Below are 144,179 nucleotides of genomic sequence, written 5' to 3'. Positions count from 1 at the left end.
CATTTTATATAACGATTACAAGGGACACATTTCTCTATAGAAAGATCCAGTGGAGGTAACTGAAATCCAACTGGTTAGAGTTCTGGTTCCCTATTTTTATCACTCTGCATATTATTTTCATTTACTTTCTTTATTGTTTTATTTGCTAACTTTTCTCAGCAACCATCCCTGCTGAGTGCAGATGGCATGAATGATCTCACAGGATTCTCTGCTCAATAAGCCAGAATGGTATTACAGACATTCTATATTAAACTTCTCTTACTTCAGTAAAATGCTGCTTTACCACATGCCTGCTTCATATTCTCCTGCATTCTCTACGTCTCTTCCTCTTTCTGTTTTACAATTCTCAGAAGTTTTATTTAAGAATTCTAACTGAAGGATCTTGTCAACATTTACTTGATATACTACTGGATCTTTTAGGGTTTCAAATAATCAGAGGGTCTATGTGAGAGTTTTGTAGTGGTCTAATGGGCAGAACCCATATACTAATGAGGGAGGACTTTTTACGATATATATGCTATGCACTTCAAATGTTGTTTGTTTTAATGGGCGTTGGTAAAAATATATATGTCCACCACCAGTACACAACTATTGTTTACTCAACCGAAAAGTATGAACTATTATCTACTTAAAATATCCCATACCTATGCCTATCTGGCTACCTATTTCACGAAATGAGAAAACAATGTAAATATAAAACATTTTAAAAGAATGGCTTTTTTAATTGTTTCCTTTTTAGATGATTAAAATTTACTCACTTTTTCATTGGCCAATTTTCTGTCTAACAGCATGGTAGTTGATAGATGAATATGACGATGTAGGATTTCCTAGAGGCTATTGCAGATGATCTTTGCAAACTATTGTATATCTCCTTCTGCCCTTCATTATTTTAAACAATGCACAAGGACGATGGAGAAGAGCAGGGGGGGGGGAAATAATCCTCCTTTTTTTCCTTCACTGCATTGCACCTCCCTTACTGTTCTTACCCCTCTCTAAATTAGCATAAGGAAAGGAAAAGAAGTAGGAATAAACTTTCCAATAGGTAGACTTCTAGTAGAATAAGGAACAACATTTTTGTATTTTTTTTTTTGGATTAGCTACAGTTGGTTTTTTAGTTTTCAGGTCTCACTTTCTTTCTCTCGTTAAAAATTCTGAGTCAATCCGCGACTAGCTTCAAAAAATTCACACATTTACAAAAAGCCTGCCAGTTGATACAATCTTGCATAACTGTAAACCTATTCTTTGAATATCAGTCCTTATGTAGACAATGCATATATAAAATCTATGCACTGAAATAAAATCATCAGCAAAATTAGTACCCATGAAAGTAGCAAATGTCGCTCAAGCAATTTAACCAAAGAATTCAGTGAATATGAAGTATTCTAGTGGCTGAGATGATTTTTGCAGCAGAGAATGGAATGAGTATTTTGAAGAGCGATGTTCTGAAGATCCCTCCATCCAGGAAAACTCCAGGCTGTAGCGTGATATATTTCTGTTTGTATGATAAAAATTAAGTTTTTTTAGAGTGGGTTTTTTTGTGCCCCAGAAATTTCCTAGATTAATAAATATAATACTGCTACAACAGGAAGGGAAATCTAGTGTTCAGTGAAGATATTGTAAATGGCCCTTAACGGTAGACTGAAACCCAGAAGAGTTGAGGTGAAGAAAAAAAATCAGGGAGGAAACAGAATACAGTGCCTTGAAAAAAAAAGTAGCTAATGTTGTGAAAGATACATGCATTAAAAAGATATCTCACATTACACTATTTTAGTACACATTTTCTTGTAATATATTAAACAGTTATTCTGAAATTCATACTGAAAGGAAATATGGCAGGCCAAAGACCCAAAAGAAAGATTGTCTGTAGGCCTGACAGGATGCTATTTGGAACCCTGACAGAATATAAGGTAACAAACCTACCATCCAATCACAGCTAGATGTAGTTCAATGTCTGAACATGTTATCAATAAACAAAATAAGAAAGAAAGTATATAATTATTAACACTTGAAAAGGCTGGTTTGTCCCTTTTTAGCTACAAACCCTGGAAATTGCTATTGTTCACAGTCATTTTGAGACATATTTTGGAGAAAGGTATTTTAGGCTTTGCCTACAAAACCTCTTAACTCCACCATACATTTAATTCAGGGGAACATAACAATGCCATGAACCTAAACAATTGTCTATTCTAGTTGTCAAAGTGAAATGAAATGGGAATTTATTTGCTATATACGCATATGCATTTACTACAAGTCAAGGTGATTTTAGCTATTGGGAAAGTTATTGAATCACAGGTCCAAACAGTAAAGTATAATTTATAAGCTTTAGGTCCAATTGTTATTTAAAAATAAGTACCCAATTACTAACAATAACTATTATGAATATACTAGTTTACATGTTAATCAGCTAGATAGGTAGGCCCGTCTGGAATAATAATTTAATTAATCCCAGAATGACAGTTCCCTTTCTATAGGAAGAACTAGAAGCTTTTGGTTTTGGGATAAGGAAGAGTTTTGGTAGGATTAACCTATTCTGAGTGATGCACCTTTATTTATTATTAGATTTTTATCTTTCCTTTGATACTTTAGATCATTTTATATGAAGAATAGGTACAATTTGATAGTAGGTGATTCAACACACAGAGATGGTTTTGTGAAGAATGTTATAGAATGCATAATTACTTTTCTACCTAATCAAACATGGAGATTGTGTTCCATTAGATAAACTGCTAGGTAGGTTTGGGGAGAGATATAGTTACACATGATACCAACAATATTAGGGAACTGGAATCTTGGAAAACATGATTTAAATTTCTAAGAAAGAGATGGAAGTCCAGGATGCAAAGCTCTATTTTCAGAAATGATTCCTTCTGTTTAATCAATAACTGCTAAGGGATCTCAGAGATCTCAATATGTGAAAGAGATAGTGATCTACATAGAGGAGATGAAAAATGTATTGAGAAATATATAATCACTCTAGAACCAGGCTGTTGGTCATAATATAAAAAAGATGGCAAAACAGTTTTTAAACTGAATTCTAGAGGAAACTGATAAATGCCAGCAGCATCCAAATTTGGAAGAGTACATGTACTTCAGGAATGCTTATAGGGTACAGAACCGTGTTCAGAACAAGTTAATGGATGCTCATATTAATCAGAAAACAAAAGGAATACAAAGACATGTAAAAGAGGATAATGCCAACAGTATTTTGAAATAAGGTTATGTTGTGTTGGTTTTTTGTGTGCCAATGTAGGACATTTTCCAAACCAAGATGGGAAATTAACACTTGATATAACATAAAAGGGTGATGAATGGAGAAAACCATTGGGAAAACAGTCTCTTAGTGGTAAACTTGATAAAAGCAAACCGTAAGGTGATAATCTTTCTATCAAGGAAGGAGAAATTTTAAATACCAGAAACCACACGACATCAGATTCCTCGGGGGAAGATCATAGGGTCCACGCATTTTCAATCATTTTTCTTTGGTTTCAACCCCATAGGTTCCCCCTAGGAGCAGGTGGTAGGGGAAGATGGTAACTTCTCCACATTATGCCATTACCAAAGAATGTGACTTAATGTGGTCATATCAGACATGATGCAAATGACATAATACATCTTTTGTGTTGAGGAAGTAATGACATACTTACCATTTTGATAATATAATGGCTTGTAATGGACATTTGTTCATCCTACCTTACAGTTTTAACATCTGCTTGGTAAAAAATTTTGGAAGCTTGTTTATAATTTTGTGATTTTATAGGCCTTAATAAAAGCCATTGTCAAATCATTGATTATTGGAATTATTGACACAAGACAGTTATTAATAATCATTTCAACGATTATGAGCATTATGGAGCCCTGCTTTAATATGTTTCAGTGTTATTTTCTGCTTGTTCAGATTTGACTTAGTATCTCCTTGCTGTTTAGATGTTCAGCTTGCCAAGAGTTATATTATAAAAACTGAATATTTTTAGGTTAAAGAACTAGGTGTAAACAAAATGATTAATTAGCAAACTTTTAACAAAGTTTTCTAAATTGAAGCCAAAATTTGGGTAACAGTACTGGCAAAATATATGACTGTATAGCTCCCTCAATATAAATATAGGAAATCTGAAAGACTAATTTTGAGTAAGTAGTTGCATGAGGTAAAAAAGAAATTCCTTTCTTGTTCTCAGTAGTATATCCAATGTTACATTTTATCATTTAAAACGATTTCCTAAATTCAAAACTTAATCCTAGGGCTCTCCAAAATTCAAGGATGGTAATAATTAAGAACTAGTTGCAACTTCCAGTTGTGTGCATCATGAAGGCAAAAGACACGTTCCTTGCAATGAGAGTTCCCAAGAGTAGGTCTGTGATCATGGGAAGCTGTCTTACTCCCTCATGATCAAAGAGCGGAAGGCCACTTCTGACAGTTCTCCTTCTTCTTTTTCCCTTCATCTAAGACCAAGGAAAAATGCTTGAAGGGCTGGGATGCTATTGTGAGGAACACTTTGAATCTCACCTAACCAATTTACAAGAGGCCATTAAATATGGCAAAGTTAAGCATGTTGTCCTGAATGGTTTCTCATAGTGGGTAGTGAAGGTAGAATTTACAGCAACTGTACATTTGCCATTCCCCAAGCTCTGCTGGCAAAAATGGGAACCACTTTATGCCATTGTGTGAGCATATCCCTTTCCTTCCCTTGCTTCTATTTGTTGCGATTGCCCCTTGCCCACTGCCATGTTAGTATCTTGCTGCTGTCTGCTCCTGGCTAAGCCAGCAACTGTACATTCCTGCCTCCTTTTTTACACAACCTGAAATGACAAATAGGCCAATAGAGAAAGCTTTAAGATAGAACATTGTGATGTGAGTAGCAGCAAAGATTGAGGAAATTGAAGAATTATTCTGTTCTGGCACAGATGAGAAAACACAGAGGAAGCATGTTACCAAGACTGCATTGATCTTTGAAATTTTATATTCCATTGCATGAAATGAGATCCCCTCTGGCCACGGTAAGCTGGCCAAAGTTATATGAAGCAACAATGTTTAGGGCACCTTTTCTAGCCCTTCTCTTACTACAGAGTGAGCAGTGTGGTCCTAAGCTCAGTCACTCAGATAGATGCGAATCAGCTGTTGCTTTGCTCAGCAAGAAGACCACCCTTATATCGAGTCGCTGTGTGTAGGTCCTGTGGCTACAGTTTGCAGGTATCCACACCTGCTTGCTTTGTCGCTCACCCACCACAGGACTTTGAGGGTTCACAGGAAGTGGGGCGATGTCAAAATGATGTTACAATGAAGGACAGGTCCGCATAGTCAGCCTCCACTGTCTTCCAGATTCCATCTGCTCCAATAGCAGGATAAGATTCAAGACAGTTGGAGATGGGCGGGTGCAGTGGGTTGAACAGGGGTGCTTTTGTTTCTTGCTGTGCTCTTAGCATACCACATCATTTGCACAGATTGCCTTCATGATTGTTGTTATATTCTAGTAGATTTCATCCACTCAATCCACCATAATTTGTCTTCCATGCTGGGATAGAAAGTCCCTATTTCACTGAAGGTCAAAACCCAATGGCTACTCTCAACCTGGTTGGTCGTCTGTTGAAGCTGTTGCCTGGAGTGTGGCCGCTGCGTATGCTATAGCTACTAGGAGCTATAGGTGAGAGCTGAGTGGACAGGTGGGGACCAAAGATAGATGAACTGCCCTAAAAGAGCTGCCCTAAAGGACATGACATGCCCCCTACACCAGAAACCTCATATACCGCTTTAGTCTAGTAATGCTTGACAACACTAAGCCATACCATCCAGGTGAAATCCCTAATTCCTATTTGTAGGGAAGGAGGGATGTAAGAATAATGTGCTCTGCTCCTGAACCACTTGCCAATGGCTAGGCTGTTGTAGGGAGGACTGTGTACTGATGAATTTTTTGTTTTTGCCATTCCATTGGTTGCCTTCCATGCCTAAGTGGCAGAAAACCCAAGGCAGGGTGAGTGACAATGAGAATAGCTATGTTGATAAAGGTGATCCAGTTGGCATGGTATAATTAGACTTTCAAAAAGGCTCTTGAACCAAGCTTTTTGTAGATTAAGAGGCTAAGCTCTCTTGCAGATAGATAACTAGCTAAAGACAAGATCAGAGAATAGATACAACTTTAGAATGGGAGTATTCTCATAGTGATGGGTTTTTTAAAAATCTCTGCTTTCTCTGTATAACTAAAACAGAGGCAATGGCTATAACAAGTAAAAGTATGTAAGGCAGAAATCAAGAACACAGGAATTTTAGAGATAAAACATCCTTTCTCTCTTTTTGTCTTCCAATGGAAGTATGCCTCTTTAAAGGAGATTCTTTAAAAAACACTAAAGAAGGATTTAAAGTATGCTTGTAGATTAATTTTTATTGATTGATTCAGATTCTGTGGATATTCCACTTTAAATATATAGTTTAAACATATTACTTTACAACAGGGGTGACAAACTGGATTTCTTCAAGAGCTGGATCAGCATTGTAGTTCTCCTCCTTGGGCCGGTTGAGGGGGGTGAGATGGGGAGCGGGGTTGAGATGGGACAGCACTCTGTTGACCAAAAACAGGACATGGGTGGCCCCGCAGGGCCTCTGTGCTGCCTGTTTTTGACCAACAGTACTGCAGAAGGCCATGTAGGTCAAAAACAGGCTGCGGGGTGCGTGCATGCACTCCCTGTGGCTTTTCTTTTGGCAGCAGAGGCACAGTGGGCCAGTCTTTTGATATTTCTAGGTCCGCCCATGGCTGGCTTTAAGCACCCCATGGGCCGCATCTGCCCAGTGGTCTTGAATTGACACTTGTGCTTTACAGGGCTCATCTGTTATGGTAATGTAATATATACTATAGGAGGAGGTTTGTCCCATGCAAATGATACATGATATCTGAGATCCCAAGATTATTCCTTAAACCAGTCCAGTGAAAGAGTATGCATAGCACACACCAAATGAACATGTAAATTTAGTTCCATATGATGTTGTATTTCCTTTACTTTCTCCATTATCCATGGAGTTCAATGGGGAAAGATTAATTATTCATGTACGCCTCTCCACTAGGCATATGAACTTGGTGGTTCCATAAAGTTTAAGGCTGCTACATCGCCTATCTTTCTTTGTGGAGCTTTTTCTCTGTGAATGCCATAAACCAACAGTGGTAGATTTATAGCAAATAATTTTTACAAATATAAATATGGCTTTGGAGTAGATTGTTTCCCTTTCCCATTGACAGAATTCTCAGTAAGGATATGGCAAAAGATCACTCCGTTCTAAACTCTAGATAATTGTGTAAAACATTAGCAATTGCTTTGACATTCTTAAATAACATAAGTCGAACTGGTTGCACAGAAACTCTCACTTGCATATTCTGATGTTCTTCAGTGGCAGTTGCTTGTCAGGCTATCTTGTCATAGTGATTTACCGATAGATTAAGTAATATTTTTCATAATTTAAGCTACTAGCTTCCTTCTTGTATTCATGATCTACTCTAATTAGTGGTTTAGGGTACATCACACAGCTTAGTCTCTGTGCTATAATATTTTGTGATGCGAGTCAATGAATTTTCACGGAACTCCACATTTCTCGGTGGATAACTGCATTCTTCTCTTTTGATTAGTTCATGCTGGTAATTGACCTTCAATAGTAAATTGAACCATGCATGCAATGTACAATCTCTCTCCAGCATAATTATGAGAAATCAACACTGAGCACATTTGTTCACTAACATGAGTATAGCATAACATTACACCAAATGCATGGCAAATTCTCCATATAGAAATTCCATTAAGGAATCTTCTAAGGTCTCAGAATGCATTGTGGAGCAAAGGAGAGAAAAGGGAAGGAAGCTGGGAGGTTTATGCCTATTTTTACACTAATCAAAATTTCCATATGTCCATAGTCTATAACCCAAGAGTTGGTAATGTTTTTTCATCTACAACTTTATCTTCATTTCCCAGCTTCGGAGCTTAGTAGCATTCTATAGATATTAGCAGACCTGACAGATTTAAAAAAAATGTAAGTCTTGTTTTAGTCTTTGGAAGTGGGAAGGGCTAAAGTAAAACAATAATAAAGCAACATGCTTATTTTGCATTTTTTAGAATCTCTGAAATTTTGGCAGATTGTTTTTTTTCTGTTAAATGTTTTAATTTTTCCATTTTTCATTTTCATACAGTCACATATATACTGTACCATAACCGGGGCCATACAACATTAAACAATAATCACAACAATTCCCTTGTCAACAATACCCCCAGAAATATAAATAAAATGAAACTCAATTCAAAATCAAATAGAAGCCCAATATACCTCTTCCACTCTCCATACACCTCTTTCTTCCACCCCCTCCAACTTTACTATCTTACCTCCATCATTCTCTCTCCCCTTACTTCCCCTCCTCCTCTATCACTCCTCTCTACCACTCTCTCCCTTCCTTTCCACCCTCCCTCCCATCCTCTCTCCTGCCCTATCTATCCCTCTTTCTTCTATCCCACTCTCCTCCCCTTGGTGTATTTCTACTATATGTCAATGTATTCAGCTTGTCCTATTTTTACAGAGAAATCAAAGAGAAACAGTATACATGTGACATCGCAGTACATTGAAATCTAACACAATAGTATATATCCCACTCCCCCACCTCCCCCCTAACACCCCACCTCCCTCCCCCCCCGACTTCCCAGAGCCCGTACACAGTATCGATTTTTAACATACACAGTCTAAAATATATTGAGACAAAGAAATAATGATCTTTAAGATATGCGATATTTTAGCCATCTTGGCTAAGTTGTAACTTTCAATGTCCATTCTGAGTTGTAGGCAAGTCTTCCTTCTTCCAGTATTGCGCCACCAACAGTCTTGCCGCCGTTATTAGGTGCAGAACCAAGTTAGTCTCTACCACTGTAAAGTCAGTACATATACCTAGTAAAAATAACTGAGGAGTAAACTTTATCCTTCTTTTAAAGATATTTTGCATAATCCACCATATTTTTATCCAAAATGCTTTAACCTTTTGACAGGTCCACCATATATGAAAATATGTAGCATCGAGAGAGAGCCACACCTCCAACATTTAGGCTGTACATTCGGATACATAGAAGCCCAGCTTTTTAGGATCTAATGCCATCTATAGAACATCTTATAAAATTTTTCTCTCAGGTTTTGAGCTTGTGTAATTTCACATTTCTTACCCATATTCTTTGCCATGTATCCAACATTATTGGTTCTTCAATATTTTGAGCCCCACTTTATCATACAATCTTTAACTAATTCTGTTTCCGAATCCATCTGTATTAGTACATTATATATCCTCTTTATATGCATTAACTTTGATCTCCTATTGTTTAAACAAATTATCCTCAACTTGGATAAAACCAATTTTTTGATCTATTTTCCACCTGGCTGTAATTGCCCATACTGGAACCATGTTTGAGCCACCTTCTCCTCTTTTAATACCTCTAAATTTTGGCAGATTGTTGTTGAATGTTGGCTCTGTCATCTTGGGAACTTCTGGGTCCTATATAAAACAGGCTGGAAAGTTGCATATGGTTCGCAGACCATTGCTTGCTCACACAGACCATCAGTCACAAGATTGCTTCTAGGATAACTTGTGAAACCTTCCCACTTCAGAATCCAATTGAGCATTCAACTTCTTCAAGGACCATCTGGATTTAATCAACTGCTGCTATTTAGCTAAGCAAAATTGGGCTTTTCCTCTTTACTGTACCTCAGATTCAATACAGCATGGCTTCTTGCAGTATTTTGGTAATATAGGACTTCCAAGGTAGCAAATCCATTGCTGGACTGTAACAAAAAACCTGGATTTTCAGTAGTCTTGCAATAGAACATACATGTGGTGTGGACTTCACAGAGTTCAACAGAGAAGCCTTTTAGGTTTCTGTTCTTCTAAGACATCAGCATTTCTGCAGGTGATAGATCAGATCCGATAGATCAAATTTATCTACAGTCCATGATCAAACACATGTGATAAACCAATTTAATCATAAAGGTAATATGGTCTGGTATTGTATTTACCTGACTCTGGTCTGGCAAAGAAACAGTTAGTTTTGGTTTGTTGTTTAATGAATTGTGATTTCTCTAATTGTCAAGGGAAGCCTCTTTAGGCATGTTGCTTTCACTGGTTCTGTGAGGAAATGGCAACATGCAATTCATTCATCACCACGTATAATGGAGAATTTTAAGCATTCCATTATTTTACAAATTAATGTACTAACTGGTATAATTGTATAATTAGATTTGTAATTTCATTCATAGTATGGAAATCAGATTCAAGTACCAATTTTGCCATAGAGTTTTCTGGGTGACCAATCACACTCGCTCATTCAAACCTACCGTATAAGCAGTGATGGTGCCCAAACCAGAATGCATGTCTGCATGCGTGCGCCAGAGCCCCTGAAACCAGAAGACCAGTTGGCGGTATGCATGCATGTGCAGGCCACCTGGTCTTCTGATTTCCAGCATATGCATGCACACCTACCAGTTGGTCTTCGCATGTGCTGGAGCCCCAGGAACTCGAAGACCAGTTTTTTTTAATTTCTGGGGCTCTAGCACATGCGAAAATCAGCTGGTCAGCACACATGTGCACACCAGAAACCAGAATAGCACCTGGTGAAGGTGCATGTGCCCACAGAGAGTGCTCTGCATGCCACCTCTGGCACACATGCCATAGGTTCGCCATCGTGGGTATAGTGTGAAAGAGAAAAATTAGGAAGGATGAGGGTAATATGTACTGTTTGTACAGAGATGTAATCTGCCTTGAGGAAAATGCAAGATATAAATGTTATTATTGTTGTTGTTGTTTTCAGACCACATACCACCATTTTCAGACCACATTTATGCCAGTAGGGCTCAAGCTGACATCCTGGCATATTACTGATAGAGAACAATGGAACTGGCATTACTATTTGTGAAGCACATTTCAATTAATACATGACAATACTGATTTAGTACTCTTTGCAACAACTTTTTACAGCAGGTCTACATGCTTCAAAACAGAACAACCCCATCACCAGGTCAGACTGTTATTTTAGCTATATGATTTTTACACGTTACTATCTATCTGTGGCAATGACAAAACACTGCAGATGTGTAACAGGTACCAATTCAATTTATTTTGTTCTTCTTACCTATCTTAAGGAAAGAAAATGCAAGATGACAAATATAAAAATGCTTCCTGGAATTGTTGTTTGGAAACTCACAAAAGGAACAGGATTATAGAATCCAGAGATAAACTGCTTCTGGTTATGAAGACTTCATTTAGTTATAACAATGTTTGACACACTTAGCTGCAATAGGATCGGATAGCAACACCGGGAATATATTTGTTTGTAATATAGGAAATAAAGAACTTCAACCTGGATGAAATTTAAGCTTCTGAAAAATTTTCACCAATGTTTTTCTTATTTCCCCCACAAAACATATGACCTTTTGATCAGTCTCCTCTTCTCCATATTTCCACAACACATTCATTTTGTTCCTGCTGACTCATTCTGCAGCCTGTAAGACATTTACTTATTCTTTCCCCCTTCTCTCACCCAATATGTAACACATACATACACAAAACTGGAAATAGGCTTGTGACCGCCAAAACCTGCGCAAATGTAAGTTACATGACTGCAAATATTGAATGATGGTGAATGTTATTGCCATGTCCTTTGTAAATTAGATTTCAAATATTGTACAGATTGCAGATCAATAGGACTGTTATAGACAAAACCTGACAAGATTTTCATTTACTGCAAAAGGGTTAGAACTATGATTTTTAAATTAATTTAATTTTCTCAAAATGGATGTTTACTTTTGGAGCCCAAGCTTTTGCAGAAGCAGATGGATTCTTTGGCATCTTCTGCAGCCACAGAACAGCATTTGGGACATTGCTTAAAATTCATTGGCCATCCTAAACAAAAGCAGAAGTTGCATGATTGAATGTCCCTTTATTCACAATCTTGAGCCACCAAAGCAGGAGAAGCCAAAAACTCTAAAATCCATTTCTCTCTTTTAGTGTTTCATTACTTTACCGCTGAATTTTCCAATGATGCCCCATTATATTGATAGCGAATAATCATGCATCTATGCTGTTTCTTCTGTATATATCAAAGGGGATCTCTATCATCCTCCAAATAACTTTGAATATTTTTTGGTATTCCATCATGATTTAAGTTCTCTATAGCAAGATGGGTAGTTGCAAATTGTTGCCTCTCAGTCTCCTATATGAAACTCCTGAGTTAGTGAGGTTTTAAACGTGCTGGCTTGATTTTTAAATTTGAAGGAGGCTATTAAGGGAAAAAAGGAATGAATATTATGTCTCAGAAACTTGAGGTAAAGCTTATGCACTCCCCAAAAGCTGACTGATTTTATTGGAGTGGGGGCAATATGAAGCAAATGGGTTGTTTTACTCCAAACTCCCCAGCTCCCTGAACCAGGCAGACTGATTTTGACCCACGACTCTAGCAATTCAGTTCTCACAGATTAAAGAGAAGCGAGATTGAGGGAGAAAGAGATTATGTTCTTCAGATACTTGAAAAAATATTCCGCCCCAGTGAAGAAGTCCAAGATCAGTACGAAGTGCAGAACATGGAGCCATGGATTCAGAGGACTGTTTACAGCAGAATATAGCAGTTCAAACAGCATGACAAAGTATACAATTGTCCCAAAGGTGAGCCAAATATGTAGTGAGCTCCTATTCACTAGATAACCAAGCAGAGACTATGGTATCTATAAAGGAGAATATTTATAGTTCAGGGATGAAATTAGGGTCCTTGGTGGTCTCTGAGCTTGGTGGTTTCTTGTAGACATTTTATTATTCCAAATAGGTAACATCAGTGCAATGATGATGTTACCTCATTTGGGTAATGAAACGTCTGCAACAAAACAACCAAGTCAGAGATCATGAAGGACTCCTCAGAGACTAGATAGGCATCTGTTTAATTTGGATTCCTGCATTAGGATTCAACATAATAGCCTAATTGGTGCCTTTTAACTCTGTGCTTCTAAATTTGCTACATCTCATCAAAGACTGTACACACATTATGGAATGGCATGAATGCCAGAGAACAACTAAACACTTCTACGCTTCAAGATTTCTTGCTGTCACATTTAAAAATAACAAAATCTTATAGATTTGTGAAATGATCAGATTTGGCCTTCTACTTTCTATTATTGTTGGGCTATTTATGGGTTTGTGAGGTCAAGGCATCTTAGCCATCTTAGTATTCTATAGATTGCAAAGGCAGGGTATAAATCAAATGATATTCCTGTCTCCTTACAATGGGGGTGGAGTGGGTGCCTGGGAAAATCAAAGTAAATAGTTGCAAACAACTTCTGTACCTTTTTTTACATGTAAGTTATATATGGGGCTTGTTCTGCTGATTATGGCTTTCCTATTTACGTTTGACCATCCTTCATACAGGCCTGCCCTGCTCCTTTTGCTAATTCCGATAAATAAACTACTGGTTGACATAGTACCACGGTTTTACAGCCACTATAACAGAATTAAAATTTTGAGTAAAGTTACAAGAGAAAAAATATTATTGCTCAAGGCAGTAACCAAATACAAGTGATCCAGAGAAAAGAAGAAATGTCAGCACCTATAAGATCAATAGCCAGACATCCAAAGTCTGATACTCTATTGATAAATATAATTTTGAGACATTGGGAAGTTAAAAAAAATGGAGGGGGTAATACAGCATACAATTATTTTTTCTTCCTCCTCCACAAACTGCTATAGAATGTTAAACCTAATTCTGATCTAGGCCACAATATAAAAAGAAAATTAATTGCCATTACTTTTGGAAATTCTCTACATTATATCTTTTTTGCTTCCATGGTGGTGGTTGTGTTCTTGGTGTGTGTGTGTGTGTGGTGCGCGTGCGCACGTGCAAGGGTCAGAAAAAAGGACATTCAAGGAAGGTTTTTTCAAGTAAGCAACGAAGGGTTTTTCACTTTTAAGCCCTTGCATGGATTAGACAGAGGGGAGAATTTTACAAAGCCTGTAGCTAGAAAGAGAAGTTTTAAATTGATATTGATCTTGCATTTCACCCCTCCATGCTTGCAGTAACATCAGAAAAAAGAAAAAAAAAGGGGGCGAGGGTAGAGATTGTATTTAACAAATATTATAGTTTAGTTCTCTAGCATACTAAACCTATTGAACTATATTCTGCTTGTCTCTCTTATCCACCCTCCCATATATATAAACAGAAAAAATAATGTTTACCACCCCAAGTGAAAATGGGAATAGGTGGTGCCATGGTGAATTTACAGCATGTGCTGTACCAGGCCGCTTCCTTGATCCCTACTCTTTGCACACCCCTCAGAGGAAGAGTGGAAATCTCTGAGGATGCATTTTTGTATTTTTAGTTGAGCTTAAAGCCAAATGACCCCATTTTATAATGTCAAATGGCCTAACTTGGTCTAAAGTATTGAGGGAGGGCTTCATACAAAAGGGTTGTTTATAATACATCATTAATGCTCATATTTCTATTCCATTATAAATGGTGGGTTAAATAGGTCTGTTTTTAACGTACCGTATCCCTAAATCAAGTCCAGCAATTTTTCTATGTTCCAAGTGCTGCAAGGATAACTTTTTAAATACGCAACATAGCAATAAGTAAGTGTACCTCACCTTATAATAAATATGGTTTTATTCATTTTTTTTCAGTTGTTGCACTAGCTGTAATTCTCTTCCTCTCCCCCTTTACCATTATTTTCCCATGCTGTTTATTTAATAACATGTTCATCATTGCCATAATAACCAAGCATCTCAAATGTTCATTGTGTTACACATATGGGGTATGTAAGAAATCACCTTGAAGAAGAATAAATCACTCTTGCTCTGAAAGATATTTGTCCCTTTCTTCAGATGGGTAAAACAAAGGAGAGCAAGCAAGAAAGATGGGAGAAGGAAAAGAGAATGAACCACACCTATTTTTAAATGTGTTTTAATAAGGACCTGTATACTGCACGAGTCAAAAAGAGGCCCATGAAAGTATTTACATACCCCTCGCATCCTAGACATAAATTGTTTTAACTCCTACCCTATAGAGCATTGTACACCAAGACAACTAGACACAAGAACAGTTTTTTCCTGAATGCCATCACTCTGCTAAACAAATAATTCCCTTACCACAGTCAAACTATTCACTAAGGTTTTATTACTATTACTATTAGTCTTCTTATTGTTCCTAACAATCATCCCACTTATGACTATATGACTGTTACTTTATTGCTTGTATCCTTACAATTTACATTGATATTGTTTCATGATTGCTTATTTGTACCCTATGACTATCATTAAGTGTTGTACCTTATAATTCTTGATGAATGTATCTTGTCTTTTTATATACACTGAGAGCACATGCACCAAAGACAAATTCCTTGTGTGTCTAGTCACATTTGGCCAATAAAGAATTCTATTCTATTCTATTCTGTTCTGTTCTATAGGGCCTAAAGAGAAGACAGACCTGGGCAAATAAACGGGGTTTTTGGTCATCCCCAAGTTATTTGCATTCTTTAGAATCTTCTCATAAAGTGGCTCCCTCCATTTTATGAGAACAAACACAGGGCCTCTGATATAAACTCCAAAAGTTGCACACATTTTAAAAAGAACAAAATATCCTCAGTGAAAGATCTTGGTGCAATGCATATATAAAATGCAACTTCACCTTTGCCTCTGCATCAGTTCTCCATTTAATGCTCTGAATTGAGCACTATACTTCAGACACATTAGTTCATACCGACACACGCATTCCCCAACATAAAGCACCTAATCTAAGCTGTGGAGATAAATCATATAAGTTCCAGAAGGCAGGCTTAGATCATAAGGAGCCCATCTTTCTTTTTCATTTTTCCTCTAGCTGAGCAGTTTGAAGATTTTGTTTTGGTATGTATAATCATACTATTTTCTCTCTAGTTCTGTAAATGAGAGAAGATATGAGAACTACAAAACAAGTATTCCCTCAAACTCTTTGATTTCAAAGAGGCAGTGGGAAAAAAAGGGAAAAAGCAGAGCCTGGAATGCTGCAAAGGCTCCAAGGAAAACCATTCCTAAGAACATTCCTTGCCTTGAGCCTTGATAGTGGGAACCACCAATGTACAGAATGCCCTAATAATGCAGGGTGAAAAACGGGGCCCCTATTTGGGACTTAAAAAAAAAACCCTCTAGAAAAAAAGAGGAATGTAGCAGGAATGTAAATATCTAAAATTCAAAGGAGTAGGATCTTATCTTTGACTTTTTTTTCTTTTCTTGGACCTAAAAAACAGTATTTACTCCCTAAGAACAGCCCTGGCTTGTTTTCTTTTTTTGTATTCCCTGCAAACACAGGAAAATTTTTTTTTTGCCAGTTTCTAAACATAGTCAGGTAATTTTTCTCAGGAAAAAGTATGAAGGCAGAAGTCCCTTTGCCACTCAGAAAGAACAGATGTCTGGGATCTTTTAAAACCCAAGCAAAACAAAACAAAAGCAGAAGATCCAAGGCACTGTTATCTCTACTGTCTCTCTTTAAATTCCAAGAAGTTGCCCCCTTCCCATCTTCCCCCAAAAGTGGATGAACAGTATCATCCAACAATTGACCCTGAAATCTATATGAACATCCCTTTCAAGGTTAACCTCTCCCCCCAAACATATCTGAAAAAGGCTAATAGTTCACTTTATTATTCCCAGGGATGCCCAGGGATGTTCTCAAATATGGATAATTTGTAAAAGCTAGGCCAGGTTGTTCTTAACCCCAGTGGTTAAACACGTTCTACTTAGGCCCACAGCTAGACAATTTCTTCTTTCTCAAACTTCCCCACTTGCTCCTTTCTTCATTTGTGATTGGCACTGCCATCTCAGCTCCTGCATCTTTCCAGTATTAACCAGCATCAGACACAGCAGCTGCCAGTAATGTTACAGTACAGGCATTGTTTGCCCTGTTCAGCCCAGGTAAGAAGGGTATGTGTTCAGTACACCCAAATTCTGAGAAGTAATGGAAAAGGTACAGGAAACAGCAATGGGTTCATTCTTATAGATGAACTAGTTACAATGGTTGTATTGGGTAGCTGAAGAAAACAGGAGTTGGCATTTGGAGGCATTTCACCTTTGAAACGAGGAAGCTCCTCTTAATGCAAATAAAGGCTTCAGAGAAGAATCTTACTCACAGAAAAGGTTAAAATTCCATCTCTCTCTCTCTGCCTGTTCTTTTCCAATAATTATCACCATGCTAATGAGACTTGCATTTGTAAAGCAAGACAATGCCTCTTATAAGCAAAGAGTGACTGCTCCCCTGAGATGATGAACAATCTCATATGCTGTCAGAGTACAGCAATACAATTTTCTTTAAAAATTCAATCAGTGTTTAGGAGTTAACAGTGGAAGAACCAGGACTTAGATAGATGTTGTTTTCCCTGCAGATGTAAAAAATCCTAATAATGACCAGCTACTACAAAATATAGCCTGCAATACATATAAGACAACTCAGGATATAACTCTTGTGTCTCTTTGTTTTGTATTTAAACAATAATGCACTTCATGTTGCTTGTTTGACCTTGGCTCTATAAAGCACCTTCAGCATATTTTGATTATAGTTCTGTTTAGACTTTTTCTTTCCAAATTTTCATACCCACCAAACTTTGGGCATGTGATATAAGCAGATAATACTTGGCAGGATGAGGAAAAAGAAACATTGGATGGGTTGGATAATCAAGATCAAAGGGATTCGTGGACTGCACTTGGAAGAGATATGCTTTATTTACAACTAGAACATGTTAAGATGGCAAACATTCATTCAAAGAATCACAATGGAAGTTGAACATGAATATGAGGCACCTAAATGATGAACTATTTTTGGACTTAAAATTTCTACAATGGGTAAAAAATATGATGATAGTGTTGTGATAATAATTTTCAGCAAATATGGATGGGCACACAAGAGCACAAACCCTTCAAAAACCCAGATCTTCAGTGCTGTTCAAGTTTCTCCATCTACAAAATTGCTTTGGAAGTCCTTGTTTCTTTTCATTATTGCATATTTGCCCATTAGAGTAGATGGAAAATCCTTTGGAATAAGCATCAGGAACTTTTCTTTAACTTCAGCTGGTGCTTTTTTCTTCCCCTCCTTCATTTGAAGCGCTTTGCTAGATTGGCATGATCCCGTAGTAGTGTCACAGCCTGCAGTCATTTAATGCCTCTTCTCGTGGGGTCAGGATTCCACGCCCAAGTGCATTTAGCAGGTCAGTACAGTAATTTTAAATGTCTTTCTTTCAATCTTTTGCCATCTTCAATTATACCTTTCCACCCTACTATTTGTGTAATTTTCTTCTGTCTGAAGTCTCTTTACTGTTGTTCTCTATTGCACAGCATGACAAATTACCCATCAAGCTATATCTTTTCAGCCCAGAAATGTGCAGCAACACGGCGTCGTGGCATTATCACATGTTGTGCACTTTATTTCCTTGCAGTTCATTCAAGTGTGCCACGTTATTTTCCTGCTTCCTTTTTGTCATCACTCGGATTAACCATTTTATCTGCTGTAAACTTTGGAAACAATTAGAAACTCATTACATAGTAAGCCAAGAGCAGAAATAGGCAAATATATGCAATTTATGCTTTTCTTTATCATTGTTAGTCAAAAATAAAATTAAAAAATGGACCCAAATCCTTTGACTGTGCCGAAGAGGTTTGAGTGCTGATTATACAGCTGGGTAACCTTGGCAATGGACAAGAATTATTTTTTGCCCCTGCTCTCTAAACAAATTAACTGAAAGATACCAACTCATGTCTGACAGAGAACACAAGCCTCTCATTCTCCTGGCCAGAGATGTAGTCTACATTTAATTCTTTGTATGTCTTTTGCTTTAACAACATTTATGTGTCAAGAATTCTGCTGTTTAACTAAATGATCTTAGAAATATTCCTGGCAAGAGACCCAAGATGTGGGGGAAGGGGAGAGGATGCAATTAGCTTAATTACTGATAGTGTTTGCAGAAATAGTGGCTAACAGCAAAACCCTATACATATCTACTATTTAGGAGAAAGTCCTTTTGAATCAAGTTATACAATACAATACAATAGCAGAGTTGGAAGGGACCTTGGAGGTCTTCTAGTCCAATCCCCTGCCTAGGCAGGAAACCCCATACCGTTTTAGACAAATGGCTATCCAACATCTTCTTAAAGACGTTGGGGCATTCACAACTTCTGGAGGCAAGCTGTTCCACTGATTAATTGTTCTGTCATGAAATTTCTCCTCAGTTCTAAGTTGCTTCTCTCCTTGATTAGTTTCCATCCATTGCTTCTTGTTCTACCCTCAGGTGCCTTGGAAAATAGTTTGACTCCCTCTTCTTTGTGGCAACCCCTGGGATATTGGAACACTGCTATCATGTCTCCCCTAATCCTTCTTTTTATTAAACTAGACATACCCAGTTCCTGCAACCGTTCTTCATATGTTTTAGCTTCCAGTCCCCTAATCATCTTTGTTGTTCTTCTCTGCACTCTTTCTAGAATCTCCACATCTTTTCTACATTGTGGTGACCAAAACTGAATGGAGTATTCCAAGTGTGGCCTTACCAAGGCATTATAAAGTGGTATTAACACTGCACGTGATCTTGATTCTATCCCTTTGTGAAGGAACACCCATAGAATGACACAACTTTTTCCTGGCTGACTTATACTTTACATGACTATGCATTACTCTGATTATATATTGCATATTGTTTAATTCATACAGTGTCTGTGTTGATTTTGATGAGCCTGAAAGGATTATTTCAGAGATTAAGACTCCTGGTGCTACTAATCAAGATACGTTTGGATGCTATTCTGTTTCATTCCTTATTTTAATTTTAATATTTTTAAGGCTAAATGAAGTAACCTAGCACTCAGACAATTCAGGCAGATACAACCAACTTTAGTGCATGCAAGAGGAGCCAAAGCATGGAGAAGGTCAAAGGGAATTGCCCGCAAATTATTAGATTCCTGCCGTGTTTTGGATTCAAAGACCACAAAGTATTTTAAAGCACTCAGGAGCAAAGAAAACAAAAAACAAAACCCATAGTAATCTGTAGTGTTGTGACCAAATGTATCTTTTTCTGATATTGTAAAATGGTTTAGATGACAGTCATGCAATCCTGGAAAAAGGCATGGCTGTTTTAATGATTTGAAGACAAGGGCTACATTTGTATTCCTGCACACTTTGACATATCTTCTGCCTCTGAGTTTGAAACATTGCAAGCCCTACAAATTATTCTTCCCAGATCACAAGCTCTTAGCACTAGGCCCAGGATAGAACTTGGTGAGGTGTCTTAAAAACAAAAGCATAATGCAATATGGTAACATTAATTCTGTGTTTTTCATCTATCATAAACATCCAATCATGGGGTTTTCATTCTTAGTCTTTAACACAATAGGTAATTTGTTTTGGTAATTTGTCCATATGTTTTGGATTTTCCCTCTTTCAGACAGTGAAGCTTCTTTGTAACTAACTTTATAGGACAAAACCTCTCCAGATTTTCTTTAGCTAAATGATTGTTATTTTAGATGATAATGGGAACAATGACAATTTTTCTGATTTTCAGTTATCATTCTACATATGATTTGACTTCTGTTTCCTTATGGAATACAGATCAATTTTAAAACCATTATGGAGAATAAAAATTTTTCTGAAAAAAGTCATTTAATAAAACTGTAGTTGTCTGTGGGGCTTAACTGTGGTTATACAGGAGTCTTCGACTTACAACCAACTGTTTAGAAATCATTCAAAGTTCTGATACTTGGGATACTTATGATCTGGATTCAAAGTTCTGATGGTTACCTTCCCTCTATACCAGTGATGGATAACTTTTTTGGTGCCGAATGCTAAAAGCATGCGCACACACACCCATAATAAAATGTGCCCCATGCATCCAGCACGACCCACTCTGCATGAACTCTGCCCCCCACAAGTGGACATGCGACTCTCATATGTGACCCACCCCCATGCATCCACCTGCATCTCCAACATGCGCCCTGCGCATGTATGGCAGAGACCTGAAAATCAACTGGCCGGCAGGAGGTGCGTATACATGCACGGTGGAACTGAGCTGCGGCAACGGCTCGTGTGCCTGCAGAGGCACCTGGGGCATGCGTGCCATAGGTCTACCATCACAGCCCTATGCACTCATGTGACTGCATTTCAGGTACTCAGCAACCAGGATTCATTTATGACTGTTTGCAATGTCATGACTGCATTTTGCTGAAAATTGGCATTTACTAGGTTACTGGTTTTTGGCAAAATGCTCCAATAGCGAACCATTGATTTGCTTAACAACTGCGGTATTCACTTAATAACAGCATTCACTTAAAACTGATGCAAAAACTTTATGACCATCACATGTTACAGCCAGAATGGGCAGGATTCACTACAGTCATAACGTGACCAATGAAAAAAAAATGGAATGTATCATTATATAAAGAACATTAGATTTATTGAATAATTAGGATGACTACTAACAAAAATAACCTATGCTGTTCCTGGATGGCAGTCATACACAACATATAGTATACTACCTGCTCACCCTAATGAACAACCCTTGAATTTTGGGTCTGATGAGAGTCAAAATTCAAAATATCAGGAGGAATTGATACTTAAATCCTGACATCTATAATACTACACAAAGAAAGCACTTCTTTCTTTCTTTCTTTCTTCTTTCTTTCTTTCTTTCTTTCTTTCTTTCTTTCTTTCTTTCTTTCTTCTTTCCCTTTATTTTCAGAAAGTTCTTGTACTGATTTGTATTAAAGCAATAACATTTAGAGTAGGGAGAAAATGGAAAACAATAGACCGCATTCAGAAAAAAAGGAAAAGTTTTCCACCATCATCTTAAAAAAAATGGTTGGCTGTCATAACATACTTAGAGTGTGGTGGATCAGTGAGGCATATTTGTGAATCAATCACTTTCGAAAGCCCAACTTTGCCATAGATGATTAAAAGTGTGAGCCCCAATGTAAAGTAAGTGACTAGGCCTCATGATTAGTAAGTGCAGTTAGTATAGCACTGATGATGTAACCTAGTTAGGGTAATGAAATGTCTACAAGAAAACAAGCAAGCTCAGACAGCACTAAGAACCCTCATTTCAACTCTGAGCTACAAATATTCTCCTTTATTGGCATTTAGTATATTCTAATTTCCCTACAGGCATTTTGGGTGACATACTGAAAAGAATAATAGGGTTTGCTTAGTTTTTGTGTGTTATAGGGATCCAAAGAAAAGGATTGGATTAGGTTCAAACCAGTTAAGCCTTGAAATTACTCTAGCTGAGAATCTGTGTTGTTGGTGTGTTCATATTGAAATCTATTCAAATTATTTATTTTTTCCAACTGTCAATCAAAACAGGTAGCAACCAATGTACCTTTAGCACTTTTTGTACATTGCTATGTTTGCTAAGATAAACTACATCTGAGAAATACAATAATTCATGCTTTACCACACAGATAGCTCACATTGTAAAAGGCTCCAAAAAAACCTAGAAAACACTGACAGTTGTTTCAACAAATGGTGACTTGACTGTTGCACTGTCAGAGTTGATGTCCTTGTGCAAATGTAAAAGAGCAACGCTTCTCCTTGCTAGGTTTCAGCCAAGTTTTCAGTCTCTCTCAATAGCACCGAAAGATTGCTCAGCTGTTATAGATCATGCAAGAATAGCAAGTAATTTGTGCAACTTTAAAGTAAATAAAACAAAGCCTTCAACTTTGCTATATGTCTTTAAGAAATGACCAAGTTCTGGACAAGGTAAATTCTAATCATATTAAACCAGTCCATGTGGAAGAGTAAAAAGTTTCTCTGAAGAAGGAAACCAGTATTTATTATCTGGACTATTCTCAATTTAACAACATATTTTGTGGATATTCACATTCCTAGTACACCTGTGATAATTCATTGTTCTAGTCACATATTAATAGTTCTTCAGAAGTCAAGCACTTTTACAGTCAATAGTTCCTATTGAAATACTTTTGCTGCTTTAAAGGATGAAGTATTAGGGCTGTTTTCACAGATTGTATACTATTGATAGTACTGAAATGTGTGATACTTCAGTATACTGAGATGAATGCCTAATCCAATTGCTGTTGTTCAATCTGAAAACTGTACACTGCATTCTTTAGAACAGTTGCTCCATGCTTGTCAAATTTCTCAGCAGAGCATTTTCCATTTGGAAAATCCATCAGCCACCAGATCTGATACATAGTTTCCAAGGATTTAAGCATGCCTTGTACTTCTTGAATCTCAAATATTTTCTAAGAATACAATAGAGTATATTCTGATAGCCTTTGGAATGGGAAGCAGCTTAGATTCATTGTCAAATACAAATTGTTAACATTATATCATTGTGGCTGGATCTCTTTATTCTACAGTTACTCTTATTACATTGAAGAATTTGCAGGATCTTCAGATTGTAAAACACTTCATTGACATCACAGTCATATTAGAATTTATTGATCAGGAGGTGATATTGCATCATTATCAGTTCAAACAAGCACAAAATAAATAATTAAAAAATCTCTCACAAATGAATTGTTTTTCATGAACGTATTTTCATTAGCTGACCTAAATCTGTTTTTTCCCTCAGTTAACAAGCACCTTTAGATTGTGCACTAAAAATACAAGCATTTGAAGTTCAAACTTTAAGACCAAATTACTGCCTTTCAGTTCTTTTATTATTCTTTCAGGCAGTTAAAAATATAGGTCAAGGCAACAGTGCATAATTTAGAAAGTTAACAAAATGCCGCTAATGAAAAGAAATGGAAGTAAATATAATTACAATAACGTGTAATGCTTTGTCTCCTTTCTGTTGTCAATTAAACAGGTAAAGGAGGTGATGCCGCGCCCCACCCCACCCCACCCCTAAAACTCCTCCTCTGTCAGGGGTGTTATATTCTCAGATACAAAAACAGATCTAGAGTATTCTAAACAAAGCAGATCTGTAATAATTGGAAAACATGTGTTTCGTTGAAGAGTCCTGTGTAGATTCAGCCATACAAATGTGGGTCTTTTCATTGTTAGAGGAGGAGGATTCTAAAGCTGTGAATAAGAAAGGAACATAGAAGTGGGAATGAGCCAGGATTTTTTTTAAAAAAAGGAACCCTAGGAAAAAGCAAACCAAGGATTGATAATGATTTATTAATATTTATAAATATATTGTTTAACTGAACATTTCAGATTTTTTTAAAAATAATCTGAATCAATGGATCTGTTGTGGCCCGCTAGCAGTCAGCGGAGTTGGTAGCAGATTCGGACAGTGAGGACATTGGGGAGGAACATGGGCCAGTCTTGGAGTCTGGTGAAGGCTTTGTGTTAGAGGCAGAGATAGGGCCAGAGCCGTATGCCAGTTATCAGCTGCCTTCAGAGTCAGACATCAGTGAGGCAGATGAACAGCTGGAGCCTGTTCCCAGTGTGTGCATGTGCAGAGTTGCCAGACGGAAGGAACAGCTAAAGAACAGGGGTCAATTTGGGAGTAAGGCCACAGGTAGATGATGAATGCCCCCCCTTGAGGAAACAAAAGAGGAGTGAAAGGGGAGTGGAGTTGCAGGAGACAATTAGTTCGCTTAATTGGCTCATGACTCTTGCAGACTCCTTGCCAAATTTTGCAGATATCAGCCTGGCAGCTCTCTACGCCACATAAGGTCTGTGACTGTAAATCCTCCTTTGAAAGACTTTGCTGAGCTATTCTGCTTATGAACAGAATAGACAGTAAATTAGTAAAAGGGTTTTTTATTGGGACGAGGAGTTTGCTTCAAGCTCTTGGGAAGCCTAGGTCAGAACAGAATCTGGTATGTTCATACCCGATACCTCTGCATGATGGGTATATAGACATGTGTAGGTATGAAACAATCATCCCCACCCAAATTCAAGAGAGATCTGTATGTTATGTATGCATCTGTGAAAAAATATAACAATATCTCTTTATTAATCTCTACTTTTCAACACATAAATGGAATATACTTGTGCATTCCGTTGATTTGGACAAGGTGTTTGAAAGAATTAGAAAACTTATCAAACACAGGAACTGTAATAATTGTAAACAGAACGAGAATTTTAGCAAAGAAAAAGAAAAAGGTGTCTGTTGCCACCTTAGAAACCCCAATCTTGCCCTTCATAGTTACACTTTAAAGTTACTAATTCAAAATGACAAAGCATAGACAATGTAAAATAACGTAAAGTTGGAAAAGAAAACATAGGAATCTTAACTTAAAGCATAAAACTGGAAACTGTTCCCAGAAAGGCTTTGGATGGCTGCCTTGTGTACTAAGTTTCTGCAGTAGAGAAAATATATATTCTCAAACCTTCTTAATTTAACAACTGTACTGGCTTTCATTTTCAAATGTTCAAGGGCAAAATGTAAGGAACAGACATAATACTGATAAGAACTCGAACAAAGGAACACTAGAAATGGTAGCAGTTAATTTTTAAAAAATATTTTCACTTGGAGGGAAGTCTGGGAAGACAAAACATTCCGGGGTGTTCTCTCTGCAACTGCCTTCACTTATCTTCCAGGCAAGCCACATTCTTCAGCCAGGCTCACCAGACAAAAGAAAAATGCAATTGTGCATCTGTGCTGTCTTTTGGCTGCTGGTGCTTTCAGGAATACTGTAAGGGCTCGCTCCTTTTTCATACCATTGATAAAAAAAATGCAGGCATTTTATCTAGGGCATGAACAAGCAACATTGTAGTGCTAGAGAAGCTGTGCTGTTAAAGTTTATTTTGGGAAGGAGAGGGGGAAGGGCTACTACGATAATGACAGATAATGCGAAGTGGATGGTGCCATATCATGTACAAAGGCAGGATTGGAATGTTTTTTCTGCATTCTTCATTTGAGAAGCAAAATTACAGGTAGTTCTCAATTTACAATGGCAACTGGGAATTTCCATTGCTAAGTGATGTGCTCTTAGACCATGACTGCATCGCTTAGCGACAGTAATCCCCACAGTCCTGGCTGCTGCTGTTAACTAAATACTACTTTCATTAGGTGAGGAAACTTCTGGCCATCTACCAAGTCAGTGAGGGAGCTGGCAGGAAGTTGCAAGTCCCAGGCAGTTTTCAGCCAGGTGGGCAGACTGCTGCCAAGTGGGACAGGGTGCAAGGGTATGAAGGAGGAGTGGTAAGAGTGGGGAGGGCATGCGGAGGTGAGTAGTTTTAGTTTATTTAGTTTAGTTTAGTTTAGTTAGTTTATTTTATTTGTATGCTGCCCTTTTCCCTGGGGGGACTCAGGGCGGCTCACAATCAAAAGGAAGGGGGGACAGACTTTTACATATAAGACAGTACATGATTAAAACGCAACATTCATACCATTCGGGCGGGTTACAAGTGAGTAAGGATGCAAGGGAATGCAACGTGGCTTAGTGAAGATGTGCGAGGGAAGTGAGGATGCAAAAGAGGCAGGATGAAGCTTCGGCAGGATTTGTGAGGATGCAAGGGAGAGGTGATGAGGCTTGGAGAAGGTGCGTGTGGTATGTGAAAGCAGAAGGGAGGGGTGGCAAGGTTCACGGGGGGAGCATGGGGTGTGAGGAAGACATGGTAAAGCTGGTAGGTATTGCATGGGATGTATGAAGGAGGTATTGTAAGGATTGGTGAGTGTGCATGAGTGGCCAGTGTGGTGCATGCATAGGAGACTGGAGGAGAATGTACAGTACGTGAGATTTATTCCAATGATTTATGACTTTTCCTTCCAGCTTCCTTGTCGACTTTCTTGGGAAGCCAGCAGGAAAGTTTGCAAATGGCAATCGTGTGATGACAGGTGGCTGCAACTGGTTGTAACTGCAAGCTGTTGCCAAGCACCCAGTTCATAATCATGTAATCACAGGGCATGGCCAGAACTCTGTAACCGCCATAAATGTGCAACTCTTTAATTTATCATAGACATCATTTATTTAGCAGCGTTGTAACTTAAAATAAACACTGAATAAATGGTCATAAGTAACAGTCTACTTGTATTTGTTCCCTTCCCCCACTTCAAGTTTATTTTAGACTTAAGCTATAAATATTTTTTGTGTATCTCAAATCCCAAAATTGGCCATGCAATTGAAGGTAGCTTTGGAAAATGCTCCCCCGCAAAAATGGATGGGGGGGGGGTGAATTTGGGTTCCCATGTAGACATGAGGCCACAAATAGCTTAACCCTGATTTTGGTAAATAGCATCAACTCCTGAACTAAATTTGGTTTCAAATCGCCTTTTTAAATGAAAGAAGTAAGGTGGATCATTGCATTGAAAGTTTTCAGGAGCATCAGAAATTCTCCAAAACATTTTAAGAGCACAACTTACTCTTATTACCACCATTGATTAAATTTTTTGGGCACAGTGGGGGCTAGAGAGATTACAGACCACTGGAGACATAGATGCATGATGAAAGAGGGATATTCATACATCTCAGCTACCTAATAATTGAATACATGTAAAATATGTAAGAGAATTTCTCCAAAATTTTCTCCTTAGAAAAAATTCTAAAGAAAATTCCCTTTAACAGTGAGAACTAGTAGGGAAAAAAGGCAGGGGAAACTTTTCAACACTGTTAAGTATATCTCCTTTTGGAGACTAGAGTTGAGTAGCAGAAGGTAGCAAGGAAAGTGCCACTGAATAGTCACACTATCAATCACAGCCGTCGAAGTTAAAACAAGGATAACTTTACTTGTTTTAACAAAAATAAAGTAGGATAAACATTCTTCAAAACAAGCGATAAGTAGTCTTGAATCATATACATAATCTGTGATATAACACGTTGGTTTACAGATGCTCAACTCATGATTCACCATGTAGACAGGTAACTAACATACAGAGTAGCCACCATCCAATATACAGTATTCAACTCCAATAACAAGCATGGAGAACGTACAGGAACAACCAGGAACAAACAGTAGTAGTTCCTACTCCCTCTTATGGCTGATTAAAGCAACAGCATCCAATCACATCTCACGTGAGCATTTAAAGTGACAGATACATTATTTCAATCATGGCTTATATATATTGCCAACCCAAGATTAAGATTACATCCCTAACAAACACTACAGGAACTCCTTGGGTAATGATGGCAATTGGGACTGGCATTTCCATTGCTAAATGATGCAATCAAAAATCATGATGTCATGTGATTGCATTGTTTATCAGAGGAAAGTCTGACAGGACTAGCTATTGTAACTTGAAGACTTTGCAAGATATTAGGTGAGGACTTTATGTGATTGTGATTTTCTTGCCAGCTGCCCCACTGACTTTGCTTGTGGGAAGTAGTCAGAAATTGCCATTGTTTGACTATCGGAATACTGCAATGGCTATAATTCCAAAGACTAATTATAAGTAGCATTTGTTCAGTGTCATTATAGTTTAGAACAGTTGCTAAACCTGAACATTTCTTGGTTTCAAAAGTACTTCAAAAAACCAACTTCTCATTACACTGGGTTGAATCAGACCAGTGGTGGGTTTCAAAACTTTTTAGAACCTCTTCTGTAGGTGTGGCCTGCTTTGTGGGAGTGGCTTGCTGGCCATGTGACTGGCTGGGAGTGGCCTTCCAGCCATGTGACCGGATGGGCATGGCCAACTTGTAAAATGTGGTGAAACTCACTTAACAATGCTCTTGCTTAGCAACCAAAATGTTGGCTCAGAAACTCTGGCATTTGAAGCACACAAGTCTTAAAGCTGTCAAGTTACAAGACCCTTGCACCCCTAACCCTTTAGGAAAAAAACCCAGGGGTGTTCAAACGTGACAGCTTTAAGACTTGTGGACTTCAATTCCCAGAATTCCTCCTCCAGTCATGTTGGCTCGGGAATGCTGGCATTGAAGTGTGCAAGTCTTAAAGCTGTCAAGGTACAAGACCCTTGCACCCCTAACCCTTTAGAAAAAAACCCCAGGGGTGTTCAAACTTGACAGCTTTAAGACTTATGGACTTCAACTCCCAGAATTCCTCCTCTTGCTCTTCATCTTGATGATGTGCGGACGGGCAGGGGGAGGGATCTGGGAGCTGGAACCGGTTCTAAAAGGCACTGTAGATTTGTAGAATCTCTTCTATAGAAGAGGTTAGAACTGGTAGGAACCCACCCCTGAATCAGACCAAAAAGTTCATGTTCCACTATTGGTTTTCCTAGTGTGTTTTCCCAAAAAACCCACAACTGGATTGTGGGGACATTTTTACTCTGTAACATTTGATAAAGACAAATTCTCATGTAAGTAGCATACAGCTATAATGACTAATAGCTGTTGATAAAGTTGCTGAATTGTTTCACTAGCTAGCATAGTCACAAACATAATGCAAAAGGTCTGTTTCTGATCAATGAATCTGAAGCTGCAGCTTATTTTATAGGGAGATTATTGTTTCTCCAATGCTGATCCTGCCAGTACATTTGGCCTAGCAAAACCCACAGGAAAAAAATGCTTATCTTGTATATATCCTGCAAAACAGTCACTGAAAGGGCAGTTTCTTTTGCTAAACATCATCATTAGAAAGAATCCTAACTGTAGTAGAGTGCATGTGGTATGTATGTGTTTGAATGAATGATCCCATAGTTTTTAATTTAATGAATTTTTTGCTTAGCTATTTTATTGTATTATTGTATTTTAATTAGTGGGGTATGTATGTGCAGAGTGCTTGGCCTGTATGGATGGGGGGACTGAGAGTGTGGCCTGGAGCCCCCACCACTGAGTGCACAAGCAGAAGTGGATGGGGCCCGGAACCGCCTCTCGTCCTAAAATGAATGATATAAATGGCCTGCCGGAGAGAGCGGAGGCTACGGGAGGGGAAATGGGGTCTACAGGTGCGGGGATGGGCCAGAGCATTATGGTCATGATGGGGAGGGGCAGGTATGATGGGAACTTCAGGGCTAGCCATTACCGGGGAAGGAGTGTCCGCTACGTCACAGCGATCCCTCCTTCCGGCCCTGTTAGTTCCACTCCAGGACCAGATGGCGAGAGTTGTCAGGGCCCTGGTCTCAGGCTGTTGTTGCTAAATGCCAGGTCTGTGGTTCACAAAGCTCCCCTCGTCCGGGACCTAATATTAGACAAGGGGGCAGACCTGGCATGTATTACTGAATCCTGGCTGGGCCAGGAGGGAGGACTCCTCCTCACTGAAATGTGCCCAGAAGGGTTTCAGGTGCTCCATCAGCCGCGACCTCAGGTAAGGGGTGGGGGAATGGCTGTCATCATCCGAAGGTCATTAGTTCCTCGTAGGATCCCTGCTCCGGAACTTGTCGGGTGTGAGTCCCTGTTGGTGAAGTTGGACCTTGAGGGTCAAGTGGGATTGTTGTTAACATACCTACCTCCCAACAGCGTTACAACAGCCTCCCTGCGCTCCTCGAGTCAGTAGCCGAACTGGCGGTAGAGTTCCCCAGACTTATGGTGCTGGGGGATTTCAACCTGCCTTCGCTCGGCAAACACTCTGATGGGGCGCAGGAGTTCATGGCTTCCATGACAGCCATGGACTTGACCCAAGTAATCCGGGGTCCTACTCACTCAGCGGGTCACACGCTTGACCTCGTATTTCTCTCAGAGCAGTGGAGACGTGATCTAGATTTGAAGGGCATTAAGACCTTGCCCTTGTCATGGTCTGATCACTTCCTACTGAGGCTTGACTTTCAGAAACCTATCCCCCACTGTAGGGAGGGGGAACCGATTAGGTGGTTCCGCCCCAGGCACCTGATGGACCCTATGGGATTTCAGAGGGTGCTTGGTGAAATACCTGACGCTCTCGTCCACAGTCCGGCAGAGTCCTTAGTCGCTGCTCTAAACTGGATTGCGCCTTTACGGCCTCTCCGAGGTAGTGGATCCAGGAGGGCTCCTTGGTTCACTGAGGAACTCTGGGAGATGAAGTGCCAAAAGAGACGCCTAGAGCGCCTCTGGAGGGCTAGTAACTCTGAATCTGACTGAGCACTGATGAGAGCCTATATCAGGACCTATATCAGGACCTGGCAATATACGGGCGGCAAAATGTGCGCATTTTTCCGCTCTTATTGCATCCGCAGAATTGCGCCCAGCCGCCTTGTTTAGAATAGCCCGCTCCCTCTTGAAAGGGAGGGATGCGGATGACCCTTTACAGGGTAGAGCTGAGGAATTTGTCCAGTTTCTGTCGGATAAAGTCGCTCGGATTCGGACGGACCTGGACTCCAATTGCACGGTACCAGCTGAGGTACCGGGGGAAGGTCTTGAGCGGATTTTATGGAGCGAGTTTCAACTTGTCGCTCCTGAGGAAGTGGACAAGGCCATGGGAGCGGTGAGTGCCTCCACCTGTATACTGGACCCGTGCCCCTCCTGGCTGGTCTTGACCAGCAGGGAGGTGACACGTGGCTGGGTCCAGACGATTATTAACACCTGTCTCTGGGAGGGATCCTTCCCGCACCTCCTAAAGGATGCAGTGGTGAGACCCCTCCTGAAGAAACCTTCTCTGGACCCAGCCATTTTCAACAACTATCATCCAGTCTCCAACCTCCCCTTTGTAGGGAAGGTTGTTGAGAAGGTGGTGGCCTTTCAACTCCGGTGGACCTTGGATGAAACTGATTATCTGGATCCCTTTCAGTCAGGTTTCAGGCCTGGTTACAGCACGGAAACTGCTTTGGTCGCGCTGATCGATGTCTCTGGTGAGCCAGGGATAGGGGTCACTCCTCTATCCTAGTGCTTCTTGACCTCTCAGCGGCCTTTGATACCATCGACCATGGTATCCTTCTGTGACGGTTGCGAGAGGTGGGAGTGGGAGGCACCGTTTTATGGTGGTTCTCCTCCTACCTCTTGGAGAGGTCGCAGTCAGTGTTGGTTGGGGGGCAGAGATCGACCCCTAGGCCCCTCAATTATGGGGTGCCGCAGGGCTTGGTCCTGTCCCCCCTCCTATTTAACATCTACATGAAGCCGCTGGGTGAGATCATACGCCGGCATGGGATTAAATACCACCAATATGCGGACGATACTCAATTGTATCTGTCCGCCCCATGCCAACTCAGCAAAGCGGTAGAAGTGATGTGCCAGTGCCTGGAGGCTGTCAGGGTCTGGATGGGAGTGAACAAGCTTGCACTCAATTCCGACAAGACTGATGGCTATTGACTGCTCCCTCCCAAGAATGGTCTAGCTATTCCATCTCTTAGCCTGGGGGGGGGGTGAAACTATATGCCCCTCAGAGAGGGTTCGCAATTTGGGAAGTCTCCTGGATCCGCAGCTGACGTTAGACAATCACTTGTCGGCTGTGACCAGGGGGGCCTTTGCTCAGGTTTGCCTGGTGCACCAGTTGCGATCCTATCTGGACCGGGAGGCCTTCGGATGGTCACGCACGCCCTCGTCACCTCAAGACTGGATTACTGTAATGCGCTCTACATGGGGCTGCCCTTTGAAGAGTGTTCGAAGACTTCAGTTAGTCCAGAATGCAGCCGTGCGAGCGATAGTGGGTGTACCTAGGTACACCCACGTTACACCTATCCTCCGTGAGCTGCACTGGCTTCCCATTGGTCTCCGGACACGTTTCAAGGTGCTAGTCGTTACTTTTAAAGCCCTACATGGTTTAGGACCTGGCTACCTGAGAGACCGCCTCCTGCCATTTACCTCCAGAGACCTATAAGATCACACAGACTAGGCCTCCTCCGGATTCCATCTGCCGGTCAATGTCGGCTGGCGACTTCCCAGGGGAGGGCCTTCTCTGTAGGGGCTCCAACCTATGGAACGATCTCCCCGTGGTAATCTGGACCCTTACTACTCTTCCGGCCTTCCGCAAAGCGATTAAGATCTGGCTTGTTCCGGCAGGCCTGGGGCTGTTGATTTATCCAGCCCCATTCTAAGCTATATGAATGTTGTGGAATTTTAATGTCTGTTCCTTTTAATTTTTATATGTTCCCCCTTCCTGCTTTATCTGTAAGCCGCCCTGAGTCTCTCAAGAGTGGGCGGCATACAAATCCTAATAAACCATAAACCGTAGATAATCAGCTCCTCAACTGAAACTGTCTCACTGGTGGTTGTGATATAACATTGCAAAAATTTAACTTGGTTGCTTTAGGTGAGCCAGGTTTTGGCTACAAGAACTTATAGGTGCTCCTTGGTGAACAACTACTTGTTTAACAACTATTCAAATGTATGATGGTGCTGAATAAGTGATACTTACAAAAGGTTCTCAGAGTTGTACTGTAGTGCCCCTGAGGCCGCCGCATTTCACCATTTATGCCTTCATTGCATGCTTCCAACTAGTAACGTCAAGAGGAAAGCCAAAATAGGAAGCTGCATATGGTGATTACATGGCAGTACACACTTAATGATGGTGATGGATTCGCTTAATGGTAGCAACTGGAAACGCCACATCTGCCATTGCTAAGGGACACAGTAGCATGTTACTACTACATACTTTACAATTGTGTCCCTTACCAATGGAATGTTCTAATTGCTGTCATTAACTGCAGACTACTTTATATGTAAGACGTGGTGTTTTAGAACCAACATGCCTCATGTTGCACATCCTTAAATTTAAATGCATGCAGACAAATATTTTCTCTCATTATTTGGTTATTCAGTACAATTATTGATTTCATCAGACCTTTACTTTTTGATCTTTAAGCAATATCATTGCAATTAAAACAGTTCCCATTAGAACCTGGTCCTATATTTAGCAAGCCTATCAGGTTTTTAGCTTGATTTGATCTTAAGCTTTTGAAAGAGCCTAGAAAGCATTAGGTGAAGGCCTTTATTTAGAAGAGTTTTTCAAACTTTTATAGGATTTTAAAAAGAATCGGCTGGACTATTTCCCTACCCTTAGTTTCTCATAACATACCATCAAATTATCATGGAGCCCTAATGTTCAGAAGACACAGCTGGATAAAAAGCTCAATCTAGAAGTTCCTTATATGTGTAGAAATCCCAATTCATGCCCACACCTTGTAAAACTCAAGGGATTTTCTACTGAAGTTCTGGCACCTGCCACAGCTCCAAATGTGCATTGCATCAAGGGACTTATCTCCCTATCTAAGTAATTGCAAATAACTTTGCTTTCCCAGGGTTGTAGTGTGAGCTAGTTTTGAATTTTGAGCAATGTAAAGTTACATTGAAAAGACTTATGGGTGTTAATATGTGTGATAAATTTCACTAGCAGGCAAACTTCTTTAGATATAATAATAAATGAAATACAATGATATTTCAGGTAAACAAATGGAATATGAAGATTTGGGGATACTGGCAGCTCAGGGAACATTCTTGCTTTCAGGAGGCCAACATGATATTTTAGTAGCTCTTGTTTTTCTCTCTCTTTTAACCTGTCACTGAAAGTCAAGTCAAAAGGTAAACTTGAGAATTTCAGCCATACAGAATACTGCTTGCCAGAACAAGTGGTCATTTGTTCCAGGTTCCCATGACCGCATAGCTGCTTGGGTTTCTCTCCAAAAAAGACACTGATTTTTAACATGAGATTTTGGCAGAACTAAAGAGGGGAGGGAATAAATAGGACTTGCTTGTTATAACAAACATCTTTTCACAGATACACATAATAATAATCAAATGCAAGTAATAATCTAATGCAAATAATAAGTTTGGGCTAGAAGATTTCACAAGCTTATTATAAACATGATATAACACAGTTACCAAAATGATTACCTGGATTAGGCTATAAAATTGTAATGTGCCAGAATTGAAAAATTGGATGGAAACATACATGCAGTAGTAAAAAAAGTAGTAAAAATGAGCAGTTTAAAATATTGTGGAATTTCCCAATAGAGACCAATAAAGGTTGGCTCATATACATCAGATGTAAATATGACTGAAAGGATAAAATGTGCTAATTGATTAAAACTTACATAGGTTGTCTTTACAATATATGCTAAAAAATCTGCCCAATCATTTAATGCATATTCACTCAGAAATACACTAATTCCTAAAAGTCATTGCATTGTGATCCCAAATAACTATACATAGAACTGAGGTTTACGCACTGCAAACCATATATTGTTCACAAGTAGCAGGAACTATTATTGGGGGAGTGGGATCCATAATATCTTGATTTTGCATTTAGTACAATATGTTCCAATCAATTGAGCTAACTCTGCATTTGTCGTACTAACACCCAGCAGAATGTTACCTAAGAACTGTAATTATTTGATTGATGACATTAATATCTTACCTTTTCTCCAAGTAGCAAAAGGCAGTATTCTTGATTCTTATTCTTCCATTTGCCTCACAGCAATTCTGTGAGTTACATTACATTAGGTTATAAATATGATCCAAACAGCTTCACACTAGAGTTTTGAGCTAAGCTGTTACTGATTCCTCTGCCAATATCTAATTATTAGGACATGCAACAATTCCAGCATGATTCAAGATTGGTATTGTATTTCTGTGGGAGAGAGTTCTTTGTCTCATGTCATTTCCTTAATCTCCCTTCAACCTATTCGATGTCTTATTAGAGAAAACGTATTGCTGTCTATTAATTTGAAGACCAACAGTCTTCAAGAGGAATAGGTTATTAAGAAGATAGCACATCACAGAATTAATTTGAATCCCCCAAATGCTTTTCAAGAAATGAAGTAAATATTAAAAAGTAGTGGGTACCTCAATTCTCTCTCAACTAGAGAGAGTTAACTACTGGAGTAGTTAACATTGATGCTTCTACAATTCTGTTTGCTCTGGAATTCCAAGTCAAACATATTATTTCCCCAATGATATAAGATGCACTATGCAGACATGGAAGTCATCCATCAGAGTACATATAATACACTGTCCATTACAATGTAGCTTTTCAGCAAGAGATTAACATTCCCCATTTACAGTATGTAGGCTTGAGAACTGCATACAGATGTATTACTGTATTGTGTCAGCTTGGGATTTGTACAACATAGAAGCACATCTATATTTTCATCATAGCATCAGTGATAACATTTGCAATAACTGTGATAATTTTGCACAATGCAGCATTGAACATTTTAACTGATTAAAAAGAATGTTTCCATCATCTATATCAGTTTGCTTCCCAACCCTTTTCCTTCATTACTCAAAACTGTTTATCAGAAAGTCTTATTAAATTTCAGGAAATTATTATAAGTCCTTTCCTTCAGCACCATTGTAACTTTGAATGGTGATAACTCGAAGATAACTTGTATTATAAAAACAATATCATTGAATGATCTTTATGCCATTTCAACAAATTACCATTTGTAATTTCATTGATGTCTATCTTAATAGGAGTACTTTTGGAAAGTTTTGAATATATTCTAGTACATGTGACAATCTTTAGGTCAATTTAAATGTCCCTGTTGTGATGGATAATAGCTTTGTGTGTTGTTACTCAAAGAAAAACCACTTTAGCCCAATTTGGGGTACTTTGAGAAACACTGATCTACAGAATCACTAAGAACCTAATACACCCACTTTACAACTTAAGGCCTCTTGATTTTTTTAAGTCCCAGATGTCCAGATAACATTTGGAAGTGGTTCAGACAAACACATTCTTATTTCAGTGAACTACAAGAAAGAGGGAATACAAGAAAAGCAGACTTGTAAAATTGTATTTTTATAGCCAATCTCAATAAAAGTAGTTCTAGCTCTGCTGGGGAATTGATTTCATGGTCTGATAGAAGGATTCCCAGTCAGCTTGAGGTGCACCTGGAATGCATCTTCCCCTTTGCTGTTCAATACTACAGAAGATGCCATCATAGAAAAGTCTTCAGAAATAAGCATCAAATAGACTTGGAGAAGGAGATCAGCAAAACCATGTAGATGGATGACATTTAATTTTGGCCAGGGATGAAGCAGAAGCTTTTGATATCCTTTGTGACGTCAGAGATGCAACCTAGCCATTTGGACTGAGGGAAAGATTAAAGTACTGACCACCAATGGCTCACAATTATAAATACAACTAAATGAAGCATAACAAGTATGAGAAGCTAAATACTTTGGCTTCATGGTACAGGAAAGAAAAGATTGCCTCAGCAGTTAAAGTGAAAAACTATTACCACTGCTTTCAGTTCACCCCACTGGTGCTTTTATTATGGAAATCTAACTTCACCATGTACACTAAAATGCAATTTTTTCAGTCACTGATGCCACCATGCTATTAATATAGGAACAAATCATGGACATTTCTACAATCAGAGATTTCAAATCTGGAAATTTTCCACTGCCCTTTCTGCATAGCATCCTTGGCACCAATTTGGTGAACCACCTGAGAAATGAAATCACTAGTCAATCATATTGTAACCAGCTGAGATGGTTTGGTTATATATGCAGAACGATCCACTACCTTACAAGCTACTCTAGTGAGCATGCTTCCATGATGGAAAGTTCAATGCACAGTACTAAAGAAAACCTGCACGAGGTAGACTGAAGTTGATTTAGACCATGAATGTCAAAGCCGCGATGTCATATTGTCATCACATGATGTTTTATGACTTCCCCCCCAAAAACAGGGGTGGGCATGGGCAGTGCATGATGCATCCGGCCAGTGGTGGGTTTCAAAAAATTTAGAACCTCTTCTGTAGGTGTGGCCTGCTTTGTGGGAGTGGCTTGCCAGCCATGTGACTGAGTGGGAGAGGCTTGGCAGTTATGTGACTGGATGGGCGTGGCCAACTTGTAAAATGTGGTGAAACTCACTTAACAATGCTTTGCTTAGCAACCAAAATGATGACTCAGAAACTGGCATTTGAAGCATGCAAGTCTTAAAGCTATCAAGTTACAAGATCCTTGCACCCCTAACCCTTTAGGAAAAAACCCCAGGGGTATTCAAACTTGACAACTTTAAGATTTGTGGATTTCAACTCCCAGAATTCCTCCTCCAGTTATGTTGGCTCAGGAACGCTGGCATTGAAGTGTGCAAGTGTTAAAGCTGTCAAGTTATAAGACCCTTGCACCACTAACCCTTTAGGAAAAAACCCTAGGGATGTTCAAACTTGACAGTTTTAAGAGTTTAAGTTTTAGACAGGACTCTTAGAGGTGGGCGGGGTGATTGGTGAGCCAGCCAATCAGTGAGCGGCAAACAGGGTAAGCGTGGTGCGGACGGGCGGGGGGAGGGAGCTGGAACCGGTTCTAAATGGCACAGTAGATTTGTGGAACCTCTTATATAGAATAGGTTAGAACTGACAGGAACCCACCCCTGCATCGGGTCCATGGGCCATGAGTTTGACACCCCTGATTTAGACCATTGTAAATTTCACTGCACAATCAAGCAAAAATCTAAGCAGTAGACAAAATATGTGGTGCAGCATTGTATCAAATGCCTACGTTGAAGCAACCACAGCAATGATTGATTGTGAACCAATTGCATGCTATGGATTTCAAATTCAAATGGAATGACAGGACTGTGTTTCAGTTAGGTGAAAAATACCTATGAAAAGCAAACAATTTAGGAATCTCTAACATTCTGTTCAACTGCCTTGCTCACTGTATATTTTTTTCCTTTTAAAAATGAAAATATATAAGCATTTTTAGGTGTATTTCTCCAGATATACATATAGGATGTGCATCCTTTATAATTTATTCCTTCCAGGATAATGCATTTTCACACATTATCTTCAACAATGTGTACAATGTGTTTGTCTCTACCAAATAAGCATCTTTTTGGGGATGCTATACTTTTTTTTGTGCAACCGTTTTTCATTTGGCAAAACACATGACAACATTTAGGAAGGTGCAGCCACCAGTTTACGGTTGGTGTAATGTTTACACAGCTCTACATTTTTTGTAAAGGTTGAAGAAGCCTGGAATACTCATATTCATTATAAAAAAAAACAGTATGGAAATTTTAAATCTTCTTCAAGGAATTCCATATTCAGTTCCTCAAGCATTTCAATAATGGGATTGTCTTTGCAACCTCGTTTAAGGGACAATGGAAGAAATAAAGATTAAATAAAAGAATGTAAAGATCTCAGTACTTTGAAAGCTGGCATGCATCCCAATTCACTTCTGTCATCTAGCAATACATTTTTTTTCAGTTCACTTTAACAAGACCTCAGTTCTGATTCTGTGGTATATGTTACTGTTGTGAAAGAGCAAAATATTTCTCTTAGCCTCCTTCTAGAAGTCTTTTTAGTTCCTTCACCCTTAGTAACTATGGAGTGAGATAGCTACTTTAGGCTCTGAACTAAGTATGTTGCTAGTTTAGAGCAGCTGAATTACAAACAGCTGTTGACAGTCTTGCTCTTCTATTGCAAGACACCAGAAGTCCTCGGTTGTGGGAGACGGAACATTCCAATCATTAGAAAGCTGCCCTAGTGTAAACCCGCTCATACCAACAGAGCTGGTGATTATAACAAGCCAGGCCCGGTAATAAAAGTAAAAGACTGTCTTTATTCAGAGCAACTGCCTGCATTTTGGAAATTTCCACCCCACTTCCTCATAAAGTGTTACTTTGAACAAAACATGGAACACTGTTTCAGACAGCAAGATCTGTCATGGTAACTCAAGCAAAAATGTGACAGTAAATCCAGAAGTAGTACAACAGGCTATTTCCCCCCATGGGATGTGCGGATGGTTGGGGGATGGGGTGGGTTGGTTGTTTTTCTTCCATGTTGCCTTCCATTCATTTGTTTAGTTTAGTTTATTGTCATTGCACATGGTACAATGAAATTAAATGCCACCTTCAGCGTACAAGCTTTTGTTCACATAAAGGCTTAAATCTCCCAGTTCTTGCTGGATTCACTCTTCCTGTCCTGCCAATGAGCTATGCAGCCTTCCAGCTCCAAAGAGATCAGTGTTACATAAATGTATAAGAATAGAGTGTTAGTATGATTTTGGTGCTACCTGGTTTTTATTTGGCGAGTTTTAGCCACAAAATGTTAGTACAGTTTAATAAGGGTTTGGCTACATGTTTTAAGAAAAGAATGGAAATGAAAGTTATCTTATTGGTAGCTGAGGGGGAGATCTCTACTATAATAACAAGGAAGGAAGTGTCTTATCAATTCATACAGTGTATTAATGCCTCATTAATACACTAAACATTTTCTTATCTCAGACAATTATTTTATAATTACTTGTATCTTTTTAAATATTGGTCCTTTTATCTCTACATTTGTTTATCCAGTAGGTTTATATATTTAAGGAAATCATATAAATATGGCTACTTAGAAGAATATATAATTTTAAAACAAGGGTGAGAACACACAGTCAAAAAATATATATTTATTATGTATTTGTGCAATTATCTACTGCCTCAAACCTTGTGGACTCTAGATGGCTTACAGAAATAAAATATCAATAAAATCAAATTAAAATGGAAAACTGAAGTACCAAAATTATAAGACTATCAAATAGTAATAAAAATATACAGATACATAGCATACACACACATAGACACCCATACATCTACACACCTGTGGCTCTACAATCAGTACCAAGACATCCTGAAAAGGCCAAGAAGTTGAGCTTCTTTAGCTTTTCTTGCCAAAATAGGTCAGCCCTAGACTGCTTTAACAGAGTGGTAGAATCAAGAGAACATGACATGTTGGTGCCACTTTATAATACCTTGGCTAGACCACACTTGGAATTATGCACCCAGTTTTGCTCAAAAAGATGCTGAGACACTAGAAAGAGTGCAGAGAAGAACAACAAAGATGATCAGGAGACTGGAGGATAAATCATATGAACAACAGTTGCAGGAATTTGGTATGTCTAGTTTAATGAAAAGAAGAATTGGGAGTAACATGATAGTGTTCCAATATCTAAGGCAGGGGTGTCAAACTCACATTGTCAGGGCAGCATCACGTGACATATGGGACTCCCCTCCCCTTCGTTAAACTGGGCGTGGGTTTATGGGGTTGCCATAAAGAAGAGGGAGTCAACCTATTCTCCAAAACACCAGAAGGCAGAACAAGAAGCAATGGATAGAAACTAATTTAAGAGAGAACCAATCTAGAACTAAGGAGAAATTTCCTGACAGTTAGAACAATTAATCAGTGGAACGACTTGCCACCAGAAGTTGTGGGTGTTCCAACACTGGAAGATTTTAAGAACAGACAGTAAAACCATTTATATGAAATGGTATAAAGTTTCCTTCCTGAGCAGAGGGTTAGACTAGAAGACCTACAATATCTCTCCCAATTCTGTGATACTGTTATTCTGAAAGGTCACCAGAATGGGGCTCATCCCTGCTTTTGGTGGCAAGATGTGCTGTGGAGAGAAGCTGCCACTGAGTACATCCAATATCAGGCCTGTTCCTGCCAAACCTATGTGGAAACCCTTTGTATGATAAAGATGCAGCAGAAAGATTTGGCATTAGATTACCATGTTCATATCATATGAAGTTTTCAAGAAGAAAATCACTTAAGGGCAGGAATGTCTAACTTTCCCATGAACGCTCCCATGAATCATGTTCATCAGCAAACAGTGGCAAACATCCCAGCAAAATGCATTCCCAAGGCATCTAGGGGACACTATTTCAGCATTCAAGTCAGCCACAGAAAGCGATAAAGATGGTAATAGAAACAGGGAGTGTATGGAATTTTATTTGCCACAAACTTTATTATGCAGCATTTGCAAGTTAAAGTTGTTACCAAGGCAAATGTTGGTGACCAGTCTTCTCATACAACTGCATTTGGACTACTTTGCAACACAATTTGATTCAGACAATGTAATGGATGATTTTATAGTGTTTATTGAAGGTCAACTGAAGCTTCTGCTCAGACTGGAGAAGTATTTTTGCCCTTCATGTTTTTTAGAAAGACTCTGCAAATCCTATTGCAACTTAATCTCAGTCACTGGCTCAATTGTCATGTCTTCCTGCCACCTTCTTTTATTTAGGCTAAACAGTTTTAATTTTTGGTGTGTGTGTGTGTGTGTGTGTGCGCGCGCTTTTGGATCAGTATTGCCTTCTAGCAACTGGCTAGAAAGGTCTCTGCAGTTTGAAACAGTGATTGACCAAAAGTTACTTAGCTGGGCTTGTGTCTAAGGTGGAACTAGATTTTACAGTCTCCCAACAAGATGGCTGAGTGGCTAAGATGCAGAGCTTGTCAATCAGAAAGGTCGGCAATTCAGCAGTTAGAATCCCTAGCGCCGTGTAACAGAGTAAGCTCCCCTTACTTGTCCCAGCTTCTGCCAGTTTGAAAGCATATAAAAAATGCAAGTAGAAAAATAGGAACCACCTTGGTGGGAAGGTAACAGTGTTCCGTGCACCTTTGGTGTTTAGTCATGCCAGCCACATGACATGGAGACGTCTTCAGACAGTGCTGGCTCTTCGGCTTTGAAACGGAGATGAGCACCGCCTCCTAGAGTCAGGAACAACTAACACATATGTGCGAGAGGAACGTTTACCTTTAATGTCTACTTTGGTGCCTTAACCATAGACCAAACTGGCTCTCCAGGCTAAACATACACAGTTCCTTTCACTTTTTTTCCTAGGATTTTACATCTAAGCACCTCAGCTGTGTTACAAGACTTGGTTTACCCTTTACTTCTATCTAACAAAGGGATGTAGTATAGTACTACCATCTCAGGAGATATTGCAGAAGACAGGAAAGACTTGGGAGAGGAATGGAGAACAAAAGAAAATGGAGAACCGTGAGAGAGCTATGGCTAAAACTCTTATATAATAAATAGTTTTGAATGATAAGTTTATCTGGAGTCTGTGTTAAGAATCTTCTAAGAAAAAATGTAACAGCTGGCATTATCTGATTCCAAATAGCTAAGAATAAACTGATCTAGTCAGAGACACACAAACATATATTCTATGGCTAATATTTATATTGACCAATTTGCAAACATATCTTCTTAATTCAATAGCCAGTGGCCTTTGTAGAAAAAAAAAATCTATGGTGCCAATATGTAGGAAAAATGGATGGGAAGGGAATTGGATTATGTGTTGGTGTGGTAGACATGATTAGTCTCTCTTCCCTTTGAAGATACTCTGTTCCCTTTTCTTAATCTCCACGTAATTATCTGGGAGTTTCAAGCTGTATGTGTGATACTGTCCTTACAGGACTCAAAACTTTGCAAAAAGCAGTGTCCCTGATCACTTCACAGAGAGACTTTTGCGGCCATAGATTTTTAGATGAATATGTGAATGATAGGTCAAGGTAAGGACTGCTAGTACCACCATTTTTGAAAGACTCTATAAGGTTAGTTTGTTAAGCTAGAAATGTATTGGTTTCTTTCCTTCTTCCATAGATACCAAAGATTTTAAAGCTGGCAGTCTGACTGAAGCCAATTCTTAACAAGATCAGCAACCTATAATCAGGTCAGTGGCTATTTAAAGGTTCACAGTGTCCAATCCTTTCCCCACTGTAATTCCTAATGTAGCATTCATGTTTCTTGCCTTACAGTTTGTAGACCAGTGGAAAACTGAATGAAAGTACACAGAGGACTCTTTTGTAGGACATAAGCCCATGATTTGGAGACACATGGCAGATTTGTTGTTGACCAGGAAGAGAAGTTACTGCAAACTGTTGCCTAAGTTCCTAAAAATCTCAATCAATCTACTGGTTTACTTGTCCATATTACTAACTTCCTGTGATCAGAATAGAACTGAGAGAAGGAAGAAGTTAGCTATCATTTGCCACTTTGTGACTCTATCAAATAGGCAGCATTATTTAAATCCATTTTGTTAAAATTGGGATTGTTTCGATTTGTTAGTCTTCTGTAGAAATTAAAAGGAATGCAAATGCAAAAACACAAAAAGACTATAAAGCAGTTTCAAGAGCTTTTTATTATTGATTGATTATGTGCCATCAAGTCAGTATCAATCTGCAAGGAACTTACATCTGGTGGGTCCTAGGTGGTGGGCCTTGTAGTTTGTGATGCCTGCTGTACAGATCATTCTCCAAATACCCAAGGTCAGTTTAGTTCCATCCCTGCTATTGTTTCAGAAAGTCTTAAGACCTAGTTATGTCATCAAGTATGGAGGACCCAAAGAACCAAAGGTATTTTGAGATGGCTTCACTGTGATTGATCTTCTTCTTCTTCTTCTTCTTCTTCTTCTTCTTCTTCTTCTTCTTCTTCTTCTTCTTCTTCTTCTTCTTCTTCTTCTTCTTCTTCTTCTTCTTCTTTTCTCTCTCTCTCTCTCTCTCTCTCTCCTATATATTTTTAAACTTTTTATAATAATTTCCATTTTATAATGATTTTAAAAACATTTGTATAATGATTGTTTTATGTATTTCCACTTTTATTCAATTATTGTACTCCACCCAGAATTGCTTTTTCTGAGATGGGTAACTATATAAATGTGATAGATTAGATAGATGCTAGATAGATGCTAGATAGATGCTAGATAGATAGATAGATAGATAGATAGATAGATAGATAGATAGATAGAAGATGGCCCCTTCAGATTCTGGTTTGGAGGAGGAGTTGGAACTGGGACCATCTCACATGAATGGTACATCTGTGTTGGAATGCTTGGAGAAGCCAGGGGCTGAGGAGCTGTTGTCCGAGACCCCTCATGCATTGGGTTACATGGTCAACTGGATAGAGAGATGCCTGCTCTCACAGACACTGGGGAGGATAGGCCTTGACTCATGTTTCTGACTATGCCTTGCTTGTGCCTTTGCCTTGTGGACCTGCCTTTTGCCTTGTGGACTTGCCTGTGGAGCATGACTCTGGACCTTGCCCCATGAGCTTGCATCTTCTCTTGGGACTTCCTTTCTGCCTTTGAAAATTGTTTTTGTTGCTTGCTGACTTTTGTTTGTGGGTGGCTGCCTTCAGGAAAATGTGGGGTGGAGACTTACCAGCCTTGTAGGGCCTTTTGTTGTGGAATTTAACAAAGCAATAACGTACTGTATCAAAGCCTGTCTCTGCCTTGGTGATCTAGGTCATAACAGATAGGTCTCTTAGTGACCACATAGATAATTTTCCTCCCTGATGATCTTTCCCTGAGGCATTGTTTGTCCCCATTCCTTCCATCTTTTCAGCATCAGAACCTTCTTCAAGACCTACAATAGGTACATAATGACCAAAGTAGGATAATTTGGTCATTTGTACCTATAATGAGAACTGTGACTTGATTTGTTCGATGATCTATTTGATTGTTTTCTTAGTTGTCCATGATAATTTCAGTGGTCTTCTTCAAAACAAAGTTCAAAAAGGTCAATACCTTTCTCATCCTACTTCTTCAAAGTCGAATTTCCATTTCCATAGAAATCCCAGAGAATACCACTGCCTGTACTATTTGTAGTAGTTCAAGGGATCAATGGCATCATCCAGTCCAATATTTCTCAGAGAACATGCTGGTTGTAAATTCCATTTATCTTAAAGTTCTCAAGCTTGAGAAACACTATCCAGTCTATCTCTGCAACAAATGCATTGAGATCAGTGGGACGGGACATGCTAATGGATTTCAAGGAAATGAATATATGAAGCAAAGATGAGATGAAAAGGAATGTTTACAAAATGGTTTTTCTTTGAAATCTGTGAAAAACAAAACCATACTTTTGTTAAAATTAGTCTTTCTTACCAACTCTAGTTTTATCCATACGCCCAGTTTTTATTTACACGAGCCTTAAGTCTGGCTTTCTATTTTGACAAAATCATTTAATGCTTACTGAACTAAAACATTTGTTTTCTGCATTGGGCACCTTAAATTATGCTACTCAGTTCAAGTTATACCACAATATCATTGTAGGAAAGTGGTACCTACATTTTTTTTTAAAAAGCAGATAAAACAGGTGATACTTCTAATACTTATTCTGAATGGTGAAATGGCAATTTTCAACAGCACCCATGTTTTTTCCCATAGTATCTACTTTGGCCTGACCTACCCATTGCAGTAATCTTACTATGCACCTCACTGAAAGAATCATCATAATAAACTATGTTCAATTCTTTGATTATAGTAGTAATGGCATTTTCTGGCTTCAGAAAGCTTCATGACAGAAATGAGTATTAAGCCAAACATTTATTCGGCTTTGCTTTGCTGCAGGCTATAGGAATGTAAACTTGGTCTTTTCAATGATTTCAGCTCATGAATAAAAGCTGCAGTGGGTTTTTTTCCCCCCCTGACCTAGTACAAGATCTATATTTGGCCAAAAAATGCCATGGTTCTCCTCAGTTAGTTGGCATATTTCTGTATCAACAAAACAATTGTCTCTTTTATTTGCAGCAAGGGAGAAATAGGTTTGTATAACTCAATCCACTTTTTTCCTTCTGATGTGTCTCTATGTGACCAGTTAATGAGCTACACTGACCCAATCTTTCATATTCAACTTATTCATTTTTTTATCTTTCCCAGAAATTGTGGTCTGGACATAGCAAAGCCCTAGAAATGGTTGGAGTTTGTTTCTTCAACTCATAGGTTAGCCACATGGTTACGTGCTGCTTCTCCACACAGCATAAATGTTCTCTGTAATAACCATGTAGCAAGCATCAGCTTCACAAAAACAGGTCTCATTTTAATTTACTTTGTGTTTACAGAATTCTTTTTCAGAGTGTACTCCTGGCAGAGACATATACTTAAACAACTTTTGTTTCTAACTATTTGCACCAGAGACATCAGTAAAATACAGCAGTCAGAACAATTGTATGTTTCAGCACTGAATTCTTAAAAACCTTAAAATGCAATGAGATCATTGTTTGTTTGTTTGTTTATTGGATTTATATGCCTTCCTTCTCCCAAAGGATTCAGGGTGGCATACAACATTAAAAAAACCACATATTACAAAAGTTAAAAAGGAAATTAAATAAGGTATCCAAAAACAAACCCAATTAATATTAACAATAAAAATTTAAAAATTAGATTAAAATTAACAATTAAATTAATCATTTATTTTATTCTATTCAGGCCAGGCCGGGTTGCTGGAAAAGCCAACTTTTTAGGGCGCGTCAGAAGGACCGGAGGTCAGGGATTATGCGAAGCTCCAGGGGCAGCTCATTCCAAAGGGAAGGCGCTCCCACAGAGAAGGCTCTCCCCCTAGGGATCGCTAGCTGACACTGTCTGGCCAACGTCACCCTGAGGAGGCCACCTCTGTGGGATCGCACTGGACGATGGGAGGCTTTCGGTGGCAGTAGGTGGTCTCGCATGTACCCTGGGCCTAAGCCATGGAGCGCTTTAAAGGTCATAATTAGTACCTTGAATTGCACCCGGAAAACAACTGGCAACCAGTGCAGGCTGCCTAAAAGGGGTGTAACATGGGAGCACCTAGGTACCCCCATTATAACCCACACAGCCACATTCTGGACCAGCTGAAGCCTCCAGCTGCTCTTCAAGGGCAGCCCCATGTAGAGAGCATTGCAGTAGTCCAGGCAAGAAAGGACGAGGGCATGAGTGACTGTGTACAGAGCATCCTGATCCAGGAAGGGGCGCAACTGATGTACCAGGCGAACATGGTAAAAGCCGCCCCTGGTCATGGCTGTTAGGTATTCTTCTAAATTAAGCCGCATATTCAGGAGGACTCCCAGATTGCGAGGCCTCTCTGACGGGGCTAAAATTTCTCCCCCTATCATCAAAGATGGAACAAGATGTACAAATTGGGATGACAGCCAGTCAGTCTTGGAGGGATTGAGTTTGAGCCTGTTCCTCCCCATCCAGATCCGCACAGCCTCCAGGCATCGGGACATCACATTGAGGGCATCATTTGGGTGGTTTGGGGTAGAGATGAAAAGTTAGGTATCATCAGCATATTAATGATACCATACACCAAAACCATGGATGATCTCACCCAGGGGTTTCATATATATGTTGAACAGGAGGGGGGAGAGAACTGACCCCTGGGGCACCCTACAAGTGACGCGCCTCGGGGTCGATCCCTGTCCTCCAGTCAATACGAACTGCGACTGATCCGACAGGTAGGAGGAGAACCACCGTAAAACGGTACTCCTCACTCCCAACCACCCGAGTCATCGCAGTCGGATATCATGGTCGATGGTATCGAAAGCCGCCGAGAGGTCCTGTCCTGGGCCCGCCAGAGATCATCAACCAACGGGACCAATGCCGTCTCTGTGCTGTACTTGGGCCTGAAACCTGGCTGAAATGGATGCAGGTAGGCAGCTTCATCCAGGTACTGGAGAAGCTGACATGCTACCACACTCTTGACAACCTTCACTACAAAGCGAAGGTTGGAGACCGGATGATAGTTGGCTAAAGAAGCTGGGTCCAGGGAAGACTTCTTAAGAAGTGGCCTCACCACTGCCTCCTTCAAGGCAGTGGGAAAGAGCCCCTCTCTCAATGAAGCATTGGTAATCGCCTGGAGGCAGCCTCATGTCACCTCCCGGGAAGCCGAAATTAACCAAGAGGGACACGGATCCAGCACACAAGCACTGAGTTTCCCCATAATCCTGTCTATGCCCTCGGGGGTCACAGGGTCAAACTAACCCGAGATAGTCTCCACAAGATTCATCTCTGTCGACTCACACGAATCTACCCAGTCAGAGTCAAAGCCTGTCCGGATCTGAACGATTTTATCCTCCAGATACTGAACAAATTCTTCAGCCCTACCCTGAAAGAGGTCTTTCCCAGTTCCTTGGTTATGTAAAGAGTGGGTCACCCTAAACAGGGTGGCTAGGCAGTTATCTGCAGACACGATAAGAGTGGAAAAATGTTGCCGTTTTGCCGCTTTTATCGCCACTAAGTAGGATTCAATATGAATTCTTACTAGTTTTCGATCAGATTTGGACCAGTTGGCCCTTCAACCACACTCTAGGCATCTTTTCCAGCGTTTCATCACCTGGAGCTCCTCAGTAAATCGGGATCGACACCGGGTCAGAGGCTGCAAAGGTACAATGCGATCCAAGGCCCCAGTGGCTGCCCTATCCCAGGCTTCCACTAGGGCTTCAGTCGAGCTGTGAGCAAGAGATTCAGGGACAGTCCCAAGCTCCATCAGGAACCTTTCAGGGTCCATCAGGCACCTGGGATGGAACCATCTAGTTGGTTCTGGCTCCTTGTGACAAGGGGTAGCAGTATGGAAGTCAAGCCTGATGTGGAAATGATCAGACCATGACAAGGGTTGGATAGAAATATTCCCTAAATCTAGATCGTTCATCTAGATCATTCATCTAGACAAAAATCAGGTTGAGCTTGTGTCCCCTGTTATAGGTAGGGTCTTGAATTAACTGAGTTAGGTCCATAGCCATCATGGAAGCCATGAACTCCTGAGCTGACTTGAATGTCTCGCCAATGGAAGGCAGATTGAAATCCCCCAGGATCATAAGCCTGGGGAAATCAACTGCCAATCCGGCTAACACATTCAGCAGATCCGGCAGGGCCAATGAAATGTATCAGAGAGACAGGTACGTAACAAAAAAGGCCCACCTGAACTCCAAGGCCCCATTTCATAAAAAGGGACTCACACCCATCTATCTGAGACACATTGACCTCCTGAGGTCCAAGACTTTCCCTAATAACCACCGCCCCCCCCCCCCGCCCCTGGCCTGGGCTCTCAGCTGGTGAAACATCTTGGAAGCCTGGTGGGCATAATTCACTAAAGGGAACACCCCCCTCATGGCCCAATCAGGTCTCTGTAATGCACGCCAGTTCCACTCTACCCTCTTGTATGAGGTCGCAAATGTGGGGAGCCTTATGTACCACGGACCTGGCGTTAAGTGACACCAGCTGGAGACCAGGGTCCTGTAATCCCGGGGGTGCAAGAAGGGCGATGAGGGTGAGAATGTGCGATCGCTCTTAAACAGTGAACCCACATCCCCCGAACATAATTTGGCCTTTGGCCCCACCATATCTGCCTTTCCCACAAACAGTAGACATGGTGAACCCCCAATGGAATGGCTTAATGTCTTCCCCAGAATTCTTCCAACCCTTCCCAGCACTCCCGACCCACACCCATTAGTTAGCTGTGGCCTATACCCTGGCAGACTCCCCCCAAGCCTGTCTGAGCCATCCAAACCAATCCCCCGCTCCCCCCTTTAAAATTTGATTTAAAAATCCCTGTAAGAAACCCCTAAGAAGTCTCTTCTTCACATGCCACCTCTTGTGGTTCCATGATCCGAAAGGGGGAGTTCCCGAAGGGAGTAAAGTTCTGTCGCAGTATAACATAGAGGAGAGTGTGGCATCAACCAAACGGGATGACATATAGTAGATAGTTCTTCCCTTAGTAGATAGTTCTTCCCTTCAGCTATATCACTTGGATAGTAGAGCTGAAAGACAGAATGCATGTTCAGTTCACATACTAAATTCACAAGAAGGACAATTTCTAGTGCAATGATTGACAGGACTTTAGCAAAAATGATCATGGAATTATTAGAAGTGAGACCACCTGGACATAATCTGGAATGATATTTAGAATCTGGAATTTGATTGGTTTTATGCATCGTATCATATTCATCACATGAACAATAGAAAGGTTACCCCCAAAGCTCATTTACTTTCAAAAGACAAAACTATACCAAAGATTATTTAGAACACAAATCCTTACAATATAAGAGTTTTGCTAGAGGAGGCCAAAGGCCTGTTATTCAACATTCGTCACCAAATGGCTAACCAAGTGCATCCAGAAAGCTCACATAAGGAATATAAAAGGGATAACAATAAGGCTAAATCTTTCCATTTGGGGGTTTAAAGCTAATAGAAATTCAAAGGCAAGAAATATGGACATTAATAAAAGAAAAATGCAAGAGAATTCCAATTATTTAAAAATCAGCTATAAGGATTGCCACAATGCTTCCTCAAGAGTACAAATATTATCCAGACATGAAAAGTAAAAATCAACACAAAATTCTGGTAGAACAAATATTAAGCACCTCTGCAACATTGAAAAACAACACAATCATGGTGATAAACATACAAATTGTGAAACCAGCCAAGAAATTGCTTGGACCTGTGAAAAAAGTTTGTAAGTATCAGTGAGAGCACATATATTTCTTAGGAACTAGGTCAGACTTCCTCAGAATTGCTTGCTGAGAATTGTAGTAATTTCATGTTATTTACAATAGAATAGTTATTATATAAGTACATTACATAACTGCAAATAAGGATTTAGCAAAGTTCTCCATCAAATTCTAGAGTTCATGTGGGATAAAATGGCAGGACATTTTACAGATTGATGACCCATTAAAGGACCAAATTGAGGAATTTGGATAGAGGCCTGCAAATGTCAATAGTTCAAAACTCTACTGTATTTCTTTAGTAAAGCTGACAAGTATTCTTAGAACGTCAACTACTGTATATACTCGAGTATAAGCCTAGTTTTTCAGCCCACTTTTTGGGCTGAAAAAAGCCGCCTCGGCTTATACTCGAGTCAGTGAAAAATTTGCCCGAAATGGAGGAGAAAAAGGGGCGGGGCCATGCCGCTGGGTGACACTCGTGAATGGCCCAGTGCCCCTGTGAGTTTCCCCTCCCTCTGTGTCAGTTTGCCGCGTAGCGCGCACCGCACCATCCCCCCTCCTCACGTTCTAATGTAATGCAGGGCTGTCTTACGATTCCCCTTCCTCCCCCTCCTGCCGCTCTGCAACGATGTCCCACCTCCTCCTTGTTATGGCAAGCAGCCACATAGCGATGTCCCACCTCCTCTGGTACAGTGATCCAATGATAGGAATCACTGTGCCGTGTGTCATAGGAGGCGGGACATCGCTCCCGCGGCTGCATGGGACATCATCATCACAGCGGGACATCAGCATCATGAGGTGAGTGAAGTATTTCATTGAATACACCGCTAGTTTACTGTTTTTCTTTGAAATAAATATTCAAAAACATTATTGGTATCTATTTTTATTTTTGAAATTTACCGGTAGCTGCTGCATTTCCCACCCTAGGCTTATACTCGAGTCAATAACTTTTCCAGTTTTTTGTGGTAAAATTAGGTGCCTCGGCTTATATTCGGGTCGGCCTATACTCGAGTATATACGGTAATAGACAGACTATAGCTTCAAAGGCAAAGCCAAAATTTCATTCTGTTGTCCAGAAGACATTTTTAGTTTCCCCCCAATATTGTGCCCAACAATTTCTACAGCTAAAGGTTTTTATGTGACTTACATCGTCCCCTCCCCAGCTGCTTCTTTCAGGGAGGAAGTAAGACCGCAGCTATTTCCTAAACCAGATAAAAGTGTGATTCAGCAACCTGCAAGTCTCTTTAACAGCATTTTTTTTGGAGGGGGGGATATATACTCATACTAGCTCTGCTCAGTCAGAAGAAGAAATGAAATGGACTGTCAAAATGAGAAGGGGAAAAAAAGTAAATTTGGATTTTTACTATTAAAGCTATTCTGTGGCCAGAAGTCAGTAGTGAAAGAGACAGGTCTGAGATGACTTCAGATTATTCAGAACAATGAACATTCAAATTAGGTATGAAGAACATTCAAAAAAATCTTGGATGAATATGCAAAGGAGATTCTGGAGAAACATACATGAACTCTTTTAGCTTATGAAACTACAGTGCTGGTTGGATCAATTTCAGACTACATCTAACAGCAGTTTTCTTAAAAGGGCACTGCAGGTTTTGTTTGCTTGTTTAACTCCACCAATGCCCAGTCTTTTGTTTTTTGGGAAGAGAGAAATAAATCCATCCCTTCTCTTTCATCAGAATGGAAGAGTGGACAGCATGTTGCTACTTCACGTTGTGTTCTTTCGATTAGAATTTAAACTTATGAGAAGGTGGAATGCTCTCAGTATACCAGAAAACATGGACATGAAAGGACGTAAAAGAGTTTGATTGATGGCAGCAATATACTTTTCTAATACATTACAACTGGGCCGATATACCAGGCATTTCATTCAGGTTTTCAGGAAAATTTAGAGACATTTTGAAAATAGGGTTGGCTAACAGATGAAATATTCCTATCCTAACATTAATTTGCCATTGATTGATTGATTGTTCTGTGTATTCTCCCTACCCTGCCTTGTTAAAATCAAGACAAAGTGTCAGATGTTATACAATGCAAAGGACTTATGGTAAAGCTTTTTGTAAATCTTCTTTTGTTTTCTTGGTGGTTTTTCTTTAATCATTCGTCTTTATAGCTTTTTTTTCTCCTCCTGTTACCATTTCCTCCCACCACATGCAGGCAACTGCTGTGGCCAGCATGTGTGGAGTCTTCAGGAAACATCTGTATGATGGAATTTGATTGCCAGAATGTAAATGGCAAGCTGATGAGTGCAGGTGAAAAAAAAAACAACCCATAAGAGAAATAGGTACTTTTCTAAATTTGCTTCATAAAATTAGATATTGATACTGGAATCAATAATTTAACTTACCCTTTCTATATAAATCAATAAAACTGTTGCTGTGAATCATGTTTTCTTGGAGGAACATAAAACCCATAAGTGCTAATAATTCTATGATATTTATTTATTTATCAAATTAATATAGCTGCCTATCTCACAAAAAGTGCCTTTTTCTTCTAGTGCAGAATCTGTGCTTGAAAGTCCTGATTGAGAAAATACTATTAACTAGGAATTTAATAAAGGCTGTCAAATCCTAAACCAGGCACCCAAAAGTGATGAGAGAACAAAAACATATTAATGTGTTTTGAATATATGAAAATTGTTATAGTTTTCTCTTGCTGCTTTCCTTTTGCTCTTATGTTTCTTATTTATCATTGTTAATATATATATATATATATATATATATATATATATATATATATATATATATATATATATATATATATATATATTAACAATGGAATAAGATATGAATAAGTTATTTGCAAGCATAAGCATATTGGAAGTGCATAATTAAAGACCTGAGCCTATCATAGAAAGTCAGAATGTTGACTACCTTGTAAAACTGATAGTAAGTTTTGCATTGTATTTTTTTCTTTCTTTCTTTCCCTATGTGATCTGGTGTACAGTTTAGGATACTTAACTCCCCAAAGTAGATCTGGGCCTTTTGCGCAAATGAGCTACAAAACAAAACACTTGTTAAAATGCCATGCTTAAATATAAGATACAAAAGAAATATACACATAGATTTCATTGTATTTCTTTTTTCTTTTGGTGCCATATGGGACACTTCATTGTTAAAATCCATTTTACATTTGCTTATCAAAGCCAATAATAATTTCTCAGAATGGGCTGAAGTTAGATTAAGATTTAATAAATTACTTTGTGATTTACAATAGATTGGTAATTACCTAAGTGACTGCCACTCCAACTACAATCTTGCTTAGATTTGCAAAGAAAGGATTTTCTGCTTTAAAAAACCCATCAAATTTCACCCCTGTATGTTGGTTGCAGAATACTGAATGCCCTCTGCATTCCATTGAATGAACTCTGCAGGAACTGAACTAGCTTCCCTGTACCTCTCTTTTTGCTTTAGGGAGCATGCAAAGATTCATTCTTTAGTCAGGCCTTTAATAATCAGTCATTATATTTTTGCGTTTTAATTTCTTATAGGTATGTTGTCTGAAATTGTAAGCTGCCTTAAGATTCCCCAGTAAGTAACCCAGATCAGGAGATCAACACCATCAAAAAGGCTAATTTTTATTGAGTTTTATTGAGTTTATTGAGATAGACCCCTGCTGGGCAAACGTATGGCACGCATGTCACAGGTGGCACATGGAGGCCTCTCTGCCGGCACGCGAGCTGTTGCCCCAGCTGAACTCCACTACATGTGCACCTCTCGCCAGCCATCTGATTTTCAGATCTTTGCAGCACATGTTATTTAATCAAAATGCAGTTCAAACCCTCTACAAGCCATTGAGAATATAACTATATACATCCAACAGGAACAGGAAGTGCCTCACTGGAGCAGATAGAGGTAAATCCTAGAGAGGCAGGAAATGCATCACTGAACAATGGAGATGAATGCTAGAGAGGAATAAAGCTGCAAACAAGGTTGACATAACACCTGTAACAGCATCACATGCACGGGAGGAAATGTGTGGGGTGCTCCCCCGCGCCCTGTGTTTGGTGTCAGGAGGCTTCAGGGAGGCCTGCTAGGCCCAAAACAGGGTGGGAGAGTCACGAGCACATGCAAGGGGGTGGGAGTAGGATGCAGGGGGTAATGTATGTATGCGCAGGGTGGGCAGGGGATCACACACACATTGTATTATGGGTGTGGGCACATGCGATATTGGGCACATGCTTTCAGCACATGAGGACAAAAAGATTAACCATCACTGAGCTGGTCAGGATTGAACTTCTGGCTCTCGGCAGAGTTAGTCTGCAATACTGCACTCTAACCACTGTATTACAGAATGGCTCAAACTGTAATGAGGACTATGTAGCTAGTCTTCACTTAACAAACACTGTTTGTTCAGTGACCGATCAATTACTACGGCACTAAAAACACGCAAAGCCAATGGGAAAGTTGACAGAAAGTCACAAGTTATGCTCAATTTAAGTGATGCTTAATGATGCACAGTGATTTGTCTAACAATTGCAGTCAGACTTGATGAAGTTGATGACATCAGTTGGGTATGGTCAAGTAATGTTTATAATGATGCAAGAATTGTTGATCTCAGTTGCAGTCTATAAGTTAAGACTACCTTATAATAGAAACCGGCAAGTCTGATTATGCTGTAATTTCTATTTCTAAGTAGTTCATTGCATTAAAATACCACCTGCCAGTTCCAAATGTTATCTCATAATTCTGGATTTTAAAAATGCTTCTTTGTGTAGTTTCTATATATCTCTGATAAGCTCATCCTCCTTACTCTCAGTGGTGGGATTCAAATATTTTTACTACTGGCTCAGTGGGTGTGGCTTGGTGGATGTGGCAGGTGTGGCTTGGTGGGTGTGGCAGGAGAAGGATACTGTAAAATCTCCATTCCCTCCCCATTCCAGGCAAAGATTACTGCAAAATCCCCATTCTCTTCTGATTAGATGGGACTCGGAAGGCAGACAATAGATAGGGTGGGGTCAGTCAGAGGTGATATTTACTGCTTCTCTGAACTATTCAAAATTTCTGCTACCAGTTCTCCAGAACTGGTCGGAACCTGCTGAATACCACTTCTGCTTACTCTACAGAATGTTGTGTTGAAGTTATCTTAAGATAAGACACTAAGCTCAGTTTCTGGTGACTATACATGCAAGTTTATTGCTACCTTACATAGTTTGTCATTGCCTGTAAAAGCAGCTTATAAATCAAGTAAATAAAAATAGCATTATGCTAGTTCTTTATTTGAATTTCTGATATAATTTAGTATTGCCAGAACTGAGGCTCTCTTGCCTCATTTCACCTTGCCCCTATTCCACCTTTCTTCTTGGATCCTTCCTAATGGGTGTTTGTTTGTTTGTTTGTTTGTTTGTTTGTTTCATTCATTCATTCATTCATTCATTCATTCATTCATTCAATTTCTATAGGCACCCAACTCAACCAAGTGGCTCTGGTCGGCTTATAATTCTAAAATTATAGAACAAGAAAAGATATTAAAACAATAAAAACATCCTCAAGACAAATAAGTATAAACAGCAGCCATGATGATTAATCAACGAATAGTAAAGCCAAGAAATGGGATCCTTAACACATTCCGAGCCTGAGGCCCGTGTACATAGCCATGTTTATAGCGCTTTATGAAAAGCTAATAACGTTGGGATCATTCTAATCTCTGAGTGGAGAATATTCTATAAGGCAGAGGCCACAGCAGAAAAAAACCTCATATTCTAGTTTTCTCTAGTTGCCACTGTTTGGCTGACAGGATCTGCAACATGCCTAATCTGTTGGGTCTGATTGGATGAGTAGAAACTCTTGCAAAAAGCCAGTCCCTTAGATAACCTGATCCCAAGCCATGAAGATCTTTAACTGTGACAACCAGCCAGTTGTGGGATATGACCGGTACGCCTTGGTATGGGCATACTGGTGCCTGCTGGGAGCACCAGATACCATTCAGGTATGGTGCTATGGAGGGCCCACCCGCCCGCGCTCCTTATTGTATTTGAGCCGATCGTGGCTTTTGCACACGCGCATGGAGCATAAGGTGCCGGAACCCACTACTGCAACCAGCACTTTGAATTGCATCCGAAAACACATTGTAACCAGTGCAGCTTACAGAGCAGTGGTGTTACATCATGAGGTATAAATAACTGCATAAAATTAAATAATGGTAGCAGGTTTCAAGAGTCATAGTAGCACCCTTCATGAAGAAGACCAGAAAAATATGCTCTTTGGGGGATAAAAGGCTAAGGTATCAGTAGAGTGTGAACCTTGATCTTGGTCAGGGTTCCTTGGGTGGTACTAAAGAACAAATTAAGGCTATTGTTATTGCATGAGTTGTTTCTATAAGCACAACGGCAATTAAGGACCTAGATCCTACACGTGGTCTAGTCTAATACCAGCAGCTCAGCAAAGGCTATGCAAAGCAGGACCAAATGTGTCCCTTCATATTTGTTTCCTGCTTACCAAAGTGCATCAAGAACAACACTTAGAGAATGTCTGTACCAGCCGTGAGTTAGCCCACCCTAATCTACTATATGACACCTTTCATATTATCTGCTACTTGTAACTAGAGACGCCAGGAGCTGGATCTACATGTAAACCAATCTAGTTCCACTGTTTAAATTGTCCTCTTTTTGCCAGTGTCAATACTGTGACCTTTGGAGTTCAGTTAAAAGTGTTTAACAATTTTCAAATCCAAAGAAAAAATCCATAAAATAAAATCTATATTTAAAAATCTATAAATTAATATGTCTGAACTTCCTTTCTTACCATACACACACAGAGATACACATGTACATATGCCAAAGTGGGACATCTAGAAAATGCCGTACATCTATATTTAGCTTTTTTGAGGAAAGGATGTTCCTGAATTTAATAATTTAATTGCAAGTAGAGCAACTGTCCTGCAAGCTGACGCTTCATTACAGTCACCCAACAAAAGCTTCACCAAAGGCAGCACTTCTGGGACTACACAGACTAAAAATCAATTCTGGTAATATTAGAACAAATTTTAAAGAGCAAAATGCCTCAGGAAGCATACAGTGAATGAAAGGAATAATCTTTATTCTCTATGCACGTTTCTTTTAATACACTGAAATCACAATACTTTGTTTCCCATATGGAATATTTGCTCACTTATTATTCCATTTAAGAAAGGATTATTTGAATAACTGAACAGAAATTTATTGGCATGAACAAATGTCTAGATACATAAATGTCTTAGCTTGCCATCCTACTGAGAGATTAATTCCCACTGTGTTATTGGCATTTAGGAGAAGACTGTAGGATTCAATTGATAATTCAAAAGACTACGAATAATAGAAATGTAAAATGATCTTGTACTCCAAAGTATCAACAGAACATTTGATATTATTTATAAGTAGCGTACTCAAGTCTACCTCTTATGGCCAACAAGAGCAGGTAAAGTGTGTAGTTTTAGGTGCTTATGGATGAATGCATATAAAGACATTTATTTTTATTTATTTATATGATGAGTCTAATTCTGCTGTTGGGCAATTATGCCTCATCCTATAAAGTTTTAAATAAATGCAGCTTCACTTTAAACCAGGGGTGGGCTTCAAAAATTTCAGCAATGGGTTTTCTGTCTGGTTGCTGGGTGGGCATGGCCATGGTGGGCAAGGCCTAATCGACCTCCTGCACCACAGTGGAGGGGGAGTTTTCACTTTTTCCAGGCTCCAGCGGCTTTTCTCAAGCCTCTGGGAGGGCAAAAACTGGACTCAGGAGGCCGGAAATGGGCCTGTATCCAGGCTTTCGGAACTTCCAGGAGGCCTGTTTTTCCCCTTCCCCAAGCCTCTGCACAGGCCCTGAACTTACCTCACATCCAAAATGGGCTAGGTGGAGACTCCTGGGAGGGGTGGCGTAGGGTGGGCCAGCCAGGGTTGGGATTTGGAGGTTCTCCAAACCAGCCATAACATTAGCTACTGATACTCCCGAACCTGGGCGAATCTGTAGGCAAATGTTTGGGTCCATAGAGGGCTACTAGTGGAAAGAAACAATAGAATCACTGACGGGCACAAACACTGAGTACAGAGGTCTCTCCCCCCGCCCAATAGTAACATTTTCCTTAGTAATTCCATGTGTGATCTTTCTTTCCTGCTTTGCAGGCAGGACAACCTGTTTTCATCTCTTTATCAAGAATGTTTTAAAAAACATTACATGGAGATCTTTTTATGTATTCCTTTAAAAGGTTTTTCTTTAGTTTTCTATCTCTGTCAAACTTAATTTTTGCTTTTGTCACACCCAACCTGGTCCTGCCAAGTTTAAGTCCCATATCACATTAAAAGGATGTGTAGGCATCACTCTGAAAAGGTTGTGCAGCATTAGTCCACAATGCAATTACATTGGTTCAGAGTCCTTCAACTGAGGCTCACAACATTTTCTTACTTGGTGTAAGGCTAGAGAAGTATGATGTTTAACACTATCATATCACCTGAATTTATTTTAATTATTCCAGGGAACTATGGGTGGTGGTTGGACCTTTCTGTATATTACGTACCAAAGTAGATATGTATTGCTTATTAGTAATACTTCTAATCTTACAAATTTAGCATACATTAACACAACTTCAATTATGATTGGGCCATCCATCATAATAAAAATACAATAGAGTCTTTTTAGGATCAAAGAAATATGCTATGTGTGTCTACTCAAAAGTAAGTTCCATCTGCGTCTGCTGGATTTATTATTGCATGTATATAGGATTGAAGCCTACGTCAATACAAATCAGTAAAAATGTTTAGCCAAAGAATGAGATAATTATTTCTTTGCCTGGCTAACATTTCCATACAAGTTTTGACTTTAACATCTTTAAGGAGAAACGTTTATTTTAGGCATGATATACCCTTTGGATTACTTGACGTTTATTCAGCGTACAACATTTACTGTGGCTTGGGGTGTCAGCCATAATTCTAGGTTGATAGCTTGCGAAGAGAAGATGCTATTTAGTCCTGTTTATAAAATGTTATTCTGCAGAGTCACATTCCAAGACTAATAAAATCTGTCCAAGTATAGTAAAGCCCATTGGTTTAACCTAACCGCTTTCGTTAAACTAAGCTTTCATTGTCCTAATTATGTGTGATCAACAATTAAGAAATGTATCACATACCACAGGCCATCTAAAACATTCTGTGTTCTTGGGTGTATGCCAGAAGAGGTGTCAAGTTCCATACTACCTTGTCATCAGTTGCAGCTCTCGTTTTGCAGTACAAGCAGCAGCTGTGCTAGACAAAATAATCTAAATTCTCACATGTGCTTTTCCTTTAGGAAACAGCTCACACTGAATTGCATTTCTTGTGGGAGAAAAGTGCTACACCTCAGTTAGTTTGTGCTGAAAACTTACTTTATGTTAATCAAATCTTAACTCAAAATCTTTCCAAAGTTCTGTTGCTCACTTTCATCCAATCAGGGGGGGAAAAGGCTTTTCACTTATCAGGTGAGTAAAAATGATTTCTGATTTCATTAGTAGAAAACAAATGTATATTGCATGATTGGCAAGACAGAATTTACCTTTAAGTAGAATAAGGTGAACTTTGTATGCAACATGGGCTGCTTGGCAACCTCAAAGTTAGGTCTTTTTGCCAATACTTTTGTCAAATTCAGTTGCCAGCTGGGTTCCAAACAAGGTGAGATGAGAGCAGGGTTTTACCCTTCAATCCAGCAAACAACATATTTTGAGCTAACCCTGATGATGGATTGTGGAATTCCTCCCCCTTAGATACTGGCACTGGTAAATTGACAAAGGAGTCATTTTTAAATATATTCTTGCCAGCAGTGAAATCCCCCAATTCTTCTCACACATTTTGGCAATGTTAGATCCTCACCAACAAATTGTGAACGTGGAAGACTGACATATATACAGTACATGTTTATGTTGCCACTGGGTTTTGTGGTTTGAGCATACAAGTCAGTCTCTGATGTACAATCTAGCCTATTACTCATTAACGACAGGTCTAAAGCAATGGCTTCCCTCAGTGTATGCTATTATACTACCACAAAAATCAGACAGCAGTCTTCTAGTCATGAAATTGCAAACTCTTGAAACTGTTTCATGCACCAGTGGACACAGATCCTGCCTAATCATTTGGGTATTATTTTACCTTTGTTCCAATATGCTTGATAAATTTTGTACCTTTCTAGGGGCTAGATTAGCTCAGTGTTTCTCAACCCTGGCAGCTGTCAGTTGTAAATTCCCAGAATTCCCCAGTCAGGTTGTTATGGAATTCTGGGGATTGGAGTCCACATATCTGAAAGCTGCCAAAGTTGGGAAATGGTGGGCTAGATTTAATGGCCATCCTTAAACTTTCTACTGAACTTTGTAATCAAGTGAGTAATCTGAAATGACAGCAAGGCCCAGTCTTCTCTTGTGGGCAGCACAAGCCATTTCCTGTTATGTACATGACCCAGGCTACTGCTCCTAAATTCCTTGGCACTTCTTTCTGGCTCTGTCATTCTCTTCTCTTTCTACCACCCACACAGAAGTAAAGACCTGGGTGGATGATTTAAGAGGCACAGCTGCTCTCTGACTGGTGCCACAAGAAGAAGCTATGATTTTGCTGTACTTATGTTTAGGGGAGGATGATAGTTCAGTGTCTCAGTATGGATTGGATTCCACAGCCACATGCTCCTGACTTAAACAGATCTCATAATGAGAAGTTACACTTATTTATATATACAAATATAATTAAATAAATTGAAGGACAATTTTGTGTTTTAATATCACAGTAGGGCCTTTGTACTGATTCTCTGTTTGTATCATCATCATACCTTCGTGTCAGTCCTGGCAGCAATTATTCACTTCACAGTTAGTTGTCTTGTCTATGTATATTTTGAATGATTGATACACATTGCATCCAAATTGTAGAATGTGTTTTCTTCCTTTCCTTGTGATTATTATATAATTGTCCTTATTTGCTTTTGAGATGTTCCCTATCACAACTCCCAAATTTACAAAAATGTACACAAATTGCAGGGATAATTTACAGGAGGAATAAATGAATAGGTTTTATTGTATTTTTAGCATTATTTTATTTTTTTAAAAGATGAAAACCTTGAGATATCTTAGCAGAGTATTGTGAAATAACATAATGCTGCATAACATAAATAAAGCACTTAAGGAATAGTGAGCTATGTCTAACCAAGCTGAAGTGACTGTAAAGGGTACTCCATGTACTCCTAGCCCTCTCATTTCCTCTACCAGTTTTAAGTGATGCATATAATATGAACAAAAGGTTTCCTAGATAAGATAAAGACCCTATCTAATTCAGCATCCTGTTTTCCATAATGGTTGACTCAAAACCACAAGGAGGTATTTTTTGGAAATAAGGACAACAGTTGGAACTTCTGGATGACTGTTACAGAAAAAGGGTTAACTGCACTTGGTAGGATTTGATTTAACCCAACAGAATGGTTCTTACATTCTTGCATTTCTAAAGTTTCCTAACTGCAACTTATTCCCAAAAGGCATTTGAAATATGTTTTGCTGTAATTGCACCACCCTGTCTTCCATTTTATTTTATCAATGCACCAGGTTCCACTTCTGAATATCTTGCCTCAGCTCTCAGACCAGCAGCAAATCCTTAATAGTCAGCCTCAATCCATTTTAGTTTGCCAACCATTACATCTCCATTTGTTCTGTCTAGGAGAATGACTATCTCCTTCTTGCCTGCTCAACAATAGGGCTTGAATGGCTTTGTGAAACTGAAGGGGGGATTTGCTTTCTACAGGAGACTAAATGAGAGAGGGGAGGAACCACCTTCTCTTCAAGGGACTAAGTTTTATCTTTTGTGGAGATTTTTTTTCTTTAGACACTGGTAAAGAGTTTTAAAATTCTGTAAGAGACTATGGGAAAAAAGAAATACAATCCTTTAATGACCTCAGCCACCCACTTCTATCTACACTTAGGGTATCCACAATAATTTTTCTAAGGTACAGTGGAAATATTGGGGCTTATCAACCAAAGCTCCATCCTTCAATCAAAGGTGCTGATATTTTCTTTTCAGTGAACAGGTGTTTTGAGGCCTGAAAGTTTGAAATCCACTGCAAGATTAAACAATTCCCTACCAGGAACTTTTGGATTGTGAGGAGACAACTCAGCCAAATTCTTTCAAGATGTCTTTATGTTTGCTCCCATTTAGTGTTTATCCAGAGTTTTACAGCCCATAACTTGATCTAATTGTTTAATAACAACAATAAAAAAAATCTTAATAGCTGCTAGGAGGAATCTCTGGCTGCATACTTGGTTTTTGCTGGCATCTAAAATCCTAAAGCAATCTGTGAAGGAAAAGGATGACCTGTTGACATTTTTGCCTCTGTCAATGGCTATAGCTTTTCTCAATGGCTATAGCTTCTCTCAATGGCTGTAGCCAAGAATTTCTAAAGAAAATTAAACTTGACTGTTCTTTGGAAGGACAAGATAAAGTACAAATACTTTGGCCATCTAAGGCGAAGAGCGGACTCATTGGAAAAGGCCCTGATGCTGGGAAAGTTTGAAGGCAAAAGGAGAAGGGGACATCAGAGGATGAAATAGTGTCATTGACACAATGAACATGAATTTGGGCAAACTCAGGGACACAGTTGAGGACAGGGAGGGATGGCATGCTGTGGTCTATGGCAGGGGTATCAAATTTGATTTCATTGAGGGCCACATCAGGGTTGTGTTGTTAATATCTATCATCGTACCTATCATACAGATAATATAATTAATTGGGGTTTCTATTCACAAATATATTTACATACGTGCATACATACTTTGTTGTGAGGGCATAATGGATATATATGAAAGAAGGTATATGTAAGTCCCATTCAAAAAAGACCATAGGGGAATTTGCTCTGAGTTCAATTTATGCAGCATGTGGAAAAACACAGAATAGAGAATTTTAAGTTGACTTGACAGGGGACTAACACAGTGGGTCAATAGAAAAAAAGATAGCCCCATGTGGATTTGATATGATGATGGCTCTCAACTGGAAAAGTACCAGGAGGCATGAGCATATGTGCCCAAAGCAACAAGAGAGTCTGTCTAAATGACAAAATATGTGTCAGTGAACCACAGTACAACTGCTCCTCTGCATATAATTGTGTGCAACACTAAAAGTCACGTAGAAAAGGGATAGTGTCTCTGCCAGATTTTTTGTCATTTGTCATCCTTTGTTCCACTAAGAATGCTTAAGCCTTATCAGAAGTTTAAAAAGTGCACGGGAAAAGTAATACTTCAGAACTATCACATAAGCAGTTGCATTATGCATGGTGGGAAGACCACCTTGATTTTTCTAGATCTCCAGGTCAGCCTTGAGGCTGAGCTAGTTGGGTAAGAGTCTATGTGTGCCTGGAGGGTTTTTTGGTTATAAACCTGTGAGTGGGGTCCGCAGGGGAATCAAGCCAATCTGATAAAAGCTATTGCACCACAAACCCCAGCCCTTTTGTACGTTTGCCAGGATATTCACACACATCTAAGTGTGACTTGCAGTGCAGTAGTACTTTCATTGTTGCAACAAAAACATACAGAGCTGTGGAAGACGGTGCAACCTCCTTTTGTTTCTGAGTGTCCTGAGAAGCCAGATAAAGAACAAGTAGTACTGGAGGTGTTATAAAGACCTTCTTTTATCCCCCACATAATAGTGTTCTCTGAGTTCATAATAAACTCAGATATAAAATTGCTGATCTTCCAGCAATAAAAAATACTTTAGAAAAAAAGTCCTTTCCCTTTCCATCACTTTTCTTTTTGTTCTGATTAAAATCAGCACTCAGGGAAGTGTATCTCTGTTGCCTCGGTTGAAAATTTTTCTCCATTATATCTTCGTACAGCAGTAAAACTGTTCTGAGAAGAGAACAAAACATTGTTGAAGTATTGATTAAGGACATGAGAAGAAAATTACCCTACTTCCAATAGGATGCTGTAGGTAACTACATTTTCTTTTCTAATAATAGGAATTCTGAAAGGAGTGTTTTCAGAAAAGTAGCAGATCCCAAGGAAGGATTTATAAATGTGTTCTTCCTCCCCTCACATGGTCCATCACAGCACTCAATAGGTAGCATGATATTGTTTTCAAGTGCTGCTCTTCTGTCTCTATAATTTGACACAGTGAGATAGTGTAACACGCCGTCATGTAATTTCATGCAATTTGTTGACAAGTGGGAGATTTGTTTTGATAATATGGACTATGGTGTAGGAGCCCTATATTGGTTAATGAGGTTACTGAATACCACAGATCTCTCTCTTTTGGTTCTATAACCAATTTGTCTTGATCAAATAGTGAAAACTGTGGAGCAAATGCAAGTTACTGGGAGCCCAAACAAAGTTTTAAAATATGTGTAGCCTTCTGTCACCTGATACTAAACTAAAAAAGGAGCAGGCATGAAATTCTCAATCCTACGTTGCCAGCAGAAGTTAGTACAAGAACAAAGTCAACAGCAATGTCTCCATTAGACATTCTCTTGCACATCTATCCAGTCCTGTTGTCTATAGTTGATAAACCTATCAGTGCAATTGAGCCCTGAAGTAAATGAAAATCTAGACAGCATACTAAAAAACAGATATATCACCCTGTCAATAAAAGTGCTTATAGTCAAGGCTATGGTTTTTCCAGTTGCAATGTATGGCTGTGAAAGTTAGACCATAAGAAAGGCTGAGTGCTAAAGAATTGAGGCCTTTGAACTATGGTGCTGGAGAAGACTCTTGCGAGTCCCTTGGAATCCAAGGTGATCAAACCAGTCAGTCCTAGAGGAGATCAACCCTGACTGCTCTTTAGAAGGCCAGATCCTGAAGATGAAACTCAAATACTTTCACCTAATGAGAAGGAAGGACTCACTGGAGAAGAGCCTAATGCTGGGAAAGATTGAGGGCAAAAGAAGGGACCACAGAGATTGAGGTGGCTGGAGTCACCGAAGCAGTAGGCGTGAGCTTAAATGGACTCATTTAAGGATGGTAGAGGACAGGAAGGCCTGGAAGAACATTGTACATGGGGTTGCGATGGGTCAGACATGACTTTGCAACTAACAGCAACATTGACTAAAGAGAGATAGTAAAATAGTTTGTTGTATTTAGTTTGGCAAATGGCATAAACTAAGGGTGAAATTTACACCAAAGTCCAGCCCCTTCCCCCAACTATGGTCTTCAAATAGGACCCTCCAAATAATCTCCACATAACCCTAGAGCAGTGGTTCTCAACTTTTTTTTTTGGCCGTGTCCCACCTAAGCATCTTTAAAATCCTGATGCCGCTGCCCCCCTATATAATTCTTACTGTACTCAAAAAGTGAACTCTACTCACATGGAGGAAGCCTAAAAGTACATTAACTTGGGTTTAAACAAGGTTCAAATTGCCCCCATTAAAAATCAAATTGCTCCCCTTTGGGGGCATGGGCTCCATGTTGGGAACCACTTCCCCAGAGCATTAAATCAGGTTCTGCATCTGTATATGGCTGGACAAATCCATATTCCTAGACTAATCCAAGACTAATGCTGTTCTGCATTACTATCAGATTTACTACATTTTAAAATGTTCTGAACTCAGAGATGGCAGTTGGATATAAATGGGACTGCTTATTATATTAGTTATTTTTTTCAAAATGATGCTCATTTCTTAAATAAAAGGCATATGGTCATTAACAGTTTTCCCTGCCATCAATTAAAAAATATTATTGTGGCTTAAAATTACCAAATGATTGTGGCTTAGATAAATGTAGGGAAATATTTTTCCTCTCAAGGTAAACAACATACAATTCTCCACTTTAGCCGTAACACAGTAAGAATAAGTGGAATACTTGTGAATCACTTGTGGTTATTTTCTTACCATCTTCAGCCCTGACTTCTTGCTACTGCATTACATACCCATGCAGATAATCAATCAAAATAGTTTGTATTTTGTTTTTCTGATAAAGAAGTGAGAGTAGGTGTTAGTTTAGACTCTGACAGGTGATAGGGGAAGGAAAGATGACAGATGTGGAGTAGTAAAAAGGGAAGTCTTAAAAGTCCCAGGAGTACTGTGAAAAAAAGTTGAAGCATTATCATTTAATGGGGCCAGGTATGTCTCCTTGGTGGTGGCCCCTTCTGTTTGGACTCATCATTGCTGCTATATACAGTTGGCCATGATCCTGCAGGCCTTTAGAAAGAAGATTAAGAAGTAACTTTTTCTCTGGATATGACATCAGGATGACTAGAATTCCCAATTATAGTAGGTTTAATTCTGATTTCCATTATATTCTCTTAGTAAGTTTTAATGGCATGTGCTATTTTCATTCTCTGGCTGAACGAGAAACAAAACATATTTTCATTAATATCTTTAAGCCCTTCACTCTAGAATTCAGAAAAATAGAGGTATAATTGGAATGGTAGACATACATATTAAGGTTATACAATACTTCACATTATAGTATATATGTGAATATACAATAGTTGAAAATGGGAATTCTGGGAAAAATACTCTCACTTGTATTTTAGAAACACTGTCTTAACATTAAAGACAATACTTAGAATAGTACATAGAACAATTAACAGATGTAGATCATATTCGCAAACTTAAGGATAAATAAATGAAATTATAGTTCTGCAATTTATCAGTAATTTGAACAAAAAGGGGTGGGGAAATGGATCACTGTTTGTCATGATCTCTTGTAGTCAAATTCTATGAATCCTTAAATACATTCCATTAAATATACTACTTTGTTAATACAACATGTAAAACATGTTGCCTTTTTATAGAACTGATGTGAATATTGCTATTTGAGTCTCAGTGAGGACATACCTATATTGTCAGTCCTGCTGAAATGTGAAAGGCAATAAAAATATTTGGGGAAAGCACACTAAAATAAATAAGGTGGAAATATAAAAGCTGTCAGATTCATACTCTTGATCTACTGGGCTCAATTTCATTAACCCTTTCAGAAAAGGACATTTTTCAACCTCAAATTTGCCAGGGGCTGGACCTGAAACACTGTTCACGGAAAAGATGAAGTTTTTACTAATACCCATGATATACTCATGTGACTAAAAATAATTATGTGTGAAATATAAATGGGATGAAGAAGATCAGGAATGAGAAGACATATTTTTATTTTAAAAACTGAGTTTAAAGGTTAAACGAATCAAAATATTTTCTAAAGCAGCATATAATTTGCTGAAACAAAATCACAGAGTCCTGTTGAAAAATTAAACCTTACTGGGCCATTCCAATGTTGGCTTTTGCATCTTAGAAAGGTGCATGTCAAGCTCTGCTTACAAAATGGAACCTCTTATTTGGATAGAAAAGTGGATAAATTATGTAATTCTGCTTCAGTTTCTATAAGTAAACAAATAGATTCATTGGCTTGTGCAAGATGATGTTTAGTCCAAAAGTGAAAGTGAATTATAAAATTAGAAGACAAGATTTTTTTTCTGCAGGCTCTTAATGAAATAGTTATTTTTTCATTTTGCTCTTCTTTCACAGATACATCAAATTACATATGGCTATGAGTTTTATTTTATTTAGGGATTACAGGATTATAAAAAGGGAGTTTATTTTATTCATTTAGTTTAGGTTTTTTTGAAACGCAAAATTGCACATTGTTGTTCTTACCTCAGAATAGTTTAGAATCCCTACTGGTTTCCCTATTGGATTTTAGGAAGCTGTCAGAGAAAGTTTAAATCTTTCATGTTATCTCCTGAGGACTGGAAAGGGACTAGTCTACCTGGACTCTGGCAGCCACAGAAGTTGCTGATGTACACTTAGTTTCAGATCAGGAAGCCACTGAAAAATGAAACAGGATTGGCAAGGACTAAGATATAGTGGCTAAATTATTTTACTGACATCATCCAGTTTCTACACCATTTGCAATTACAGCAACTCACTTGGTGACTTGTGCTTTGAGTTCCTGAACAAATATAGGATGTAGCTAAATCTGAATATTTCTGAGCCACAGAAGAGGCACATAAAGCAGTAAAAATATCCAAGCCTTTCTTCATGTACCTTAAAGTTGTCACCTTTAAGAGCCACATGAGGAGCCATTTTGTTGCTGCCAGCTGGGGGAGGGAGCAAATGATTGTCAGATTGGCAGGGAAGCTGTCATAGAATGTTCAGAATGAACTGCAGCAGCAGCCAGAAACTGCCGCAACTTCCCCAAGTTTCATTCCCTCGGAGTCATAGTCCTGGATTTTTGGATATTTTCCATAAATTAGACCATTTGAAGTACCTTGGTTCAAAATTTGTTGTGTATTGATGCATCTTTTTACATTTTAACAAGCTTTCTAAAAACATCATAGCAATAGCACTTAGACTTATATACCGCTTCATAGTGCTTTTACAGCCCTCTCTAAGCGGTTTACAGAGTCAGCATATTGCCCCCAACAATCTGGGTCCTCATTTTACCCACCTCGGAAGGATGGAAGGCTGAGTCAACCTTGAGACAGTGAGATTCAAACTGCAGAACTGCAGCCAGCTGAAGTAGCCTGCAGTACTGCACTGTAGTCACTTTGTCACCTTGGCTGCCTCACGACAAGAGTTTTAGTAGTACATAAATGGAATTGTCTGTCAATGGGTATTAGTCTCATTAGCCGAAGCAAAAGTAGCATATCTTAAATAATACATGACCTTGAAAGCAGCCGTAGAAAAGCTGGTTTGTGCTTCTAAGCATTCTGTATGAATCTACTTAGGTAAGTTTGTTACAGAAAGCTGGTTTACATGAGTCATTATCCTGATCCTTTAGGGTTCTTCCTATCTTATAACCATATGCTTGCATTACTTGGCTTTCCATTAGGATATTTCAGGTAACACTCAACTCAAATTACCTTTCAGTAAGGTTTCAGAAGGAACTGAACTAACATTTAATAGAAGTAGTTAAAAACCTGTGATGGCTTGTATTTGTATTGGTTACATTATCAGCACATTTAGCTTTGAACAGTTAGCAGCTCTGGCTCTTTTAATATTTAATCATACAATTTATGTAAGTACTCCATGTTGCAAAGAAAAGGAATGAAGACAGTTTTCAATTCTGAACTTGAAGAAATTGGAAAAAAGTAATATCCATAATCCAAGAAATTAAATGTTAATGTTCCAAAACAACAAAGCAGCATACACATAGCATTACTTCCTCATCTGGAACATTTTACACTGGAGGGGGGGAGAAACCCCAATGATTTGGGGTTACAATATAATTGTTTCAGATCACTGGCAGAATTGCCAGTGTTTTATTTAACTAGTGGATTTTATCTGTGCAAAGTAGTGTATTTCCATGATCATCCTATCCTGTAACAAAAGGCTCTTTTGTTACAGGATAGCCCAAATTACAGCCCAAATGCTTTCATTGGCTATGTCCTGAGTAGGGAAAGTTGATGCAAAGTCAATGAAGTACATAACGTAGCAGAATCAAGACTTTGTACTTTGGAGGTGGGGGTTATTTATGGAATTGAGGAATTTAAAAAACCCTATTAATTCTACTTTAAGCCTTACATTATAGTTTTCTATGTCTCTCAGCAAAGATGCAGGAAATAGTGTCATTTCCCCCCTGCATTATTCCGTAGAAGATACATTACAGTTATTTGGCCTTTTTTAAAACAATGATTACTATTTCCTTCCAGCTGATTTCCATATTTAAGTAGCTGGTCACTGGAACCTTCAGCTTCCAGGATTTCTAGTTTTTCAAAATGTCAGTGTCAGAATTCTCATGTCTAGAAAACATGCCTATTTGGAGAGTTAGAGCCAATGGAGTTTGCTTAGTCATACACTAATTGTTGTCAATTGTGTTGGTACTGCTGGAAAGGATAATTTGTGGCTTTGCAATTTTTAATGGCTTTTGATTAACATAAATTGACATTTGTTCAGGGTTTTGCAAATTTATTGCAATCTTCATTGGGGAAGTCCTCAATTTCTTCCAGAAATTATTAGGTCTAGTGGAATCTGGATTTGAGATGAATTCCTCCTAAATGCAAGATAAAAGTGATGTAAACAGATTTAATATAGTCTAGCTAGGCGGAAATTTAATAGGAATAGAAAATACAGTCTGATCCTATTAAAGTGACATCCCTTTATCTTCTGACAGCTAACTAGCTGACATTTCATCCTTCTGTCCACGTTTGTTAGTAAAAACTGAGGAGTTAAGCCCTAAGATAGATATTTGAATCCACAAAGCTGATAATGGCAAGACTTTTATCTGTTATTCGGAACTGTCCTAATGATGGGGTCTATGACATGAAAAGGTCCTGTAATCAGATGCCTGTCACTTTGAATAATGACATGATTCCATGTCATGGGTGGAACAAGACCACACAGGACTTAATTACAGCAGTTAGTGTCTTGATATTTGTGTTACAGAAAACTGAGATTTCTACTATGGCTGAAGCAGTAAGCCTCCGAGAAACTTCTGTGAATATGGTGTAATGTGCATCTGTGTGGTTTTTAGAAGAACATTTTAGAAGCACTGCTTGGACTGTGTAGTCTTCTTTGTGGTGTTGGACTTACTATGAATCTTTGTTTGCAACTGCTTTTTTTAAAAAACTATTTTTAAGTGTTTTATTTTCAATTTCTATATATTTAGGACTTCAAAGTTGCTGTATTCCAAAGAGCTCAAAAATTTCTGTAAAATAGATTTTCATATACATTACTTTCCATATGAAATTAGTTCCATAAACATCAAGGTCATATTTAGCATGTTGATGAATCTCACTCAAATAATGCACCTAAAATATTCAATTACGTCCATAATTTTGCCCCCTCACAGCTTTACGTCTCTGACTGTTACAGATGAATGTCATCAATTTGTGTTGGTGGATATCTACGTATTTAGATAGAAGCTTAGGCTACTGAGTTGAGTAGGAAATCCTGATTAAGATGTACATACATGAATGAACAAGTGGCACTTGTCAGAGAAACTAGAGGGAAGCACGTGCGTTTACTGTTACATATCTACTAACTCTTTGCATCTATTGAGAATTTGATAGATCACCATGGATGTGCATGCATGAAATGAACCAGTCTCCCAAGTCAGTAGAGCAAAGAGGTGATAGCTGCAATACAGTATAGGCAATATTTGTCAGACTGCAACTGATGATGAGGGACAAACACTTTGCTGCTTGTTACAAATACAACAAGAACAGTCCATTGTAAAATCAAAAGCAGCCCTGTGAATTTTTCCACATATTTTTTTCTTATTTACAGATTTACTCCTATGGCACAAGAGTTATGCAATATGGAACTGAAATGACTCAGTACAAGCTCCTTTTCCACAAGCTAGTAGAACAGCATAACGATTTTTCTTTTTTACGATTGCTGCTTTTATTTGGCATTCTTGAGGATAATTTATGGTAAATGATCCTTGCTGCTTTGAATCTACCCTCTTCCTTTGGTAGCCAACACCATGTATTTATTTGGTTTGCAAATGGTTGATTATCCTTGCCTTGGATGGTTTGCCTCTTCGCTCAGTCTTGCTTAGTCAAGATAATCTTGAAAGCTACAGTAGTTTCATTGTGCAACAATCCACAGAAGAGCTATTTTTTCAAGGTTTTATTTTGTGCCTCTACATAGAATCTTTATTAAAAAATGCACCTCATATCAAAATCTGTTTGTCAAGGTATTATAGAAATCACAAATTTGTGGGAAGTGCAGTTATTTATAAATATTCTATATTTCCTATTTTCTTTTGAAATTGTTTTGTTTTAAGAACAGTCTGGCATTTCTGAATCAAAATCTAGCATGGATACAAACACACCATATTCTCTGCATGTTTTGTCTATGAGGGCTTTTTGAGCATCTTTTGAAATTGCAACAACGCTTTAGTTACTTATAGCCTATTCTAGGGATCCAAAATTATGCACAATCATTAGTTGATTGATTATGATGCCTTTGCAGACATTACTGGATTGCAATTCCCAATTTATTTTACTGTTGACATAATGGGACAAGTGGAACTGAAGCTCAACAAGCATAGGCCACTCTTATTGGAGTAGCTAGAGAAATCCTTAGGTCATAAATTCACATAATATTTGTGGCTATGTTTTCATGACATACAGGTCTGATTGCTACACCATAGTCTATGTTGTGCCATCCTTAAAAACAACTTGGGAGGAAGAAGGCGCGGCTTAGCAGTGAGAAGACGGATTTTCAGGCTATTCCTGAAATTCCCCTATTCCAAAGGAAATTGGACGGTCCATTTCGGACCCAAGCTGTCCCAGAGAGACAGTGAAAGGTAGGAGGAGATCCAGTGACCCCAGAGACGTTCGCAAAGTCCCTGGGGGCTTGGAATTTAACCTCCTTTGCCAGTGACTTCTGGATTAGCTGTAAGCTAACCGAAACTGCAGATAGTCCCAAAGAATGGTGAAAGTGTTTTCCAGCTGGTAAGGTGATTTTATTACTCAGAGAAAGACGGTCCACATAAAAATTTAAGCTAATTGAAACCAAAGAACAGAAGAATCTAGCGGCGATTTTGATCTCTTTATTGGTTTATGGATGGTGGTTACCCTATTTTTTAAATGTTTTAAATGCTATTTACATGGACAAAGGAAAGATTACTCCAACATCTCCTCTGACCCTCTGTAAGTGGGCTGTAAACCAATTTACTATAATTTGGCTCCTTACAACTTGACACTTTTATTGCTTGGCTGGATTGGTCTAAGATCAGATAAGATTGTACAGCTCCCAGCTTGTTTTTACTTGCAAATACCTTAGAGTTTCCAAAGGAAAAATACTAACTGCGTACAAAGATGGCGTCTGTTCAAGTTTCAAATGATTCATTTCAAATGATTTTTTCCGCATTACAAAAATTATCTGCCACATACGATAGATTTGAGAGGAAGCTGGATTATTTGCTGTTTCTAGCAACAAAATATGAAGAAAAAAATGAGAATGTTGAATGTTTGAATGTTCCTGAAATATAAACGAAGGATGTCAGAGCTGAAGATTTTCAATTTGCTGATATTCCGGGCATCTGGTTTACCTCTGAGGGAGAAAAAGATGGAATGTCTGAAGGGGGGGCAGCCACACAGAAGATTTACTTCGAAAGACAGAGCGTAGGAGGAATGAGAAGCATTAAAGAATTTATACTTTATGAAATATTATCTGCAAAACTTTTGATACCACCACTGAGAATTAAAATAAACGGAGGACGGCAGCATTATATGAGAGGCACCTTAAGCAAAAAGGTGCAAAGATCTTGTATGGACTTGCTCATAAAGACGTTTGGAGAATTTGATCCACGAATGGCAACAGGATTAAGGAGGTTTTGTTACTGGAGAGACACAGGCTGATAGATGGAAGAATACAATTCAAAATTAGCTAAACCTAATTAATTTCATTTGTAATAGACATAGTTGAATAATAATTGATAATGATAGTAATGTATATAATGTGGAGTTGATATGATAAATAATAATTGGATATGAGAAGGGAAGGTTAGAAATATTTTTGGACCATATATAAAGGTTATTAATCACAATAATTATCACTATTAAAAAATAAAATAAAACTATATACAGTTAAATCTTAACTAATATGGGGAAAATGCTATGATATATGATATAATTACATAAATAAAGGAGAATGATAATAAATTATATATATGGAGGATGGAATTTTTGGTATTAAATATTATGGATGTTTAGCTAAAACAGTATATGAGGATTTGATGTTAATGGAGGATTTTATAAACAAGTAAATGAAATGCTAGCATGTGGTTATGGATTAAATCTTTGGCATAGTTAAGGATGAAGGATGTTTAAACAACTGTAGTCAACTAAAAGTGGAGGTATGATGATGTTAATATGGTAAATATTTGAGTTAAGATATTTGAATTAATATGAATTAATGGAAGAGATGCACAAAAACATGTTGTAACCAGCTGATATACTTTTTTATAACATATACTTGTGTTTTTTGTTTTTTTTTTGTTTTTTTTGTTTTTTTGTTTTTCCCTGCCCTGTTTTTTGTTTTTTGTCTTTTTTGTGTTTTGATTTTTTTTCTTTTCCCCATTGATGTGGGCATGTGTTGTTTATGTAACAAAAAAATAAAAAAAATCTTATTAAAAAAAAACAACAACTTGGAAACTTCAAGTGGCCCAGACCATGATGGTTCTTAATCTCATGTCTTTTTCCCCATCAGTGGAGAATTGTACAGATATTTGTTAAATTCAATAATTAATATAGTTACCCATCTACCAAAGAAAGTTGGAAGGCTAACAAAAATAAAACATTGAAAATTTACAAAGAAAAAGTTGAGGTCCCTAACATTTCTCAATAAGGACATCAAGCATAACCATAATGATGCCAGAGTTGCACTAACATTTTGGCTCCACTGCTTGAGAGAAAAGCCAGATTTTTTAGAGTCTTTTGAACGCTAACAGAGTCAGTGCTGTCCTTATTTTAGGAAGGGATTGTTTCATAAGACAAATGTCAGTACATAGAAAGCCAACTTTTAGGACTCACCAAGTGTCACTGTTTCACCGATGGAACCCAGAGCATGCACACTCTGCCCAATTTGATGGGATGGGCAGAAACCACTAAGTAGTCCTACAATTAATTTGGTCCTATGACAAATATGACTTTAAAAATGGCAATCAGCATCTTATTTTGCACACAGAAGCTCACTAAGAATCAATGCAAATCACGTAGCAACACTGTTATGTGGACATTTCATGGTATGCTCAATATGCACATGCTGCTGCATTCCAAAGTAATCAAAGCTTCTGAAAGCTCTTCAAGGATAGCATCAGTTGGGCAGTTTCAATTGTAGTAATCCAATTGTGAGCAGTGCCTCCCAACCTAGAAATGGTGGTAACTGCTACACAGGATGTTATTATGTAATTCTCCATAGTAGAAATACAAAACAGATGTTCTGGGCATAACTTCTACCAGATCTTCAAGAGATTAAGTCCAAGAGGATCCTAGATTGTGCAACAATTCTGCCTGGAGCAGTATCACCCCATTTAGAAATAATGATGGAGAGTCGTTAGATCAAAACCTACAACCACTCAGTCTTGTCTAACTTGAGCTAAAGCTGGTTCTTTTCCATCCAGACCTGTACAGTTTCCAGACATTATATATTCACATAAACCATTAATTTAAATATGTTGATGATTTCTAATGAATAATAAAAAGAATTATTAAGCAAATATAATGTTTTAGAATAGTTGTAATATGGAATTGTATTCAACACCAACATTTGACTATAAAAAGAATATATCATTGGATGGCAGAATGGTCTGTCTTATTTGTGTATACATATTTTAATATATAGAGATCAATACAGCACATTACAATGCACTGTGTTTGATGTATACACTGCCAGTCATGCTTAATAAATGATGTACCCTGGATTTGACTTTTACTTGCATTAATATTTTAGTTCAGCCTCTAGTTTGACATAAATTAAAATTCTAGTTCTGCTGTAATGTTTGTTATGATAGGAAATAGGAGAATGATATAGTATCAGTTTTGTAAATATAAGTTAGACAATGTGAACAAAATTTCTGCCATTCTAAATTGTTTACCCCATGCTATTCTTGACCATGTTGATTTATAATTGTTGGAACTTATCAGTGGCTTAAATCTGTATTATGCCCAAAAGATGTCAGTGAACTTGTTAAATTAAACTGTGCCCAGCTGTTTGAGATCTCAAACATAATGGCACATGGCAAGTATTGTCAAATTATTCTGCAGAAATGGGACTGTTAACTGGTGAAACCAAAAGATTTTAAAAAATTCCTAAAGCTGCTCCAGCCCTGACTTAAAGTATATCTGCATATGCCATTAATGCTTGACTGGAAAATGGGAGGTATTATGAATATTACCCATAGCTGGGCAATCTTTGAACAGAATTTCAAAAGATTTGTTCAAAGACAAGGCTAGGTCAACATTCACCTTTTCCAAAGGCCCAACCCTATCTCTTCTCTACATTAAAGAGATTAATTTGTGGATGTTTTTATTTTCCCCAGCTGGTAACTTTTATTAGGAAACTCTACAAATAATTTTCCTTAATTTTTTCCACATTTAAACTGAAAAAAAAACCAGTACTATCCTATATCCTCATTCCTGAGAAAGATTCCTGTCTACTCAAGGATAAGAAGCAAATACTTAGCATTTAACAATAGTATTATGCATGGATGTATCATTGAGTGGCAGGAAACTTCTAAGTCTGTGGGATAACTCCAAAGTAGAAATGCATAACAGAAATATAACAGCATGTTTCTGAAAGTTGGTCACTCACTTGCAGTTTGAAAATAACATTGTTTCATCACGGAGATGGTTGGGAGAATTTCAGTGACATCTTGAGAGATAACAGTTCTTTTGATGACATTTGTGATAATAGGATAAGCTACAGTAAGTTCAATTTTTAAAAAGAAGTAAATAGAATAATAATTTATCAAGCCTTTGAGATGCTAAATAAACAACTAATCGGTTGTATGAAAGAGAGGAATATATGTAGCACAGTTAAAATGGTGAGAGAAATGTCAGGGGTGTAAGAATAGCATATTTTGGATCAGAAGAAAAAAATGCATGTCACATAATTGTACAGCTCATTTTCAGCTTTTTAAAGAATCTTGACTGATGTGCACTTGGAATTTTCCATTCATGTTATGTGTAAAGCCATAAAGATACTTTGATTCTCAGTGAGACAAGACAGCCTTCATTCCTTACTTAATTCCTTCCTTCCTTACTTCCTTCCTTCCTTACTTACTTCCTTTGTCTCTCTCTCTCTCTCTCTTTCCTTCCTTCCTTCTTCTTTCACAAAACTTCTGATTTTTGTTTTCTTAATTAAAACATTGGATTAGAAAGAGAACATATTTTATATGTCATATTTCAGAATTCCTTCTCTCTCTCCAACATCATCAGCAAAATGGTTTTAGTTCAAGCCAACTGGAGCTTGGAAAATACAATATATCTTCTAAAATTATTAAGGAGTGAAGTGGGACTTGTTAACTTTCTTCACATGCTGATCTTTCCAGTGCTGTACTCCTGCCATTTGAAAAGAATCACTACAAGCAGAAGTAACCTGCACTTTTCCACTCTTAACAGCTCATCATTTTGAATTTTTCCAGCCAGATGGATAATTTTTCTTAGTGGGTTCCATGGAGACAACATAATATATATTTGACTATTTCCTCTCTCTCCCACCCTTTGCCTGGTTTCACTCTTGGACCAAGATGTTCAATAAGGAAAATTGGGTAGTCCAAAGAGGAAAATGAGCAAATGAATAAAGATTAAGCAAAAAGCTAAATATAGACAAAAATAGTGTGGATTTGCCTATGGATATTGGATGATTTGCAAATAAACGTGGAATTAAGACAGAAAGAACTTCGTCTTGAAAAAAAGAATCAGAGTTATAAAAAGCAATTTGTCCATACTTAATCACAACCAAGAATTAGTAAATAGCATATATCCATTCCATTATACAATTCATTTCTCTGTGAAGTTCAGAAAATATTTGGTTGTTTTTGCCTTTTTAATTAATAAATGGTGAAAATTAGCCAGGTAACATCCAAGGATAAATGGAAGTAGGGATTTGATTATTTCAGATATTGTAGCCATATAACACTGCACAATGTAACCTTTGTTTCTCAAAAACAAATTAGAAGGGACCTCACATACACCTCATAAATGTTCTAAACTGAATGTACCCCACCTTCTTTTTATTCCTGTCTATTATCTAGAATTTAACACAATTGCGGGGGAATTCTTTTTAATCTTTATTCACCACTGGACACCAGATAGCTGAATATCCATACATAGGATGCTTTCACAAATGTATCAGTTTTAACTCTAACCCTAACAGAACCTTTAAAAGTAAAACCACCTAGAGAATTGCTGGTTATCTATTATCTAGAACCCCTTATTTTCAGGTTATTATTACATGCTATGCCCATGGTTTAAATGTGAAATCTTCATTTATAAGTCTTTTCTACTGTTATTAAAATGTATGAACTCATATTGAAGAATGATATATGATAATTTTTATTTTATAATTTTACTTTCCTTGCAACTTCATTGAATTATAGAACAATAATATAGATCAAGTGACTATGTGACTATGATAGGCTGAATCTGGTTCTAAATTCTTGATAAATATATCAGTGACTTTTGCCATATGTTATCCCAGAAATTAATCAGTGGCTAATAACTCTGAATGCATAGCATGTCAGACCTACAGCAGTGTGATTAATAAAATGTTTATATAAATCCTCAATTGAGTATGCTGATAGTCATTTAAATGTAATGTTTAATGATCTTAAACTTATATTTCTTTTATGTTAATGTGCTATTGTATTTTAAGATACTTTTATGGAAGAAATGGGCATTGATTCAGCAGTGTTTACTGACAATGTAGAATAATATCTATGAGATAACTTTGTGTTGTATTTACAAAATAATCACAACTAAAATAAAAGGTGATGAATATTATGCTACAATGTAAAGATTCTTGAACAGCAGAGGATTATTAATATGAGGATGCAGAGCAAAGTACACCCCTTAGATAGCATTTCATATATTTGAAAGAACTTGAATGGGAATCCTTCTTTGCATGATTTGAAAGAAGCAGGAAAATATTGAAAGTAAAGTTGCTTGGCAAAGTATTTTTCTGTGATTGAATGATCAAACTGACATTCCAGGCAAAACCAAGTAGTAACATTTTCAATAAAAGATTTAAACCTGCCTCCCCCCCAGATATGCTATTTAAAGAGCTATTGTTCATTGGATTACAATAGGCAAGATTTAGGAAGCAAGATGTTGGACTAAATTACTATACATGCTTGCATGCTGGGAATCCTTGAAGGTTAAAGAATCATACACAACTATATATTGGTACAGATGAAACCCTCGTGCAACTCAAAATATATTTTAAAAAGAGATATGGGTGGTATCGATACATAATGCTCTTAATATGACTATGATTTCTCTGGAGTAGAATAGTGGATTGGTGCTTATTAAGTATTAGAAAATGATTGTAATTAAATTATAACTGAATGAACAGATATTGCAAAGGAATGGAAGTATTACTTAGGATTAATGAGAAAATTCTTCTTCTTCTTGTGCCATATCCATCATTGGATATTGGTGATCATGTTGGCGATCCTATTTTTATCAACAGCAGCACAAAAAAGTGCTGCTGAGTTTTTTCCAAACCAGTCCCTTAGATTTTGAAGCAATGACAGAATATTGAGTACAATTGAGTATTGAACAGTAGTATCTTGGTACTCTTCTGCTTTGAAACTCATCAAATTTGGTACTTAACACATTTTGAGATGAACATTTTGTTTCAGTACTCATTGTTTGTTTGGTACTCAACACATAAGCTAGAACTTGCTAGTGTCAGCTGCTTTGTAACTCACTACATTTTTCTTCATAAGAAAAAATGTTTGGTACTCATTGTGCCTCCTGGAACCAATTAAGTATGAGTACCAAGGTACCACTGTACTGCATACAGTCTACCAGTTAGGTACTTGTAAAGCTGAAAAGAAAGAAGGTAACTAGAAACTATGTAATAAGCCACATTTTGTGATCTGTTGCAATGACTACCTATGGAAATATTGCATTAAAATGCATTATTTATTAAAATAATTCATTCTTTATATATAAAAAGTATATTGTGTAAGTAAGCATTTAAAGAATTTAAAGAGCATAATGATTTTTTATAGAATTTTCAGATGCTTCCTTACTTTCTATGTTGATGAAACAAATATGAGATGTACTATGAAAACTATAACTTTGGAAGAACAGGCTATTTGCTAGTATAAACTCAGAATGAAGAGAAAAGAAGAAAGGTAGAAACCTGAATTTGCTCCATTTTCCATCTTTTGCCATTAGGGAAAATTCTGGGTTTATGATCTAATGTTGGAATCGTTTAGTCATATGCAAGTTATACCATAAAATCTTTTGGAAATATACTCTAAGGCTAAAATTGTGAAGTGCCTTGTTAATCTTTGTGTCTTAAAACATATTGATATCTTAAACATCTGTACATTTAGATACTCAGCCAGATAGGAAGTTATTTCTTTACTATCCATCTCTTTAAAATAAAATGAGATGAATGATTGGAAGACAATGGAATGAGATAAGCATGTATGGATCACTATAAGCCTATGATGATCTAATAATGTTCAGTTTGATGACCCATCTTAGAGAATGTCTTGGGACTAGTTCATATATTTTGCATTCTTATTTTATGTACTCTTGACATAGTATCTCTTTTTGTGTATCTACTTCCAACGCACAAGATAAAATTTTTATAAACAATTTGTATTGCTTTTTCCTTTGCTGCTGATACAACCTTCAATGGAAAACGTGTAATTTATCTCATCTCCATTATTATCATATGAAGGATCTTTCCAAAAAGGGCTCCAAAAATTGTTCATCTTGCAAGATTAGAACAGCAATCAGTGTCATGTATCCAATTCTATGCAATCCTAAAATAGTAGTTTTCCATACTAAGGAGTCATTTGTTGCCTTAACAGGCCTTAGCACTGCCCATTTTAGGATTGTTTTGAGCTGATGAGTATGATCAATAGATGCAATAAAGAGAGATTATTTGTGGATAGTTGCTGCTCTTTATAAATACAGTTCTGTATTAAAAATTCAGAAATTGTTATGCTTGCAGGAAATAGTTTCTTATAGGGACAAAGTCCACTCACCATCACGTTTGGCTTCGTCAGCAGCAAGTTTGCATGTTAAGATGACATAAGCATTGTTAGCCAGAGTTCTAAAGAGTATTACAAACACACACACAAACACACACACACACACACACTGCTATAGTGCACCTCACCTTTGATTAAAGAGGTTTTTTAATGGCAATATTGAGTGTTCCAAACTTTACTTATTGTATATGTCTACTTAGAGACATTGTTTTTTTCTTCCAAATTATGTGTGTCTTTTATTTGCAGAGTTTGTTACTAGACAAGAAAAAGACTTTCTGATTTATATTAAAATATATTGCACTATGCAGTCCATGACAAGCTGAACAGCCTGTTGACATTGTCATTTTGGGAGATGTATACATTCAGTTTTTTCACATTATAGCACTCAACTACATCGTATTGTTTGTATCTATGGATAAATAGATCAACTGAATTATTAAAATACAAAAGTCTAAAAATGTGACAGGTCAATTAATATAAATTAAGTAAAACAAAACTACACTTCAAAGAAAAAAATGGATGAGAATACTGGAAAGATCTGAAAGAGATCTGAAACAGATACAAATTTGGAAGAAGTAAACCATGTAAGGATGTAAGAAAAGATTTTCTGGATCACACCAAAGATCTAGCTAGCTTCCAGTTATCAATGATGGTCACACAATGCCTGTGGGTATGATTTTGGAATAAGGCATAAGGACACTAGTGTTCTGCAGGAAATATTATAGATAGCATGTGCCCATCAAGGACCAGGGCCACCAATATTTGTACAATTGTTTAAACCCATTTAAATATGGTTGTCACAAATTGTGACAGTGAATTTCCTAGCACAATTATGGTCTGGATGGAAAAAGAGCCAGGGTTGCCAGTTGGAGGCAGGGAGGTGGTTAAAGTGTTATACTTGTACCAAGAAGACTGAGACACAAGTTCCCACCTCACTCTGGAGCATACTGGCTGAATTTAGGCCAAATATTTATTCTCTCTCTCTCCCTCTCTCCCCCTCTCCCCCCCTCTCTCTCCCTCCCCCCCCCTCTCTCTCTCACACACACACACTAGATAGATGGTTGTTATGGGAGGATGTTTCTCTGAGGGATAACAAAATATAAATGCAATAAATAAATACCAAATATATAAATAAATACTTCATAGGGGTTGCACTTTTGCTTCCGCGGGAAAAGAAAATTTGGAAGGCTTAACACCAGACTCTTTCAGAAGATCTGGCAGAGCAGATTTCTATGCCATATGCTAAAAATCTAGCCTCAAATAATATTTTGTGAATAACTCCATGAATGACCACTCATAGCATTTTTTTTCCACTGATACACCTGCAGGAATTACTTTAGGAACCTCCTGTGGGTGTTGCTAGTGATGAAATTGGCCACCAAAAGCACACCTGGCAGCTTTTGTGTATTTTAGATGACAGCAGGAGGAGGTGTAGCAAAAGGGCTGCTTTGTAAGTAATGAAAATGAAGGACATCTCAAGTTGCGGTTTTCGATGGGGGAAATGGTGTTTTAACTGTCACCAAAGGGATATGGTGATGCAGATTATTTCATCCCCAGTAACTGAAAGGGGGGGTGTGTGTCTTTTTTCTTTCAGATTTAAGGAGTAAACCTAAAATAAACCCCTCTTTCCTCTGGATTATTGTTCCTAGCAAACAAATTGGGAAAACATTAGGTTCTCTAATTGGCTGGTTAATTGAGTGACAGCAGATAGGGTCTTCCTTCAAGTTTACAACTGTGATGAAGCCTAAATTTATGGACACAACTGGTCTTCCTCATTTTTAATGCACTTTATGGATTTTAATTTCTTTTTCAGTTAAAAAGAGACTTTCTTCAGATGTATATAAGTGTTTCTGTTTGGTGATTTTTCATTATATCTGGGATTATAATATATAGAAACATCTGATAGGATTATTAATTTCTGCTTTCCTCCCCAAAACCTGAGTACTAAAGAAATTTAAATATTTAAATGAAAATAAATAACTTTTCTTTTAAAAAGAGTCAATAGAACTCCTGGTTTGGATTTCATGGTGCTAGGGATCATCTGTCTTTGGTTCTGTATATGTATTTTTTAAAATTATTATAATTTTTATTATTCACCCCCAGACTCATTGATCTGTGGGATTATATAAATTGATTAAGTAAATGTAAAATTTTGCCTGCAGTTTAATACCCAGATGGAACCTTATTCTGAATAAAGGTTGCATTTCAATTGGCAATTTCCTTCCAAAAAAGTTCCTCCCACCAGAACTTTTTTAAAAAAGCAGTTCATTTCATTTTCTATTTACCATGTTTCCCCAAAATTATGACATGTCCTGATAATAAGGCCATGCCACATTTTTGTGGTAGGCAAAAATATTAGCCCTCCCCCGCAACCACCCTCTCCAGCCATGCAGAGCACCATTCACTGCCATTTTGAAGGAACCAAGCCATGGGAGCCAGGCGGTGGCGAATAGACTCTCATGCGGCTTGGCGATACCCTTAGCTCAGTGAATGGCGCTGTGCCTGGCTGGAAAGGATGTTTGTCAGGTGGCTGCTCATGAGTGTGGTCGCTTCATGGCTGTTGTATGGCGCTGCTGCGACAGCGCAACACAGCCATTTGCCCATGGGGCTGTGCCCGGCTCTTTGGGAGCCTGCTCGCAAGAGAGCAGCCACCTGGCAACCCTAAAACAATAAACTCTCCCCTCATAATAAAGCCCAAGCCATATTTTGTGTGTAAAAAGAAAATAAGACCCTGTCTTATTTTTGGGGAAACACTCTAGTTTGCTAAACTCAGAGGGTGAAATATTTGGAACTGTCCATATTTCTCAATGAAATGTTAGTACAAGAAAAAGTGCAGATTAGAGCCAGCTGTTATCATGTGTAGCAGTGGCATTTTGTTTTAAGCATTAGAGTTTCTGTGTCAGCTTGTGGCAGTTCTCCAGATCTCCAACCAAGGGCACTTCAAACATTGCTGCTAAAGAAACATACAAGTTCTACCTCCAGACAAAGTCAGCACAATGACACAAACACTTCTAAGGTAGAAATTGTATTAACTTGATGGATCTTGTCTTTTTCAGCTGATTTTCAAAGAAGTAAATTTAGCAACCTTGGTTAATGGAAACTTTTGGAAAATGTTATATGACAGGATGGGTTTTTAATAGAGGAAGTGTAGTACTTTCATAATTTTGTGGGGTTCCTGGATTTATGGATACAAACTATGATGAGAAATAATTATGTTTACCACTAGAAATGTTTTTATTCAGTCCAAGTATAGAAAAGACAAAAAGAATATTATATAACCAAACAAAATAATTGAACATTGAAATTTAAGGAAAGGAAAAAAGAAAATGATGCCTATTAAAGAATGAGAAAGGTGCTGCTATTAGCATATAGTACCTAAGAAAATAAGTAACATACCTTAGAGCAAATGTATGTCTAATCTCCAGGGAAACAGATGCTCTGAATGCTGTATCTTTTGCAGATTTGTGCAGTCTTGCATTATGCTATCATTCTATGTTGAAACAAAGGAAACAATAAGAACATAATTTTTTTCTTCTGAAATAGAACCTCAGTATTACAAAGCTTTGAACAGGCATTTTTTTTTGCATGTTTTGTGGTGTCCAAACCAGTTGATCATTTTTGAAAATAAGAACACAGTGGAGTTTTAATGTGTTTGATATCATGCATAAATATAACAAAAGCATTCCCTAGTTCATCTTCCAAAGATGTACCTGTTCTATTACAGAATAAGATGAGATTACTGAGAAAACCTTAGGACACTGCGTGCAGAAAAAAAACCTCTTATTTTTCTGAAGAAGAGTTTGATCAGATGTCTTTGGAAAGTCACGCTGCTACCCCCCCCCCATTAAGACAGAATTATCTGCAGGGTTGGGTCGATGTGCAAAGTGATTGAAATGTGCATCATGACACAAACCCAATGACTTATGGTCTTAGGTCTGACGTATAAAAATATGAAGTTGGCCTCATGATGTCATTCAGTTTTTCATGGTGGATAGCTGCAAACCCCTATGGTTGAGATGCCTATTTTTCTTTGAAACTGAAAATTGTCACAGTGCTATCACAATTAAGAGTTTCCCTATGTGAAGGTATATAGAGATTTCCCGAAGAAGGATTTCAGCAGTTTATCCTTGGAAGAGAAGAAAGAGAAACAAATCAAGATTTCTGCACCATGGTATACCGATAAGTGAGAAGAAAGAGAATCTGTCAGCTCTCAAGATTCTGTTATTCTACCCTTCCACTATAAAGTAGATTTCTAGTGGTCTACTGTTTCCTGACTTGAACCAATTTGAAAGTATGACACTAGTTCAGGGGTGTCAAACTCGCGGCCCATGGGCCAGATGTGTCACGTGCTGGCCACACCCACCTCTGGTTTAGTTGTGTTACGTAACATGATGACAAGGTTTCATTGCGAGTTTGACACCCCTGCACTAGTTGGTTGTGTAATTAAAAAAATGTAACTTCGTCTCTCAATTTCTTCCAATCTTGCACTACTTCTTTGACTTTTTCTATCTCCTGCCTGGTGTCCAGTTGGCAGCAATGTAGAATCTCTGATTCCACAGCATGCAATGTATTTGCACAGAGTGTAATGTAATTGCTGTAGATCTCTGATTTCACAGAGTGATTCCTTGAGTTGGGGACTCAAAGAACCAACTTTTCCCACTGATGACCCAGTGTAAGAAAAGCAAGGGAAAGAGAAGAAGAGCTGGTTTCCTCCTTCTCTGCCCACTCTTCTTGACAGGTGAAACAAAGGACAAAGAGAGGAAGCAGATCATCTTGGGAAAAAAAAACAGTTGAAAACAGCGCCCGAGGGTTAAATTTCCACTCTAGATTATCCACTAGTTCTAGTTTCATGTGTGTGTTTGTTTGTGTGTGCTCTGAAGAACTGCTTTTTTCTGGTTTTCTTCACACAGAGTGGCTGTCTGTGAGCAGTTTTACTGGACAGGGAGGTGCATTTTGCTACCCAAAGAGCAATTTCCCTGTGGGAGAAGTCTTCCCCAGGCAAGGTGCCTCTTAGGCCAGTATCCCCGTGCTAAGCTTCCTGTGTTTGACTGGTAGGATGCACACAGAAGGGCAACTTCCCTTCCATATTTTCCAGAAAAGGAAACAGAGAAAGCTGCTTCAGCCTCCATGGCATAAAGCGGATTCTTTTGGTCCTGGAAGAATAGACCCTAAAAGACCTGATTTCTGTTCCTTTCTCCTTGTTTCTTCTACCACCCATGGTTGTTAAGAGAATAAGAGAGAGGGATTTTTTGGCATAGTGAGAAAGCCTTTGAACTTTCCTGCTGCTAAAAGGCAAATGGTCCTGAAAATCAGAGAGTAGGATTCACCAGCTGCCTCAGACCGGATGGCAGGGCTCGTGCCAGAAGAGGATGGAAATCCCTCCTATCCATCTGGAGCAGAAAAATACGAGCTCATGCTTCCTTTCTAGCAGGTCAGGGATCAACATCTTGTTATCCACTTAGGGCTTCTACATCTGTTTGTTGAGACATCCATTAGCCACAACATCAGTATTTTTTCTTTTTAGTTTTCATTGTTGATGATGATGATGGGGGAGGATTATCGTTTTGGTATTGTTTCTGCTGTTCATTTTCTCATCCTTTGGAAGCCTTCTTGGCTCTCCACATTTCTCAATAAGAGAAACCCCTTTCCCACTCCTCAGAGAAGTTTCCTTATGATGTCTTCCTTGGGGATTTCATGGAGGCATGGAAAGTCAACAAATTGTTATAGGAGTTGAGTGTACAGTGAAAGACAGGATATATGCCAGCAGGCCTTCTAGCTTTCCTGAAACTAAAGAAATGTCATACTACATCTCTGAGAATTTGACTAAAATTCTCTTATTCTTTCAAATAAATTCTAATTCATTTTATTGCATGAGAATCGGTAAAAGAAAATGCAGGATCAATTTCTGCATAGAACAATTTGTGAAGCACAAGACAGAGATTGAACTGAATCTTGTGGTCAATGCCTATGGCAGGTATTAATTGTCTTTCCTTCAATTCCAGTCTGGTAAAATCAGCAGGTACTACATAGGAATGTTCATGTTATGTATTTCTGAACTAGCACAATAGCAGGCCAAGAAACTAGTGAGAAACTGCTGTTTTTACTTCCAACCAGGAGTAAAATAACAAACTGAGAAAATTTCAGGACTCCACAGTATTCTAATTAAAAGAGCACAGCTCTTAACAAGTTTTCATTATTTTCTCTCTCTGGGTAAGTCAGGTGTTATCTAATTCAAAGCACTTAGACCTGCATGTGTCTCATGTGGACAGAGTCTAATTACATAACTAATTATTTTTTCATCATTAACCTGCATATACTGTAGCGAGCTCATTCGTAAAAGTGTTAATAATGCTCTCCACTTCTGATTCATCAGTGCCATTCTCTTCAGCTCTTTGGAGTCTGTAACAAAATCTGACATCTCGAATGCGCCTTGTCTTAAGCTTTGAAGCCTACAAAAAATGTGATAGGATTTGATGATCTTATAAAGGATGAAGAAATGGCTATCATGGTGGAAATGGTGCCTCTAGGATCTTTCACTAGCTGACTTGGATCATTGACTGCAGAAACAGTCTTTAGATCCAGAACAATTCAGTCTACCCAAAAAAAGGAGTGGGGGATTTCCCTGGGACTCTTCGTGTTTCTCTTTTTTCCCTCCAGTTGTCTCAGGTCATACATAAAATCCCAATGAGAGATATTGTATTACTTTATAGGCAACGCAAGGTGATGAACATAAATAATCCTCCTTAATCCTTCATCCTATTATTTCTCCACAACAACAACAACCCTGTAAAGTGGATTGACCTGAGAGAGAGTTCCAAACCTACTTACCCTACTCCTTTTACTTCTGTGTGGATATTTTTCAATTAATGGTATACTGTACTCACAAAACAGTGAACCTTTAGATTCATTTCAGTGGTGAGTTTCTATTTATTTTATTACTAGTTTGCTCATGCACGTGCTCACTTGTGTGCATGATACTTTTGCATATGCGCAGAAGCTTCAGGCGGGTGGGTGGAACCTCCTGCCAACGCCACTACCAGTTCACCCAAACTGGTGAGAACCAGCAGCATACCACCTCTGGTTCACTTTGATATTATCCATTTGAGCAATATACTGGAAAGAAAAATGGGGAAAAAAGAAAAATGCTGCCTAAGTATGAAGTCAAAATGTCACAGAACTGAGACATGTAATTGTAGTATTGGCTCTAAGAAGGAATTTTTTCCCACATGTTCTGCATGTATTCTGGGAAATATAAGAGATATTATGAATTCATCATAATAAAGAGAATTCTCTCATCTAAAATTTAGACCGCTCATCTAAAAAAGAAGGAACATCCTGAGCATATAGATTTAGGGGACAGTCAATTTCTAAGAAAATATATAAAAATAATGATATATATATATATCCTGTAAAAATCTATCACTTGGCAGATGCTTAGCTATCATGAATTTATTTTTCAGCTGAATTGTTGTTGTTTTTCTTCTGCTTGTCCTCTTTCATTCACATCTATAAGTTCCTCTGCTTTTTGCTGCTTCTGGAAATGGAATCAGTTTTAACTGGTAGCATGAATCTTATCATAAAAAGAAGCCTGGTTTGGTGAGAGATGTTGAATGAAAAATTGGACAAAAACCTTTCTCCTTGGGTGTATTAAACCCAGAACATATACCTTTTCTGCCTTTTCATTTATTTCGCTTCCTTATTTTTCCTGAACTTTTATTTTAATATTCCAAGTTTGTAAGCAGTTATTGGGATTTTTTTCTTTAAAAAAATATCAGTACAGTAAAAAGCAAGCATTTAAATGACAAGTGGCAAACAGGAGTAGTAGAAATGTCTGTTTCAAAATCAACTATGAGTTATTAAAGGATAATCACTAGATAAAATGGGTATGTTGAAACAAAGAGGATGTTATGTTAGCTCCTGTCTTATCTGATTCATAATCAGAATTGTAACAAAAATTGCTCTATAGTTATAGAAATTTTGAGCACTGTCAAGGTGTTCGGAGTAGGAATTAGAAAATTTGGGCAGCATATGGGACTATTCACACCCAACAGGTCATTGCCATGGTTTATTAAAGATAAGCATAATTGATATGAAACACAAGAAACATAGCTGTTTAAATCAATGACATGGTAGCTTGTGACAGTTGAAATATATGTATATAATTGTTAAAAATGCAAGGATCCTACATTGAAAAAAGAGCAGTTCTAGCACTAAATACTATCTATATGTCGACAATCACATGCAATTTAAAATCAAATAAATCAAATTCAATAAAAAGTCAGTAATCAAATAATCATAATCATAGCTTAGTTATATACTTCTTTCTGTTCAACATCTTTCCAAGGTAATAAAATGATTGCAGTCATACTAGCATTTATATTAAAAAGATTTATATTCTAATATCTGGACATTTTCCTTTTGCAAGGTGAGTGTCACTCTATATCATAAGTACTATAGAAGACAATTTGCAATTCATGCAATTTTTTTAAAGGAATAGGAATAGCTAATTTTATTCCCTAAAGCACAGTCCATTAGCAAAACAGTTTAGAATAAAACTAGCTGTAAGAGTTCCATAAATGGCAAAAAATGACAAAATATTGTCCTGTGGAAGGATGTTAAAACTGTGGGTCCAGTACTGCCAAAGGTCCTGTCCTTGATATCTACCAATGAAAATGTTCCTATTAAAGCCCAAAGTGTCATTTAGGTGGTATATAATACTAAACGCAAATACAAAATACATAATATTAAACAATATGCAGAATATCCCTGACAGTTTAATACTGATTGTAGAACTCCCAATACTTTAGGCAAATTTCAGAACTTATGATAAAAATCACGTAGATCACATATATCACAAAAGTAAGTTTAATTTATTTTCAATTGTTTGTATACTGTATATTATGGTATGATATGATGTGATGTGATGCAATGCAATGTAATGTGAAGCCAATGAGGAAAAAATCTCTGATTCAGTAGTTACTCTTTCTATGAAAGGTAGTGTTGTCACAAGATAAGGGAATTGCGTATGTCTATGTGCTTTTAGAAAAGTTGTGCTATGTTGTATGTTACATGCCTATGCAAACTCATTTAGTTTTCATACACCACACCTAGCACTTTACGAAACCTTACTATTAGATTTTGCACAATTTCTTCATTGTTTTTGCTTTCTTCAGAGAGTGAAATAATTTTTTAAAAATTTCTCATGATGGGAAAAAGAAGCTTTGCATATATGAAGAGGTAACACTCCATCCCCCCCATTTACCTTTACAAAAAAAATGCCTTGTGTATCCACACTGGTGTGGGATTTCATTTATACCAGCTTTCTTCTCTGTACTACTAAGCCTGGACTTTTTAATATGTTCTTCTGGTATGTCTTTTCTAAGCAGTGGAATACTATTTCAAAACTCACATTCATTTGAACCAGGAAAAAAAGCATAACTGGTACCTAAACTAAATGGTAATTATGTGTTTCAAAATAAGGACTCCAAGAATGAGTGCCAGGACAAAAGGATCAATAATTTCATCTGAGTAATGAATATAAATCAAGGTTCCTATCTGGTTGAATTATGCTTGTTTAGCAAAACCATGTGATGAGAGACAAATAGGTCACAGAACAAAAGCTACTGTGGTGCATTGGTTAAGGAGTTGGTCAAGACAAGAACATCCAGATCTAAGTTTCGAGATCTAATGTATATTAGCTTGTATGTGTAACAAAACAAATATTATTTCATTAATTAGTGGGGTACTTGACCTACCTGATCTATTTTCATCCTGTACAGGCTCTCTATTGGCCAATTTACTTACAAATTTCTGGGTGAGTTTCTGGACAATCAGAGAATCATTTGCATGTGTTAGCTTTTCTCTGGAAACATATTATTCAATCATATCAATAGATGAAGGTGATAAACTGAAAAACACCGACCCATTTGTGATCCTTGCCATGGCTGTGATCTTGTGTGTAGCAGCTGCCCAAGCCAAGAGCTTTGCTGATCATTCTTGACTGCCAAAAGGGGGAGGAGAAGTTTTATTGTACTCAGTGTGACTTTATTCCTCAATAAGCAAGCATAAAATTACATCTTAAATCCCCCATCTCAAACCTTGATCTCCATAATAATTAAAACAGCTATTCTTTGTCTGGCTCTTACCCTTCACATTTAAAGTTAAAACTGCTACCCAAACAAAAGACAAGTTTAGAAATTCTATAAACTGTCTCTCCACTTTCACCTGATACATTATGTATGCTGAGATGACAAGCAGAAAACTATATTGGATGGGTAATATTGTGAAGTGGGAAGTTGTGGTTATGAGACTTGACAGTCATCTGTAAACAACTGTTCTATCAATTTTATTAAAAGACAGTTTAGGGCTATGCTTCAGTTTTCCCATTGCCCCTCGCTCCCAAAACACATTGTTACCAGTCTCAAGCAATAGCAACAAGTTTAATGGCCTAAATATATATTATCTATGATAATCAGGAAATTTTAGGCACGCTTCTTCTGAGCATTGTAAAAATTTAAACAAATCAAAACCCTACTGCTAATATTTCAGGGAGAATAAAATAATATAATCATTGTGATGGTGATCTCTCTTACTTTAAATTTGAATATATTTTATTCATTTTTCACATTCCATTTGCAATCACTTATATACAGGGTATTTACTATAAGAAAAGAAAAAAAGAAAAAGGGAATAAAACGAACAAATAAAAAGGAAACACAACTCATCATTCACAACCCCACCTAACCCTTCCATCCTCCATACACCCCATCTACCCCCTCCAACTTTCCTTTCTCCCTCTAACACTCCCCTCCTACTTCCCTTTCCCCACAAACCTTTCTCCCCTTACTCCCCAGACACCCTCCTTACATTCCCCTTACTCCTTCCTTACTCCTCCCTCTTCTTTCCCTCTACCTCCCTCCTTGGTGTATGCCTTTATTCGAGTGTTGTTTGATCTGATAAAAGTAAAATGAACCAAGGAAAAAATAAAATAAAAAATAAAATAAAAGAAAGAAAAAACCACCGTATATAAATACATTCTTATTCTTATTAAGACTATATTAACACCCCCCCCCCCCACAAATCCCCATCCCCAATCCTCCCGACTTCCCAGGGCCCACACCTGGCACTACCTTCTGTCTAAAATATCTTGTATACATATGGATTAAAAAATAAAAGTAATATGTCAAAAGAAAGAAAAACAGAAAAAAAAAAGAAGAGAGAAAAAAAAGAGAAAAGAAAAAAGAAGAAAAAAAGAAAAAGAAACCACTCTTTGTGTTGATCTCAGCCCCCCATCTTTATCTATGCTTAAATAGTATAAATCATTCTATCTATATTTTATTCTCGTCTCTTACTTCTTTGCTATTTACCCCAACCTTCTGTAGACTCTCCCGTTCCTCTTCCTAAACCTCATGATCCCTTCCGATAAGATTTAAGCAACGTGGTTCATGCCACATATTCAAATATGACTTTACAGAAGAGTAATCAAACTTTCCCTTCTAGTAAAATTTAAACAGCGTAAGTGATCTTTCTTAACCTCCTTTTCAAACAGTAATTCAAAATAATCTAGCCAAGCTTCCCCTTCTTAGTAAAATTAAGCAGCGTAGATCAAATATTACTTTACACAGAAATCAATTTCTATCTTAAGATAATTCCAACCGACTTTCTCTTCTGATAGGATTTAAATAACGTAGTTCATTCCACATGCATTTTACCCTCATCCCTTACTTGTCTAATATTTACCACTATCAAATTTATACTAGCATTTGTTTAAAATCTAACTCAAAGCAGTTTCAACCGACTTTCCCTTCTAATAAAAGTTAAATAGCATGGATCATTCCACATATTCAAACAATACTTTCAGCAAGAGTCAGTTAACCTTCTGTTTTAAAATAGTCCCTTCTAACAAAGTTTAAACAACATAAATCATTCCGCATTCTTTTTACACTTATCTTAAGATAATCCCAACCGGCTTTCTGTTCTAATAAGCCTTAAACAACGTAAATCATTCCACATATATTTTACCCTCATCCCTTGCTTGTCTGATGTTTACCACTATCAAATTTATGCTAACGTTAATTTAAAATCTAGCTCAAAGTAGTTTCACCCAGCTTTCCCTTCTAATAAGAATTAGTCCGCTTTTTCTACCGGAGAGAGGTCTCAAACCCCCATTCAGTCCTCAACTTTGGCGAGTATTTTAAAATGTCTAAATTCTCGATCTCCGTTTTTCTGCTTCTCCGAGGGAGGAAGGGCTACCCCCTCCATCTTGCAACCACATGGCCTGCCGTTTGCCTTCTCCTTCCGCTTGTCTCTCCTCTCTTCCAAGCGAGTCAGGAAGTCCCGCCTTCAGAATCCTGCAATAGAAATCTTGAGCCTCCGAAACAGAGTTAAGACGAAATCTTTGATTCTCAAATGTAACCGTGATGCCGGCAGGGGCCTCCCATCTGTATCGAATCTGTTGACTCCTAAGCTCCTTAGTTAAAAAGGTGTAGTCCCTTCTTGCCTTTAACATCTAGAAAGGTATTTCTTTGAAGACAATCAAGTTCTGGCCATCAACTCGGAGACTGTTATTATAAAACTTTTGCACAATCGCATTTCTAGATTCTTTTGTAGAGAAATGTATAATTATGTCCCTCGGGAGCTGTCGCTGTTCCGCTATCAATGAGTTCTGGCGATAGATTTTCCGAATCTGCCAATCAAAGTTAAGTCCCGGGCTTCCCACCGCATAGCTGAAGGCTTCAGCAAAGGTCTGTTTCAAATTCTCTTGCTCCTTTTCACGGAGTCCTCTGACTCTTATTGCAAATGCCTTCCTATTAAAATTTATCATCATGAGCTGTTCTTCATTGTCTCTAATTTTTTGTTGTAAAATTTGAATATTGGTAGTCAAATTAAAATTAGCCTTCTCCAAACTTTCCAATTTGTTCTCTATTTCAGCAGAGTAATCTGACAGGGCAGACACGGCTGCAAACGTATTCGCCTTCATTTGATTAACTTTAGACTTTAAATCATCATATAGTTCCAATACAAATTCCTTAATTTCTTGTTTAAAGGCATTAAACATTTTAAAGAAATATTCCTGTGTTAGAAATTCTCCAGTAGAGGGCATAGGAGACAAAGGCTGTGGTTCCAGTAAAAATTCTTTAAATTCTTTAGACACATTTGTAGCAAGACGCTTCTTTGACCTGGGTGCCATAATAAATAAACAAGTAAGCAGCGCTTTGCTCCCCTCTATTTCCAAAGAAGAAGAGTTTATTTTGTTAAGGAGCGGTCTGCAGGAAGGTAAAACCGGCTAAGTACATCCACTATCAATCATCCATGGAGAGAAATCGCCATTTTGAAGTCCATTTAGACAAAGAAGTCTCTAAGACAAATGGTGCTGGTATTTAAGATAGTAATAAAAGCATAAATCTCACAGGGGTGGGACCCGCCCGTATCAATTCTAGCTTGAAAAAACTTTGTTTTGTCCTGGGGGGGGCTAGCCTGTCTGGGGCTGCCAAAAAAAAAAAGGCAGCTGAGAAGAACTGGCTGGAGATAAAAGCTCTGCTCCGGCTGGATCTAATCTCTGTCCACAGCCAAAAAAAAGAAAAAGGCTGTGGCTTACGAATAGACCCTCGCCTACAGAGCTACTCCCTGCCCCTTTTTTTGCCAAAAAGGGGTGCTATCTATGATCTTATTTAGATATACAAACCAGATCTCTGAGGAGCTCGGTGGAGCCCTCCTCGGCAACAGGCCACGCCCCCAGGAAGTCCCTCTCTTACTTTAAATTTGGAAGAGATTACTGGGCATATTTCATTTTTTCCCCTCAGAATTAATAATAAAGATTAAAAAAAGAGAGAGTTTGAATGGTTTGAATGAAATAGGCTTTGAAGAAGTTGAATTCACATGGTCAGTTTGTGAGGTACGTATTAGGGCTGTGCAAATGCTTTGAAAGGCATACGAGCATGTTGAAAGCACCTCTCATTGAAATCAATAAAGCTGAGCATGGACACTTGGATGAAACAGCAACACTAGTCTGGAAAAAAGATGCATTTTCTTTGATTCAAATGTTATCTACAGTTTTGTTCATTGTGAAGTACCATTTTCAAAGGATTTACACAGCCCTGGTAATTTGGCTAAAAGTATCTGAACATTTTAGCTTCTCATTCAGTTCTTGAGCTCTGGAGTAAGAATACCACACTTCAAATCCCAAGCTATCAAGGATAACTCTATTGTTACAAAAAGGAAGGAAGAAAGAAAGAAAAAGAAAAGAAAGAAGGAAGGAAAGAAGGAAAGAATAGAAAAAAGAAAAGAAAGGTGAAGGTGACGGTGACTATCCTAACCTGAATATCTTTTTTACAGTGCTACAATATGTGACACTCTTATCTTTTCATTTAATAACTACATGATGACAAGGAGGAGGTCATTCATAAATTCAGAGTGAGGTATCATTAGAACACAGATGAGTGTCAGTTTTATATCTCAATCTCTGGTAGCCCAGCAATACAGTCAAGCTCTTGACTCGGTGCCTGGTACCTGTTGGGATCTAAATGATGAGGAATAGCAACCTAGCAAAACCAAGCGGTTGTCCTTAAATTATATAACTCTTACTGTAGATATTTATATATTTATCACACTTCTATGCTAATGAACTGTAATTGACCTGTGGTAGCTTACTGCAATATAAAATATAATAAGACCATTCCAGTATCAAATCAGAAAACATCACTATCACAGAAAATATGTAGTACTAGAAAAGAAAGTAACACATTGTTAAAAATCCTATTTCAGATGATACAGTCATTTAATTTATTTTATTATTTTATTATTAAATTTATATGCTGTCCATATCATAGTTTGAGGTGACTTTGGTGGCTACATATCTCAAAGGTTATCCAAAAGAGCATTCCCACCTCTAGAAAGGCCAGTATTAAGGCACTCAGACTAACTTCTGGGCTGAGACTGTTCCATAATGTAAAAAGCAGTAACAGAGTTTAAAGGGACCTTGGAAGTCATCTAGTCCAATCCCCTGCTCATACACTAGGGATTTAAACTGCTGAACTGCCGATGTTTCTGATTGAAAAGCTCAGTGTATTAGCCACTGAGCCACCTAGTACTCAGGTACAGTGGTTGGATTCAAATTCTTTTACTACCCGTTCTGTGGGCGTGGGTTGGTGGGTGTGGCTTGGTGGGCATGGTGTGGTTTTGTGGGTGTGGCTTGGTGAGCAGGGCAGGAAAAGGATACTGCAAAATTTCCATTCCCACTCCACTCCAGGGAAAGGATACTATAAAATTTCAATCCCCCCCCTCCAGGGGAAGGTTACTGTAAAATTTCAATTTCCTCCTGATCACCTGGGACTTGAGATGTAGATAATATATGGGGGAGGGGCCAGTCAGAGGTGGTATTTACTGGTTCTCCGAACTACTCAAAGTTTCTGCTACCAGTTCTCCAGAACTGGTCAGAACCTGCGGAATCCCACCTCTGGGTGGTATACCAGTACCATTGTGGGAAGGCAACATTTCCTGGCTTCTTCTGCTCTCAACTCATGAAATTAAGTGATCACCAGCAACTCATCTAGTTGGAATCAACAGTCCTGAAATTATCTAGCTATCAATGTTGCAGAGGCTTGTAAATCAAAACCAAGCACCCTAGCCAACCAGCTCTTTAGTTCAACTGTGGTTTCCAACTGGTCTTCAAAGATTTAACACATGCATTTCACATGTAAACAACAGAAATGAGAATGGAAGTAGAAACAAATTTAATGGGGGATCCAGAATATGTTTAGAGAATTGAGAACTCAAGGATAATAAGAATATTTGTTACATTTGTTGTTTGCCTGCATGTTACCTTGCCTCTAAATATAAAACAGGCAGTCAAAACTGTATGGTTTGTATTCACCTTTTATAAAGGATGAGCCAGTATTACAGATTTTTATTGATTTTTGAAAAATAACATTGTAACTGTTCTTGGGCACAAATAACATCTTAATTGCCATCCTGCTAGGCCAATTGAGACACTATCCAGGTTGCTAGAGCATTGGATCGGACCTGGTCAGTTATGTAATAAGTTTGAAAGATTGTAATTAAAATGTAAATCTCTTCCCATGCTTTTTTGGGGGGGAGGAGGGGGTATTTATTCCACTATGCAAAAGGAGTACAAATATTTGTCATATTTGCATTGCTATTTTATTTCAAAGTTCCAAAGTGTCATGACAATGGAAAAGTAAACATGTTTGCTAAGCATTATACCAATCACACAAACCCCTGATGTGATTGTTGGCTTTGATACTAATAATTTGTATTACACTCCCTCATCCCATCAATCCTCTAAGCTGACAATATCAACAAAGCATTGGTTTGTGAAAGTATCATTTTATACATTGGCTAATTTAATACTTAGAGCTGAAAATCAGCTGGGATAAGACACTGATCTTATGAAAAATTGATCTGCCAAATCTCTACAGGATGAAAGAAATGCTGCAAAAATTAGATTATTCAAAGCTATTTACTTGGTGAAAGGGATTTGAAAATAGCATATACCTAGAATCAATAGCAATATTTGCAGGGAAGAAATAGAAACCATTTAGCTCTAACTTTGAAGATTTCTTTCTGAGTTTTCTGGTTGCTTCTATTTTTCCATTTTGCAAATTGGGAATGATAATAACATACTGCTGTACTAATTGGTTTATCGCTCTGCAAAGTCTTCAAAGCTGTAAAGGTAGCAGCGCTGTATAATGATGCTTTCTCTTATTAGTATACTATTATTAATGTAAATTCAGCTTATTTATATAATTGAGACTACAGAAAACGTAGAAGGAATCTTGTTTTAAGATTATATGTGTGAAAGACTGGGCCATAAGATATGGTATAAATGAAATGTTTACCTTTTATTGCAAGTATGATTAAGCTATGGCTTAATCATACCACTCTATCTAATAAAGCAAGAAAATCAACTGCATTTACTTAAAAAGAGAGAATAATTTACAAATTTCACAATATATCACAATCTATTTATCTGTCTAGATGACTTTTTCTAAAAAAAATCAAAGTAGGAAAGAGGAAAGGACAATAAAAAGTAATAACTGTCAATGCATTTTTTTTGCCAATGGAGGTGAGATATATTTCAAAATGTAAAATATAGACACAGATTTCATTTTACTTTTATCTGATAGATCAATCAACCTAACTAAAATACTTATCAGCCACCTCCTAGCTGCTGACAATCATAACAGATGATGACATCTGAAAAAGAAGGTGGAGTGATGTTTGTTTTATTTGGAAAGAGAGATGCTAATGCATTTGGTGAGATTTGCTGGGTCATGATAATCATATTCTCAAAGCTCACATGAAAGGACTTTTTCAGTGGCGCAGTGTGTGATCTAGACAGATCTAGTGAAACATTGTGATTAAGATCATAGACACTTAGCTTTGGTAACTGATTGAGTGACTTAAGGCCAGTTACTTTTTTTCAGTCCTACCTACTGTCACGTTCCGGAATTCACGTTGCATGCAAACAAAGATTCAGTTTGTTTGGTGAAAAACTTTTATCTCTATCTAAGAAACTACGTGATAACCAGCACTAAATGACAATGATACAAAGGTAATCAAATCCAAGTCAATTCTAACCAAGTTAACACCATCACCCATATATATATATATATATATGTATGTATGTATGTATGTATGTATGTATGTATGTATGTATGTATGTATATTTTTAGTGTCACAACCCCTGGTAAGACCCAATTATGGGAGGAAGCTAACTGCTTCCATCATCTGTCAATCGGCTCGTCACAAGAGTCCATCACGACAGAAACCCAATATTTTTACTGTTGCCTTTGTTATATTTTGTGTTTTATTTGTGCTGATAAATAAATAAAGGGAGACTAGTATAGATCTATTTCAAGCTATTAGCTCTCATCAGCTAGCCATACCCTTACTGGGATTCGAACCTGTGCTATATTGCATCTTAGGCAAACGTGGCATAATGGCTAAGACGTTTGCCTAAGATGCAATACAGCACAGGTTCGAATCCCAGTAAGGGTATGGCTAGCTGATGAGAGCTAAATAGCTTGAAATAGATCTATACTAATCTCCCTTTATTTATTTATCAGCACAAATAAAACACACACACACACACATATACCACACACACATATATATATATACACCATTACCCCACCCAGATGACATCCACCCACCATCACCAATCACCATGACCCACACCCTCAGCCACACCCCCACTCAGTGTCATCATAGCCTCTTTCCTGGTTATCCACATCCGAGCAAAAGAATTATGTCAGAGTAGACAGTTGCACCGGAGTAGAAGAGCCACATGCAGCTACAGGCTCAATCGACATCAGAGAGGCAACATCAACGTGTCAGCGTTAGTGGTGTGTAAGCATGGCCGAGCAGGCATGGTGATGGACAGGTTCCCCCTGGATGGCAGCCTGAGGGATGACACCTACATTGAAAGGTTATTGTGGAAGAGAAGAAATGGAGAGCCCCAAGAAAAAAGCCTTTAAATCCTAAGGAAAAAAATAGAATATCAATATAACAAATACTTAAATAAACCTCTAATCTTACATAACAAGGTCGTTTTGTATACCAGGCTACAGTTTCTATCCAGTAACAAAGTTCTCCCATGAGAATAAAATTCTCCCATGAGAACAAAGTTCTCATCTTCATTTATCCAAAACACATCCTTCCATGTCCTCTCTTGTGATGCTCCCCCTTAACAGAAGAGACATAAAAGGCCCACAAATTACATTCAAGGGATAAAGCCTCAGTGTGTGCATTTGAATTTTTGGGCAAAATCTTTGGAGAAAGTTATCATAGATTCCTTTCCATTTGCCAAATGATCCTTCCTCATTTTTTCCCTAAATCAGGTTGAGCATATATTAAAAAATGGCAGAGACTAAAGAAGGCAAAAATAAGTATAGACACTTCCTACTTTAAATAACATTGCTGTATCTTGTTTGGGGAAAACACACATACATTTAAAGTTTTCTAAAATATCTCTTCAAAAAAGAAATGCATTTTTTCTTCTTTTTACAACTAAGAAAGATGTAAACAAAAAACAAGGATTATCTCTTTCCTGTTGTAAACTTTCCTAGATTATTATTAGATTATTAGATGCATAGATTAGGAATGAGCTACTGAAATTCCTGAAGCACATTTTAAGGATCGTTTGAACCTTTCAGAAATAGGTATATTCTGCCTGTTACATAAGAAATATTGTTCTGCACATAGTAGAAAATCAGAATTAGTATTCTCATATCTGAATGCCACAGATAATCACACACTTTCCTTTAAAATGAAGTAGTAGACAGCTGGTGGATGTGACAGAGAATGGAGAAGGCTTGGTGTAGCTACTATATATCTACTGTATATAGTATTATGTCCGGTGGTGGGATTCAGCCTGTTCACACCACTTCAGGAGAACCAATTGTTAACTTTCTGAGCAGTTTGGTGAACTGGTTGTTGGAAGAAATCATTAGGTCAGAGAACTGGTTGTTAAACTATTTGAATCCCCTCACTGATTATGTCTATATAATGGTTATCTTTTGAGAGTTGAATGCAATGAAATTTCATTTTAATGTATGCTAATTAGTGTACATTTAAAGTGACAATGAAGATTCTATTCTATTCTATTCTATTCTATTCTATTCTATTCTACTCTACTCTATTCCATTCTATTCCATTCCATTCTCATCTTACCTATTGTCATTATGGAACTGTATCATATCACCAATTATATAATTTACCATTTACAATTGATATCACTAATGTCCCATTGAAGTCACTACTCTCTTCACTTTATCATGGCACTGGGGAAAAGTAGCAGTAGCTAAACTTGTAAGACAAACTGTTGAGATGGGTGATCATACAAATGGAATACATACATACGTACGTACATACGTACATCCATCCATCCATCTAATAGTGATTTCGCTCTAGGTTTTGGGAGTGTTTTTATTGTGTCAGAGGATTTTAGTGGTGAAATATATGCATTTTGAATTTTATGGTTAAACATTGGTGATGTTACTTTAGAGGAAATAAAATGAATAGGGGTACTTCCTTCAGGTGCTCAATAAAATCACCAGATTCTCTTAATTTTCCTTTCTATTTTCTGATTAGAATTCACTTTTTAAAAGTAATTGAAAGCTGAAGTTTGAGTTAGTGAATTGGTTTTGCATCTATGGGGGAACTATGGGGGAAAAAACTTTGCAAGGTCATGTTACTGCTGTTTACTAGTATCCTCCACTAGTGCTCCTACAACACTTAGCTATATATGAATCATCTCTGGATCAACTAGCATTTCTACTTGCTACAATCCATCTGTTCTTTTCCTGAAGTTATGCAGGGTTTGATGTCATGGATTAATTTGTAGGTTGTATTGATTCTCTAAGGGGAATGTTTTGCACCACCCCAGTGATTGTAAGAGTTTAATGTAGTCATAGAGTATTTAACAAAGGGTCTGCTTAATGCTATGGAGTTAAATTCTACCCCTACTTTGCTTTAATTTCCTTCCTATCCCTTACTTCCAAACTTTCCTATCCACTTTTTCTATAAGGCTTTGCAAGCCTCTCACCATAGCTTTCACATTCCCTATAGAAATACTAACATTTGAATTTGCTCGCTTGTAAGATGTAGGTCTCATCCTATAGAAGGATCTCAGGTGCACCTGATGTTTGCATTGACTTTTCATTGTTAAGAAATTCCCAAGATACCATTTGAAGGTTTAAATTTAATCAGTCAGCACTTTTAAGAAATGTATAGTAGGAAGATTTTATTTAAAAAAAATAGAATTGTAGAGCTCTTCAGAAATTGTGACTGCAGGGGATCCCAATTGTCAGGGATTGAAAATGAGTTGGGCTCTGTGCATTTTCCCAAGGGATGTAGTTAAGAAGCCTCTCTGACAGAGGCTAGAGGCAAGAAGAAATCAGATGTGTAATTGAGGATTTGCATATATGGAAAAAAACTAATCTATAAAATTGAGCAATTACAAAGAGTTTTAAAATTTTATTATATTTTATGTTATGTGCTGGTGGAGAATGTTATTCATTCACCATGTGTCTTGAATTTGTACTGCTTCTTTCTTTGCCATAAATCAGAATGTCAGAGCATACTGTAGGCCTTTGCATAGAGACACAAGTGGTATTTTGGAAAATATGAGTGCCTTTATGGGTCACTAGTCATACAGGCCAAGAATTCTGGACTTACATTCTCAGTACATCTAGAGGGCACGAGGCTGAAGAAGACTGGTCTAGACAGATAACACAATAGGATTCAAGACAAACATATTTTTCCCACTACAAAATAGGTATATAAAATCATGGAATCATAGTACTGGAAGGATATTTGGAGGTCTTCATGTACAACTCCTTGCCCAAGGCAGAAGTCCTTATACCATCCTGGGCAAATGGCTATCCAATCTTTTCTTGAAAACCTCCAGCAATGTAGCAACTGTTCCATAATTCAGAATTATTCAAAAATTAATTTTTTAAACTTTAACTAGAATATTTTGCAGAGTAGGACATTTGCTTACTGGTACCAGTATTTTTTTTTGTTTTGGGATATTTTTATGGGCTCAGAACACACTGATTTTATGGCTCCCTGTCACATCTGGGCACTGGCTACATGCTATCTGCAGCATCAGCTGACATAAGTTACATAAGGCTCATGATTGGAGGAAATCTGTTAGCTTGCCTCTGCAATCGGAAGTTTCACTTGTGAGGCTAGCTTGCTGAGATAAGATATCAAAAGTTTCATAACTGTGCTTTTCTTCTCGTCCCTATGTGCAGAGGTGGGTTCCTACCAGTTTGGACCAGTTCGGCCAAGTAGGTAGTAACTCAGCCTGCCACACCCCGAACCGGTTCTTTCAGTGGCGTCGTAGGTATTGCCAACTTGTTCTTTGCTTCTGCGCAGAAGCCTTTTTTTTAGTACTGCGCAGCGAACCGGAAGTAGCAGCAGCCAGAACCCATCCCTGCCTGTGTGTATAAGACACACCTCCATTTTTAGGTAAATATTTTCAAGAAAACGTACCATCTTATACATGGAAAAATATGGTATTTAAAAGCTGAGGAGGAATGTCCACAGGGTATGTAAAAAAGGGTCAAGATGGGGGCTGTAATAGTGAAACTACCTCCCTTTGTCATTCATATCACGTATTTCATTTATTTATATATTTATGTTTAAATTTAGCTGTCCATCTTATAACAAAGTTTGGGTTTCTCTCAATTGAAAAATGTCTGGGGGTAGTGGTGCTATATCTATATATCTGTATACATAATACAGAAATCACAAGTAACCTTTGTGGTTACTTTCCTAGAAGAGAAAGGTTGGAGGGTATAGCAGCCAGGAAATTGTTTAGTGGGAGCATATGACAGCCTGCTGTCTGGAGTGAATATAGTGCAAGTTGAAGGACTTGAACAGGACTTTGCTTTTTATGTGTTTGCATTGCAGTCACATAAATGCAGTAAGCTATGGCAGGTCCATTGAATCTAGCTTTCTCTTAACTTTCTGAGGCTTAACTGTTTTTACATGATTTGAAAATGTGGTCTTTAAATTTAATTTAAACAGACATGCATTACCCCACCCTACTCCTTTTTAAAAATCAGATGCCCTCCAGGTGTTATTATTTCCTGCCAATGTTTTGTCTCTATAGGTTACACTAACAGGCATAGCAATCAATAGCTCACTTTCACACTACAGATATTTCTTGTGATAGCTTGGCTTGCTTGATGGAATATTCATCACGCTGGAAAACATCATTAAAATACAGTTAAGAAAGGGCTTTATTTTGATACTGCCTATGAAGAACAAATTGTCTTCTCATTTTTCAGATCCATTCCCAGTCAGGGCTTCCAGTGTTTATCCTGGGCTTCAACTTAATGACCCAAATACCATTTGCGTGGTAACAATTAAATGGATAATAATGTTCAGGATGGTATATAAACTCTATGCTAAGGCTATCATATTACTTCCAAAAACATAATATTTCCTCTTCTTCCAGAATGCTACTTACAATGTGAACTGCCCCTCTGCCCAAATCTGTGCTGTTGCTTGAAATAATACAAAACTGAGTTAAGAAGACAGCATATTTAGTTAATACCTTTTCATAGGTGTCTGCTGACATGGATGTTAGTTTATGAAAGTGTTTGATGTGGTAAATGTGTCTTTAAGATAGATTTCTCCAACCCAGGTACTCCATAATTCCCCAGGCCACTGCTGGGAATTTTGGGAATAATCTGGAAATCTGGAAAGCATCCCAAATTGGGGAAGGCATTTGCAGTCTTTTCTGTATTTCAGAAAGAGAGTAACATAGGCACCTTTGAAAATCTCAGCATGTTTTGCTTTATTTAATGTAGCTAGAAAAAGGACAGCTGGTGATTTCAACAGAAGACAACACTAAATCTGATTTTTAATTTCAAATGTATAATAATAATTCACTGATATTTTATTATTAAATCTAGGTATAACAGTGTTGTTTGCATTTCATAAAACATTTCACTTTACAAATCAGGACAGAGTATAAAACACTAAATCTGTGTTTTGATTGAGAATAATCTAGATGTTTGGAGAAACTGATCATATAACACATACATTTGGAGATAGAAATGAAATAGCACTGAGGTCACCCATATACAATATTCCATATAAATCATATACATGCTTAATGTATGAAAACAATTGTGGTTTGATGCATAACTTTTGCCAAATGAAAGAATGGGGATTGATAGTTTCTGTGTCAGGATACCACTAAGCAACTGCCTTTCAGATGATCAGGAAACTGCTTGATGCTTTGTAGGATGGCATTAATATTTTGCAAATCACATTCAGTTAAGGAATGCATAAAGATTTATTTATTTATTGCATTTATATTCTACCTTTCTTTTCAGAATTCAAATAGCATAAATGGAGGTCTTCCCTTGTGTGGTCCCCATAGCAACAATTGTTGCCTTGACTGAGGGAGTTTAAAGTTGTCCCATTTGCTTCATGGTTGACTGAAGATCTGAACCTTCTTTCTCTAATGTTTTAATGAGGATATTTCCAATCGAAAGATTCTGTTCAGCTAGTCCCTCCCCCATCTTTTAAAATAAACATAAAGCAGGGAAAATATGGGACCATACAAATGACATTGTCCCTCCAATCCAATTCCAGGAATGAGACAGAATAATTGAATGATCAAAGCCTCATATGGAAGCACTGCAATCTTCAACATTTAATATGTGAACTCCAAATGTTGTCACTTTTCTGAATGTAGGACAATTGATACCTAAAGATGTGTATGCATTTTAAAAATAGTGGCGTTAGCTAATGGAGATACACATGGAAATATTTGCAGATGCCTGGCTCTTGTGTAAAATTTACTTCCAACAAGTAATTTACTGGTAACAGTTTGGATTTCTGGTAATTTACTATGGAATTATACACTTCTCAGATTACCCAGGAGTGCTGAGAATCACTTGGGCATCCTGAGGTGATTCAGTTGTGAAAACAGAAAGAGAATATAGTGCCATCACTCTCCAATGTAAATCATAAATGTAATTGTTTAAACACATGGAGGTGATTATTTTGATCTAAGGGGAAATACTGAATTCAAGTAGAAGCTTCCTGGACAATAACCTACAGTGGACATTTCCTGCTAAACATCCATGGGAGGAAAGGAGGAAGGATGAAGAAAGACAATGGTACAGGGTTTTTTGGTGCCCAAACTAGGTGTTAGAATTAGAGAAATGTAATCTTAAAATTCATGTAAATTTGGTCTAATTCTGCATAGATCCTGCTGTTCCTCTTTTTTTCCCACCCTCAAAAGTAGCTAGCATCCCTTTCTTCATGTGTTTGGGACAGATGGTCACATTTTTTATAAAATATGTTCAGAATTGGACTTTAGTAAATTTTCAGAGAAGGGACAATATTTATTCAGACATGAAGATTAATCTCTAAGGAGATTTCTAAATTTCAGGGATCTGCAATCTAGTTTCTGGATTATATATACCTTCCAATAAACCTTAGCTAAGGGTTTTTTTTTAAGTTGCCATCAACTATATATTTTTACTGTCACAAAAAGGAACATTGTTAAATGCATGAGAACGAAACTTTAGTTCTCATGCATTCTTCATAAATAGAAATGATTAAAATTAAATTAAGATTTTTGTTATGGCTCTATTTACTTTTTTTATTTTGCTTATTTTTCAGAGTATGAATCCCAACATACAGTTCAAAGGTCAAATATGGTCACTGTCCCAAAGGCCCTGTGCCAGACGTAGATTTTTTGCTAGTTAGACTAGTGAATAAATGTTCAATATGTATTGCGAAAATTCTCCTCCTCCTCCTCCTCCCAACACATGAACAGTTTGTGATCTGTTCCACAATCAGCATCTAGCCATGTTTCTGATATTATAATTGAGCACCTCCTTTTGGAAGTGCTCAATTATAATGTTCAGTTATGGAAGTCAGTTTGGAAATGTTTACATATTTGAATTAATCCATACAGAGTACTTTAATAGGAAAAACCCATAGGAGTAAAAGTTAAAACTTTCTTACTTTGCACATCTCCTTAAGCATATTGCTTGTGAAACTTTTGGGAGAGTTTCAGTAGTAAAGATAAGGGATAATACATGTATCTTAAGAAGCACCTAGTAAAACTGAGGATATTTGTGATCATCTTGGTGTTTTGAATACAAAGAATGCCTTTTCATGCTTTTGAACAGTAGATGCAGAAATAAAAGCTCTTCCCTAGCATTTTGAAAAGCACTATTCATTCCAACGGAAGGCGTTTTCTTATCATTTCCAAAGCTGTAAACAGTTTAAAATGCAATATTGTATGACTCAATCCTGTTTAGAAACAATAGTGGAGGCTGCAGAGGAACATTGGCTTCTATGTACCTTGCCCAGTTAAGCTCCTGTGTTTTAACTCCAAAACTGCACAAGCTGTGGAACGCCATAAAGCCAATGGAAAGCAAATAGAGAAACAAAGAAAGCATACCAGATGGGGCTTCCTGTATCCATCTTCTTGTAGCCCAAACAATCTGCTACTCTGTTCTCATAAGTAGAATGTGGAATTGCAAAAAGCCTCAGAGCTGAAGAGAAAGAACAGAGGGTCTGGCTCAAGATATACCACATTTTTATGGAAAGGGGTATCATTGTTGTTGCTATCATATTATTAGTATTAGTATTAATAGTAGTATTATTATTGCCAAAGGATTTGGCCATTTCTTTCTCTCTCAGTACAAACATTTGGCTACTGTAAGCCAGCTGGCAACTAGTAAGAAAACACCACACAGTACTGGAAATGCCAGTCAATAGTGTACCATTTGTATGGCAGTAGAGTGCCAAAGTACTTGGTAGCATAATTATGTTTCCCATTTGTTGCTCAGTTATAAGGTGAATTGGGAATAAAACTTCTTCATGCTTAACAGAGACAAAATAATTGAGGCAAACAGCTTCCAAAATTTTAAAAATATACATTTTCTTACCTATCAAACTGCTCACATTTTAATGCAGATGGCATAAATGAATTTTAAAAATATAACCCATTCCAACACTCTTAACAATTGCAAGATTTTTTGGATTTTACTATACATTTGTAATGTTTGGCAATCGAGTTGCTAAATCAAGATTGAATTGTATAATGAAAGGCATTTTTTTAAAAAAAGAGTAAATTGTAACTCTAAAGTCTGTGTATCTCTTATTGCTTAGCCTTTAAGATGATCAGTAGTAGAGAACAACAAATGAAACTATTGTCTCTTAGACCAGTGTAAGCATAATGCAGGATATGTACCTGTGAAATGTCCCTAAATTTTCAGCATTGACTATTTTGGCTAGGGCACAAGCACTTAGAGTTCAACCCATCTGCAGAGCCATAAGTAATCTACTCTACTATAGAGAATATCACCTAATGTCTTGTCACTGAAGTGATTGTCAGAAGAACTGACTCATCCTGACCAGCTTATACTCTACATTAGTTTGAGTGGTTTCATATCAACTCATGACAGCATTCTCTATGGAACATAATATCCAGATTTAACCTGACACATCCTGAGCAAAAATTCTGGCTTGTTTGACATGCTTTGGCTTAATGTAAAAGGCTAGTTCAGTGAGCAAATTATTGGGATTTGAAAAAAAAAGTGATAAATGAGTTGCTGTTAGTCACTGGCTCAGTTACTCAATTGAAGGTTCAATGTTTGTTCTCATTATGTGTATTTGGGCTGTGCGAAGGGTGATTCAGTTATAACAAATTATGAATCAAAGCAAGGATCTGCTTTGAAGCAGTAAATCAAACAGTATGATTCTACAGCACTTCAAAGCTTTGTGCTGCTTCCAAGATCCTGACAATATTTATTTATTTATATGTACATACTCTCAATTGTGTCTTTGGGTGGCTAACATAGGCTTAACAACACAGCAAAACAAGATAAACATTAAACATAAAGAAAGCACAACAATGCAGTATAAAACAGCAAAAACAAGAGACTCAAAATCTAACTTTTTAAAAATCCTAAAGTAAAAATCCTATTTTTTAGACAGGTTTATGTAATATTCTGAGCCAATGCTTGCAAGGGAGAATTTTAAAGCCATACAGAAGCTCACCCAGGTTGGGGCCATCCAAACCTTGATTAATATGTTGTTTTAAAGGACAGATATCATGATGGAAAAGGTACATCTCCTTTCATGCTGACAGCCTGGAAATGTCTCATTGTGGCACAGAGAGATATACAGTAGTTGGAGATGGTCAGTCCTGCAAATAACTTAGCTTTGTGCCACGAAGGGCTTTATATACAATTCATGGTACCAGGCCTGCTCATTCTAGTGCCATAAATTATATCAAGAAGCTCATAGAAAGCCAAAGCAGGTCATGGATAATGGTAAATATCTATAATTACCCATGATCCTTCATTCTTGAACAATTATAGTTTCTGGATACTCTTCAAAGGTACTTTTGAAATGGTATGTGTAAATGACCTTGAGGGTCAAGGTGGAAAAATGATGCTTACAGAAACATTATATGAGAGAGAGGACCCCCCCCTCCAAGGATCAGAAAGAGAAAACTTAGGAAGGACCCACCCAAATTTATCAGGCTGTTAAAATTTACCAGTGGGAGTTTTGTACTTTCAGACTTGCAACATTTTGTTAATGTAGCCTATAAAACAAAGTAGAATTAGCTCATCTGGCCATGTTTCTTGTCTGGTTCACCTGGGAGAGCTGAGAGTCTCCATGTGCAGTATATTTCAGTAGTCAAATTTGAAATGGGCATAAGGGAGACACAAGATGAAGTTGTATAAAGAGTCTTTTGGCAATGGCTACTACTTGTTCTTTAAGGAAGAGCATCAAGTCCAATAGAAATCCTAAATTGTGTATCATTCCTATCCATGAGTGTGTTTACTTCTATCTAGAATTAAAAATAAGAAGTTTCCTGAGGGTGTGGGACTAAAATTGAAGCCATTTGGTCTGTTTTGCAGTGAATTTGAACCTCCTTTCCCATTCAGCCTTCCCCATTGAGCAAACTCTAAATAGCATTTCTTGATTGATCTGGGATTGAGATATACATCTGCATAATATCAGGTTTCTAAAGATAACTAACTCAGTGCCATTGAATAACCTCACACAGTGCTTCACATAGATGTTGTCAGAATAGAGAGAGAGTGTAGAGCCCCCAGTAAAGCAGAGGTCTAGGTTTAAATATCAGCACCAACACTAGTTGGAACCAGCCTTAGATGAAAAAACGGTTGGGTGTGGCCAGAGTATGACACATTCAGCCTGTGAGCAGCAAGTTTGACACACCTGCTATATCCCAACTGAAAAGGGTCCAGATAATTGGTTTCTTCAAAGGCCTAAAAAGGGAAGGTTGAAAACAGAACAAACATTGTCCAGAATTATTTTACGTATCTCCAAATCCCATGGTATTTTCTAGGACTCATGAAAAAAGAGAGTCTTCATAGGCAAGGTCTGATCCAAATATGTTGCTGCTCTCTCATTCCAGGAAGTGTCTGCTAATTTATCAGTAGTCATAGATTAGACAATCTGGGTCAGGTCCATGGCTGCCATTAATTCCTGAGCTACCTCTGGCCCCATAACAAGGGAAGGCAAGTATAATTTCCCCAATACTTTCAGTCTGGGGAAGTCTTCCACCACTCCTGCCACAGCACTCGGTATCTCAAGAGGAGGAGTCTCAGGGAGCCTCACACAGGAGCTCAGTCTTAGCAATGTGATCTCACTGTGGGCTATTTACCAGATTACAACAACTACTCCACAGAGTAAGCTTCTCCTCCTCAATCAACTCATGGATGAAGTAAATCTTATTATTTCCCAACCTGCTATTCAAAAGCAGCAGGTTGGATTATGAAGGGTTGTCTCTGCCACTGACATGAACCTCAGACAAGGAGATTTATGCCATCATTAAGCCTTCTTCCTATCAAAACACTTTTGGGCTGCAAGACTTTACATTATTTTGGGTTTCATTGCTCTTTTTCAGTTTCAGCTTTTTAAATGTGGCCAGTAGAAGTCCTCACTTTGCTGTCTCTTATGCTAATGAAATGTGACACTACTTCTATGCTAGTCCTGCCAATACAACTGGGAGTTTGACTTTCAGCTCTCTAAATATGGGTCAAACCTTATTTTTACATTGTTCATAATTGAGTGAGGGAACATGTGCCAAACTTACATTGACAGGTGCTGGGGCCAGTATTTACTGCTTTTAAGAAAGGGAACTAGGCAAAACTATGAATGCCATTCATTCTGTGCCAATTACAACCTGCCTATTTCTGTGGCATTGTGTCTCACCTTGCTAGCTTCCTTCTGCTGACTCTACTAATTAACAAACATAGATACTACCAGCAAGCTGTGTCGCTGATTCAATGAAGTTCAGACTGAGTTGACGGCTCTTCCTTGGAAATGTCAAGAAGATATACAATTTTTCTGACACCCCAGAAAAGCCAAGGATCAGACACACACACAAAAAAACAACACTTTATGAAGAGAAGCTAGTTTTCACTCTTGAGACTCTCACCCAGAAGAAATAGGTTTTGCAAGAATGCCCATCCAGCTTGGCATCCCACTAAGCAAAGTGTTGATGGGATCCTCCCAGGAGGGGAAAGTCTAGTCAAAAAACTGTGATAGCCCACTGGGCACACCAGAAAACCCATGGAAAGAGGCAGCAAAGCACAAGCCTGTGATGGATCAGTAAAACAAACGAAAAGCTAAAAAAATATTTTAAAAAACACAGAAAATGGGATAGATTCTGCGAACTGCTCTACACTCTCTCATTTAATGATAGCAACTGGTTCTGAAAAAATGGTCACCAAGTGAACCATGTTACAGAGAGACAGAAAGAGAGGAGGACGAGGTACTGTGAAGATCTCTTGTGCAGCAACACCAGTGTTTAATTTCAGTTGTGCTATTGCCAGGATCCAAAATTTGGTCATAGATGCAGATTGGTCAGAAACTTATTTCTTTTCTACTGTTTACCATTTATTATCATGATATTTGCTAACAGTTGCTAATTGAAGTTGGCAGGTAAATGAACAGTGGCTGTATGTGGTCTTTGCTAAATATGAGTCAATTTGAGACTTCTTGTCATTCTTTCTACCCTTTCTGCCTTAAAAGAAGCATGGAACAATATTTCAAAACACTATTCTGTAAAACCCTTGAAGTATATGTAGTTGAAACCTTGGGCAGCGAAGCTGATGGAACGGTCCTACAATCCCTGCTATTTTCCCTATTATAGTCTACGGGTGAATCTTTTGTTTTCCAAATCCAATGTTGAATAGGCTTGATCTGAATCAGTTATCTCTGAATTTCAAATCACAAAATCAAACTGTGTCATGTCTGTATTGAATGTTAAATGTAACCTAAATCAGAGCTGTTTACACAAGCATAAGGCTTATTGCGACCTTTTTTTGAGTAGATGCAAAAAGTGGCTTGGCCTTAATTCTATTATTAACTCAGAAAGGCTGGAACTTATTTTTCTCATCCCACCCTATGGTTTCTACTCCATCCTATGTGACAAGCAAATTGAGTTTTTTTTTCTCCTTTAGGCACCCTCCGGCTACTTTTATTATTTATCCAAATCTTTCCCTGCCAATAAGGTTCCTTTTTGTTTAGGTGAATAAATACACCTAGAAGGGCTTTAACTTGAGTTGGAACTCTTCCTCCTTCATTCTGCCTTCATTAAGGCATTCCTTAATTTATGACAAACTGGAATCAGGCAGTTGTTAAATGAACCTGGCTTCTCCAATTGGGTTTGTTTATCAGTCAGCTGGTAGTCAGCTAGGAAGATTGCAAATTGGGATATATGACTGCAAGAGACTGCAGCTGTTGTAAATACAAGCTGATTATCAAGAGTCAAAATTCCAATCATATGATTGCAGGGACATATGACAGCCATAACACCAGGGATAGGCCACAATCAGTGGTGGGTTCTGGATCCCATTGCAACTGGTACAGTGCAATGGGGCTGGGCGTCCACCACATGAACACATGCAGCAGGCATGCACACAATCGCAGCTCACACATGCGTACTTACCGCCTGCAACGCTCTGCGACATCTCCGCAATGCTCCAGCTGCTCGGCAGAGCTTCGCACAGGTGCTGTATGCTCCATGTGCATGCGCGGAAGCTCTGAAAACCTCAAATACTGGTAAGGAGGATGGGCGGGCAGGTGGGCCCTATAGAGCACCATACCGGAACAGTACCTGGTGCTCCTGGCAGGCATCGGTACACACCAGTACCGGTACACACCGGTACCGGGGCGTACTGGTCATAACCCACCACTGGCCACAAGTCATTTTTTCTGAGGCTGCTGTAACTTCAAAACTCTTGTTAAATGAATCGTCAGAAGTCTAGGACAACCTGTAGTGAAAACATGATGTTTAGTCATGTGTATGTTAAGTTAAAAATAGAAATCTCAAAATAAAATAATCTAATTAAAAGCCAATGGCTGGGGAAAACTCATGCACAAAGGTAAGTTCTCAAGAACTGAAAGATCAGATATTGAAGTCTGGCAAGCTGCAGAGAGAAGGTGTATGGGATCCTTTTTTTTACTTTTGTATTTCTCTTTTGTTTTTGCTAAGAGAATATGGGCCTTCTGGTTTTAGCCCCCTGACAATAATTTGTGAACATTGGGTTGCATGATATGTTGGGAAATTATACATTGGACAAGAAGAAATAGTAGCATACTCAGATTTGCCCAGTCTATTTATTTGAAGTTAGACCAGTGTTTCTCAACCTCAGCTACTTTTAAGATGCAAGACTTCAAAGTCACAGAATTTCTCAGCCTACACATCTTAAGGTTCCTAAGGTTAAGACACCCTGAGTAGAATGATGATTTCCAAGGTCAAGCAACAAGCACAATCTCATTTGCTAAATAGTTCCTGAATATATTTATCTTGAATACTTTTCATGCTGTTTGGGAAAGAATCCACCCTATCCAGCCAAATCAGAATGGCTGTACAAACGGAAAGAACCATATAAATCAGTTTATACATTTAAATCAATTTGCTCAGAACTGAAGGACCACACACCTATTTTTATTTCTTTATGAAGGAGCCAGACTACAGTAGCAGGCATATTTTGATGGTAATCTGACAAGGTAGGTATTACAGTACAGGTAACCTGGCAAGATAGGCATTGTGATGCCTTTTGAATAATTTCTTATCTGAATGCATACTTCAGATTTCTTCTAGTTTATTTTCAGAACAAACAATTCCAAGGGAATCATAGAATTATTTCCAGAGAATTTACAGCAAAAGTGAAATAGCTATTTACTTTAAATATGCCAATTAAGCATTACTAATGTACAGAACATTTCTGGGTTAAGTATGATTGATAGTACCATGCAGTGAAATGTTCTTTAACTGCAGTCACAAAATGTAAATGCAGAAAATGGAGGGGAAAAAATTCCCTACCACCAACCGACAGCAGTATTTTCATGTTTTGAAACAACAGAAGTTTTTCTTTTCATTCTTTGTTCAAGCTTCCTTTGTGGTATGCTCTGACTAATGATAACCAATATTGTTCTGTCGTAAGTTTTCAGAGTTAGAGTAGCCAAATTGATGCATCGACCATAATAAAATAGTGGGTAGTTTAAAGTCAGCATTTTTAATATACAAATAAATATATGCACATGGGTTAAAGCCAGTTATTTATTATGAATTTGATGCTTTTACCAATTGGATTCTTTCTTACTTATAAGATGCTTAAGGAAGATGCTTTTACAATATTATATCATGCAAGTAAGACTGATGCAGATGAGACTTTTTCCCAGTTTCCAATATGGTCCAATTGCAATTTTTGGCCCAGGAACTGATTTATACTTAAGGCTGCATTCTAGATCAAATCTGCACTGTTTATAAATTTTGTTTAAACCCAGAAAATAACTCATTGTGCTTTCCAGGTATCTCCTTTTAATTTTGCAGATAGGGAATGGAAGAAAAAGAAAAAAATCCAGTTCTTCCAAAGAATTGCTAGTACTAGTAGAGGTTTCTGGGCCGCAGATCCATTCATTTCCACTCCAGTTCATTATAGAATATGTGTGCAATGGATCATTGAGCAAACTTGCCTATTTCCCAGTGGGCTGAAGTCAAGTTACAGGTATCCAAAGGAAACCAAGAATTCATATTCATCCATTCTTGAAAATAATTCATTTTCATCTTCAAGTGTAACAGACAAAAATGCTGAACATAAAATGGACTTTTATCTATATATTTTTGTGCTGGACTGAGAATGGGACACATGGCACTTTAATGAAATCAAGGATGTTTCAGCCATGTTGAAGGTGCTATGCTGAATTAGTGCTGTTGAGAATCTGATAACACTAGTTACTTTTGCAGTCCAAGCAAGAATGAGGGCTTGATCTAGAGAATTATGGTACCCTTAAGGGGAATTTATAGGAATTTACAGTCTTTCTCAATCTTGACAATTTGAAGCAGTGTGGACTTCAGTACCCAGAATTGTGAATCTGGCTGCAAATTCTGGAAGTTGAAGTTCTAGAAGTTGAAGTTCATACCACTAATTGCCAAGGTTGAGAAACACTGCCTTTAAACTATTAGGGAAATGGCATGACTACAATTTCTGCAAAATACTGATATCTGGGGGATATAGTATGTGGGCACATTGTGGCCAATGGGCCATGATATGTAAAAGTGTAGAGTAAAACCAACCTTCAGTTTCAAAGAATTTTAGAGCATGCCTTAAACTCTAACAAAAGCAATCAGTATAAATCATAAAAGCACAGATTACCCTTAGCGGGATGCCCACTTTACCTGACAAATTTGTACGGGGTAATTTGACAGCAATAGAATGTATAGTCATAAACCTCCAATACACTGTTATTTCATACTAGCAACACTTTGTGTCTTTATACGACAGTGTTAATAAGCACATTTCAATTTCCATGCATCACCTATATTAATCCTTTTAGATTCCTGCACACTACAAATAGACAGTTCGAAAGTAGACATTTCAATTAACTAATTACTTTCTAGAAAATGTAGTTAGTCATAGATATTTTATGGCTAGATCATTGAGATAAAAGGTTCAGTAATTTAAATTACTGAAAACCGAAGGGAATTACCATCTGATGCTTTGAAGAGCTGGAAAAGTTAAAAATGATGAGGACACGGGTGATATTTGACACTTGAGAAGTAGCTCTTTGAGATTTCTAATACAATTTAGGACAAAATAGTCATCACTTTATCTAGTTTCCCAGTGTTCATTATGATACAATCAGGTAAACAGTAAAGTAAAAACTTATTGTTATTTTTAATTTTTTATTATTGAAGAAAACAATGCCCTAACATTGAGCAAAAGCTGCATACAAGTGTCTCTATCTGTCTATCTATCATCTATCTGTTATCTCTCTCTTGTTCTTCTCTCTTTTTATCTCTCTCTCATTTATCTACATACCTACATATTTATCTATCTATATACCTATCTATCTACTTATCCAGCCAAAGCTTCACCAAAAACCACAAGTACCCTCAAATATATGCATTTAAAAAAATTCCATTGATGGCATTGGCAGATATTAGTGGGGACGATGCTCCTTTTAAAAAAAAAACCTTCAGATTTTTCATATTCTAATTAGTATCATATTCTAAAAGAATTGCATTTACAAAGCAAATTAGTTATTCCCAATATTCACAATTAAGAGATAAACTAAATGAGATGAAGAAGGCCTATGATAAGATTTTAATTCAGACAGCCTCGATATTTCAGCTATAGAGGTGAATGACATTGGTCTGGTTAACCCTTTTTATATTATTTACTTGGTGACATTTTTCTAAATTTAGTCAGTTGCCTATTTACAGAGATGTGTGTTAACAAGTCTGCACATGAGCATTTCTCCAGTTGGGGAAGTTTTATTCACAGTAAAAAATGTTGGTGGAAGTGGGCATCTGGCAGGAAGGAGGGGCAGTGATGGGTTTTGCTGCTGTTTTTGTAGCTGTCCCTGCTGCATGACCAGGCATGTTTGAGAATAAGTAAATGGGAATACAGAAGAAAATATAAAGATTCAGTGAAACTGAGGATAAAAACATCATCTAATCTTTTGAATAATGAGCTTTTTGAGTAATTCCTTGTAACTACTCAAAATCTTGATTGAAAAACACAGTTGTGTGAAAATTGTGGCAAGGTGATGACAGTTCACCCATCACTAGTCTTTAATTAATCATTGTTAATTTGGTAGTAAAAATAATATTCAGAATTGAACTTATGTGTTAAGGAGCTCCCCTCAAACTTTGACAAAAATACTTTATTATTAGCATACAGTCATTTATTTCAATTTATTTGGGAATTAAATAATATAACATCAGAACAGAGAATTAATCTTACAATCACTAAAATTAGCAATGAAAATACCAACAATAATAATACCATCAAACACAAACTGCCTATCACAGATTCTTGAGGACTCGATAGATGAATAAAAATGCCAAAACCAGTCTAAACATCTGTCCGACTGTAAACAAATCATAATTTGTAAAATGTATATGTGACTCTGGACAGTTGTATAAAAGATTAGTGTTCAGTAAAATATTAGAGTATATGATACTCTTCTGATCAGGGGCAACCAATAAAAATAATGCAATGATAATATTTGTAGTTGGAGAAAATGTCTATATGTCTAGAGGTCAATGTTTATTAATTTAAGGTTAATATGTTGTCTTAGACTAGTCATAATAGGATAATACAGTACAGCAATAAAATATTTTTAAAAATAATGAAGTTTATAGAGAAAGTATGAGCTAACAATGATTTAAAAGTTCACTGATTTTGTTTCTAAGAAGATTTAATTCATTATGAGAAATATTTAATGATGTACCAGGATCTTCCATAAAAATATGGTCATTATATGTGTGTGTGTGTGTGTGTGTGTGTCTGTGTGTGTGTGTGTGTCTGTGTCTGTGTGTGTCTGTGTCTGTGTGTCTATGTGTCTGTGTGTCTGTGTGTCTGTGTTTGCATACATACATACACACACATTTAGTATATCTGAAAATTTCTGAAAGCTACTGATATTTTATTTTCTTTCTTAGTGATATACATCTATGAGAAAACTACATAGTCTCATGGGGGTAATTCATGGACCATGTTTTGGATTATGCTTACTAAAATCAGTAGCTGTCTTTTATAGGCAATATGTGTCAGACAGCAACACAAGTAAAGTCCTGCAGTTTAATCCTAAAGGAAGGACTTCATACACATTTCAAAAAGAAGGAAAGCAACAAAAAAAGAAAAAGAAATCAATGTTATGAATATGCTAGAAAGACTCTTTGACATAGCTGTTCTTATTAGATGTTCAGCTATTTATATACAATAGCTGTCTTTTAACCAGGCAATTGCTACAATGCTTTTCTCCCAAATATCCGGCAAAAATGCCTACATTGCTGTGATAAAAACTGTACTTGCAAGAGGAATCTGACACAGTTATACATTTTGTCTTGGAAGTAATCAACAAGATTGGACAATGATTAGCCCACTAACTGTGATCTTTACCTACTTTCAGAATGACTGTAATATAAGCCTGATTAAATGCTGGTAATAAAAGTCCCTTATCAAATATCATATACTTGATAAAGTTTTGGCATCATAATGTCTATTCATATTTCATGCAACTCAGTACGGATATTTATTTATAAGACTTACATAAGTCAAATATGAACAACTCACAACAACAAAAGCAGCAATAATAATAGAGACAGTTCTTATTTAAAATGAATCCCTTTTTGCTTTAACATTGTCTTTGTAGCATGAATTCCTATTCATATGACTTAAAGAATGTGAAATGTTGGATCCTAAATTTTATTGTTGTTGTTAGTTGCAAAGTTGCAAAGTCGCGTCCAACCCATCGCGACAGCATTCCTCCAGGCCTTCCTGTCCTCTACCATTCTCTGGAGTCCATTTAAGTTCATGCCTGTTGCTTCGGTGACTCCATCCAGCCATCTCATTCTCTTTTGTGCCATTCTTCTTTTGCCCTTAATATTTCCCAGCATCACACTCTTCTCCAGTGAGTCCTTCCTTCTCCTTAGGTGGCCAAAGTATTAGGCCAACTTTTATTAAAGTAATGTAAAAAGCAGATATACAAATGGGTGCATGTGAATCTAGCCTGGAGGCATTGTACTTGATCTATAATAATCTACATTATACCTGATTTATATACCCTTGGAATATTGCATCCAGTTTTGGTTGCCATGATATAAAAAAGATGCTGAAATTCTAGAAAGAGTGCAGAGAAGAGCAATAAAGACTACAGGTTAAAACATATGAAGAACAGTTACAGGAATCGGGTATGTCTAGTCTAGTGAAAAGAAAAACTTAGGGGTGAAGTGATAGAAGTGTTCCAATATCTCAGGGACTGCCACAAAGAAGAAAGGGTCAACCTATTTTCCAAAGCACCTGAAGGCAGAACAAGAAGCAATAGATGGAAAGTAATCAAGAAGAGAACTACTCTAGAACTAAGGAGACAGTTAGAACAATCAACAGTGGAATGGTTTGCCCCCAGAAGTTATAGGTGCTCCATCACTGGAGATTTTAAAGAAGAGATTAGAAATCATTTGTCTTCTTTGTGTTCTTTGCCTTTCAGCCCCATCTGAGCAGTTTTATAAAATTCATAAAACTATTTTTTGTGTATCTTGAAAATTACTATGCTAATTAACAATCATTGTATACAGTTTGTTAATAAATAAGAAATGCTTCGACTGAAATGGCTTTCAATATGGAACATAGAGGATCTGGAGATCAAATTCTGAATACAAATTCTTTCTTCTTGACATTTCTTTGTTGTTAGTTCCAAGATTTCCTTTATAGTTTAGGACTTTGCAACTTCTGAATCTTCTCAATTGTTTAAAAAAGATAAGGAAATTGATTCCAGATTGGCTAACAGTCATACCATATCCTGTGCTAAAATATAATGCTAGAAAGATGAACATTGATTCAGGTAGAATAGAAGGGACATCTGGGTAACATATAACATATTTCTAAGAGTAGAAATGGAACATAAATTTTGCTTTCCGAGACCTTTTGAATTTATGTCCAGAGTGGCAAATATCCACTTTATTCCTGTAACTACTATTAAACCACATAAAATGTTGCCACTCCAAACTGAGTACAATCAAAAAATTATTCCTTGTGACGTCCAGGTATAGGAAATGGCATTGTGAAGACAATGCTGACTATAGCTGTTTCATACAAACAAGCAGAAAGTAGTTTTCTAATCTTTCTACTTCCTCGTGGAATATCTTTAAGAGAAAGAGGCTTTGGCAATGTTCAGGTGGGGATGTGTAATAGTTGAGACAGCTTGCTTCACAAACCAGGGCAGCAATTCTGTCTATTTTTAATTTTTTAGCACTATGCTATACAAATAGCAACCATTTTAATGAAACTTATTTTTAATTCTTATCTACATTTTTGCCAGACAGTTCACACTTTGAGGACAACTGGCTCTGAAGTAAATTTATCTCAGATAAAATTTTGAAAATCACTTGAGTTTTTCTTTCCAAGAAAACCACTGTATTAAGTTCTTAGCCAATTCAAATAACTTAACTGTTGCTCTTATATTTTGAACCAATATTTTAGAAAGAAATACATGTTTCCACACAAACAGGAAAGTTACTTTAAAAAAAATCATCTGAGAGAGTCAAACTCTCTGTTCTACCACGTCAGATGGGAAGCAGATATTTCTGTTTCCATATTTTGTGCATATGTTTTTCCTTTCATTTTAACAAAACACCTATATGACATAAAGCTTTGGCAGAATGGAACATTCTAATATTTTGCATTTGATTTTTATTATAACTTGACCTTTTGACCATATCTGGTACAATCTCTTTTCAATTTTCCATCAAAGGTTGCTCAGATATATTGACTAGATATATAAACCTGTACATGCTTGAACATGCAAAATTACTTTAATTTTTGGTTGAAATTTTAACTTTTGTTAGCTAGTAAAATATCACAGTTTTTATTAACAGATGAGAAGTTGATACATTAGGAGTTGTGAAAAGGTACTGTTTGTAGTTCTCTAATAACACACCTAGCAGTCTGAACATCAAGCCATCAAGGCTATTTCTTTGCTTTCAGCAATGTATCTTGAAAACATGTGTTTTATTATTTAGGATCAGTAGCCTGTTTGATCTTAATGTATATTTGTGAAATGAATACATTTTTAAAAATCTTGCTTTCTTAATCATAATTTTTTATTATTTATTTTTATATTACCGGCTGCTTTAAGAATAAAAAGCAATATGTAATGAAACAACTGGATAATTATCCTTCTTTTATTTCTCTGAGTGTCAGTGATTGGGAAAATAATGTTTCCTAACCCTTTCAGTGGCAAATATGTGATCTGGTGTTTGGTGCTCAGACTGTGTATTATAGAAACTTTCTGAGTCTGTGAAATCTTAGTTTCAGATAAACGTCACTGTGTTTTGAATGCTTTGGATAGTTACTTTTGTTTTATCTTAATCACTACTTTGAAACAGTCAGCTTCTGAAAGGCCATGTTCAGCTCACAATAGCAGCTGCTTTTTGCCCCTTATTTAAAACTTTAAATAAGTTTTAAATTATCTAAAACTTAGCTTAGCAACCTGTTCCTGTTTGACATCTAAAAACCTATTACTAGTATAATGTGTTGTATCCTGTTTGAATATTTCAGTTTAACACTCCAGTATATTTATTTCTTGGAAACTAGTTTAAGGTATAACCCAATTATAATTAGTATTTGTAATATAAATGTCATTAATGGTGTAATTCTTGGCATGTATTCATAGAAAGAAACTCTGCTGATTTTAATGGGACTTATTTCAGGGTGTTGCGCTCTTATAAAGCAACATATGAAATAAAATAAAACGAGATTTAAAAGTGGTTTCTGGCATGCTATATATGTCATTATTGTAAATTTACTTATTATTTTTGAAGACAAAAACTAACTCCTATAAACTCCTATAGACTCCTTTATATGTGTATGTGTGTGTGTGTGTGTGTGTGTGTGTGTGTGTGTGTGTGTGTTTAATTTATGAAGAGTGTTTGGGTGCCAGTCCCCAAGTATTAAAGTTAATATAAAGAAATTTAGAATGGTTTATTATGAAACTCTATACATATGCATATTACCAGATGCACTACATATATATAAATTTCATATAAATATAATTTATAGTTTAGCTTGAAATATTTATTAAGGGTATATCCTGATAAGTTCCATATTTTTTTGTGCAGCCATTTCTTTACATTAATTTTGGGTAACATAGACTTGTTAAAAACTTATAAGTTTTATAAATATGATATAGAATTCTAGAATGACTAAATTTTCCAATGATGCACTTTCCTATGTTCTGCTTGTTTGAATAGCAAAAACTGACATTTGGTCTACACTGGAGGTTTTTTTAAAAAAATCTTTTAATTAACTTACTGGTGCACAATGACTTAAGTAAGAATGAAAACATTTATGTCTTATTTATTTTTTGTATTCTTTATAGTCCAGTTTGTAAGAGCTGAAGGTGGATGAAGCTGATAAGCATTGAAGAAAACCTCAGATCGATCTAGGATTTGTTTCACGTACATGAGGTTATTTCTTCTGTCATAACTTCCTCATGGTCAGAATGAGATTGTGACTTACACTTCAATATCCTGTGCTGGTTGATAAGGACTTACCAGGACCCAAGGATGGTTACAACCTTTTCTAAACTTCTAGTTTCATCAGTTTGATGCCAAATACTTTTGCAAATATATTTGTTATCATCAAGATTGTCATTGTATGCAGAATGGATAAAAATGAAATTGATGGTTTGCAAACTGCAGAATTGTTTATAGCAATACCTACAAAACACTCTTTCTTAGAGAATGAAATTGGAATTGATACTTAGAATGAACAAATTGATTACCACTTTCATGCCATTTTCCAGTCCATTGTTAGGGCCTAGCCCTAGAATATAAAGACAATAAAGAGACATTTTAAAATGTGTAAGTCCTGATTCTTACAGTGACTGGGAAGTGGGGAACCATTCTGTCAAATATTCTCAGACTGCTCTGAGATAGATTTTATTTCTAACTTTCATAATATTTATAAATACCCACAGTTGCTTTGAACTGTACTTTGTGAAAAAGCAGTAATAATGTAGAAATTGGCACCCATATGTAGAATTCTTGGGGAAATGTTGCTCTTCTGTCCTCAGTTCTTCTAAACATTTCTCGAGTTATTTGATATTTTAGGCAACTGTTCTCCATGGTACATCTCCAAATGCTTATGAAGGTCCTGTTAATTTCAGTATGTATGCAAACTAGCTAAATGTCTGTCCCTATTATATACTACAGTAAATGCATACTATAGGGCAGTGGTCCCCAACCTTTTTATCGCCGCGGACCAGTCAGCCTTTGATAATTTTACCGTGGCCCGGTGAGCGTGCGCAGGGGTGGGGGGGCGTTGTTCGCGACGACACATTGATTGTTTATATATCACGTGCGTACCAGCGCGGGGCTCTCTTCCCTGGAGCCTTTGCGCACGGCCCAGGAGCTTTTGCACACGGCCCAGGAGCCTTTGCGCAGCGATCATGGCCCCCGGCCGCTGCAGTGATCATGACCCCTGGCCGCTGCAGCGATCATGGCCCCCGGCCGCTGCAGCGATCATGGCCCCCGGCCGCTGCGCGGCCCGGTGCCAGGTACTCCACGGCCCGGCACCGGTCCGCGGACCGGGGGTTGGGGACCACTGCTATAGGGCATAAGTACATCCCATAAGTGTGCTTAATGCCCTATAGTATCCAAACGTCCACCCAAATTAAAAGGACCAATAAATTCAGCCCTTGTTCTGTGCTTAGTGTTTTGGGGAAAGGTTAAAAGGCAGGGTGGGTGCATTAGACTTTGCAGAGGCTTCCAGTAGCCATTAGATACCCCCAAATCACTGATTATTCCTTTTGGAGAGTTTAAAAGAGCTCAGTACCTATTTTAATATCTGAAAATTAAGGCACCTAATTAACTGCTTAAATCTTGCCTCAAAGAAGCTAAAACACTGACCACTTATTCCAGAGATATTACATATCCCTGCTCCTGTCCTATAGCCTCAAAAGAGAAGAAAAAAACAACATAAAACAAAAAGTTATCCCTCTCTGGGGAAAACAAACAAACAAACAAACAAACATGGGCTATATATGTGCATGTCATTGCAAATTTTGTCTGTCTATCATCTATCTATCCATCCATCTACTCATCCCTCTGATATAATGAAATGAAATTAAATGTGGCAATAGGGTGATTTAAGACATGGAACCAACCGAATCACTGTCTGAGGAAAACAATAAAATATCTAATCTTTTACAATGGCAAAAATCTAAGAACTATTAACAAACATACTTAATAGGTAACATCAGTGATATATACCAAATTAGAGATACTTTTTGTAATCCTGATGGTTAAGTATAATAATAATTAATATAGCAATTATGCTATACCCCAAATATAATAATGGCAGGAAGCATTTTCTCTCAAGGTTATAATGTATAGATATTAGGCTTCTGGAATCTATTTTTTAATTCCACTAGAACTTCAAATTCATCTTTCAAATCCTGATCCTTTTATATCATATTTAGAATTAAGCCCAACATTTTATGAACACCATTTACAATTCTTCCATATATAAAAAATAGCTCCTGGTTGTTCCAAACTTTGTTTATGTAGGTTTTGGAGTATAGTTTATGTAACAGAAGCAGCTAGGAGAAAGTAATTTTGTGGCTGTTATTGTTAAATGGCAGTTATAAGTCTTTGTTAGGCTACTTCGGATCAGCCAGAAATCTATCTGTAGATCCAGATCTATGCTCACATGTACCTTAGAGAAAATAATCATTGCAAATTTAGCGAATATGTTCTTATCTTATAAGCTTTATCTTATAAAGCTCTTGTATTTTCAAGAGCAAATAAAAATAAACATTTATGGCATGTTATAGACTTTGTATTATTTGTACAAGAGATTCTTCCAGTTGCTTGGATAAACACTGAAAACAGACTTGTATAAATACATATTTATGATTGGCTAAAAGGTGAAGATGTTAAAGACATATTTAACAAGTTTAAATATACATTTTGGTACCTGCATCATATTGTTTAACATGCTTCTCTAGAACTGTTATATTTTGAAGGGGTAAGAATGAATTTTAATTGTGAAAATGGCCAGTTTCTTATTAATGGGCACAGTTTTTGATCACTCAATTATTGCCAATTCAAAGAAGCATAACTCTCACAACCAATTGCTAATTGGGGAACTTTGCTATTGCAAAGTTCTCCTGTAGCGATCTTCTTTCAAACAAATTGTTGGCCTTTAGTCTAATACAAGATGGTTCTCACATTTATATTTTATTTGTGTGTGTGTGTGTGTGCGCGCGCGTGCACGTGCATGCATGCACGCATGCATGCATGCACGTGCATGCACGCACACATATGTGCTTGTATATATTTTGCTTGTTCCTTTTTACAGAACTTAACAGAATTCAATTGGATTACTATTGGATGTGAATCTTTTTAAAAGGCAGCTGAGGACAAATAATATTTCATTATCCTAATATTAAGAATCCTCAATGGTTGGCTACCTGGTGGCACACTTCAAAAATACAAGATGACTACATTAGAATATATTACAATAGATCGTTGCTTCTAATCATCCTTTCATGAAACAACACCTTGAAATAGTTCAGTGAAAGCACTGCATGATAAATATGATAATGTCAGTATTTAAAAATACATACAGAACATAGATGCCACTAAACAAAACAAACAAAATTACAATACATTAATAACAGCCAATGCTATGAGGCATACAATCAAAGATAGATAGATGCAAACTTTATTTAAATTTCAGTGAATGGAATGGTGCTTCTATACTCTATTTACATCACCAATCATTTTCATATAATGGCTTAGCCTCAATATATTTTTTTAAGTAGAATGAAATAATGAAGAAACAATGGTCCAGACCTTTTTTTCAAAATGAACAAAGAGCATTGCAACAAATATTATTAACACACATGTGCAATGGAGCATTTGCAAAAAAGACAGGCAAAAACACACACACTGCATTGTATTTGTTGTCCAGCACTATAAAGCTGGTAATATTTCTGAACTGCAATTTGCATTACTTTTATCCCATCTTTCTTTTATTTTGCAACTAAGCTCTTGCTTCCTTGTAAACTTCCCTGGGGAACCAAAACTGCTGACTTTACAAGTACTGACAGAAATGCCACAATATAAATTAAGTCAGGGATATGCTGGTTATTTGGGGGGTGCCAACCTAGATAAAGAAGCCACGATGCAGCTGCGTAAGGATAAAACTGTCCAGCTCAACACTGATAAAAATTTATCATGAGAGCACATATGAGGAGGCAGCTTAGAGAACAATTCTGTGGTAAAATGTGTAATAGCAAAACAAGTAATGGATTATCACTACCTAATTGTAAATGCATTCCAAGCTTAGGGTCTAATGTTAGTCTTTGGAACAGAAGCCTCTTTAACTCTTTATTTGTAAAATTAAATAGCTATGGCAGCTTTCAGAATTGTGAATATTGTCAAAATTCTCACTACAGGAACCTGTTACTTCAGATTCTATTACATGTCTTTATAGCCTACCATTTAAAATACAAAACTGGATTTAAATATGAGATGGTAAAGAATGGATACAAGGAGGTTCTGTTCCCCTTGTTTTGGACTTTGTGACCTTAAGCTTTTTGTGCTTTCATGGGTAATCCAGAAAGTTACCGAAGGGGCCCGATCCTAAGCAGATAATTTAATTACTGCAGTGCAAAAAAAGGGGGTATGGATATTTTTTTTGAAAATAGTTAAGTCACAATTGTTGAACAGAAGACAGCCTGCTGCTGGGATTTTCCAGCTTCTTCTCCATCCTACTGTGGTTTTGGCAGTCAATCACAGCAAGTAGTCCTCAGGCAAAAAACCAAGATATGTCTGCTTTAGATCTATTTTCAGGCCTGGAATGGGCCATATAGTTATACTGCCAAGCATACAAATTTGAAAGTTTAAACAAATGTTAGCATCCATCAAATAACTTCCTATTCATGTATGGGAAAGATTCTTGTTTAAATTCTGTTCCTCCGCTAGTGATGATACGACATAACTTCCTGAGACTTATCCATACTTGCAATTTAAGGACTCCTATTCTATACTCCTGTTTAACTAATAGCTTCATTATTCACTCTGAACTGCAGATTACTAGATTGTCCCATAGACAGGGCTATCCTGATGCGCCTCTCCCATCTCTTTCCTCCTAGAAAGCAATTCTCATCAATTCCCTTCTGTGACTTGATCTTTCTGCATATACATACTTAAAAAAAAACATTTTTATTAACAAACATGTAAAATACACACAAACAAAACTTAGACGTACAACACATTTACACAATACAATATGAACAGGAGCTTCCTGTTCTTTCTAATAGCAATTATCAATCGATACCGTTCACCTTATATTATTTCCCCTTCTATTATATTTCATTTGGATTTTACCATTCTTAACCCTCTTATTTTACTCATAACTATTATTTTTGAGTTTTGTTATATTCCTTCATTGATTCTTGTTTCTTTCCTCCATCCACCTATACCATTTATCCCATATCTGGTAGAATTCTGATTCTTCTTTTCCTTGTATTTCTTTAGTTAGTTTGTCCATTTCAGTACAATCCTTAACCTTTCTTATTGTTTCATCTTCGCTTGGAATTAATTTGTTTTCCCATTTCTGGGCAAAGGCAATCCTTGTGGCCGTAATTATATGTAGTATTAAATAGTGGATTTCTTTTTTGTATTTCGCAGACATTATTCCTAATAAAAAAACTTCTGGTTTCCATTCTATTTTAACCCCTGTTATTGCCTCCATGCATATACATACTTTTACATGCCTAATTACTACAAAAGGTGAGTGATGGAGAAATAATACCTCCTTAAAAAACCTTGGTCCAGCTGGCCCGGCTGATAGCACCTCATAAGAGCCCCTTTCCAGGGTTACAGGAGAAGATGGTCAATGGTCTGGAAGACGGAAGAGGGCTTTACGCCCCAATGGCAGATAAAGAGGCAGAACCATCTTCTAGGAGAAGGGAAATTCTGATTAAAAATCTCCATTGCCTTGTAGCTATATCCACTACTGGAAAAAGCTTCAGGAGTCAACCTCAAGGCAAAATCCGGAGCCGGAGTCCTGGAAGCAGTTTGTGACTGTGTACAATCACATTCTGGTAACTCCTGCAATGCAGCTGGAACCAATTGTATCGGCTATGCCGTTCTATTGGATTATTTCAGCAATGTGGAGAGGGGGGATCTGCTGCTTGGGTAATAGTCTATCCTCCATATTAATCTACCCAGGCCTCATGCTCAGGAGAGGACACTCCAGCTTTACCTCTTTCCAGAGCACGATACCATAGTCTTTTGAGACTGAGGGATGCCAATGCCCCCCAATTACCCAATGCCCATGCCAGCACTTGCATGCCCAAATGCATATGCTCTGTCCATTCATTCATTTATCTCACCAAATTTCTTTTGTACCACAGTGATCAAGAAGCAATAAAAGAATGCACCCCACATGTTTTTTCTTTCCTGAGTACCTTTAAAACCCCATGAGATTTTAAAGAAAAACAACTGTTCAAGAGGAAGGGCTGACTCTTTCTCTTTAATGAAGCCAACAGACCTTCTTAGGTTAGCCTGTCACAAATTGATGTGTTCTAATCCAGACAAGAACAGGTCAAGCAACACCATAATGAAAAGTATACTTCAGGAATGAAGATGAGAAAGATATCCCAAGTAGAGCTTCAAAGATGAGAGCCTCAGTACAGAGGGCAAGCTGTGTCTTCCATCCCAAAATGGTGGTCTACCGATTCTGGTAATCAGACAACTGAACAGGGCAGGCAACACCCAATTCCAACTGAAAATTTGAAGGACCCTCTTAATCACCAGCCAAGAGTTATGTATCCTTTGCTAAACTCTTGATGTTGAAATACTAAGGAAGGCAACATGATTGGACTGCGATTGTGCTCTTGGCAAGTTGATATAAATGACTATAAATAATTAGTGGGCAATCTTCTGTAGATGAGGGCATCTCTACTGATCCCATGGGATAACAGCCCAGTCAGCTTCCATTACTGCACGTTGTAAACATTTCCTTTTTATCTCCCTTTTAAAACAATTCTTAAAAAAACCCACCTTGTTAGAAAAATACCTGTGTTTTGCAGTAAAATAAATAAAACAATACCTGAGGGTTCCTGTGTGGTTCCCAGAAATCAACTTCAAACCCCAAATAAAATAACAAAACACAGCAGCTTATCAACCGAAATAAATAAATAAAAAATTGGAATATCAACTATAGCAGCAGAGTGGTTTTATAGATGACCAATTGCAGATTTCAGAAAGAGAAGGGCCCAAAGTTCACATAAAGTAAAAGTGTCAGAAAGACCACCAGATAAATAACAGGTGAGCTTGAAAGAATATTCCTCAACTGAGGAGTTGTAGCCCCCTGGAAAATATGCTCTGCTTGACAGCCACTTCCCTTACTTCCTTTGTCATTTATAGGAGTCCCTCTGATATCTTTATTGTTCAGCTCCAAGTGACGCCAGGCCTTTCAGGCTTTTTGCCCAGATGAAAACTAATCTGTGCACCCAGGCTTTTAATTGAATCTACGCTGCGGTGTACATTGCTGCTGGTTTTGCTGCCTTGGTTTTAATATTTTAATATGTTGTAATTATGATGGCTTTAAACTTTTCCTTTTGTACCCACTTTGGAGTTCTAGACATGAAGCTAATATTAGCACTTTTAAAAATCCTTATATTTTGAACCAAGACCACAAGAGATTTGGAAGCCAATACAAATCTTCAGACTATTTGCATTCAATTGGCCACACCTTGTTTACAATTTACTTTGTTCTGGATCAGCTAAACAGTTTTAAAGGAAGGGACAACACACCGAGAAAAGCAAACCAAGGGACTAGTACAGCTGGGAGTGGGGTTCAAAAATTTCAGCAACGGGTTCTCTGCCCAGTTGCTGAGTGGGCATGGCCATGGTGGGTGTGGCCTAGCCAGCCTCCTGAACCATTGGGGGAGGGGGCGTTTTCGCCTTCGCCAGGCTCCGGAATCTTTCCTCAGGCCTCTGGGAGAATGCAAAAACTTCCTGCCTGGGCTCCGGAGTCCCTCCGGAGGCCAGAAACAGCCCTTTTTTTCCAGGCTTCCAGAGCTTCTGGGAGACCTGTTTTTACCCCTCTCTGAGCCACTGGGCGGGCTCTGCATTTATCTTGCATCCAAAATGGGCTGCATGGAGACTCTTGGGAGGGGGGGGCAAGAGGGACAGAGCAGGGTGGGCATGATCAGCCAGGGGTTGGATTTGGAGGTTCTCAGAATCGGTCATAACATTAGCTATGGGTTCTCCCAAACCCGGGTGAACCCATAGCAGCCCACCCGAGTACAACATATGGACTCTTGTGCCAAATGATCCTAGTGGTACCTTTATAGCAGAAAATTATTCTTCTTTCCCTTTTCTTACTCAGACGTCAACCCTTTCATCCCCAGCAACTGAGGGGCACACTTAGGTCCCATATTGCAAAGTCTTATATTTCCCCTGCAGCGTGATAAAAATGAAACAGCACATGTTCCTCCTGAAATATTAGGCTCTTTATAAATTAGGCTCTTTTTTTCTTCCTAGTTTAAAAACAAATTTGTATAATTGCACATGGGGTGCAACATTCAGAAAGAAAGGAAAGGAAAATATTAAGGTAGTTAGGTTACGTGTCTACTAAAACAAATTAGCAAGCCATCTATAGTTAAGGTTGTACAGGTGCAAATGTGCAAATTCAGCATCAAGAAAATAGCAAAACAAAAAAAGGGAGTAATAAAATATTATTATGATTTGAATGAATGAAACATTATAGATGCTTCCTGTTTCCCCATGTAGGCACTTTTTATAGAGATTCAGGAACTGACTTGTGTATGTATGTTCTGAAAAAATAAAGAATAAATGTTCAGACCCTCAGAGATTTTATAAATGAAACACTGATGAATTCTTATAACCTCCTCTTTACTGGTATAGTCTTTCAAAGGATTTTCTCTACCTGCAGACCATTTATTCAACAGTTAGCATATGATAAGATACATTAGTAAAAAAGAAGCAATTTTCTGGCATTGTGTTGATGCACATCAATTAACATGCATGTGTAGGAGTCAAGCATCAGACTCCCATATCCAAAACTCTCCGGGAATGAAGTGGGGGAGCTGAAACTTGACTTTAGCATCCAATCTGTACAAACATTCTTAAATTCACTCCAGAAGACCAAAATAGGGACAAAATCTGGATGATAATTTACACTGCCAAAAACTTAGGCCCCGTGCCTGGTAAATGAAGAAAGTTGATGCTTGTGGCATCTGTGTAGTGAATGCCAAACTCTGGAAGATTTTGACCCTTTATTGGAATAATTTAAAATAATTTTTTAAATTCCTTTAAAACAAATAAGCTAACAAGATTGAAGCGATAAACTAAATAGTGAAGAATTGCAGAACGGGAAATTTATGCTATTTACAGTGGCCCAGAGACTAAGCAATGGCATTTAAAAAAATCTGGACTTCTTAAGAAATGTCTCATTCAAATAACTTATACACCCAAATCCAGAGGACTGGAAACTATTCTCTATGATCTTTGAAAACCAAATTTCTCATGCAAGAACAATTTGTGATGCAGGAGAGCTGTAGTGGAATGTCTCTAAGCCAACTCTGCATGACACATTGTCCTTGCTTTCTAAAGTCAGCCTCATCTCACTTTTAATGTGTGAAAGGAGAGATTATTCAACACTGTGGTAGACACATTTCTGTTCTCAAGAACACTGTGATATCATTAATCTTGTGGCAAGTCTGCAAAGGCAGGTTATGTGAATGCAAGTATTTTGCAAGACTATAAATAAAGTTTAAAGAGAGAAAGACAGAAAGAAAGGCTACTTTCTTACAGCTTCTATTTCTGCAATACAGTCCATATTAATCATGTAATAGTTTACAATACTTTAAAAAAGCCTTTTTATTGCTCTTAAAAATGTCTTTATAGTATGTACAGAAACTCTTACAGTTATACAAGATTTTTATTCTATACCAAGAGTCTGTTAATTATCTCAGAAAAGATATAAGCAAGGATTTCATTTCTCCTTGAAACCCCTAAAATAGATTTCAGAAGATGTCATTGAATACTGTCTGATATGATTCTACCAAGTGTAACATTGTTTTGCACTGTTAAGTACAGGTAGTCCTCAACTTACTATCCCAATTGGGACCAGAATTTCCATTGCTATACAAGGCAGTTGTTAAGTGAGTCCCATTTGATTTTACAACTTTTTTGCCACTGTTATTAAGCAAATCATTGCAGTTGTTAAGCAAATCGACTTTGCTTGTTGGAAGCTGGCTGGGAAGTTTAATAATGGTGATATCATAAACCCGGAACTCTGAAACAGTCATAAATACCTGCCAGTTTCTAAGTGCCAGAATTTTGATCATATGACTGTGAGGAAACTGGGCCAGCTGTGAGTGTAAGGACTGGTTGTAGGTCATTTTTTCAGTGCTGTTATCACTTTGACAGATCTAAATGAATGATTGTAAGTTGAAGACTACCTGTAGTAAGTATGGCTTAATTCTGCATTCTTTCTTTCAAACTAATTCAAATGGCATTTTTAATGGCTCTGCATTTCACATGCTTCCACACTAGAAAACAAGCTAGCAAAATCTTCCAATGGTTGGGCAAGGATGTTTGCAGGAGTGCAAGGAAGTCAAGATGGCAGCCCCAGCTATGTGATTGAAGCTTTATTCTTTATTGAACATCGAAGCATCTTGTGGTTGGGGACACATTTGAACTTTGTAATCCCCTTTTTTGAGTTTGAAATAGCTATTTCAAGCTTACAGGAAATGTCCAACTATTCTGGAAACATTCAGAGCTCAGAACATTTCAGGAATGGTTAGAAAGAGCATCAAATGCTTTCACAGTTGTTTCATAGTTGAAGTATTTACAATTCAAAATATTTTGTAGTTCTTGACGATTGAGGAATTGATCTTTCAATATGTAACATTTCTCTATTTACTTAAAGGTCAGTCCAAATTTAGGAATACATATTAATTAGTAGTTTCTTCAAAGAGCCAGGTTAAGCCACTTTATTGATAGGAAAAAATGATGATACCATGATTCTGGTGACCTCATGGCAGGCAGCTGCTGCTTTCTTTTCATTTGTTCAGTTATGTTTTGGTTTGTTTTTTTAAGCACTGCATCAACATGCCTGGCAGAGAACCAGTTTTGCTGTGGAGTGGCACATGGGCCAACTTTTCAGAAAGTTTTATCTTTTATACCCAAGTACAATACATTGTTTTGCTTCTCCCTTCTGACCTCAACACACATTCTCTCCCACCAAAAAAGGTCACCTTTTTCCAGGTCTAATTAAGTGAGACATCTAAAGATCATTAAAACATTTGTTATTATATTTATGACAGGTATAAAGAAACTTTACAGCTTAATTCTGGGAACAATCACATTTGATTGGTATTTTTCACATTTGACAAATGATTGAGGGAATAGAAGTTATAGGACGTTTGAGGAAGAGCAACTATGACATACATAAATTCATCATAACACAACTATAAGTAACTAAATCAAGTCAGACTTTAGGAGAGCTAACTGCAACAAGCTAAGAGAAAGACTAGGAAAAATTCCATGGATAGATATCCTAAAAATAAAAACAGTTCAAGATGCTTTGGAAAATGTGAAAAATGAGATAATGAAGGCCCAAGCAAAAAACAATACCACAGAGAAAGAGAAACAAAACAAAGGACACCAGACTGGACCAGCATGGTTGCATAAAGAGCTCTCTGACAAATTGGTCAGATTTAAAAAATGAAAAGAGGTACACATAACTAAAACAGAATACCAATAAAGAGCCTGAATCTGCAAAGAGGAAATCAGGAAAGCTAAGCCCAGAATGAGCAAAATTAGCAAACAATGCCAAAGAAATACTAGAGAATGACTAGAAAAATGCTAAACCTGGACTTCAGCAAACTTGGTAAACTTGGACTTCAGCAAGGCATTTGACAGACTAGACTACACCCTTCTTCTTGGTAAGACACAATACCTCTACCAGATGAATTTGTAGTTGGCTGATCAACTGTATTCATCAGGTAGTTCTCAATGGAAGTACATGGGGGGAAAATGCAGTGGAATACCTCAAGGTTCGGTCTTGGGACCAATACTCCTTAACATCTTAATAAATGATGTAGGTGAGGGGATAGAAGGGGAACTTTGCAGATGACACCAAACTGGGGGTAATTGCTAACATTTTGGAAAATAGTCTCAAGACTATTCACAGACTGAAGCATTGGGCCCTATCCAACAAGTTGCCGTTCAGTGGTGAGAAAAGCACTTTGGCAGGAAATGCATATAGATAGAATAGGTGATACCTGGCTTTTGAGTGGGATCTAGGTGTCCTAGTGGACCAACACATAGGTATGAGCCAGTAGTGTACAGCAACTGTCAAAAAGGCAATGCAGTCCTAGACCTTCATACAACATAAGTATAGAATCAAGCCAATGAAAAGTGATAGTACCAATTTACGCTACACTGATGACACCACACTTGGAATACTGCATCCAGTTCTATTAACCATGATGAAATACTGAAAAGTCTGCATAGAAGAGCAACAAAGATGATACAGGGTCTGGATGCTAAATTGAATGATGAATAGTTGAAGGAGCTTGGTATGTCTATCCTATCCAAGAGAAGGATTGGGGGGCATGATAACTGTCTTCCAGTATTTGAGGGGCTGTCACAAACAAGAGGGCACTGACTTATTCTCTAAAGCACCAAAAGGCAGGAGAGAAGTAATGAGTGTAAATTTGTTAAAGAGAGACCCAACTTGAAAGTAAGGAGAAATATCCCGACAGTGAAAACAATTAATCAATGAAATAGCTGGACTCCTGGGATTGTGGTTGTTCCATCACTGGAGGTTTTCAGAAACAGACTGGGAAGATTGACTGGGATGGTATAATGCTCCTGCCTTGACCAGGGTGTTGGACTAGAAGACCCCTGAGGTTCCTTCCAGCCATATGAGTCTATGATTCGATTTTGTTGGTGCCAAATTAAAATGGGAAATTCCCCTCCGTAGAGGCAGTTTCAAAGCAAGCATGTCAGTTTCATATAACTGTCCTTGAATTTGTTTACACAGAAAAAATCAAGGATACTATTTGAAAAGCTGCTTTATTGCATACATACTCAGAAGTTTATCTCATTAGATTCAGTGTCATTTATTCCAAGATAAACAACTATACAATCAGAAGTACAGAGGCTTAAACAACAATGCATTCATACTTCAGTCGTACAGCAATATATTCTTCCAAACTGTTTTTCCCCTTTCCAGTATAAAACCATCTATAGAGGCAGTTTTTCAATAGAATGCTTCTATAAATTGCTATTTGCACAGGGCAATCCCATACGTGCTTATTCAGATATGAGTCCAATTGAGTTTAATGAGGTTGTTTCTTGGGAAGAAGGTAGTATGACTATAGTGTTCTTATCCAGAATTAAAGAGCATAAGCTGAATCATATACTACCAACTTCATTTGCAACTAAACAAAAATCCCTTATTTCACTCCTTCCTCCTCCTCGCTGCCCAATCATTGATTCATACAACATATATGCAATAGAATTGCCAGAAAATATAATTGCAGAAAAATAAATAATTTGTGCCTCTTGTTATATACATCACAATGTTATAAAAGATATCAAGGGTCACTCATAAATATATAGAAAGAAAGTAAAGTAAAAAAGAAGAAAGAAAGAAGACAGGAGGCATCTGCCATGGCCATCTTTGACATTTCTTTGATTTTTCATTCAAATGATCCCTTTGAATACTAACCGAATCTGACACTAATTAGGTTTTGAGCCCACATAAGGCATGTGCCACTATCTGGTATAACATAATAAGAATAACTAGTCCTAAAATTTGGATGATAAAGATTGATAAGATAACTTACCAATATCAGTTTTTCTTTGTCCTTAAATGGATTTTAAAAGGTAATGCTTTTAGCAATAGAAAGCAGCTAAATCTTCTCTCAATGAAAGAACAAATCAACAAGGCTCAGAAGAGAATCAATCATATTTATTACAGTCATAGAGCAGCATAAAGAGGGTGGGGTTCAGTTAATAAGAAAACAGAAGATACATATCAGTCTAAAAATTGTGAAAAGCTAGAAGATATTAAAACAAAGTATATGTGAATGTCTGTAAGAATCTAAAAGTAAGATAGGAGCATTAGATGGGTGTAGGGGAGTACAAAGGTTAGTATGTAGAAGAATATACCAAATTACCAAGCATTATAGTATGGAGAGCTAATTACTCATTAAATCTAGTTTATGGCACAGGTCAGCATCCAATGAATTTTGAGCACTGCTGCATAGATCCTGTCAACGTTCTATGTTGTAGTAGAGAGAAGAAAATGAAATGAGATAGGGTAGGGTAGGATAGGATCCAGGAAAATCAGTATGAAGAAAGTGTATTGATACCTGCAGTTTGAATAACTCTCCCTCTCCATCCATCCATCCATCCATCTATCCATCCATCCATCCATCCATCCATCCATCCATCCATCCATCCATCCATCCATCCATCCATCCATCCATCTATCTATCTATCTATCTATCTATCTATCTATCTATCTATCTATCTTATTTATTTTCAGGGCAGGGTTTTACTACTAGATCATACTTTAAAAAATGCAGGAGCCTAGGAAATTTATAACAGCTGATAATCATAAACTGGTGCTCATTGGAGATCTAGGAAAACAGGAAAGTAGCAACTATATTGCCATTAAGAAGTGCCATTTAATAATAGATACAAAAGAGAACTTGGATGTGGGATCTGAAGCTGCTGAAGGTCAATGGAGCAGAAAGCTAGAATGACACTGTTTAAAAATCAACAAAAGTAGCTATCCATTTCAAAAAGTAAGCAAGCTAATGATAAAAAATAAGGAATACAAATTATCTCCAAATTTAGACGAATCAGGAGAAGTGGGCCTTGCAAGTAGAATGAACAACATGGTAAAGTTATTATTCATGGGTTTGGACAGTGTATGTAAACATTATTACATGCATGGGTTTTCAAAAAACACTAAGTCAATAAACACCTCAACAATTTCAATAAATGAATTAATTGAATAAATGCATGTAAACATCTTAGAAAGTCTTTGCATATTTCAGCATTTTTTAAATGCAACATTAATTGTCTTTATTTCCATTCTGCCTCCATTCTTTTCTGAGCACTGATTACCCAGAGCACAGAGGAAGGACCAAACCATTTGAGAGCATTTGCCTAAACTTGGAAGTATGGCAGTGGTGGGATTCAGCCAGTTCGCACCTATTCGGAAGAACCGGTTGTTAACTTTCTAAGCAGTTCAGAGAAACAGTTGTTGGAAGAAATATCCTTTTATTTTTTCCACTTTACAGGGCTAATCCTGTAAGGAAAGTAGGAAGGAAACATTCTGGTGTTGTTTCCACCCCAATCGTTATTGCCCTGATTACAGAAACTGCCTCTCTGATTAAACCGATTACATTGTGACAGCTAAGGCAAAGTGCCCATCGAGATGAGTGATGTTGAGTTGGCCATGCACACCCAGTCACATGAAGAATGAGCCACGCCTATTCAGCTGGTCATTAGGGCAGAGGACTGGTTGTTAAATTATTTGAATCCCACCACTGAAGTATGGCTATTAGAATATGTTGAGACATTTGGAATGATAGAAGAATTCAGCCTAGGAGGAGAACTGATTTCATGTTCAGTTTGCCAGAACTACAAGCAATAGCCCTGGGTTCACGTTAAGCAAGACAATATGATACATTGTTTTTGTAATTTATCACACAGATGTCACAACCAGTTAACATGAGCCTGTGACATTTCTTTGGGAATCTGCTTATATTTGTCTGTGGTTTCATATGTCACAATGTTAATTTCTTAGATAGAATCATTTTATAGTTAATGGAATAACTTTTCTTAGGGAGCTCTATGGGTATGGAGCAAAACAGAGTTTAAAAACTATTTTTTTAAATTCAGATACCTAAAAAGAAAATAGGAATGTATAGTAAGCTAATACCATTCAGTATTCAGTCAGTAGATTTCCAAAGAGTGGAAACATATAATCTAATCGTTTCCCCCTTAAAATCCTAAAATCAAGGATACCAGTTTTATCTCCAGGGAATATGTTCTGAATGAATGAGATTCAAAGAAAAAAAATTATTCTAGTAAACTACTGAATTAATTAATAAATTAATAAACAGAAAAGTGATCAAGTGAATGAACATGGGGACTATAGTAAATATCAACTTAAAATGCTTGTTAGAGTACTTGCTTAAAGATAAGTCTGTTCAGATGCACACATGACAGTATAACATTTATGAATATGAAATAGAATGCATTAAGAAAATGATTGTTGCAAAATAAGGATGAGCACATATTGTACAAAGTATATTTAGGAAGAAAAAATAGCAAAAGAATGTAGCAAACAGAACAAGGAGTGATTAAGATTCAAATGCATTTTGCAACCAATAAAAACCTGTTTAAACAGAGGCTGAAAAGGGCTAAACAAATAGCCTCAGCAAACATTGCAAATAAATTAATGAAATCATTTGAGAAAATTGGAATGAGAAAATGCAATGTAGAAAGTGAGAAAGATAAACTTGGTCGTGCATAGCTCTGTCAATGCCATTTTCCTTATTCTACATGTAGGAAAGAATATTTTAAAATTTCATATGACAATTATAGTGACAAATTGAAAAAATAGAATTGAAACAAATGCTATAAATGTTAGCATCTAAGGAAAAGAATGAGTAAAACTTTTTCAGTCTGAAATCCTATAAGAATGTTGAAAAATAGTAATGCTGCACAAGTAGATGATATAAATGGAAAATATGGGTGAGTTGAGTCATGGAGTGGCTGCACATCTTGTTTAATGTCAGAATAGTGCATCTTTGATCTGTAGAAGTATACAGCAAGGATGATGTTATTCTTTTTCTATTGGAAGAGAAAGGTAGCAAGAGCAAATTCAAACATTGCTTAAGGACTATTTTTTAAGTGTATCTGGGATGGAATTTGGCAAAATTCTGAATGAAGAAGTATATATGCCAATGGATAACATAGGAAAGTGCAGTTCCGTTTCATATCTACCTGGATCAGATTGTTGCTGTTCTTTAGCAGTTGAAAATTAAAGTATGCATAATAATAAATGACAGGCTTAGTGATTGGTTCTACCCTGAATGGAGAACATGATGAAGATGTGTAATGTATTCTTAGCAGTTTAATACAAATAAATGTGTAATGAATCTGTTTTTGCCATGGAATTAAAGGTGTGTTGGTTGAGGAGTAGAATGTAACTGAAGTTACGCTGTGCAAATTCCATGTTGTTGGATGTAAACCCAAATGATTTTCAGCAAATATTACATTGATTATATGATGCCACAAGGAATCTGAATATTAATGTGTCAAGGACCAAGAACCCTTTGGTTTGACAGGGAAAATGGAGTGAATGATTGCAAGTTGTACAAATAACATTATTGCAGGTAGGTGAATTTGTGTTCATTGGAAGAATGCTTACTAAGGATGAGAAAATAAATGAAGATATTTTAAGCCATGCACATGCTGGTTTAGAAAAGTACATGGTATGTTTTTAAAGATGAATGTTTATTGAAAGAGGTGAAATGGTGTTCATAAGAGCATGTTTTTGCCCACATTTTAATATAAAATTGAGCTGTGTATGTCAACAGAAACATGAACATGAATGCCGTTGGGTACTTAAAAAACTGTGTCACAAAGAATAATAGCTAGAATCAAGAATGAATGTGAGCTGAATGAATCTGGACTGAATTAAAAAATGAGTGATTGGTTTGATATAAGTACTTTGAGATGGCTTCATCATGTAAGAGAGCATGAGTGAGGATACTGTACTTGAAATAAGAGTGTATAAATTGAAAAGAAGGCAAAGAAAATCAGAATTAGAGAGAGTTCATGAAGGTAAAAATCATGGTGAGGTATGATGAACTGCGTTGGCGTGTAATTAGAATATATATACTATATATATATATATATATATATATATATATATATATATATATATATATATACATACATACATACACACACACACACACACACACACACACACACACACACACACATATATATATATATATATATATATATATATATATTTGTTATATTTATGCTGATAAATAAATAAAGGGAGATTTATTTATTTATCAGCATAAATATAACAAATATAACAAAAAAGGCAACAGTAAAAAATATTGGGTTTCTGTCTGGATGGTCTCTTGTGACGAGCCTAATGACAGAGAGTGGAAGTGTGACCTTCCTCCCATACTTGGGCATACCAGGGGTTGTGACTTTAAGTATATATATATATATATATATATATATATATATATATATATATATATATATATATATATATATATATATATATATATATATATATATATATATATATATGTAGGTCTCTAGTTGTTCGGGTTTTCTCCCGCGTAGAATTGGAGATGTCTTGGCGACGTTTCGACGAAGTCTCATTCGTCATCTTCAGGCGGCTTCAGACTACTTCAGGTTTGGTGTTTCCAGGAGTAGTGTGAGATCTCGGCTGTTTGTTGCTTTTAACTGCCAGTAGGGGATTAATTTTAACTGCCAGTAGGGGATTAAACTGATTGGGTGGGGGCTTGGCTATGTCTTGATTAGGTGGAGGTGTGTCCTTATTTGGTGGCGGTGTGTTCTGTTCTGATTGTTTGGGGGGTTTGTGTTACATGTGAAGGGTAGGAGGGGTTTTAAAGAGGCTGATTGTGCTTAGCAGTTTGGCTTCCGGTTCTGGGTTGTGTCTCCTCATCAGTTTGTGTTTTTGTCTGTTTTCTTTGTGGATGTTTTTTGGTGATATTCTGTGTGGCTATTGTGGGTGTGGGCCTGGTCTCATTCATCATGTTTGGGATTCGTTTGTTAATAAGGGCAGGCTTCCAAAGGGTTGGCAGGTGGGAGGTGTCATCCCACCTGTTCATGTTGTGTGGGCGTTTTTCTATTTCGATTGCTTCTCTGATTATACGGTTGTTGAAGTGTTCGGCCTTGGCGATAGTTCTTGTCTTATTGAAATCAATTTTATGTCCTGTGGCTTTGAGGTGTTGGACCAGGGAAGAGGTTGTTTCCTCTTTTTTGATTGCATTTTTGTGTTCTTCAATGCGTGCACTTATTCTTCTGTTGGTTTGTCCGATGTATGTGGTGGGGCAAGTAGTGCATGGGATTTCATATACTCCTTGATTTTCTAATTCAATTTTGTCTTTGGGGTTTCTTAGTATGGTGGATATTTTCCGGTCTGTGCAGAATGCTGTCTTGATGTTGTGTTTGCGGAGGATTTTGCTGATTCTGTCTGTGGTGCCTTTTATGTATGGGAGGAGGGCTTTTCCATTTTCTTGTTCTCTGTCCTGGACTTTAGTGGGGGTTTCTTTTTGGATTAGGTTGGTGATCTTATTTCTTTGGAATCCATTGGATGTCAGTACGTTAGTGAGAGTGTGTAGTTCGGTTTCTAGGTGTTGTTCATCTACTAGGCGTTTTGTTCTGGAGATGAGTGCCTTGGCTACGGAATTGATCTGGGCTGGGTGGTGGTGTGAGAGTGCGTGCAGATAGCGGTTAGTGTGTGTTTTCTTCTGGTAGATGGTGTGTCCTAGGGAGCCGTTAGATTTCCTGTAGACTAAGACGTCCAGGAGGGGAGTTGGTTGTTTACTTCTGTTTCCATGGTGAACTGTATTTTGGCGTCTAGGCTGTTGAGGTGTGTAAGAAAGTTGTTCAGTTGTTCTTTCCCATGTGGCCAGATTATGAAAGTGTCGTCTACATATCTGAGCCAGAGTTTGGGTTTGTGAACAGATTTTTCTAGAGCTTGGGTTTCAAAGTTTTCCATGTAGAGGTTGGCAATGACAGGTGAGAGGGGTGATCCCATGGGTGCTCCTTCTATCTGTTTGTCTTTTTGTCCATTGTAAATAAAGTATGTGTTAGATAGGCAGTGGTTGGTCAGATCAAGGATGTGTTTGGGGGGGTTGTATTTGTTTTGGATAGCTGTTAAGGCTTCTTTGATTGGTACTTGGGTGAAGACAAGTACCAATCACCCAAGTACCAATCAAAGAAGCCTTAACAGCTATCCAAAACAAATACAGTTAAAATTTAATCCCCTACTGGCAGTTAAAAGCAACAAACAGCCGAGATCTCACACTACTCCTGGAACACCAAACCTGAAGTAGTCTGAAGCCGCCTGAAGATGACGAATGAGGACTTCGTCGAAACGTCGCCAAGACATCTCCAATTCTACGCGGGAGAAAACTCGAACAACTAGAGACCTACATACTAACACCCGCGAAAACCTCAGAAAACATATATATATATATATATATATATATATATATATATATATATATATATATATATATATATATATATATATAATATATATATATATATGTTGTATTTGTGCTGATAAATAAATAAAGGGAGACTAGTATAGATCTGTTTCAAGCTATTTAGCTCTCATCAGCTATACTAGTCTCCATTTATTTATTTATCAGCACAAATACAACACAATGTAACAAAAGGCAACATTGAAAATATAGGGTTTCTGTCTGGATGGTCTCTTGTGACGAGCCGATGGACAGAGAATGGAAGCAGTGAGCTTCCTCCCGTATTAGGGCATACCAGGGGGTTGTGACACTAATTACATACATACATACATACATACATACATACATACATACATACATACATGTGTGTGTGTGTGTGTATGTATATGTACATATATATATATATATATATATATATATATATATATATATATATACATACATACATACATACATACATACATACATACATACATACATATATATATATATATATGTTTTTTTATTTATTTGTGCTGATAAATAAATAAAGGGAGACTAGTATAGATCTATTTCAAGCTATTTAGCTCTCATCAGCTAGCCATATATACATGCATTGCCCTGCTAGATTGAACACTGGCCCATCTAATTTTAGTCTATTCTTACATGGCCAACTAAGTGCACAAGAAAGCTTTCTAGTGTCCCAGCAGATTGTCTTCAGAGGTAGTGCCCTGCTACCAAAGCTAAGTCAAGTGATCTCCAGGACTTCCATGTATCCATCCAACTCTTTTTGATGCCAGCCAAGCTATTAGCCAGTACCAAATCTCATGGTTCAGCTGTGTTTCCTTCCTTTTTCCTTATTTCATGCTATTTGATTTACTGCTTTTTACTTCTTTTCAGAGCTCTGCACAATTTTGCATATCCCAAAGGATGTCAAACTCAAGATCTGGGGGACGGATCTTGCCCACAGGGTACTTAAATCAGGCCTGCAGCGCCACCCTGGAAATAGCGAAGGACTGGCCCATGGTCCATAGGTCAGTGAAAATGGGCTCCTGAGCTCTGTTTTAGTTTGTGATGGCTTCCTGCAATCCTCTGCCATGTGGCTTTCTCAAGCTCTGTTTTCACTGGCAGAGGTTGCAGGAGCCTGTCGCAGCTGAAAATGGAGCTCAGGAGCTATTTTCAGCCTGCCACAGGTGCCCCTGATATGAGTGATATTGAGCTGGTCATGCCCCCCACCCCAGGGTCAAACACAGCCCTCATGTGGCCCTCAATGAAATTGGGTTTGACACCCCTAATCTAGGCATATACGAAATGAAGTTGGGCATCTTAATCTGTGCATTACTGTGCAATGATGTCTTTGCTGTAAAATGGAAGATTCCTAAAAGTTTTTTTTAATAAAATAAACCAGGTAAAAAGAGTTCATATTATAATAAGAACATTACTGTCTTACGCTTAGGGCTTGGCTAAGTCAAAGGTTATCATTAGACCCTTTTGTTTCACAGCTGGTAATAGGATAGCATTTGACCCACAGCAATGTAGGCATTTTACTCCAACTCTGAAAAGGTTTAGATTAGAATGTGAGAGGGACCTTTGTTTTACAAAGCTTGGCTGGCTTCTTCCTAGTTGAACAGCCTTAATTGGCTGCCCAACTACCATTTCTTTTCCCATGAAAGACTCCCTTGCAACCATCATTCTTCTTTGACATTGGGGGAGGAATGGCAAAATATTATTTCTCCCCCTCTCTCACTACTTCTCATAGATCTAGCAGTTAGTGGAAGAAAGCTCATGGCATCATCAATCCTGGGTCCTGAGTATCCAATAAAATGCACATCACTTTATATTAAATATATATGGTTTTAATAACACCCATTCTGACTCTTCCTGATCACTTGTTAGAAAGGCTGACATTTCACTCATTTTCTTTAGACTGCCAAACTGTAAGATTGCACTCTGTCCTGCAGCCTTAGCTATTTGGATTCATTTGATGCAGCATGCTTCCAAAAGGGTTGAAGGAGATAGCTGGACGTCTTGAAAAGTTCTTACTATGTAGATTAGCCAGGGGTAGCAGCC

The sequence above is a fragment of the Thamnophis elegans genome, chromosome 3, assembly GCF_009769535.1.
Source record: "Thamnophis elegans isolate rThaEle1 chromosome 3, rThaEle1.pri, whole genome shotgun sequence".
Classification (NCBI taxonomy): domain Eukaryota; kingdom Metazoa; phylum Chordata; class Lepidosauria; order Squamata; family Colubridae; genus Thamnophis; species Thamnophis elegans.
This window is presented reverse-complemented; position numbering follows the sequence as displayed.